Below are 111308 nucleotides of genomic sequence, written 5' to 3'. Positions count from 1 at the left end.
TTTTTCCTTTGATATTTAGATTTATGTGTTTTAGGGTAAACAACACATTATCTGCCATACTATGTGTCCAAATCAGATTAAGGATGGCCACGATACAACTATCTACAGATTTATATTTGGGACATAAAAAATGGTCGAGATTGAGCTACTACTATGTATTTACTCTATTCTCTCGCGTTTTACACGTTGGATGGAGGTCTTCAGTTTGGACCTATAAATGACGGTTGAGATTGCAACGCATGTTTAATGCTCCAATCACACTTACACTTGCCCTAATATTATCATCGTTTGCCTCATTTATTTTCACTCAAAACTTTAATACTGTATTATTTTTCGAATTCAATCTCAGGAGCGCTTCAATGTTGCTTGGCTATTGTGGATGGGGAAAAACGAGTCGCCGTTTTTTTGGGGAAAGTGAAGAGTCGAGCGTGCTGTCGAGACTCCTCGGCCGGGAAAAATGTTAATCCTCACACAGATGCACCGTTGCAAAGGAGGTGCTTAGATTCAGGAAATCAATCTGTATGACTCCGGCCTAAACCAAGACAATGGCAGTTCCATAGTCAATTCAGTCGCAAAGAGGGAGATGGGTTGATCTGTAGGAGGGAAGCTGAGAGTAGTGTGGGATCAGTGATGATCAACGATTGTGGGTGTGTTGAAGGTTTCTGCAATATTGCTGAACTGCTGAAGTCGAGTTCTGTGAATAAGTTTATATCAAGTTGTTGATGGATAATAATGATAACCGATGATTGATGATATCCTGTGTCCTCGATTTAGACTTATTTTTATTGCAAGAATGATGTACCACTGATCCCTGTAAGTGTGACGGTTTCTTGAGTGAAAGATTGGGAAAGTGGGAGATCGTGGTAAAGTCAGTTCCATGTCGTGCGGAGACTTGACTGATCGTGCACCCACTACTTTGTTAACTCCTTCAACCGTTTACACGACTTACGCACATTTCTCGTTGTGGATGAATCCACGTGCTGTAGACCGCCAGACCAAAACCCTAAGTGATATCCCCCAATTTGTGACGTGATTGACGAATCGTGGAGTCTGCAAGGCAGACGTGTATTAGTTAGTTAGTTGTTGACTGATTTAGACTATGAGTCTAGTTTTGTTGAATCGAGCATAAGTGGTGAATGCTCAGTGATTCATGGATTGAACATGTAGTTCTCTGAGATGTCAATGAATTACTGACTAGAGCTACTGAGCAAGTATTGCTCAACTCGACGAATTGCTGAATATTGAGAGTTTGTCGAGCAATTGAGCAATTATTGCTCAATTCGACGAATTTGATAATTTTGGCGTGCAACTGAGCAAGTGTTGCTCAATTCAACAAAATACTGAATATCGATAATTTGACGTGCAATTGAGCAAGTGTTGCTCAATTCGACAAACTGCTGATGAATTACTGAACATTGATGGTTGGATCAATATTCGAGCAACTGAGCAAGTATTGCTCAATTCGACGAATTATTTACTGGTGCCGTGACCCAATAAAATATTAATCAAAAATATTGGTGAATTAACGAATACTATTAATTTGGATGTTGATTGCTGAATCAACATTACTTTGTGTTTGAACTTGCTCAGAATGGTGATTCGTGGAGCGTTTGTTCGAAACCCTAATTTTTGATCAATCCTTCAACAATTGGTGAAATGCTGAAAATTGGTCATGAGTGAAGAGGTACCGACCACGTGGGATGATGAGCGTCCATGTGATGCCCGGTGCTCGAGTGAGCATGCACAAGGGTTCTCAGTTTGAGAGTTGGTGAAAGAACGATGATTCAATGCCGGTTTCACCATTTTTTGAAATATTGCTGGGTTCAGCATTAGGTGATAAAACCTATGTGTGAGAGATGAGAACCGACCAAGAGCGGATGGGACCGTCTCTTGGTGGTCACGGGACCGGTTGTTGGTCATTTGGAGAATCCTCCAGTTGGTTGGAGAGTGTTCGGGCCTAGTATGAGCAATCGAGCAAATTAGGTTAGAATTATGAGAACGTGTGGGACCGGCCTTGTGCAATCCCTAGGAATGACTATGGTCGGTCATGGAGGAATGCACATGTTGTCGTGGTTTCCATGTTTCCATACTGAGAGTTTCAGTATTTCCTGATGCGCGTTCGAGCAACATAATGAATTTTCAGAAGAGTTTCATCTCAACTGAGAATTCTCGATTTTTGTTGGAATGAGCATGTATGCTCAATTCATCAACATTTTGAAAATATTAAAATAAAAGTGTTTTAATATTTGAAATTACCGTGAGAGGCTAGCCAGTCGTGTGACTATGTTGGCTTTTCGTTTTTCGTGATTTGAGCAATATTTGAGAAAATATGGAGAAATCATGAATTTTGCTCAAACCCGGGAGTTTCATGAATTGAGGAAAATAATAATTATGGAAAATTAGGGATTGCAAGTTGTGGGACCGGCCATGGCTAGGTTCCCCCGTCCCGCACACCTTTCTCTAATTTATGATATTTATTTTTCATGAATCCTTGAAGTTATGGAGAATCCATGAGTTTTTGTTGAAATGGAGGAGTTTCGTGAGATTAGGGAATAATAATAATTATAAAAACCTAAGGATTGTGAGCTGTGGGACCGGCCATGACTTAGGCATGGCCGGTCGGCTAGGTTGCGCGGTCCCGCACACCTCTCCTTATTTTATAATATTATTTCGTGAATCCACTAAGTTATGGAGAATCCATGAGTTTTTGTTGAAACGGAGGAGTTTCGTGAGATTAGGGAATAATAATTATGAAAGCTAAAGATTGTGAGGTGTGGGACCGACTACGGCTCGGGCATGGCCGGCCGGATGGGTTGCCCGGTCCCGCACACCTCTCCTTATTTTATAATATTATTTCGTGAATCCACGAAGTTATGGTGAATTCACGGGTTTTGCAAAAACAATGACAGTTTCTAAAACCAAGGAGTTTTCGTGAGTTCACGAAATAACAAAAAATAAGGAAAATAATGCGAGAGGCACGGACCGACCATGGCTAGGGCACGGACGGCTGAACGGCTGTTGGGCCCGGCCTTGGGCGCCTCTTATTATTTTATTAATATTTATTATTTTCTCCTGTTTTGAGAAGGATTCCTCATTATTTCATATTTTTGGACACTCGTTCGTGCATCCGGGTGCTCAGTCGTGCATCATTATCGAGTACACTCGCACCATTTTTGTGGGGCTTACTTAGTTATGGTCCAGATGCCCGATTGTTAAGTATTTATTACCAATCTATGAATTCAGTGGAGAATAATTCATGAAACTGAGTAATAAAAATGAATAGTTGTTCATTATTAATTCGCAGGATCAACTGTGGATTCGACTACGAATTCAGAATAATAAAACAAGCATTACCATCCTATGGGATCGTGGATTCGACCATAGAATCGGAGTAATTAAGATTATCTATTACCATTTCATGAGATCAGTGGATTCGATCATGAAATCGGAGTAATGAGATAACACAGTTGTTTTATTGTCATTCTATGAGATCAAGCCGTGGATTCGATCATAGAATCAGAGCAATTGTTATTGCCATTCTATGGGATCAGGCCGTGGATTCTTCCATGGAATAGGAGCAATAATAGATTATTATGGGAATTCAGTAGTGAATGTCATGACAGGATTAATCTATTGCATAAAAGATATTATCCAGTTAAAGCGTCACATCTATTCTGAATGGTGCATAGTCAGAGAGTCATGGTGTTGTTTACGGCCTGAAGGCGTTAGTGATCTCAATCTACGGAGAACCGCCTGAATCTATGCACAATCTCTCCACATAATCAGGGAACGGTGAGTGTCATCGACGTCCTGAAAGCGTCCGCCGCCCAACTACTCTTCTATGTGGAGGTGGGTCTCTCTCATGCAGTCAGGGAACAATGAGTGTCACCGACGTCCTGAAGGCGTTAAGCTCCCAATCTACGGAGAACCGCCCAATTACGTTATTCTGCACAGAGGTCACGATGAGATGCCAGGGATCAAAACACTCAGTTAGTGGAGGCTTTTCGAAAACATACTCATCATGGCTTCGTAAAATATGAATTTTTGCATGCCTGAAAGCCGTGTCGAAAACATGCCTCATGATTTTACGGTTTTTCCCTTTGTTGAAAATCCACCATCAACATTAAGTCCCCTGCTTAGTGAGGAACATTTATGTTTCGCAGTAATGCATTAAATGGTGATTTTCAATCGATGAGATTAGTGGTTGAACTCAGTCTACAAAGGTAGTTTCAGAATCCTCGATTTACCCCAATGATGTCATGTACGAGCAAATGCACAGGTGAGGACCCTGATAGTAAGATAGAGTGTCATCTCGTAATCATGGAGAGATAAGGCACTGCTGATTTGAGCGTTGAGAAGCCTAGTTATGGTCGATTTAGGATTTACGGGCCCAAGTCCAAAAAAGGAAACCCATGTTTTATTAGGTTTTGGAAACAAATTCGATATAAAAGGGAATAACCCTAATAATAATTCTTATTATTTGACCGACCAGCTCTCACTATTCTTTACGTATCTATATAGACCTGAAAAGCGTCCCTTAGGCTCCTCCTTTCAGTTGTTAATAAATCCCAGGAGCACTATTCAGAATAAATTGGTATCTCCTCAAGAAGTAATCCGGTTTTTTTTGCAAGGAAAACACTTTTCGGCTTCTCATGTGGAGTTCAAGCTTTCACGAAAGACCCTGATGCATTTCTCTGGATGGGAAAGACACATGCTGGGTCATAGCCGTGTTAGGACCATATTAGAAAGTTCCCAGGTAACACGAGCAATTCAAGCTGCTGGAGATTTAATCATCAACCATGATATACCAGGTATGGTAGCATTGCTCGCCCGTTGGTGTGTTCTTACTCACACGTTTATATGCAGATGGGGAGAATTCATAATTATTTTAGAAGATGTAGTTGCTTTGTTGCACCTTCCAATTACTGGTAATTTCCATGAAGAGCTTTCGTCAGAGGAGAAGGAGATATCTAACATATTAGAGGCCAAGATGCACGAATTCAATGAGTCACCCGCATCCTGCTATGCTCAATGGTTATCACATTGGTGGCCGAGAGATAGAATTCCTGAAGAACCAGTTGATGGCGCTTTAACAATTGCCGCTTTCTTATGCCTGTGGCTCTCCAGGGATGTCTTTGAAGATATTGGACACTTGCTGAAGCCGTTTGTGATTCGCTTTGCCATAAAGATGGCCAAAGGTGAGAAAATTCCAATTGGCAGTCTATTCTTGGGTTCATTGTTCACCAATTTAGACTCTTTAGTTATAGACTCCAGTATTTCTGATGGCTTCATGAAAGTCGAGACATATGCCAATACCATGTTCCTCCAAGCCTTGATGTGGGAGCATCTCAAGAGTTACTCCCCAATTCCCCGTAGCATTTTGCAAGGACCCAAGGTCGACACTCGTCACTCCTTCCTTGAGAAAAATAACGCCAGGATCATGCGTTAGTCTAGAAACAAGCCAAAATATAAAATATACATTACTGACGTTTTGGACATTGAGTCCGAGTTCAACTTTTTCCCTGGGTGTCGGTTCCTTCTCTCTTCTCACAATTGATCACTTTCAATACTGCTGAAGAGAATATCATGCTGATTACTGGTGCTGGTCTGTGCGAAGGAGAGAGATCTTTTGTCTCGAGTTGTACTCCTGGTTTCTTAATATCAATAATGAATGGAGAATTCCAGGTAGAAGAATACAACATTGATAGAGCAGCTAGATAGATGGGTCTTGATCAGTGTATTCCGGGTCATCAGACAAATAAGACAGAGATTGAGTACCTGAAGGATAACTTAGATTGCACACATGTAGAAGGAAACAATTATTTTTTTCCATGTTCTGGCCGAGATACTTTCGTAACCCCTGGTTACATAGACTTTTGGCGTCAGCAACTTGAGCGTGTGTATCAGTTTGCAATGGATGTTCAGTCCCCAGTTCGAGAATTCCCTTCCTTTGAAATGATTTCTGATCGACCCAGACTGAGATACCTTTCCAGTGGCGACAAGAGGAAGACGTCTCCAAATGCGACACATGTAAGTTCATTTTTTGTGATTTTAGCCAAAGTATATCAACCACACTTTTAATTATATTGTTGACCTTATGATAGGATGGTCGTACTGTGAGACCTCGAATTGATGTAAACTCTCGAAACCTTCAAGAAAGTCCTCAAGGAGGAGAAGGCAGGAGCAGGGCATCTCATAGGATGCTACCGAACAATATACAATCCCCTGCCGCTTCTTTGGTGAGTTGTTAACGCCTTTCTTTGCTATTGTGACTTTCTCGTCCGTATAATTAGGATCTTGAAAGAATATTGTTAATTCATTCCAGAATTTTGCTCCATCGGTTATTGATGGTATTCGTTTTGCTCCTGGTCGAATAATTCAGGGATCCAACACCGAGGAAGTCGACGTAAGTATTCCCTTTTCGCGCTAATCGTTGTAACATGCCTTTGGATGAATTAGTGATGATTGTTGTTGATGTATTCAGAAGGAAATAATTGTATACAAGCAGCATATTGATGAAGCACACTCTTCTTTGAGTCATGGAGATATGGAGAGTTCCCGAAATCCCGAACCGAATGAAGATAACGGAGTTGCCAACAGAGATTCCAATACCACCGAGCCTTCAAATGGTTTAGAGACTCCCCTAGTAAGTATACCTCCTGTGACCTCTTCATAGATATATGATATTGCTGATTTATGAATGATTGAGTGAAAGTCCATGCGAGTATGCGAGTAATTTTGCCGAAATACGCCACCAAGGAATTTCAGACTTCAGCTTTTAGTAAAAACACCGTAGAATCCTCGTTTGAAGTCGAATTTTCGATGTCTGCATATGTATCTTCAAGCCAAGGAACTTTCCAAGATTTTTAAAAGAAGCTTTTTTGATTTTTGAGCATATTTAGGGCCTGAAAAAGGCGAAACCTTAAACTTCCAGGAGATTTTCAGAACTTTTCCAGATTGCATGTCGTCTAATGTTTTGTCCACATCTCCTTGCTCATTCATCCGATCGTTATGAAAGTTTGACATGTTGTCGAGGACTTCCATACGAAGAGAATGCTATATCACACAACCTCAAATTCCTTACCAATTTCTCCCAGTTTGTAGTTTAATACGAGGAAGTATAGAATCTCTTCAGATGAGCTTGTTTGAAAACGCGTTTCATGGATTCTACACCATTTGCTCATGTTTTGGGTGCAAAATAAGGAACTTAGATGATGTTAGTTCACTTACATTCTAAATTTCATGGCTGCCTTTGATTTTCCTGCTCTAATCTCATGTAATCTTCGTATTAGGTACCAAATACCGAAGTTGAGAATAACGGAACCAATGTTGAAGATTCGAGCAATATGGTGAATAAAAGCAGTAAAATCACCAACTCTACACATCCAGGTTATGAGAATATCATTGTTGAAGCCGTGGAGTAAACTGAGACTCCAGTTGCTATTGAAACCGATCAAAGAACAGAAAAGACTGTCCCAGAAGAAGATGTTGTAATGACAATAGAGGATGCTCCAGTAGTTGAGAATCGTGTAGTAATACACGAATATCCCAATGCATGGATTGTTTGTGAGCCTCAATTTGGTGCTCAACTCCAGTATCATGTGTATGTTAGTGGATTCAGCGTTCCTACTAGGTATGCCAACATGTATGAGAAGTTGGGGAAAATGTATGGTCATATTGTTGTTGCCAGGGATCCTGATCGTAGCTACTTCTTGACAATGCAATTGGGAAACATATTGCGTGTTATAAATGACATACGAACCAGGGCCAGAAGTACTGTTACTCGAGATGTACTCTTTGATTGGGAGTACAACTTGGAGAATTCTGAGAGACTTGGCTTTAACTTGAAGTGGCTTCGTCAGAAGATCAACATTATCAAGGATGCAGTAGTGAAGAACATCCCTTTTACTAGTAATGCTGTGATGGAGAAAATGACCAAGATTGCTGAGTTGACCAAAAAGCTGGAGTTGGAGAGAGCGGCTTTGCAAGTCTTGGAGAATGCTGAGAAGCAGAAATCATACTTCGATGGCTTCCTTTAGTTTTCTTCCGATAATCTCCGAACATTGACCTTCTGAGAGATGTGAGGTTTTATTTTGGTTTTGAACTTTTGATTGGTTTTGAATTCGTGAGTGACTGAGGATTTTCTTTTGAATTTTGGATCTGATAGAGAATTTTTCTTAAATAAAGAACTTTGATAAATTACTGAATTCAAATACTGGATGCAAGTATTGCAAACGTTTTGGAGGAATTGAAAATACATGTGAAAGAAAATCCTAAAAGCAAACCAAATATTTTTTTGTTTAGCAGGGAACGCCTGAATTGCCGAATACCTCAGACATCAAAATCTTTGAGCCAATTCTCATGAATTACTGGTATGGTCCTGCCATCCATGTTGATTAGCTTGTAGTATCCTCCAATTATGGATCTCGCAACCATAAAAGGTCCTTCCCAATTGGATCTCCTTGCAGAATGGAGATCATGTTTAGCTGCCTTAAGAACTAAATCTCCTTCCTGGAATTTTTTAGGCTTGGTTGTACGCGCCTTAAATATCTTCTGCTGATATGGGATTCCCAGAGCAGTGGAGTTACATGTTTGTGGTACATGTGGACACTCGCGCAGAGGGAATCATATAGGATACTATTTATCAAACTCGTCCATTATTCTGGAGATGACCGTGTTGGTGGAGTGCTGAATTTTGAGAGGTTCTGCATCTAACCACTTAGTGAAGTATTGCTGAGGCGAAACTAGCCACTCATAACGTTTGGTGATAGATAGGTTTTGAGCAGAACTGAGTCCCCGGACCAGGGTAGCATATTTGAAAGTTGCTAATATGGAATTATGAGGGGGAATAAGACTTGCCTGCGTGCGGAATCTCCTCAAAAATTTACGTGCGCTTTCTTCAGGCTTTTTTGTGAGTCCTATCAAGGCTTGGAATTTCTCCAAATGCTCGAAAGGTTGATCATCTTCCGAGTCAGAACTTTCTTCGACGGAGAATTGTGAAACTGAAGATGAAGATACCGCAGCAACTCTTCCATCATGAATCCATGCTCGCTCAAGAACCATGTCATATCCCAGATCCTCTTTAATTATGAAGAATTTAGTTTCGGTCCAGGTTGAATTATTTATTATGTTGAGAATGATGTAACCATAAGCTTCCCTGGAGGTTCCCTCATGGTCTCGGATTGAGATAGGCGCATGAGTTGCCTCTTGTCGAGTAATACCAGCGGCTCTGAGGGTTTTCAAAGGGATGATGTTAACAACAGTGCCAACATCGACCAATGCTCGTTTGAATTCATTTCCCTTGAGATGCACCATAATGAGAAGTCCCCAGTCGTACATCTCTTTGTCCGTCACTGGAGGTTCAGGGAATGTCTCTTGAATTGTCAGTCTTTTGCCTGACACAATATGGTTCAGTGAAGCAAACATATCATCTCTTTGAGCCTTTGACAAGTACAGCAACTCGCAGACGTGCTCAATTAAGGATTGAACTGCTTCCTTGACCGGCTGCTCGGAGAGTGCAAATGTTCTGATTGGGAGAGGATTTCTGTGCACTCCTTCAGTCCCCAGTTCTCCTGAGTCGGCCTTCTCTTTGAAAATGTGCTTCAAAATTCTATGCAAATGTTCTGATTATTGGGTAACTGATATACCTATGGAAATGACAGTATCTTGCATTTTCCATTTGTTCCACAATTGGTTCCTTTTTGACATGAGGTAGTTTAATTGCACCATCTTGGATACAGACTTCTAATAGTTCTATCACTTCTTCAATAGGAAAAGGGAAGTCAGGATATTCTTGATCATTCTGCTGGGGTTATGTATTTCTAGTCTGGTTGTCCTTCCTTGGAGCTTTCGGAGGGTGAGACGTCGGAGAAGCATTCTTATGTTGTTGTGCCTCGGCTTTTCTCTTGCTCCCTTCAGCAACACTCATGAAAGTTTCAACGTTGTACTTCTTGTTGATGAGACACGGGCAGTGCTGCTTCGATTGTCTTTCGATTCCTCTACTTTGACAGTTTTCGTTCTTTCTAGCAATACAAGAGCAGTAGTCGCTGATCGCTTGGCCGCTTCATGAAGTTCTAAAAAGGTCTGAAAGCGAATATTTTTCAGCAAAGCTCTGTAAACTGGGATCATCCATTGATGCACAAGTCCACCAGTTGTTGTTCAGTAACGTTTGGATCATGACAATCCAAAGCTTGAACCTTTTCACATAGTCATTCGGATTTTCGACAGTTTTCTGAGCCATCCTTCCCAAGTAATTTTCTCAAAAACAAAGAAGTACTTTCTGTAGAAAGCATTAATCATTTCTCCCTAATTAGCTATGCTTCCTGGTGCAATGTTGTTGTACCAAGTATACGCTCGACCCGTCAGGGATTTTGAAAACTCCTTCAAACGGACGACATGGTTGTGTTCATGTTCTCCTAATGCTTCCAGGAACCGAGAAATGTGTTCTCGAGCATTACCCGTTCCATTGTAGAGCGTGAACGTTGGAGAAGTGTAGCCCTTTGGGAGAGGAATCCTTTGTGTGGCTGCAGGGTATGGACGATGATGATGGTGCACAGTCGTTGTATGACCGCTTCCTCGATTCTCCATAAAATGTTCCAAGTCTTCACGTGTGATGAAACCAGCGAGTCCGCAGCTTTGTAGGCCTCATCATCGTCGTGGACTGTAATAACTTCAGGATCCGTGCTTGGAGATGTTTCCTTGTCTTTCCCTTTCTCCTGAGTTTTGTCTGACATATTGTCAGTAAGAGTTTTAAGGTAGTTACATAGCTCCTTCTGAGTAGCAGGCATATCAGTTTGATTTTTAGAGAGAACTTCTTGGATTTGCATGAGATCAGCGATAGTGGGTGGATTTTCTCTGATTTCTTTGGGATGTCGTCCAAAAAAAGGATGATTTTCCACGTTGGTTCGAGGAAGATTAGTGTCACCACCATTGTTGAAAGCATGAATGGTTTCTGGAATATCACCGTTGTTGCTAGTGCTAGCAATGTTCGCGTTAGGATTTGTAACTGAACTTGACCTAAGATCAACCATTTTGCGAAAATGTGAGATTGCAACCGAGAGATTAATCTTCCACTGTGGTCGTCAATCTGTAGATGGGGAAAAACGAGTCGCCGATTTTTTGGGAAAGTGAAGAGTCGATCTTGCTGTCGAGACTCCTCAACCGGGAAAAATGTTAATCCTCACACAGATGCACCGCTGCAAAGGGGGTGCTTAGATTTGGGAAATCAATTTGTATGACTCCGGCCTAAACCAAGACAATGGCCGTTCCAGAGTCAATTCGGTCGCAAAGAGGGAGATGGGTTGATCTGTAGGAGGGAAGCTGACAGTTGTGTGGGATCAGTGATGATCAAGGATTGTGGGTGTGTTGAAGGTTTCTGCAATATTGCTGAACTGCTGATGTTGAGTTCTGTGAGTAAGTTTATATCGAGTTTTTGACGGATAATGATGAAAATTGATGATTGATGATATCCTGATGTCCTAAATTTAGACTTATTTTTATTGCAAGAATGATGTACCACTGATCCCTGTAAGTGTGACAGTTTCTTGAGTGAAAGAGTGGGAGATCGTGGTAAAGTCAGTTCCATGTCGTGCGGAGACTTGACTGATCGTGCACCCACTACTTAGCTAAATCCTTCAACCGTTTATACGACTTACACACATTTCTCGTTGTGGATGAATTCATCTGCCGTAGACCTCCAGACCAAAACCCTAAGTGATATCCCCCCATTTGTGACGTGATTGATATTTCACGAATCGCGGAGTCTGCAAGGCAGACGTGTATTAGTTAGTCAGTTGTTGACTGATTTAGACTGTGAGTCTAGTTTTTTTGAATCGAGCATAAGTGGTGAATGCTCAGTGATTCATGGATTGAACATGTAGTTCTCTGAGATGTCAATGAATTACTGACTAACCCCTGGTTACATAGACTTTTGGCGTCATCAACTTGAGCGTGTGTATCAGTTTGCAATGGATGTTCAGTCCCCAGTTCGAGAATTCCCTTCCTTTGAAATGATTTCTCATCGACCCACACTGATATACCTTTCTAGTGGCGACAAGAGGAAGACGTCTCCAAATGCGACACAGGTAAGTTCCTTTTTTGTGATTTTAGCCAAAGTATATCAATCACACTTTTAATTGTATTGTTGACCTTGTGATAGGATGGTTGTGTTGTGAGACTTCGAATTGATGTAAACTCTCCAAACCTTCAAGAAAGTCATCAAGAAGGAGAAGGCAGGAGCAGGGCATCTCATAGGATGATTGATGAGTGCCAAATATTGTATATATTTATCCCTTTTTGTTGGCATTTAACTCATCTTTTATGCATTAATTCTACATTTTATCCCATATTCTGTATTTTCATTGTTTTCAAGAATAAATATTTTTATTAATTAATTTTGCATTTTTAGGTAATAAATAAAGTCTGGATGACTTGCGGAGCAAAAAGAGCAGAAAAGTAGTGAAAAGCCGGGAGAAATCACGCAAGGAAGCCGCGAAGAATGGTGCGCACAACCTCATTTTCTACACATCTCCGGGCCCACCAAGTTTTTGTCGCCGCTGCCGGGGATTGGTGCTGTGTTTTTCTTGTTGTTTTATTAGCTATTTTTGCATTTCACTGCATAGCATTTGCATCTGCATCTGCTTCACTTCATTTGCTGTTGGACCTGCTGTTCTAAACCTGTTTTTCCTCTGCTGGGACGCCACCAAGGAAAAGAACCAAAACCCAACTGGGTTTTTGCAACAATATCAGAGAAGCTAGGCTGTGCTTAAAAGGTAACCCATTTAAGAGAACCCGAATTGTGGGCTTCCAATTTTTTTTAATTGTGGGCTTGTAATATTAAAGCCAATCTTTGGGCTTCTCTTATTTTCTGTTGGGTTTGTAATAATTTATTTGTGGGCTTGTTTGTTTAATTTGTGGGCTTGTATTTAATTTTTGTGAGCTTGTTTAATTTGGACTTGTATTTTGTATTCTGGGTTTTTAAACCCAGCTGAGCTTGTAACCGATCACGCTAGTTGAACTCGTTAGTGGGCCGAGTACCCAAATTCTAGGCCGAGATTTTGGACTCAGTTCCACAAAAAGTTTTCAACCAAGCGGAGCCAAAGCAGACACAAAACAAACAGTGGGCGTGCTCCCATTTCAAAAACCAAATTTTATTTTCTTTTTTTTAAAAAAAAAAAAAAATATTTTTACGTTACTTTTCTCCTTGTTCAAAAAAAAAAAAATTTACTTTTCTCCCATTTAAAAAAAAAAAAAAAAAAAAACCAAAATTTTCTTTTGCTCCCAATTTTAAAACCAAATTTTTACTTGCTCCCATTTTAAACCAAATTTTTTCTTCTTTATCCCATCTTAAACCAAAAGTTTTATTTTACTCCCATTTCAAACCAAATTTTCAAATGTCTCCCACCAAAACCAAATTTTTCCCAAAAATCCAAACCCTTTAAAAAACCAAATTCTGAGCTTTGTACATTCGTTACTTAGCTTTTGAGCCAATCATGTCTGGATTTTGGTCTGCTCCTGGGGATGGAAATAAAACTCTTAGAGAACTTGCTTATGGGCATGTGCCACGTTATGAACCTTCCACGGACCATGATGTCAATAGTCATAGGAATTATTATGGACATTTTCAAAGTCCCGAGCCGCAATACATGAACCCTAATGACTATTCATACATGCATCATTCGTCGCAACGTGAAAATGAACATTTTGCTAGTGCCTCACTCACACAATCATCACTTATGGATCAAATAGAAGCTCGAATCACAGCTTTAGAAATGCAATCACATGAGGAATCTGTCACATCTAATTTTCTTAGGCAACCTGAAATCTATGCATGTCCCGCATGTGGTAGTTTAGACCACCCTGTTGAGAATTGTCATATTTTGCATAATTTTAGGCAATCTAGAGAAAATCCAAGGTATGAAATGCCCATAAATTATGAGAATGGTAGTCATTGGGACCATAATCAATCCTTTGAGGGTTGCGATCAATATTTTGTAAACCCTAATGACCATGCACACATGTACCATTCACCACAATTTGAACATGAAGAATTTTGTACTCCCATGAATTTAGACTCCACCACAGAAGCTTTAAGACTCTGCAAGCAAGACTATGATAGATCTACATCACGAATTCATGCACATTTAGATCAGATTTTGCTTCACCGACAAAAGGAGGAAATTCATGAGGAAATGTATGTTGTCCCTAATGAAGTGTCTAGTCCCATTCATGTAAATAATGTTGAATATGAACCTAATTTAGAGGAACATGAATCGACTAATGACACCACCACTGTTAATGAGGACCAATATGCATGCTACCATGATGATGATTATGATGATATGTTAGAAGAACATGAAAATATTGTGGAACCTGTTGGTTCAAAAACATATGGCTTCTCGCCCTCGACCTTCATGAATGTTGTTCTTTCTAATACTCATTGTAATTCATATGATTTTGATATTGACATGGGATTCGTACAATTATTCTGTGAAGATGAGCATGACATAGGAATAGTTGAATCTTCTGTAGACACTAATATGCATGAAAATATATTTGATGTGTCTGATTCTCTACCTAGGTCACATTGTGATATTTCTCCTGATTTGCCGATGCATGCGAATAAATTTGTTGATGATGTTGATGATTCTGAGTGTGAACTTGCTAAACTGATGGATGATTGTGAGCATGATGTGACATGTGTAGATGATTTAGGAGATTTTGATTTGATTAATAATGACGCACCTATTCTCCTACATGAGTCACAATCTGTTGGCCTTCCACCCAACCTAGATTTGGTTTGTACCAATATTGTAAAACCAATTTTTCTGAAAATTCCTAATCTAGGATTGGAACTGTATGCTTCCCAAGTCCTTTTGGACTATTTTGCTTCTAAGTATAATATCTTTGAGGAACCACAGTTGGAAATTGCATGTTTGCCCGTCCCTAGCACAGTTCATTTCGAGCTAGACCTTTTGCATGATGAACCCCCGAAACTGCGCGATTTTGTTTTCAAAATTATATCTTCTGTAAAATCCAGGTTTGGGGGAAGCTCACTTTGTTTCACAGTTTCACTTGCGTTTATTTCCTATTATTGTGTGAAGTTGTTGAAACCGCTACACTTTGTCTTTTGGGTTGATCCTCAACTCTTTAGATTGTTAGTGTATGGTGAATTTTTTTGTATATAATCCAGTAGATAAAATTTCTTAAAAAACCCTTTTGTTCCTTTTGTATATATTTTGCTAATCCAATATGATCTCGGCTGAAATATGTTGGATTTTTGCCTTGAATAACGGAGTTTTAATTCTGCTTTCGCCGAAATCGGGTATTCTCTCTCCTTTTACTCTACTCAGCATGTCCCTTTCCATATGTTGCATTTTAATTCTTTCCATATTTTGAAACATTGAGGACAATGTTTAGTTTAGGTTTGGGGTATAGAGTAGATACCGTGATAATTTGCTATAATTAAAAACGAACTCCTTCTTCTTTTTGAAAAAAGTGAAAAATTCCAAAAAAATTTAAAAAATCAAAATTCAAAAAAATTAAAAAATTAAAAATCATAAAAAATGGAGCTCATTTACCTTGAAATGTTGACTCTTGTGCAAATATGTATTTTTATTAGGAGTCTTAGTCTAGATATTTAGGCACCCTGATTCTAGCACAATTCACATAGTGATAAGAAATTTGCACGCGCACGATCTACCAATACATGTATGGCCTCGATCTTCAAGGTGTTTGATAGGAAGTTACGATTGCCAATCACTTTAGAATACTGAACGAAACTTGACTAGCTTGTTCTTTGGTTGGTTGGGATAGAAGGTGGAGGTTACATTAAGAAAGACAACCATCGAATTTAACTGGGTGCATCAAAAAGGGCTACCTCTTGCAAAGTGTCATGTAATCTTTTGTTCCCTTTTGTATATGTATCAAAAGTGTTTCCTTGTTCAAAAAAACGATGTATATATTCAGAAAAAAAAAATATCAGAAAAATCCAAAAAAATCAAGTATTTATCAATTCCATCATCTCTTGTTCCAAAAATAAAAAGAGATTTGTCAATGTAAATAAGAGTCATGTAAAGAGTTCTTTTGTGTTTCGTTGTAATAAGCAAGGAGGGTGTATGCCATTGATGTACAACGCGAGTAATTGTGAAATACCTCCAACTCATTCACAATTCTCGTAAAGTCCGGACAGCTAGCTAGATTTCGACCTCAGTTCTTAGCCTGAGAAACTATCTCTTGGTGATTAGTAGTCATAACTTCAGATCTTTCTTTACACATGTGTAGATACACTTTACACTCTTATCACATGTCTTTTTTTGTTATCAGTGCTAGGATTGTGCCTTCGATAGCTAGATTGACATCTCCATTTTGCTGTGAGCTTAAACTGTTTTGCACATGTCACATTTGATGGAATCTGAGCTTATATTTTGACCTAGAACTTTGTAGGTACGTTCTAAGCAAACCTTCACGAGAATTCAACTCGTCCACTAGGGACACTTAGTGGTTTAAAAGGCTTAGTGCATACGCTAAATGCATTCGAGAGACCAGCGACAGTGGTATAGTTAGGATTTCCTTAGTTTTGTTTTACTTGAGGACAAGTAAAATTCAGGTTTGGGGGTATTTGATGAGTGCCAAATATTGTATATATTTATCCCTTTTTGTTGGCATTTAACTCATCTTTTATGCATTAATTCTACATTTTATCCCATATTCTGTATTTTCATTGTTTTCAAGAATAAATATTTTTATTAATTAATTTTGCATTTTTAGGTAATAAATAAAGTCTGGATGACTTGCGGAGCAAAAAGAGCAGAAAAGTAGTGAAAAGCCGGGAGAAATCACGCAAGGAAGCCGCGAAGAATGGTGCGCACAACCTCATTTTCTACACATCTCCGGGCCCACCAATGATACCGAACAATATACAATCCCCTGCCGCTTCTTTGGTAAGTTGTTAGCGTCTTTCTTTGCCATTGTGACTTTCTCGTCCGTATAATTAGGATCTTGAAAGAATATTGTTAATTCGTTCCAGAATTTTGATCCATCGGTTATTGATGGTCTTCGTTTTGCTCCTGGTCGAATAATTCAGGGATCCAGCACCGAGGAAGTCGACGTAAGTATTCCCTTTTCGCGCTAATCGTTGTAACATGCCTTTGGATGAATTAGTGATGATTGTTGTTGATGTATTCAGGAGGAAGTCATTGTATACAAGAAGCATATTGATGAAGCACACTCTTCTTTGAGTCATGGAGATATGGAGAGTTCTCGAAATCCCGAACCGAATGAAGATAACGGAGTTGCCAACGGAGATTCCAACACCGTCGAGCCTTCAAATGGTTTAGAGACTCCCATAGTAAGTATAAATCATGTGAACTCTTCATAGATATATGATATTGCTGATTTATGAATGAATGAGTGAAAGTCCATGCGAGTATACGAGTAATTTTGCCGAAATACGCCACCAGGAAATTTCAGACTTCAGCTTTTAGTAAAAACATAGTAGAATCCTCGTTTGGAGTCGGATTTTCGATGTCTGCATATGTATCTTCAATCTCAGGAACTTTCCAAGCTTTTACAACGAAGATTTTTGATTTTTGAGCATGTTTAGGGCCTGAAAAAGGCGAAACCGTAAACTTCCAGGAGATTTTCAGAACTTTTCCAGATTGCATGTCGTCCAATGTTTTGGCCACATCTCCTTGCTCGTTCATACGATCGTTATGCAATGTTGACATGTTGTATAGGACTTACATACTAAGAGAATGGTATGACCCAACCTCAAATTCATTAACAATTGCTCCCAATTCGTCGTTTAATACAGAGCAGTGTAGAATCTCTTCAGATGAGCTTGTTTGAAAACACGTTTCATGGATTTTACACCATTTTCTCATACTTTGGGTGAAAAATAAGGAAGTTAGATGATGTTAATTCATTTAAATTATGAATTTTATGGTTGCCTTTGATTTTCCTGCTCTAATCTCATGTAATCTTCGTATTAGGTACCAAATACTGAAGTTGAGAATAACAAAACCAATGTTGAAGATTCGAGCAATGTGGTGAATCAAAGCAGTAACATCACCAAATATCCACATCCAGGTTATGAGAATATCATTGTTGAAGTGGTAGAGGAAACTGAGATCCAGTTGCTATTGAAACCGAGCAAAGAACAGAAGAGACTGTCCCAGAAGAAGATGTTGTAATGACAATAGAGATGCTCCAGTAGTTGAGAATCTTGTAGTAATACACGAATATACCAATGCAGGAATTGTTTGTGAGCCTCCATTTGGTGCTCAACTCCCGTATCATGTGTATGTTGGTGGATTCAGCGTTCCTACTGGGTATGCCAACATGTATGAGAAGTTGTGGAAAATGTATGGTCATATTGTTGTTTCCAGGGATCCTGATCGTAGCTACTTCTTGAAAACGCAATTGGGAAACATATTGCGTGTTATAGATGACATACGAACCAGGGCCAGAAATACTGTTACTCGAGATGTACTCTTTGATTGGGAGTACAACTTGGAGAATTCTGAGAGACTTGGCTTTAACTTGAAGTGGCTTCGTCAGAAGATCAACATTATCAAGGATGCAGTAGTGAAGAACATCCCTTTTACTAGTAATGCTGTGATGGAGAAAATGACCAAGATTGTTGAGCTGACCAAAAAGCTAGAGTTGGAAAGAGCGGCTTTGCAAGTCTCGGAGAATGCTGAGAAGCAGAAATCATACTTCGATGGCTTCCTTTAGTTTTTTTCCGATAATCTCCTAACATTGAACTTCTGAGAGATGTGAGGTTTTATTTTGGTTTTGAATTTTTAATTGGTTTTGAATTCATGAGTGACTGAGGATTTTCTTTTGAATTTTGGATATGATAGAGACTTTTTCTTAAATAAAGAACTTTGATAAATTACTGAATTCAAATACTGGATGCAAGTATTGCAAACGTTTTGGAGGAATTGAAAATACATGTGAAAGAAAATCCTAAAAGCAAACCAAATATTTTTTTGTTTAGCAGGGAACGCCTGAATTGCCGAATACCTCAGACATCAAAATCTTTGAGCCAATTCTCATGAATTACTGGTATGGTCCTGTCATCCATGTTGATTAGCTTGTAGTATCCTCCAATTATGGATCTTGCAACCATAAAAGGTCCTTCCCAATTGGAACTCCTTGCAGAATGGAGATCACGTTTAGCTGCCTTAAGAACTAAATCTCCTTACTGGAGTTTGTTAGGTTTGGTTGTACGCGCTTTAAATATCTTCTGCTGATTTGGGATTCCCCGAGCAATGGAGTTCCATGGTTGTGGTACATGTGGACACTCGCGCAGAGGGAAGCATCTAGGATACTGTTTTTCAAACTCGGCCATTATTCTGGAGATGACCGTGTTGGTGGAGTGCTGAATTTTGAGAGGTTCTGCATCTAACTACTTAGTGAAGTATTGCCGAAGCGAAACTATCCACTCATAAGGTTTGGTGATAGCTAGGTTTTGAGCAGAACTGAGTCCCCGGACTAGGGTAACATATTTAAAAGTTGTTATTATGGAATTATGAGGGGGAATAAGACTTGCCTGCGTGCGGAATCTCCTGAAAAATTCACGTGCGCTTTCTTCAGGCTTTTGTATGAGTCCTATCAAGGCTTGGACTTTCTCCAAATGATCGAAAGGTTGATCATCTTCCGAGTCAGAACTTTCTTCAACGGAGAATTGCAACTGAAGATGAAGATACCGCAACAAATCTTCCATCATGAATCCATGCTCGCCCCAGAACCATGTCATATCCCGGATCCTCTTTAATTATGAAGAATTTAGTTTCGGTCCAGGTTGAATTATTTCTTATATTGAGAATGATGTAACCATAAGCCTCCATGGAGGTTCCCTCATGGTCTCGGATTGAGATAGGGGCAGGAGTTGCCTCTTATCGAGTAATACCAGCTGCTCTGAGGGTTTTCAAAGGGATGATGTTAACAGCGGCGCCAACATCGACCAATGCTCGTTTCAATTCATTTCCCTTGAGATGCACCATAGTGAGAAGTCCCAGTCGTACATCTCTTTGTCCGTCACTGGCGGTTCAGGGAATGTCTCCTGAATTTTCAGTCTTTTGCCTGACACAATATGGTTCAGTGCATCAAACATATCATCTCTTTGAGCCTTTCAAAAGTACAGCAACTCGCAGACGTGCTCAATTAAGGATTGAACTGCTTCCTTGACTGGCTGCTCGGAGATTGCAAATGTTCTGATTGGGAGAGAATTTCTGTGCACTCCTTCAGTCCCCAGTTCTCCTGAGTCGGCCATCTCTTTGAAAATGCGCTTCAAACTTCTGCAATCACTTGTTGGATAACTGATATACCTACAGAAATGACAGTAGCGTGCATTTCCATTTGTTCCACAGTTGGTTCCTTTTTGACATGAGGTAGTTTGATTGCACAATCTTGGATACAGACTTCTAATAGTTTGATCACTTCTTCAATGGGAAAAGGAAAGTCAGGAACTTCTTGATCATTCTGCTGGGGTTGTGTATTTCTAGTCTGGTTGTCCTTCCTTGGAGCTTTCGGAGGGTGAGACATCAGAGAAGCATTCTTATGTTGCCGTGCCTCGGATTTTCTCTTGCTCTCTTCAGCAACATTCTGGAAGTTTCAACGTTGTACTGCTTGTTGATCAGACGTCGGCCAATGCTGCTTCGATCGTCTTTCGATTCCTCTACTTTGACAGTTTTCGTTCTTTTTAGCAATGCAGGAGCAGTAGTCGCTGATCGCTTGGCCGCTTCATGAAGTTCTAAAAAGGTCTGAAAGCGAAGATTTTCCAGCAAAGCTCTGTAAACTGGGATCATCCCATTGATGCACAATTCCACCAGTTGTTGTTCAGTAACGTTTGGATCATGACAATCCAAAGCTTGAAACCTGAACCTCTTCACATAGTCATTCGGGTTTTCGGCAGTTTTCTGAGCCATCCTTCCCAAGTCAGAAAGAGTAATTTGCTCAAAAACAAAGAAGTACTTTCTGTACAAAGCATTAATCATTTCTCCCCAATTAGCTATGCTTCCTGGTGCAATGTTGTTGTACCAAGTATACGTTCGACCCGTCAGGGATTTTGAAAACTCCTTCAAACAGACGACATGGTTGTGTTCATGTTCTCCTAATACTTCCAGGAACTGAGAAACGTGTTCTCGAGCATTCCCCGTTCCATTGTAGAGTGTGAACGTTGGAGAAGTGTAGCTCTTTGGGAGAGGAATCCTTTGTGTGGCTGCAGGGTACGGAGGCTGATGACGGTGCACAGTCGTTGTATGACCCCTTCCTCGATTCTCCATAAAGCGTTCCAAGTCTTCACGGGTTATGAAACCAGCGGGTTCCGCAACTTTGTGGGCCTCGTCATCATCGTGGACTGGAATAACTTCAGGATCCGTGCTTGGAGATGTCCCCTTGTCTTTCCCTTTCTCTTGAGTTTTTTCTGACATCTTGTCAGTAAGATTTTTGAGGTAGTTACATAGATCCTTCTGAGTAGCAGCCATATCAGTTTGATTTTTGGCGAGAACTTCTTGGACTTTCATGAGATCAGCGATAGTGGGTGGATTTTCTCTGATTTCTTCGGGATGTCGGCCAAAAAGAGGATGATTTTCCACGTTGGTTCGAGGAGGAGTAGTGTCACCACCATTGTTGGAAGCAGGAATGGTTTCTGGAATATCACCGTTGTTGTTAGTGCTAGCGATGTTCGCGTTAGGATTTTTAACTGAACCTGACTTAAGATCAACCATTTTGCGAAAATGTGAGATTGCAACCGAGAGATTAATCTCCCACTGTGGTCGCCAATCTGTGGATGGGAAAAAACGAGCCACCATTTTTTTGGGAAATTGAAGAGTCGAGCGTGCTGTCGAGATTCCTCAGCCGGGCAAAATGTTAATCCTCACAAGGGGGTGCTTAGATTCGGGAAATCAATCTGTATGACTCCGGCCTAAACCAAGACAATGGCCGTTCCAGAGTCAATTCAGTCGCAAAGAGGGAGGTGAGTTGATCTGTAGGAGGGAAGCTGAGAGTTGTGTGGGATCAATGATGATCAAGGATGATCAAGGATTGTGGGTGTGTTGAAGGTTTCTGCAATATTGTTGAACTGCTGAAGTTAAGTTCTGTGAATAAGTTTATATCGAGTTGTTGACGGATAATAATGATAATCGATGATTGATGATATCCTGATGTCCTCGATTTAGACTTATTTTTATTGCAAGAATGATGTACCACTGATCCCTGTAAGTGTGACGGTTTATTGAGTGAAAGAGTGGGAAAGTGGGAGATCGTGGTAAAGTCAGTTCCATGTCGTGCGGAGACTTGACTGATCGTGCACCCACTACTTTGTTAACTCCTTCAACCGTTTACACGACTTACGCACATTTCTCGTTGTGGATGAATCCACATGCTGTAGACCGCCAGACCAAAACCCTAAGTGATATCCCCCAATTTGTGACGTGATTGATATTTCACGAATCGTGGAGTCTGCAAGGCAGACGTGTATTAGTTAGTTAGTTGTTGACTGATTTAGACTGTGAGTCTAGTTTTGTTGAATCGAGCATAAGTGGTGAATGCTCAGTGATTCATGGATTGAACATGTAGTTCTCTGAGATATCAATGAATTACTGACTAGAGCGACTGAGCGAGTATTTCTCAACTCGACGAATTGCTGAATATTGAGAGTTTGTCGAGAAATTGAGCAAGTATTTCTCAAATCGACGAATTTGATAATTTTGGCGTGCAACTGAGCAAGTGTTGCTCAATTCAACAAAATACTGAATATTGATAATTTGACGTGCAATTGAGTAAGTGTTGCTCGATTCCACAAACTACTGATGAATTACTGAACATTGATGGTTGGATCAATATTCGAGCAACTGAGCAAGTATTGCTCAATTCGACGAATTATTTACTGGTGCCGTGACCCAATAAAATATTAATCAAAAATATTGATGAATTACCGAATATTATTAATTTGGATGTTGATTGCTGAATCAACATTATTTTGTGTTTGAACTTGCTCGGAATGGTGATTCGTGGAGCGTTTGTTCGAAACCCTAATTTTTGATCAATCCTTCAACAATTGGTGAATTGCTGAAAATTGGTCATGAGTGAAGAGGGACCGAACACATGGGATGATGAGCGTCCATGTGATGCCCGGTGCTCGAGTGAGCATGCACCAGGGTTCTCAGTTTGAGAGTTGGTGAAAGAACGATGATTCAATGTCGGTTTCACTATTTTTTGAAATATTGCTGGGTTCAGCATTAGGTGATAAAACCTAGGTGTGAGAGATGATGACCGACCAAGAGTGCATGGGACCGGCTCTTGGTGGTCACAGGACCGGTTGTTGGTCATTTGGAGAATCCTCCAGTTGTTTGGAGAGAGTTCGGGACCAGTATGAGCAATCGAGCAAATTAGGTTAGAATTATGAGAACATGTGGGACCGGCCTTGTGCAAGCCCTAGGAATGACTCTGGTCGGTCATGGAGGCATGCACGTGTTTTCGTGGTGTCCGTGTTTTCATACTGAGAGTTTCAGTATTTTCTGATGCGCGTTCGAGCAACATAGTGAATTTTCAGAAGAGTTTCATCTCGACTGAGAATTCTCGATTTTTGTTGGAATGAGCATGTATGCTCAATTCATCAATATTTTGAAAATATTAAAATAAAAGTGTTTTAATATTTGAAATTACCGTGAGAGTCTATCCAGTGGTGTGACTATGTTGGCTTTTTGTTTTCCGTGATTTGAGCAATATTTGAGAAAATATGGAGAAATCATGATTTTTTCTCAAACCCGGGAGTTTCATGAATTGAGGAAAATAATAATTATGGAAAATTAGGGATTGCGAGGTGTGAGACCGGCCATGGCTAGGGCATAGCCGGCAGGCTAAGTTTCCCAGTTCCGCACACCTTTCCCTAATTTATGATATTTATTTTTCATGAATCCTTGAAGTTATGGAGAATCCATGAGTTTTTGTTGAAACAGAGGAGTTTCGTGAGATTAGGGAATAATAATACTTATAAAAAGCTAAGGATTGTGAGATGTGGGACCGGCCATGACTTAGGCATGGCCGGCCGGCTAGGTTGCCCGGTCCCGCACACCTCTCCTTATTTTATAATATTATTTCGTGAATCCACCAAGTTATGGAGAATCCTTGAAGTTATGCAGAATCCATGAGTTTTTGTTGAAACGGAGGAGTTTCGTGAGATTAGGGAATAATAATTATGAAAGCTAAGGATTGTGAGGTGTGGGACTGACCACGACTCGGGCATGGTCGGCCGCTGGGTTGCCCGATCCAGCACACCTCTCCTTATTTTATAATATTATTTCGTGAATCCACGAAGTTATGGAGAATTCACGGGTTTTGCAAAATAAGGAAAGTTGTTAAAACCAAGGAGTTTTCGTGAGTTCACGAAATAACAAAAAATAAGGAAAATAATGGGAGAGGCATGGACCGACCATGTCTAGGGCAAGGCCAGCCGACCGGCTGGTGGGCCCGGACTTGGGCGCCTCTTATTATTTTATTAATATTTATTATTTTCTCCTGTTTTGCGAAGGATTCCTCATTATTTAATATTTTTGGACACTCGTCCGTGCATCAGGGTGCTCAGTCGTGCATCATTGTCGAGTACACTCGCACCCTTTTTGTGGGGCTTACTCAGTGATGGTCCAGATGCCCAGTTGTTGAGTATTTATTACCAATCTATGAATTCAGTGGAGAATAATTCATGAAACTGAGTAATAAAAATGAATAGTTGTTCATTATTAATTCGCAGGATCAGCTGTGGATTCGACTACGAATTCATGATAATAAAACAAGCATTACCATCCTATGGGATCGTGGATTCGACCATAGAATCGGAGTAATTAAGATTATCTATTACCATTTCATGAGATCAGTGGATTCAATCATGAAATCGGAGTAATGAGATAACACAATTGTTTTATTTCCATTCTATGAGATCAAGCCGTGGATTCGATCATAGCATCGGAGCAATTGTTATTGCCATTCCATTGGATCAGGCCGTGGATTCGTCCATGGAATAGGAGCAATAATAGATTATTCTGGGAATTCAGTAGTGAATGTCAGGGCAGGATTAATCTATTGAAGAAAAGATATTAGACAGTTAAAGCGTCACATCTATTCTGAATGGTGCATAGTCAGGGAGTCACGGTGTTGTTTACGACCTGAAGGCGTTAGTGCTCTCAATTTATGGAGAACCACCTGAATCTATGCACAGTCTCTCCACATAATCAGGGGAACGATGAGTGTCACCGACGTCCTGAAGGCGTCCGCCGCCCAACTATTCTTCTATGTGGAGGTGGGTCTCTCTCATGCAGTCAGGGAACAGTGAGTGTCACCGACGTCCTGTAGGCGTTAAGCTCCCAATCTACGGAGAACCACCCAATTACGTTATTCTGCACAGAGGTCACGATGAGATGCCAGGGATCAAAACGCTCAGCTAGCGGAGGCTTTTCGAAAACATACTCATCATGGCTTCGTAAAATATGAATCGTTGCATGCCTGAAAGCCGTGTCGAAAACATGCCTCATGATTTTACGGTTTTGCCCTTTGTTGAAAATCCACCATCAACAACTATCAATTTAAATCATTTTATTTATAAACCCTAACTATCCTAACCTTCTTCCCTGCGTCATCTGTTTTTTTTTCCTGAACTTGAAGACTCTACATAATCCAATTTCTAGAGTTTCGTCATTGCATTTGCACATTAAGCCTTCAATCCCTTTTCTTGGACATCAAATTTTTGGTACACAAACAATTCGCTATTGTTGGTATGTTACAGTAAGTAATCATCCTCATATGTTATCAAAATCTTTTCTTCACCAGGAGGAATGATTTTAACTTTGCCGTTTCTTTCATGTTTTTGTAATTTCTAGGGTTTTATTTGTGTCATGTTGTATTGCATATCCATTTATGCAAGATGAGTTTCTTTTTCCCAACTTGGAACCACGAAACCGCAACATGGTTGATGTTTATTAGTTTGTATTTTAAAATTTTGATCTTTGAATTTTGATTATTTGTGGGGTTTTGTTTTTTTATTCTTTGAGTTGAATGTGGGTTATGTATTTTGATTAATTTTTGTGGGTTTTTGTATTTTTAGAGAATCATCAGTGAAATTCATTAAATCTAGAATCCTTATCAAAATGAGGAAATACAATGCAATGAAATGCAATCCGGAAGTTTCTGAGAAGGACACTGCAACCATCTTACTAATGCAATGAAATAGTCTGAAGCTTGTTTATTGAACCGACATATGATTCGGTTTTGTCGGTTTCATTAAGCATACTATATCATATGATCTTAGTATGCTTATTATTGCAAACAATAAATTTCGAGTTCTAGCTTATCTTGTTTGAACCCCTGAAATATGATCCGAGCAATATATGTTCATAGATCTTTAGTAATCTTAATATAGAATAACTAATTGTTCACAAACTATTTTTGTTTAAATTGATCTTTAGAAAATTTCCAAGCAAACAATACACGAAATGTTTAGGGTATGCAGACCAAGTACGTATACTATGGCTATTGGGAATGTTATGAATTGAATATGAGAGCAAAATACACAAGTCTATATGACTTCACCAACTACCAAGGATGCGCATACCCAATATGCACACCTTGTGGATCTGACTTCACAAACTGCCAAAGGTACGCATACCCAATATGCACACCCTTTTGATCTGACTTCGCGAACTACCGAGATTACGCATCCCAGAATGCACAACTTGTTGATCTGATTTCACAACCGCCAAGGATATGTATACTCGGTTTGCATACCTGGTTGATCTGACCTAGTTATGGAGCTTAAGTGCAAAAGCAAAAGTACACAAACTGCGTAAGGTTAAGTATACTCGTTGTGCATACCTTGACCATAGCTATGGTTCACTTTTGTTATATCTCTCATATACACTTCTAAGACAAATTTATTCACAAAATATCTTTGGGATTGTGGGTTACTTTTCAGTCTTGAGTATTCTTGAACACCATTACTTCTTGTAAGTTCACGACCTTACTTGGCCTCTGTAGTCTATCATTGTGCACGGTTCCATACTGTCCAGACCATAGTGCATATTCTTTTGTGTAGTTTCAAGGAAACCTTTTTGCACGCTTACATGAACTCCTAACTTGGAACTTCATCTAAACTGGGAAAGTGTTTACTTGGATTCGTTAATAGGAAAGAATATATAACAAATAATATATATATATAAGAGCGCATGAAAGCACTATGCCCTGGACTCCCACCTCTAACTTTGAATTTTACACACACACACACACACATATATATATAATGCTTCTTTTAAAATTCCAATTAGTTCTTGTGTTGTTGGAATAATTCTTAGAGATGCTGCAAGTGATGTTGAAAGAGCAAGGTAGAGATATATTAGTGAACCTTGAATGCTGAAAATGCAGAGTGTGAAGCTCTTTAGAGTGCAGTCTTGTGGGCCAAAGAACTGAACATCTGGAGTGTGTGTTTCTTACTGGAAGCGAAGAAGATAGTTCGTGGCTAGAGGGAAATCTCAACAATGCAATTCCGCAAAATCACCCAATATTGTCTGATGTAAAAGCAATATTTAGAGAGTTTCTTGTTTAGCCAAGAATTTGTTAGGAGATGTCTAAATAAGCCGACAGATAACTTAGCTGGGCATATTAAGTTATCTGAAGTCTCAAAAGTCTGGTCTCAAGTTCCTCCCAACTTCGTTAATACAATTATGATGGAGAATAAACATAATATTTTCAAATCATTAATGAATTCCTTTTATTTCATATATAAATTTTTTTTTAGAGTACTAGTGGTATATGAAAAGACGAGGGTACGTACCACAATCTTTTTATTTCAACCTATAAGTACGATATCTTATCTGATCGTCTATGGTTAAAGTCGAAACGATACGATAACAAGATATTTACTTGACAATAGTTACGGTACTTAAACCGATTGACTATAGGATTAATGTCAAGTAATATGGATTAACGTACAAGTGTAATTTACTTTATTATAATAAAACAATTATAATGCAAAAGTAAAGTAAATGACACAAACAATATTTTGTTAACGAGAAAACCGCAAATGCATAAAAAACCCGAGACTAGTCCAGTTTTGAATACTCTTAAATTTAAGCCGCTATACAAAGAACAAAATCCAACTTCGTATAGTTAAGACCAAGTAAATTACCCCTAGTTACTTAGTTCTCTCAGTATCCCTACGTCTCTGACCTTTTGGTCACGCACGTGAATCTCAAGATAGAAATCACTATCTCAAGTTGCTTTACTCCTTTTGATCGTATTCTAAACAGCAAAGGAGTGAAACTGTTTGGTAACCACTTTATTCAATCGTTGGTAGAAGATATGTTTGAGTCGTCGACAAAAGCTCTTATGTTTAATCTAATAAACTCCTTTGTATGGTTTGACCAATCTGAAACTTAATTACCTAAATAATTAATTTCCGGATTTGCAATCAAACAATATAGAACTCAAAGAGAAACTATAAAGTGATGTAGATCTTACACAACTAGATAATCACAAGTCTATCAAAGATAAACAAGATCTAGTTGGATCCCAGTCGATCAAGATGTGTGCACAAAGTTCACAAGATCCTAAAACTAATTAGATGAATCTTCTTCGTCTTCAAATCTTCGATTGTCTTTAAAGTACCTGCACACAAAAACTTGAATTCTCTTGTGATCAATCACGCACAGAACATAGTCTGTTAACAATGGATTATCACAAGATGTATTTAGATCTAACAACAATTCTAAAGATCCCTATACTTTGATCTAGTTTGAGTGACCTTATGTCAGAAGAGAAGGCTCTCAAGAATAATCAAACTAGGTGCAATCAAAGTTTCAACAACCATTAGTCAATCAAATAAATAATCGAAAACTAAAATAACAATGCAATTATCTATTTTGAAACCAACAGTACTCGTAGAGCTTCTTGATCCCGCAAAAGGCTTTAAATGAGCATTCGTAAGAGATTTTGCCTAATTAGGTTACTTTCCTCTCCGAATAGACGGCTCCAACGGAAACAACACGAATGAAGTTTGCTTGGATCTTAGGATAGTTTGCAAGAAATGCAAACTCAAGTATTTATATACCAAGGTTGTTTGGACAACAAGGAAATTCCAAAACCAAAAATATTCTCAAGATATGCATTAAAGTACATGATTTTGGTTTTCCTATTTCCCATTAATGTCAAACAATATTTCCGAAATCCCTCTTAGAAAATTTCTATTAGTTTACCACATTAACTAATAATCCTTTTCTAGAGGATATGCTTTAATTGTTGGTAATTAAAACATATATAACCGAAAATCATAATCAAATGCTTTTTAATATTCCGGTTAAGAATCACCTTGAGCATCAAGGAATATATTTGCACAATTAATGATAAGAGTTATGCACATGTTCAAATAATGTTGACATCTAGAAGTTTCCTATTTTAGCAAACCCTAATTCCAGAATCACACACAACATAGAATATTGGAAACTTGGTTTTGCTCTTGGGACCGGTTATACCATGACTCCCAAACTAAGTTAGGACCGGTTATACCATGACTCCCAATATAGGTTATGACCGGTTATACCTAGCTTCCCAATACTAGTTAGGATCGGTTATACTATGTCACACAATATACGCTATGATCGGTTCCACCTTGATTCTGAACATAAGTTAAGATTAGTTCTACCTTGTCATCTTGCATTGGTCATCCAAATATTATTCAATGAAAAACCGGACCAACACACTTATGATTTCCCTTTCGATTATGAAACAAATTCATGCATCTACTTCCTTAAACCAATGTAAAAATACATAGTTTTCTAGGATAAAATCACACTTATATCTCACACATAATGAAATAACTATATACATAGATTATGTTGATGTCGTATTTACGAAGTTCAAAAGATAAGTGTTATACTTTGTAATTCAATATAATTCCTTGATACTTTGATCATAATGCTATGACCAAGTCTAATCACTAGAGTGTCATAAATATAGCGTCGCATGTTATGTTTTCGATATAAAGCGACTTGAAAGATACGTTAGAAATGGAAACAAGTAAAGTCAGTATTACTAACTTCATGTGGAAGGATGATGTCTTCGTTGTAGTCGTTACTTCTTCACATTCTTCTGGTCTTCAGAGTAATACTTGTAAGTCTCAACATTCATAGACTTTCTAGTCTAACCTAAACGAAGTTGACTCTAGTAATTAATCAAGCGACTCTAGATGAGTTTTTGATACTAAAATATGACGACCAAACTTTGACATACCAAAGCTTGGTGGGTCCAACTTACCTATGCTCTAACAGTGTATAAAATTTCGAAACGTGCACATTCACGTATGCATATCATGAGGTGGGCCTTTTGACCTCTGATCTTTAAAAAAGCAGTGCTACACTTACCTAAAGGATTCCATGAGAATTCCAGAGAAATCCTGAAATATCTAGGCTCCATGAGAATTCCAGAGAGATCCTGCAATATCCATGTTGCCCTCTATCGTTGGGATACGTTGTGGGTAAAGTGGGACCACAGGCACATGTCTCGGATTTTCTCCGAGTTGGTTAACCATTTTCGTTTCTGAAAATTCAAATATCTGTGCTATTACGATTGTGGGTGATTTTGTAATGATTTTACCAGGTTACTGTCAGTTTTACCCGTATCCAGTGTCACCCGTGAATTCGCCATAGTGATACCAAGTTGTCATTTTCAGAATCCATGGGTAAGGATCACTGTCATTGTCGTTTTCAGAATCCACGGGTAAGGATCATTATCGGTTTTTAGAATTGAATTTTTGGAGGTACAAGGTTTTTGCCTTATGGATCACTGTCAGTTTCATTACATTGTATCTTATGGGTGATTTGGTTTAATTGATGCAGCAATACAGTTTCTATGTTGTATCTCATTACCATATATAAATTTGATCTCCAACTATTCTCGAAAAGGATTCTCAAGTATTTTGCATTAACTTTTAACTGGATTATATAACGACTATATTATACAAGACTAAGAATTTACCGTTATTTATGGACACCAAGAATTTACAAGTATATATTCACAATGCTAAGGAGCAAAATAAACCTTAGCTCCGGTTGGTCAGGACTCGGACCCCATCCAAGGGCGTTGCTTTAACAAAAACTATACGGAGAGTAAACATCAAAAAATTTATGGCATCGGGCAAAAAAAAAAAAGGGCAACTATTTGTTTTCCCTCTTGTCGAGAAAAGTCAACAAAAACCCACTCACAACTCGCCTGACAATTGAATTTGGAATGCACCGGCACAGTCTTCCGTCAATATATGCTAACAAACCCGAAAACACAAACTTACTGATCCCCCATTGCAGATTAAACTTCCCCTCTGGCTTTCCTACTGATGCGGAGACAATGGACATACTTTCTTTCTCCTCTGACTTTCCTTTCTGTTTCATGCCAGTTATAACCTTATCTGCTTGATTCCTAAGCATGCGGATTGTAAAACTCACAAACAGGTGTTCCCACAAAGTCAGAATTGTTGGTCCAATTTTCCACTCCTGCAAGAGAGAAAGACAAAAAAAAAAGGAATAAACAAAAGAATTCTCACTGATGGGCTCACAAATAAGATTCAAGGTTTGAAAACAAAAGCTCAAGTGGATGAGGCTAACTTTCTTATAGGACCCAAACACAACATGAGTAAAAGGAGCTTACTGTTTCCCCTCGAAGATGGCGTAATGGACGGGAACTTGCTGGTAATTCTCCTTTTAAGAGTCCCTTGCTCATGAGAAAACTATTTACGCGATCCATAATCTCGCTTATGAGGGAAGTGCTTGGAGGTAGATTTTTTAGAATAACCTGTCAGATATTGGTGGATGCAACTTTAGAAAGGAACTAAAAACCCACCATATATGGGAATGTATCCATGGCCCAAATGGAGTGTTCTATACTTACTTGGTTGTCAATGACTCTGACTCTGAGATACTCTTGTTTATACAATGCATCCAACATAGCTTGTAGATATCCTTCAATATATAACTGCATTTGAATCTCGAAATTAGTATACACTGAAAGAGTCTAGAAGAAAGGTGAATAAATAAATGGTCTTTCACAATCCAACTGTTCTGGGCTAATAAAAATGATAAGCAAGCAGCTTTCTTGTGAAAGGGTCAAGAACCTAAATTCTTAATTGAGTTTCAATGAAATGACCTTAAGCAAAAGTTACCTCGTCAACTCCAGGACTACGGTCAAGTTTAATTTTTCTAGCTGGACCACCCTCCATGACAGCCGTCCCTAACAGTGAGGGCTCCATGGCCAATCTCAATATTCCTTGGTGAAAGCCCGTAATCTTCAAAAAGAAACATCCAAAAAGACATGGTAAGTATTTAAGAACTAAATTTAGCTAACAGACATGTTAACAGAAGAGGTAATGCATACGCATGAAGGACAAACAAACGAGTACAAAGTTGTCTGCATAAAAGTACCATTCCATTAAAACCATTTGCTTCTGCTCCACGCAGAATACAATCTGATACTTCAGTAATAGCAGCAAAGAGAACATTTGACCCTGCTGTTTTCACCTGCAATGCTAAAAACACAAATGATATCCGATGCAGGTATCACACAGTGCCATGTATCTAACCCTTGGAGGTAATGAATATACTAAATTACTAATGAACTTACAGTTTTGCCAAGATCGCCAATATAGCGTTTTGTACCAGAAAAACCTTTCTTGTTGATGCTTTTACTGATGAACTTGAACATACCTGTACACAAGAACAAAATTTTAGACCAATAGGATGAAAAGAGTTTAGTCTGGTGGTAGTTGGTTCAAATTCAAAATGTGAAAGAGCAGAAACAAAAACTATTAAATTTGTGCTAGAAAACCAATTAATAGCAGTATGAAACCCCGTGACACAAGAAAATAACATCTTTGAGATGAACAGTCACATTGTCAGTCGGGAAAGGCCACACTGCATTTGTTTCCGAAAGTTTACAAAAGAATAGATAAAGAGCTTGATTCAACATGTATCTAGATAGAGCTGGACTACAGACTAATATGCACGGCCAGAATAGGAAGCTAAACTAGTCCTGCAATCACCCAAAAACTAAAATGCATAACTGGAGATTGGCTGATATAGTACACTAGATACAACGCCAATGTCAAGTCCAAGAAGACTGGTTAAGCAACTGGAATAGTAGAGTACAATCTCATACCCAAAGTAATCCCTGGAAGATTGATCAAACCACTAGAAGGATCGAAAAAGACATCGAGAGAGGATGAAGCTGAGTCATCAAAAATAGAAGCAAAAGCCGGTGGTAGCAACGGGCTTCCCTTTGCAATGTAGACAGCCCTCATAGCATACCTAGAGAACACAAATGTTAATATGATAACTGCGAGATGTGAAAGGATATAAAATCACAAAAACATGAATAAAACTATCAAAACACTTACCATGAATAATGTTGTGCACACTTAATAAGCAATTCACGCACTGTTACAAGAGCATGAGTGACCAAAATACCATTGAGCTCAACATCTTTATTTTTTACAGCTGGGATCTAAACATGTGCAGAAGATAAGGAAGGAATTAAAAAACAATAAATATGGTAGAAAGTGGAAATATAATGGCATGCGAAGTACCGTTACACTTTAAAATTCTAACCAAATCTTACATAAACTATTGCAATAAATTTTTAAGAGGCACCTTTATCACACTATGCAATAGTGATCTAAGAGTCTCTTGAGCAGAGCTATAATTTGAATCTGAACTCCCAGGGAGAAAGCTTGCCACAATCTTGTAGAATAAGATTAAAAAAAAAAAGGGTCTAATGTAAGCTCAGTTTTGATTAATCAATATATACATCAGTTAAGAGATATTTGAGACGGGTGAGATGACTAATGATAGTTGAAAATTAAGAAATCACACCTTAACTGGATGGATCTCAAAATGTTTGAAGTAAAACTGTCGGCTGGGAGCCGTCGAGTCACTGAGAGATGTCCTCCAAAATGGAACAAGCTTCATTAGTGTCTCCTCGTCAATGTTCAAATCAAGAGGCTGGGAGTGACAGAATAACATCAGCAAATGACAGTATCTTATAAACTCGGTGTACGTGACATCACAATCTTTAAGAGTTGAATGCTGGTATCTTATAACATCAGATAGTGAACAGCACACACATAGAACATTTGTAAGACAGCATAAGTTTAAAAGAGTATATGTACTACTACTACATAACTGTACCTGCAAAATGATGGAGGCATAATTCACTTGTTTCACATTGGAATTTGTTGGAACTAGAGTAAAAGCAATAAACACAATGTTTCCTTTTGCTTCCGAGTAATTTAATTGATCTCGTCGTAACATTGCTGCAAAGGGAGCTCCTGCCCATTTCTCTTCCACATCCAATGACTGAATGACTCAATACTTGTTATTATTCAGAAAAAAATGTAGAGATTTTGATTACCTAGTTTGCAAAGTATATATAGCAAAACAAAACCTCAGACAACTAATGTTTTTCGAATACATCCGAGATGTGACAAATTACCTGTAATGTGATCTGATTATACTTTATCCGATCGGTATATACTGAATCCAGATTGATATTTCCAAGCCTTGCTATTATCAGTGGGGAATAATCTGATTGTTGACTTGCATCTTCATCCTTCAAAAAATTTAAAGCACCACAAGTAAATGGGTCATATTAACAAGAGTATAACCTGGCAGCATGATATACAGGCAGCATGGTAACATGAAGTCATACGGCAACAGATATAAGATTATATTGATCAACTTAAAACTGATTCAAAAATATTCAGGCTCGATGAGAAGAAGAGAAGAAAAAGAACAAGATTAATCCATGGTGAGGTGAGGAACCTTGCATCTACTAGCAGTAAATTGGCCAAATCAGGAATACGCTGATGTAAAACATTTGTTCAATGACAAAATGTTATTTTGTAAATAAGGCTAACCTGTTTTCCCTGCTCAAGTAAGTGAATTATTAAATTAGAAACTCTAAACTGAATCTTTGCACATGGGTAAAGTGCTTTATCTTCATCGGAACAATCGTGAAATTCAGATATTTGTAGAACCCTTGTAGAGCCATCTGTATATACTTCATACCCCACCTTTGGCATCTCAAGCTCAGTTGACCCATCCCCATTTCGTCTCTGTTTTCCTGGTTTCTTATCCAGAGGAAAGTCCAACGCCAATCCTCTCTGCTGACGTACTTTAAGAAGAGGTTTCCATTCACAAACCTTCTCCATATTTATTTCACGGGAGAGGCGCATACCTGAATAATTCACCCAAAACAAGGTATTGGGTGACACAACACTTTTAATATTCACATTAAATTGCTTGTGACGAGATGCTCTGTGGCTATATAAAAGCAAAGGAGGCACAACAGACTCATTTGCACAGACAGAGATCCCCTGAAACTTTGGTGCATTAGCAATTTACTAATTTTAGAAACCATGGAAAAATCTTCGACCATGTGCAGCACAACCATAATAAGTTATGAGGAACTAGCATGCAAAAATAAATGGAATTGCATTTCAAGATGTCAGGGATTATGTGATGAACGACCAATCAAAGTTTATCAATATTGGAACTTAGAACCATGAGAAAGACATAATAGTTTAAATAGTAGCACATACCAGGAATGTGGACTACCAGTTTATGAGGTAAACTCAAGTCATCCCAGACATAACTGACAGAAGTTCCAGATCCTAGATTCTCTGGGACTGATGAGTCCTGCAAAAAATTGAAAAAAAGAAAACTTATATAGCATAATAATCAAATACAGCGTAGTAATAACAAAGAAAAGTGATGGAGTAACCTTCTGGTAATATGTTATTGATGCATCGCGTAAGGAGTTCTCTATACGATAGGGTAAACTAATATTTGGCGGCCTATGGAAGTGCAAAACTAGAGTAGAACCTTCCTCTACAACATGTACCACTGCAAACTCTGTCATTTTATTATCTTGCTGAGTAATTGTATTTGATTGATTGCCAGGAAAATCCAAGGATCTTCTAAACTTCAAAAAGAATCTTCCTAGTGAAGCAACACATATTGGTCCAGACCAACTCCATCCAATCTCGTCCAGGCAAAACTGGATATACATTAGAGAATCCTCGTTAGCATTTCTATGTTTCTTGAGAAAGGAGTCAAAGGATCCGATTACTCTCCTCTTGTTCGGTCCAGACCTCATGTTTATAGCTGCTCTCTGTTTGCTATTAACAGCAATGATACCATCACTAACATCCTTTTCAAGCAGAAGGAAAATTATTAGATACCGCCACTAAAATGAGGTACATAGGAATGTATGAACTAAGTGGAAAAATTAAGGAGTAAGTGAAGACCTCCAAATAACATTGACGGACGATAATGGGGACCGGTGACTCATTGCAAACAACATATCTTGGAACCAGCGATACTGTTTGTGATGGCACGAGAACATTCGCCTTATACGGATTTAGTGATACACTCAACGTGGTGATAACTTTCATTCCAGCTCCTTCATCAACCTCCAGACACAGTTCTGTAAATCTCGACAAAGCATCCAAATCTAGCCGCGCTGCAGATGCTTTTTCTTCCAATGAAATAAGTTGTAGCTTGTTGGATCTGGAGACACGAAAGATGTGGATTGCCATAGCAAAATAAAATAATTCACGTTAGTACGAAAGTTCACATCGAACATGGAAGGCCCAAGATACACTGTCAAGAGTAGTGATGAATGGAGGGATAATTTAGGCAAGAGATGATAAAATATAGCTCAATATTTCATTTAAATTTTCTAGCATGTTCCAGAATGCATGCGACTGAGATCAATGCTGCTATAATCTTACTCCAACAACCATGACTTGGTCGACTTTGGAGGCAGAAGTGTACCACGCTCCGGAGAAAGGCTCGAGCCCAGTCTATCAGCTTCTTCCCTGTGTAAAATTAAGGTATCAATAAAGCTAAAAACAGAGATCTATAATATGTGTATGAACTTCCTTTGATGAACCTGAGTACCTAGACAAAGGCTTCTGGTTGGCTGTGAAGCAAAAGAGGGTAAGATCACTGTCATTGTGCAACGAGTAAGAAGTAAAGACAGCAGCCTGCATATTTTACTCACAATCAAATTACAACCAAGATAGATGCATCTGCGTTAAAAATATCTATAACTAGTACCATGTGTTACCATAATGATCAGAAATGCAACAAGCTATACACCAACTCACAGCATCAGTCAAGTCACATAGTATATTAAAAAAACAAAATCTATCACAGTACACAACAAGTAGAAAAGCTACCTCCAACATGCCCCTGTTTCCACGTTGTAATCTTAACGAGGCAAAGTATTTTCCTGAACCAAAATCCAACTCTATATCCAAATAATTGGTGTTACTTTTCTGCTTGTGTAACTTCTTTACCCAATCCCCACTGTTCACAGGTTTGCACTTTAAACTAAATTCAGTTACAGTAACTGTGAAGTATATCATTGCCGGATTTCCATATAAGCATGCACTTGATCCACATACTATAGTAGCCTCCTTCCCAGTGTGGTTAACACCACCAGATGTACCTAGAACTACAGCAGGTAGCAAAATAGATATTGCAGCTTCAGAATATTGTAAAGCAACTCATAGTCCAAGTATATTATGCTATTGCGGGGTTACATTAGCCTTACCCGGATAAATTTCCGTTATAAGCACGTGTATATCAGATTGCAAGCAATTGAAGACATGGACTGTAGGAAGAAGAAAGATTTCCTTCTGCTCTTGTATCGCAACCGGGGATGTCCTCATATCTGCCGTCTCTTTAACATTACCAGGATGTATAACAGGTACATCTCTTCCAATGGTTTGAACCAAGAAATGTAGATCAGTTAACCGTGCTCCTTTCGTGTTAATAGCACAGCGTACAGTACCAAAGGAATGTGTAACTGATTCAACACCTAAAGATCTCTTGACTCTGTAACTTAACTTGTCAAATACTCCAGATAGACGAACTGCCTTTCCACCTTTAAGATCCTCTGACCAATTTATTGAAATTGATTCTCCAGAATTTCCAAAGCATTCACTTACTTCAGGTCGAATAGAAAATAAGAAATTACCTACAAGTAAATTTAGCGACCAAGTAAGATTGTCAGAGATACATAAAACAGTAGTCATGCTGATAACACTTGAATGTCAAAAATCATCACTCAGTAACAGTTGAATCGGCTGATTTTATCATGTCGTCTCTGGAGAAAGGAGGTTAAAGTTACCAAGACTTAAAGACATCAACGCCTTCTTTGAACCCCCACTCAAGTTCATACCATCAACTGATGCCATACAATCATCAACTGTATCCCCACTCCTCAACAAAAATGAAGCGGATTCTGCTTCTTCTTGCTGAGGCCGCTGAAAACGTAACATCATAGAGTATCCAGTTTCATTGTGAATCCTTAATATCGGAGAAACTATAATGGACAATCCATCCTGAAAATCATAAAATGAAAAGAATGATGCTAACAGCATAAATCTATAGAAACACATACTTTACAGAGTCAATCCAAGGATACCTCAGTCTTTTTGGAAAGTTCAACCACAACAAATGGCCCAGGGTAAGATCTTGAATCTGTCAAGGGAAACTGATATGATTACTCCGAAGTGTAAAACAGATAATACATGAAACCAGAAAGCAAGCAAATTTTCTTATAATTCAAAACATCCCGTTAAAGAAGTGAACTAGTTAAGCAGATGGGCTTTTTTTCTTTTTCTTTTTCTTTTTCTTTTGGGTAAGGGGTCAGCGCAGATGGGTTACTTAGCCGGCAGAACTAAGCTTTTTGCTTACGGACCTTAGACTGCTTGATAGACAAGGATTTGAGTTTCAAGATAGATTAATTGACCTCGATGCCTCTTTAGTAAAGGGGTGTTGATAACTACGAAGTAAGTTTGAAACTCGCCAGCATTCAATTCCTACGGCCAAATTAAGAAAAAATGATGTAGACTAATTGACCTGCAAAAGTGTCTCGCATGTGGCTCACAGATCCCACCGAACTAGCTTAAAATGCCTAAACTAAGATACAAGTCCGTCTTTACCTCAGTTACTCTCACTGAAAGTTCTAACTCAGGCATGAATTGTATACACTGAAGTCAAGTCAACCTATTCCTTGGTTAAGACAACCACGACATACAGGCATAGACAAAAGATAACTATGCAGTTACATATAAGATTAAGAAAATAAATTATAGTGAAAAATATAACAAAAAGTAAAAGATGATGGAATAACAGATGAACTCCTATTTGGTTTTCCACCTGCCCAAGAGTTACATAAATAACTCTCGGGTGAAGACTGGACTACTACTGACCCAAATTTGTAACCCTTCAATAAGAGCTTTTGTTGATAGATTTTACATTTTTTGTGGATGTCAGTATTCAGTAACACACCCACTCACTATAAGATGATACCTTTTAATGACGCCACACGTGTTCTCCAGGCAAAAATTTGAGCCTTTAAAAGAGAAAGGTGTATTGGAGAAGTCGAAAAAGAACCGGGCACATCAAGCTGGACCGACACAATCGATGAATTTTCTGGGAACTGTTTTGTGGATGCCATATCCCTTGCAAACGAGTAAAGTTATCAAAATTAAGAGATCTGATTAACATATGAAGTTGTGAACATAGGCACAGAGAAGGACGTACTTAAGGAAGATTAATGCAGATTGCTTTCCAGCTATTGCTGTGTGTTGATTGTCATAAAAACGACAAAGGATGTTTAAGCCCGTTTGGTTTTCCACCTGCCCAAGAGTTACATAAATAAGCTTTCTTGTAAACTAGGAAGTAAAGTTCATTACAGGATAGACCTTCAAACTCCATATGCACAGCAAATGAAGGGTTAAGATACATAACAAGCATATTCATCAAGCACTCAAGCACAGAAAACATATACAAAGTGGTAATGCTCCTCAACCCCACCCTTGAGAAGGACTTGTTTGTAGGTATGAATAATGCATCGTGCCAGTTTTGCAAGGATACAGAAGCTTAGATACTCTTGTAAGTAGTAATGAACTAAGTTTCTCAAATGTCCTACATAACTTGGACCCAAAGGCCTCAAGAGTCATGTTCCAATTTTAAAAGCTAGCTCATAATTCTTGCTACTAACTTGTAAGAAAAGTAAAGGTTACACACAATTAGAAATGTGCATACTTCATCCAAGAGTCAGCTGTATACCCCAAAATCAACAAGTACCAAATACCGAAGATTGTTACATTTTAGATGTATATGAAAATTTGATTACCTTGCAGCAATTAGCCAAAATCATCGAGTTTTTCACCGCATAAGGACCAGCAAGGTTCAATTTTCCAACCATAAACAGAAGTATGTCCAAAGAAAGCTCAGTTAGATATACATCCACCTGCCAGCATAACACAAAGAACTATTAGAATACCTTGTGTGTGGTATATCTTCAATCATGAAAACAATGTGACTTGGGTAATGAAGTACTAGACCTGATTCATTCTAAAATAGAAATTAACAGGCACTCCTTGTGGGACAAGTTCTGAAATTTGAGGTGCAAATTTAGTACGGTAGAACATACACATTCCAACAGGTTGAACAATTTCTCTCCTGCAACATTACAAAAAAAAGTGACAACCAAACACATCCAGAAGAAAAATGTCTAATTTACGTGTGAGATCGAGATCCAAACAGACAGCAAGTAGGCAACAGGATTTTTTTATCTCCTTGATGGATAAAAATATAAAGCAAATGAAGAATAAAACAGAAATTTTAGTTCTTCTATTATGAAATACTCACCACAGATTGGTCTGAGCATCAAAGTGAAGAATCGCAGCAGTAAATGTACTAATGACTCTTACTTTTGAGGATAGGACTTGAATGATGAATTGGATATTATTAATGCATGCCTGAAGAAGTGGAAACTTGTCCTTTGCATCTGGAACACTGTGAACAATATTCACAGAAAGCTTGTCAACTTTAATGCTTAAATATGGATGGTCTTTAGATTGACTAGAAGACTCTTCTTCACCGATATCAGTATTCTGTCCCTGCCCTGCATCAGAAGGCCTTCTTAAAGGAGTACTCAGACTCGAAGCATCATGTATGAGAGAAAACTCTTGGAGCACTTTCAGCTTAAACGGGTTTCCTGGTTTTCCCACAAATTCTGGAAGCCCATCAATGAAAGCAACACCATAATCACACTTCTTGTTAACAAGGTAAAAGGTATTTTTAGAAGCTGGCCTGTGAAACTCCAAGTCAGTGTCTCCCTCATAACTGTCGGGCTGATAAGGAAGTGCTTTCCATAGTGACCCGTCGTCATCAATGGTGCTAGAGATATCAACAAAACTCGATCTCCGACGGAAGTTCATTCGTAACGCTTCAGCTGAGCTGCTTTTAGCGTGCAATGATATTAAGGTGAACCATGAAACTGGCATGCCCCAGCTCCTTCTACTACAATGCTTTACCTGAAGATAGGATGGAAAAATTAACAGAACACGTTGCCATGAACACTTCGATTATAAACCGATATAGAATTAAGCATTTCTAAATGGCTCCTGTGAAAGACATCTGGCAAAGATGCATTACCAAACATAAAATGAACACATGCATGGCGCTCTAATCAGCAATCCAATTAGGAAAAAGCATCAAAAACTTCTACTGCAGGTCACTTTCTATCACAGGGTGTCGCTAAGCTAAATTATTCATATCCTCCTTTTATTTGGTGGTAACTAATATTAACCTAAGAAATTATGAGCTCAAAGAAAGGTGGAGCGATATATACCCTGAAAAGAGCCCTTTCTTTAGCTAGAGAGTAGTGGATGACACCAGTCAAACGGTAATCGTTTTCCAAATCTTCAACAGCAAAATACATGTGCTGGTGAATATCTTGCAACGCAACAACAGCTCCTAATTGAATCATGATATATCAGCTAAACGCCTTTCAAATTAGGAAAACAAAATTACTCTTTGCAACAAACGAGTAAATACAAATACCATCAGGAATTGCAATTGAAGCATTGTCTGGTTCTAGGCTCCTTGACAAGTTATTTTGTTCTGCACTGCTAGTAGACTCCGTGCTGGGGACCGAAGATAAAGGTGCAACAAGAGACAGGAGCATCTGAGACAGCAAAAGCATGTCAACAATCCCATGTAAGGCATAGACTGTGTTATCGAATTTAGTATACATATACACATGTAGCTTCATTTATCATTGGGACATTAAGTGACCTACATAGGGAAGAATCACATTGTTGGTGAATTCTGGCGCAAAAAAATTAGAAGTGATTTCTAAGAAAAAAATCGATTTGTATAATGTGTATAATGGACTGAAAAGACGTGCCAACCTGTATTTCAGACAAAGATACTGTGAAGTCCAAACCAGAAAGAGAGCCAGTACCAACCCAATCACTCTTCCACATGACTTCATCCCCGGCAACATCATTCTCAATCATCAGGCAAGCAGCTACATGCTTCACAATACAGTTTGCATCAATTATCTGGGAGTAATCAGAAACATCAACTTCAACCTTAAATTCTTCGTCTGGATCTGGAGAGCTTGGGCAATTTTCATAAAGCAAACCGGGAGGTGTTGAATCACCAGATAAAGAGCGGGTGGACGTCTCTTTAGCTTTAATAGACCGAAAATGAGGGAATTGAATGCCATTGGTTGTTTCATCAGCACTACTACTTTGAGCAAGATGCTGGGAATGGATAGATAACCGTGAATTATCAAAACATAATTTTCTTTTTGAATTCTTAAAATCAAGGTTCAAATGGCAGTCAGCTTCTAGCATAAGCTCCCAAATCCCCCCTGCAAAAAAGAAGTGTGTGTGTTAAGGAATTCTACATCTATAGGAATGCACAAAACTACTTAAGCAAAGACTAGAGAAGAGAGGCATTTACCAGATTCATCCACAACAACAAGTATGAGAGAAAACTGAGTCAGTATTATCCTGAGAATCCCCAAAAATCCCCACTTGGATACCGGTGGTGTAGTTCTTGTGTCTGACACTAAAAGTGGGGACAATGTGCTTTCACTGTGCAAGTTTCCCTCGACTGGTTGAACTGTTTCAGATTGTGTTCCAGATGTGGGCAAGAGGTTCTTGGTATACAGATAGTACACATCAAAGCAATGCAGAAACATAGCAAGAGCTGCGGTTTCAAGAACAATGAGACCACCCTGTGAAATTGCATCATGTTTCTTCAAATTAGAAGACAAGTATTTTCAAAGACCAACGGAGCTACTCTAAGAAATACCTAGAACAGAGTAACCAATATTCAGTTTTTACAGCAAAGTAGCATGGTTCAGCTATGGCTATACAGAAAGTAAGGTCTAAAAAGAAGTGTATCATCAAAAATGGACACCCATAACTGCAACATTAGTGAACCATCACTTCCGCAAAACAAGTGGACACACACAGATATCAATAAAACACAGAAGGAAGTTATGGCTGAAACAGAAAAAGAAGCATTATTGAGAAATTTCTATTGGATGTGAAAGAAGCAAGCACCTGAATCGTCCATGAGATGGCGTGTAAATCTCCGCCAATTGAAAGAGATGACTGAAGTATCTTTGGTTGATGTTCTTCAGTAAGAGCATTGCGTACCGAGTTATTGGCCATAAGAATCTCACCAACTTGCACATCTATGAGAAACTCATAACTCGGTGATGGCGCTAGACTACTTGTATTACTCGACCATTCACGTTCAAAAATCTTATTAGAGACATGGGATTGGATGTTTGATTCATCAGCAAGATTGGTTGAAGAAGGGTCGTTTGTGGCAGCTGGACTTCTACTACCAAAAACTGAGCTTGGGAGTGCACCATCGATTTTCCCAGAAGTTAAAGCATTCACATGAGAAGTGACAGATAAGGAAATAGTGCAATCAGAAAGGGAAAATTCGTACAAGCAATTATGTGATAGATGAAGTATATCAGTAAGCCCGCATCCACGACTGCATTCTTCAATCAGACTTGGGTATTTGAAAATAATGGACTTGATATTGAGTAGATCAATGAGAACTTTCACAAGGCCATCTTTTAAGGAAATCTGAACACGCCCTTGCTGGAGAAAAGCCCCCAATCCGTGCTCAGGAACATCAGAAATTATTAAGTTCTTATTACTGGAAGCACCATTGGTTTGCATGTTGTTCCCAGTGTTTTTCCGGGTGTTATCCAGAATGATATCATGTGGCCCGAAGTCAAAAGTAGCATCAATTACCAAATGCATGCTCTTGGACATCAAGAATGCACCTTCCACTTCATGTACTTGTGCAGACCCACCATTAGGAGTGTCGTCACCTGGTGTACTTGTCTCCATTGTAACTTCTCCAGCATGGACCCCATACATAGAGTCAAGACTTGTGAAATCGTATGATATTCTCAAACATATGTATTCAACCACCTGGGGGATCAAGTTGAGATAAACCAATGATAAGGAACAGATTTACTCATATTCTCGTATACAAGAGAAAGCAAATAAAACTGAAGATAAATTGGATATCTTTGAGGAACCAGCTAAAAGAAATGGGTGGCAGAAACAGAGGAAAGTAATCTATATGTACCCAAAAATGAAAAGGTGATGGTCAACTTCGGGTGAACTTGTACACACAATATCAGTCTATCTTAGCATCAAATACAGAAAAAATTGTACCAAAGAACTCGTTGTTTTTAAATTATGATGAAACAACTTAATTTAAACATTAAGGAAGATACAAATAATAGAAAAATATAATTTAACCTGATAAATAGCCCATATCTCATCCATTATGATGAAACAACTTATTTTAAACATTAAGGAAGATACAAACAATAGAAAAATATAATTTTACCTGATAAATAGCCCATATCTCATCCATATATGATAAAATCGTGACCCCCTTAGCTATTCCATGCAAAGATGTTGCTAAAGTCGAAATATTTGTAGCCAGCGAATCAACGTACTCCCTGAGAAGAAAGAGACACAAGTTGAAACAAACATAGAGATGCAACAAAATTTCTACATGCCTAAAGAAATTACAGATGGAAATAATGGTAAGAATCCATACTTGCAGGATGAAGACTGGATGACTACTGGTTTTAAGACAATTAGTTTGGATCTTCGGTTTTCTCTTACATCCTCAAAGTAAGCATTTAACCCATTCATCCTGAAGCAACAATCAAGTGTAATCTGCAATTCAGATATATAATTGGCATTCATATTTTCGTTCACAGTGTCTCTCAACCAAGGCTCCTTCCTGCTAAATTTCTCTGTGGTATTAGGTTCCTGGGTTGGCCATACAGCAAATTCAATATTCTCCAGATCAATTGCCAGCAGCATATCACCGTGACCTTGAGTAAATGTATCACGCTGTTCTTTTGAACTAAATAACCCTTCATCTTTAAGTAATATTCGAACAGTAGAACCAGCAATAGCTACTCCAACTTGTATGTTTCTCTCAGGTATCACCCTAAGCATCGCTACTTTCGCTCCATTTTTGCAAGATTCATAGTACTCTTGCAATCTTAATTCTTTTGGCTTTCCCCTGATGATAGGAGTGAGTGAAGAAGACCTTGTTCTACTAATAGCAGCCCAAGAAAGAGTATGTTCGAACTGCTTAACCAACATAGCTACAGACATAACCGAAGAATATCCCAACTCAAAATTAAACTTTCCCATAGTCATATAACACCTTGAAAGCCCATAACCTGGCTTTCTTAGGCCTGGCACCATAAGAAAGTTTTTATTCTCAAAGATAAGGAAGGGATTTCCCCATGAATGGACCTTACTCCCTTCTAGTTTTTTGCGAATTCCTTTCCAGTTTGACCACAATTCTTTTAGATAACTTTCCAGATGAACGAACGAGGCATTGCCGCTAGAATTTGAAGATTCAGCTGCTAATTTGTCTGGAAGGACAAATTGTGGTGCAGGCTCACTCCATACAACTACACTTGACTCGTGGCTCTTCTCTTTTCTTCGTCCTTCAGTCGAAGAAAAACGATTTACCTCTTTATTCAAATTACTATCTGTAAGTGGATTTATAGATGAATGTGTACAGTTGACTTTCAAATCCCCACAAGACAATGATAAGGACTGAGTGGTGTTGTCTGCCATGTAAACTAAGAAGAGAGTATCAAGTACCATACAGAATGAGCGTAAATCCAAGTCAGCACGGGGAACTGCGTTTATGGGGTGAATGGCAACAGAAACTTTTCCGAGTACTAAACTGAAGCAAGATTGTGGTGAGAAATCTTCAGAAATAACCGGAAATGACTCATCAGTTTCTTGACCTGGATCCAACCCATTCTTCACAAATAAGAAACGTATTACAGGATAGAGGATCCAGCATATAGTTTTCCAAATGATAGAGAACAATGAAAGAATCTTCCAGATACCTACAAATATCTTTTGCATCTCGATAAGTGGTTCAGAATTAATAGATTGAGTATGATGAGTATGTGTTGCTGCCCTGTAACGAGCTACTCGGCGTGCACGTGCAAGTGCTTCTACGGGCAATTTCTTCTCGGTCTCAGTAATCACCTTCCATTGATGTCTAACGCAAGTGCGAAATGACTTGTCTATAGACACCCTAATTGCAGCTTTTTCGAGTTTCTTTTCCACATAATATCCAACTAATGATAACAAAGACCCATATGCTTGGACATAACACAACCACAGCATAACAAGATTAATCGTTTGATGCAAGGATAACCTGGTATTTGGCGTCAAATAACAAATTCTGCTTGCAGCAATATTCCATAGTTCCTTACCATTTCTACAAGGCACGACTTTCGGAAGTAAAACATCAAAACCTAGGAGGATAGGAAGATCAATCGGACAAAATGCGAAATTCAATTGTGGCGCGCGAATTTCAAAGTCAAGCAATTGAAGATCTTTCAACTTAATGTGACCAACAACATCATTTGAATAGAAAACGGTATTAGCGTGCTTTTCTCTTTTCAGTTCAATCTCCATACCATTAGCATTAATAACCAAAGAACTCTCCCTGTCGTTAGCAAAAGCACAGCGGAACACAGATCCTAAAATAGAACTATTGTTAAGAAGCGAGGATTCCACGCTAAATTTTTCTATCTTGAACAAAGCAATGGAACCCATACTAACTGGAAATTGAACTTCACAGTGAATATCATGCATTTCTAAATGACACTGCTTGAGTATAACATTCATCAACGAATTAATAAGCTGATTTCTTGCAGGTGTAGCAACAGAAATCTTTTCGATTATATCATGCAATGTAGTTCCCTGAAATTCAGTAATGAATCAACTATAAATACTCAAACACAAATAACATTGAATTACTAATCTCCTAATACCTAATTTTCATTACAACTAAATTGTAGTGACTAGAATTACCTCAGGATCAATGATAGACAAAAAATTCTTCTTCTCCTCACTTAATCCAGAAACTGCACTCTGACCTCTGCGCGAATGTAAACGTTCGCCGTCCACAATTTCCCTTCAACAAAACAAAATCAAGAACGAACTTATCAAACTCGTTAGCAGTGAAATTTCAAAATTACATCAACACATTCAACTTACATCACAATATAAAGAGACACGGATTCGAATACCTTGTGGTTAATGTAACATGAACACCACGAACTTCAAATGTAAAAGCAGGAATAGACCAAGAAGAGAATTGAACACTCAAATTGTCAACCCTAACATCTTTGAAATACAAGTTCGAGTCCTTAATCAATTGGTTAAGAACTGTGATGTCCAAATGAGGATTTTTCAGCGTTACGGATGAACGAAGAAAACCTAATTTAAGTTCTAAGTCTGGTTCAGTTAGTAACCATGTTTGTAACATGGATACTAACTTTGATCGGATGGAAAACATTCTTTCTTCCTGTTTAGATAAGTTTACGAAGTTCCACTTTTCGCCATGAAAAACACCGGAATTGGACTTGAAGAGCTGAAGTTTGTAATCCAAGCACTGAAGATAATAGTGGAAGGGAAAATATGTCAGATTAGGAAACAAATGGGAGGGAGAAAAAAGTCAGTGTTACTGAAACGATTAAACAGGAGATGTTGTTAAGAAAAACGGCAAGGTTGCGAGCTTCTTTCGGCAAGAAACTAATTATATCGTCTGACAAAACGGTTTTAGACAAAAGCTGCACATGATAGGTTCTTTCCCAATTCGAACAAAGTTACATCCCGTGAAGCCGGGGAAACGAATATACGTGTTTTATCGGACGTCATGTGTCACCGTAATTCCATACTAGGCACGGACAATCACAACTAATACAGTATTGTTATAGGGTGATGCTACGTTGACCGGAAGAATGCACCGTGAGAGACATAAAAAGAAAGTCCCGGAAACATAAAAGGGGAACCCCGCGGGCCCCACAGGGAAAAAACAGGAGGGTCCAGGTATTTTGTGTCTCTCATCTCCCGGTCAACCTACCATTATTCATTTTTCAAGACCAGACATGTATTTCTTCAAGACCAGACATGTATGAAAATAGTAAAATCCATGAAAAGCCTAACCAAACAATAAGGAAAGAAAGCAGAAAACCATAATTAGTTACCCTGTGATTCGAAAAACAGGTTCGTTTCATAGATTTTATGTGTAGAACATAATAGGAGAAAGGAACATATATATCGACATGTTTATGCTGAACCAAATCATCAACAATTAAAAGAATAATTGAATCATGATCCCAAGACTGAAAATGTAATTATTGGGAGAATCCCATCGTTCTTAAATTCATACTATCTCACACTTTAAGAAACATTTTTCTTAAACGGTAGCATATACGAAACTAATACTGTATTTTGGAATATGCTCGTCTTACAAAACTTCACATATCCACAAAAAATGAGGACATTTTAAAATGTATAACTCCACCATCTACTACTTTGAAAATCAACCGTCAAGTATAACTCCATCATCTACTACTTTGAAAACCAACCGTCAAAAGTCAACAAATTTTTCGACCGTTAAAAATAGGATTGGTAGATGGTGAAGTTTGGTATTTCAGAATATGCTCACTTTTTGTGGGTATATAGAGCTTTGTGAGACGAGCATATCCGAAAATATTAGCTTCAAATACACTAGTTTTATATAGTAAAATGTCTCTTAGAGTGTGAGATAGTTGTGAATTTAAATGGACAATCTTATTTGGATACTATCTTACAAGATTTGCACCAATTTTTTTTAGAGTCCAAACCACTATGAATTTGAAACCAACTTTGGTGAAACGTTTTTCTTATGAAACTCGATAATCAATCGGAGATATATAACACCACTATCTACCACTTTGAAAATCAACCGCTGAAAATAACGGTCGAAATTAAAATTGGTAGATGGTGAGGTTTGATATCTCGAATTATGCTTATTCTTGGTAGAAAATTATAGTTTAATAAGCATTTGCCTCACTAGCAGAGAATTATCTTTCATAAACTCTATTGAACAATCCCTGACCTTAACAGTTGTAACATTTAACTTTTTCTTACACCCACCATCCACATTGAATATAACTTTATCTTTGTCAGGTGGAGTCCATTTGTTAGGATTAGCTACAGCTCTGCTACTAATATCATCAGTCTCGTTGTAAAGAGCTTGATGTTGCTTGCTAAGAATGGATTCATCTTTCAACAAAGATAACATAAGGTTTTTTCCCGTCAAATATTAATCTACTACAAACTTTCCACCAATACTAGAGAATGCATGTAGTACAAGGGCTGAAGTTGTGACCTTCATATTTAACAATTTTGTTACTTGAACAACTGGGTAACAACGGATTGACAACAAAGCTGACGTGGCAGAGAGAAGTAAGTAATTTATGTTTATCTAATTAACAGAATAAACTAAAATAAACGAGTTAATTAGAAAATATTAACTGTCGTTGGATATAATCTACGATTCATACGGCTTTAGAAATTTGGCAAGAGATCACTACCATCTTCTCTCAAACTTTCTATTTTTCTTGTCTCATAGCTTTTCGAGCATCGAGAGGAGAAAAGCAAAGTTGAAAACCTAATTCCAGACATGGGGTAAAAGTCGTTAAATCCCATGAATCTTTATTTCAATCTCTTCAAGTATTGAACTAGCAATTTACTTTTAGCTTTATGCTTTAGATCTGATTAGTGTATCACTTCTGTTTACAATCAATTGAGGGATTTCACATACTTTCGCGGTAGGTTTGTTTGATTACTTTATCTGTAATTATTTTATTTTATTAGTTTATATTATAGATCTGATGTTTTTGTGGTTGAATCTGTTGGTTGAAGGTTTTATATGAATGTGAAGATGGTAATATAGTCAGTGATTCTGCATATCCAAGGGTAGAAGAAATTGTTTGCTTCACTATTACTGGTGGCTGCAAGTGAGTTCAAATTCCTTAAATTTTACCCTAATAATGATTCATAAATATAATTACAGTGTTGGCTTTGAGTTTGTTGGTTTGAGAAAGGGGGTTTTATTTTTAAAGGCCAAATCATTTGTAGGTATTGAATCTGTTGTCCATGACATTTTAGTATGAACGTATGGGCAATTGATTCTCTATTGATAACCCTCTTTTTATTTATGTTCATTTATCTAGTTTTGGGATTTAAGCATTCTGATTTACTTCAAGTAAAAAGATGTACCTAAAATATATAATTGATTCTTAGTGGAAGTTGGAGTCCATATTACTATATTGATTTAATGTCATCTTAACCGAAAACTGAAATTATCAATCATAAATAGTACTGAAGTTTTTATGTATATAAGGGTTTCTAATTTTTGGCCAAGGTAGGATCAGTATTAGTGGATTATGGATTGTGAGGGCATAGATTTGCGAAGTGTATAAATGATCCTAATCAAGTAAGAATTTGGTCATTGAGAATATATAGTCTAACCTTGATAAACGAATAACCTCGTCAGATGAATAATTTGCTTCTATCCATCTTGGGATAAGGGGCGAAATGAATAACCTCGCTAAATGCACTAATGACAAAAAAAAAAGTCTCTAAAGGCCCTATGAAAACATAAAAGAATAATTACTACATTCCGTACAAAAAATATGCATATTAGATCAAAGTATTTCATTCATTTAACAATGTTTACACAAGAATTCACTTCTTTTCAAAAAATGCATGCAAAATTAAATGTTTTTTCCTTCCACCTAAACCAAAATGCATCACGTCATTAATTTTTGGTCATGATGCACAACTTCTAGAATATTTTGCTATGTGTAAAAAGTAATTTTTTATGGTGATTGTTGCTTGGAAAGCCTCACTTGATATTACACTGCTATTATATAGTTCAAGATCATTCTCATCATTTTATTACGGACTCAGTAGTTTCTTCACATGTAGGTGATTCCATAACTGCATATTCTTATTAGGATAGATAAATCAAAAGATGTTCGATGCCTATCACAATTCTATAGCCTAAACTAAATTTCACATCAACTGATAAGATGGGGAAAAAAAACAAACTCTAAATGAATAAATGTTCATTTATCGATAAATAAATAACCTCGTGAAATGGATATTTTTTTCTGGTCCCAAGATTATTCATTTATCGAGGTTAGATTGTAGATTTGTGTACATGCGTGCATACCTGTAAGATATAATTTACGTTTACGTGTATTTTCGGTTTAATAATTTCACATAATTTTAATCATTCATATCATCTCCTTATAATTTGTTAGTCTGCCATCATGTTTCCTCTCTTGTCTGAACATTTACAAGCCCCATTGTTTCTTCACAACTTTTATATGCTGCCTAGTTTTGTGTCAATCTTCTTGAATTATATTCATTATATATAGTAAGTTATTTACACCTGTTTACTCACTACTTCTTGTTTGGGCACAATCATTTTATATGGTGATGTAGTTTGTGATTAAGTGCATTAAAGGAAATTTCATGTTGTATATTTTTTTTTGTTTTAGGGTTTGTAACTTTTAGAAAACATGTTGGATGAAAAACCTCAATATCTGAATATGGCCTAGAAAGTAGTTGGCCAGTTCGGTTCCGATTCCAGCCTTTCGAAGGGCGTTGGTTCGCTAGATGGTGCTTTAAATTCTCAATCCATGTACCAAAGGCGTTATGCTTATAGAAACACTGAAAAGACCTTCAATACATGTTTTTTTAGCCAAGATCCATTATTGGTAAAACCAATGTGCATCACATGTCTTTGTACAAGCACCTGCTATGAAAGGATTGACCAATTTTGCTGTTGATTTTCTCAACAAAGCTAATATAATATGAGAAAGGATTGACCAATTTTACTGTTAGTTTGCAGATGTAACCTACAAAACCAGTAAAGCTACTTATACAATATGTAAATATTATGGGTCTATAAATATATTTTATTCTTTAATGTCCACTTAGTGGTGCTATTAAGACTAGTCCTACTGCAGGTTTGCAATAACACTGCAGATGTGATGTTTCAATGTTGATGGTATTACTGCATGCCGTACTTTATGATGCACATAAATGGATTAAATGTCTTCATTAAAGTATGATTCAAAATGTAAGGGTTGTACTACATTGAGTATAAGATTCTTAAGACTTTATGATTCGGGAATAAAGATTCAAATGAATCCATACACATAATGTCATCAATACCAGATCCATATGTCTGTTTCATTCAAGCAAAATGCATCACAGAAGTTGCCTAAATGGCTCACCGATACCTGTGTTGTAGGGGATTGTATAAAACACAATGTACTGCATGAAAATACAAATTCTCTTCGCAAATAAAGAAGCATAAAAATAATGAACCTAAAACCAAATGAAAATAACACAAAATACACTTCCACATAAAATCTAAATCCGCCTTCGAGTAAGCCCCTCGCTGGAAGGTGTCTGTGATGCACTTTGAGTGAAAGCTCGATTTGCTTTATATGGACGGTGGTTTCCGTATGCTACTCCAAGATTATTGATTTCTACATAGTACTGCCATGGTGTGATTCTAGGGGCCTTCCAATACAAAACAAAATATACATTTTAAAATTTTATATATTCATCAAAGTACACTTACTAACTTTCATAGGTTGCAAAAGTTTGTTTACCATTAATTGTTCTAGAAAGGAATATGCAAGAGGAGAAGCAGGCATGTACATGCCAAGAGGAGAAAAAAAATATAAGCATTGTTGCTCACTCAAGGGGTGTTCGTATACGATCCATGAATGCCCCGACCTCGACCTCGAGTTCTCCGATGATAGGCACTTGATTTATATATTTTTACCGTCATATATGTATTTTCTAGTAATCGTGTTTATACTAATTTTATTATTTTATTGCTTTTATAGGCAGTATGCATAAAACCCAGTGCTAAAAGAAAAACATGGTTAAATGATCAGATCTATCAATGATGTCTCTTACCTTGGCATTCCAAGCACAAGCTACGACTATTATGTGCAACCTTACTTTCGTAGTCAGTCGAAGAGAATGGGTTGGATAGCTCCTGGTGATGGTTGGTATGAACCCATACCCAACTAATTATGGAGTCTGACATATATATAAGATGATAACGAGAAGAAATTGTTAAGAATACAAATTCTATTAGCAATCATAAGTGTGAGATTTTTAAGTAAACAATATATGAAAAGAGAATTCACATCTTTTGTCTTTGAATTCACATGTCAGAGTTAGCTTGAAAGGATTTTTCATGGTTTTTGGATATTGGTGGGGCTAATAACCATATATAGCTAAGAAATGGTATTCAGATATTAAAATAGCCGAGGAAGTGGGAGATGGTAAGTTTCTCAGGGACATTGAGGAATGTAATGAGAATTTTATTCTCTTTGCGGACAATGTACGTTAACTTTAGAAACTTCCATGGAGATTTGTCTTTGGTGTACTTTAGTAATGTCTAAAATAGATAGTCCAAGGTGGTTTGGCGAAGAAAAAAAAACATAAGTTTAAAATGTATAGACAAAGATTTGAGGGTACTGTCTAGAGATTTTCGGCTGAGGACAGTGAGGTTTTATGCTCGCGACAAGCCAACTGTGGAAGGGAGAGGGAGTTGTCGTGAAGGACATTTGAGGATCTCATATGGAAGGAAGACAAAATTGTCATTCTATATCGGTTTAATCTTTTTTTTCTCATTACTATTTTTATGGATTTTGATAAATCCATAACTATGTTCTAATAATCTTTAACTAGGGTTTTATGGTGAAACTACTTGAAACATTAGACCAATATGAATTTAATTGAATAATATTTTGGTAGTGGGCTATTACAAATCGAATTTCAATATCGAATCATTATGGTTTATTGATTTTATAAAGATTATATGTTATTGGTCCACCGATGTTATACGATACAAAAGCCTAATGCATAAATGTATATGTTTTTTCAATTTTATTTGTTATAGTATTTGATAATCCATGCTTAGACGACGCAAATAATAATTGTGAATCTATAAATTATATTTTCAATAACTTATTTGTCATTATAATTTGATAGTCCATGTGATGGGCGCCTAATTTATGCATATTTACCGGCATATTTTTCTTAGTACTTATTTTTGTACTAATTTTGTTAATTTTGTGCTTTTGTAGGCATTACACCTTGAATCTGATGTTACAAAATAAACATGGTTAAAGAGTGAATACGACTTATTACAGGACACCCAAGGCAATGTTGCAAATATTGTGAAACTAGAATAATAGGCATGTGACAGCTACTCGGTGGGTGCCTCATAATCAGGAGGAGTTTCTTTCGTTTAACTTAAATGACGAAAGAAACTAAGGTCGGAAAGATTGGTGGAAACTAATGGAAAGTGCTTGAATGAATTGATTGTTTATGTTGATTAAAAATAAGGGTGCACAAGCGTGATTATCTTTGGAGAAAAGAAATTACCAAATTTGGATTTGGATTGCTCTTTACGCGTGATCGATCATAAGTCGGAATCAAGTTTATTATTGTGCAGGTACAAAAGACTATTCAAGATTTGATGACAGTAAGATTTTTTTTATTGGTTTCGTATCTTTGTGATTTTCTTCATGCACGAACTTGATCGGTTGAGATCTGACTAAATCTAGTTTATATTTTGATAGACTTGTTATTGCTAGTTCGTATTTAGATCGACAAGCTATCATTTGGTGGTACTCTTCAGTATCTGGATCTTGTAGTTTTGTTTGACTTGGTCTGGTTAACTTGTTAATCCAGATATTGGAAGATCTAAACCTGAAAAAGGAGTTTATTTGATTTTAAACTGAAAATCCTTTGTCACGCTCAACTATTATATGTCTGATTAATTTCCTGATATAGGAGAGTGGTTACCAAACAGATTAATCATTTACTGTTTGGTAGATGATCGAAAGGGGTTGAGTGCTTAAAGTCTTTAGAACTTAAGATAGTGGACTATATCATAGGATTCATGTGTGTTGGCCAGATTGGTTGTAGGCGTAGGGGTACTGAGGAAACTAGGTAACTAGGGGTAGTTTACTTGGTTTCAACTGTACGAAGTTGGTAGTGTCTTTGTATAGCGGCTTAATTATGAGAAGATTGAAAACTGGACTAGGTCCCGGGGTTTTTCTGAATTTGCGGTTTCCTTGTTAACAAAATCTTGTTGTGTGCTTTTACTTTACTTTTCGCATTATAATTTGTTTAAGTTATAATTAAGTAATTACACTTGTACGTTAATCCCGAACATTTGGGTTGATCCCTATAGTTTAACGTTTGGTTTCTGTTAAATCAATGCTCAGTTGAATCCACAAGTTTTTTTATATCAATCTTGTTGTCAATGTTAGATGATCAAAACTATATCTTTTTTTGTAGTCTACAAATTCAAGTATCGTACTAGGTTAGAATTTGGTAGTCACCCTCGAAGATCGACGAAGACATTTAGAGTCTGTATCAGGTATATGAAGACCGGGTCATTCTATTTTACTCATTATCTTACCATTTTATATGTGGAGACCATATGACTTCTAATAGATTTACAAAGAAGAAGTTTCGAGTCAAACGTCTCTTGTTAAAAATCTCAAAATATGATTCTAGGGAAGATGTTCAACGATCCTTAACAACGTTAGTTCTAAACAATTTATTGTGTGAATTAATTTGTGGATCAACTGAAAATCTCCCATACAAATGATTTTATTACGTGGGAATGTTTCAGACATCATAAGAAAGAAATATTGAACGATGTGATATTTCTGCTCAGCGTAGGTTGGTGAACCAGTTCGCAAACCATAAATATATGAGTTTTAGAAATACATGAAGGTTGGCAAACCAGTTTGCAAACCGTGAGTTCAATTTGGAACAGTTCACGAACCATTTGGAACTGAATTCTTGAAGTTTGTATTATAGGCTAGTAGTTGGCGAACCCTGTAATACCCCGATATTCGGCAGTGGTTGGTCGAATGGAGTATAAGTAATGATTCGTCCTTTCCTAACACCAAGGCCTAATGGGTTCACTTGACTAAGATGTGGTAAAAACTTCTCAGTTAAGCGTGCTCGGACAGGAGTAGTTGATGGGTGTCGTAGGTGCTCAAATTAATTCACTTATATTCTACTTTACTAATGAATAATATAACAGTAAATAAGGTTCGTTCCCGCGAAGAGCAGGGAGATTTAGTTGTCAAAAGTGTCACAATGGGGTTTTTTGTTTTAGATTCAAAAGCTAAATAAATAATAAAGCAATGAAAATTAATTAAGTTGCAAGCAATGGAGAGAAATATGATCAGGGAATACTTCTTCGTTACTAAACTGTCATCAAGTTATTATATTCATCCATTAATACAATTAATCACAGATTATTACCAACCGTGGAATAACAACTAGCTCAGCGCTATCCCCTAAATTCCTTATATCACTGGGTACGGAAGCTCTCCAATACCAGATTCTATTCATCTAAACCACCTAGTAGTAGCTCACTCAAGGTGTAATTTGTCTGAATGCTTTATCTTTTGTGAATTATAGGTTGATCCTAGTAGTGAGACTCTTAGGTCAAGGTCCACTTTCTAGTGTTGTTTATACACACAATCGCTACACAGAATCCCTCTGCAAGGTCTTGTGTTTTCTATTTTTGTATGAATTATTCGACTATTACTTATCTCCTAACTCAATACTAGCATTTGATTGAATCAACGTATTAATTCAGTTGGCCACCTAAACAATCTATCAATCAATCATAAATATTCTAATTGGTATAAACAATCAATAATCATGTGAAGAACTTCAAAATAGATTTATATAATAACCCAAATCATGTCTAGAACTTAGAATTCATCCCCAATCACTAAGAAGTTTATCTACTCATGGTACTATCAAAACCCATGAATTTCATATGATAAAATGGTAAAGAAATAGTTACGGTGATGGAAATAGCTCCAAACCCTAGCTTTTCTTCTCTTCAATTCTCCTCTCCAATGGCTTGATAATATATTAAAATATATCCTCAAAAATATTATAAGAGTTTCTTATATAGGTCTCCAAATATAGGTGCGTCCGTGCACAAATCCCGTGTAAGCTGGTTGCCATAAACTAGCCAGACTAACACTAAAATCATATAAAACTCGTGGGAAGTAACAACCCACATCCAAACAGTCTTCATGGGCTCAGTCGTGAGTAGTAAAGCCCAGCCCCCAATTCCAATGAAGCTTTTTTAGCTCAACTGTCAGTTCCGTGAATCTGACGGCACACCTTACTTTTTCTTCCAACCCGCGGACATACACTCTCCGTGAAAAATAAAAGTCCCTGAGTTTTCAACTTAGCCAGATAACTTTCACGGAGACTCCTCTGTCCGTGAGTTTCTTTTTTCTTCTGACTTTTCCTTCATCGGCTATTCTACCCGCGGCAACTCGTACCTCCGTGAAAAATAAAAGTCCCTAAGTTTTTAGTTTGCCGTCCATTCATATCATGGACTGTCTGGTCTTTTTTTATTCGGTCAACAAAAATAGAATAAAAAAACGAAACTGTACAAGGACTAGGCTATATTAGCGCTAAGTCAAAAGGCTGCACGCCAATAAAATCTATTTAAAACGAAAATAAACCTCTCCAGACCATTCAACGGAATGAATAAAACCTGGCCTACCCTCATAAGACTCATAATTCTTCTCGGCCAACAAACAAGCTTTATGGATTGTATGGTCATCGTGAGTTTTAGAAGTTCCTGAAGTTTTTACTTTTCCAGCGGTTACTCACGTATACCAAGCTATCCGTGAAAAATCCACTTCCCTAAAACTTGTTTCCATATTTCTCTCAACTCATCTCCAATTCCTGTTCGTAACTCAAACTCTCACTGCATCAAAGCTCAGTCGTCTTCTTTCATGATTCTCAAACATTGTCGAGCTCGATATCTCAGAGACTCCAATATTCTTCAACACCAATCAACACCATTACTGCCATTCTCGAGCTTCTCTACCAACTTCTCATAATAGCAGCAGTTCCGACCAACTCCATTACCACTCCTTCATCGCTGCCATCACCGTTGACCTCCATTGAACTTCCAAGCTTGAGTAAACAACGGCCAATGGCAGCTAACGTCAACTGCCATCGTCACATGAATCTTCCCTGTTGTCTCGAAGTTCTTCCATTCATCACGAAACCACAACAAACTCCAGTGGCACAGCAGACTCTGTCCATTCTTCTCTCGAGCTTTGACACTGGTAGTAACCCAAGTCCACTGCCATCGTATCCATTGTTGATCTCCATCTTCTTTTCCAGCATCACATAGCACCACCAAGGTTTTAATTGCATCAGATAATGGTAGCCAACAGCTTCATCTTCACTGCTACCATCAACTCGCAACATCATTAAGTTCTCTGTTTTAGTTGAACTCCTCTCGGCCTCATGATCATTACAGCCTCGAACTTATCATGAGCATCGCCAGAAAACCAATCATCAATGGCAACAAGCCATTTCCTTCTCTGCAACCAAGAGATGTCCATCCTTCAGTTCTTTAAACCCACGATTTCCATATCCAAAACTCAGCCGGAACCTCCCTGAACTGATCGTGAAGTGAGTTGAAGAAGAAGGTAATCTGCCTTGAGAAATTCCACAGGTGGCAGTAGCAATTCTCATCCAACTGTCAGTCCCGGAAGACTAACAGTGCAAATTTCATTTGAAACATGCCTGCCCCTTAACGTATGATTGGGTTTCCAATAGCAATTATGTGCTTTCACCATTTTGCAAGTTTGACTTGCTTCAAGCGCTCCCAGATTCTTCATACAACGTCGGATTGACTCTATTCTTTCGTCGTTGGTTTTGTCTTTTCGTCCTCTTCGGGATGATAGCAAACACTCTTAGATATGAACGAGCTCCACTTGGTCTTTGGCCCTTCTCCATTTGCGGCTAACTTCTTTTATTGCACAATTGAGTGCCGATTCGCTTCTTTTGGATGATTCACCTAATAAAACACAAATAGAGAAAAAAAATAATTTTTAAGAATATAAGCAATTAGTAGCATGGATTCGACACTAAATATATGCAAAACATGCACTTAACAAATTCCACCACACTTGGATTTTGCTAGTCCTCGAGCAAACTATCTAAAATACAACAACTCCATATACTCGAGAAAACGAATGCACTTAGCTAATGCAACATGCCTTTAAACCCCTAGGTGTCCCTAGTGGACGAGTTATAGTCTCGTGAGGGATTACGAGAGGTATACCCACAAAACCAGCTCCAACTTTAAAGCGTTGCAGCTTCCCAAGCATCCAAAGAGCTATGAGGACGTAGAGTTTCTGCATGCTAGTAATAAGAAGTTAGAAATACCAAAGAACATATTCATTCTTAAATCTTGAGTGAGAAATAACCACACCATAATGAGAGAATGCGTGTTTGAGAGCGATCAATAAGCATTTCGCCTCGACTTCTACCTCAGTTAAAAGGATTTTATGATAATTGCACTCAATAAGACAATTTTTTTATGGGTCTCACATGTGTGCAGGCAAGAATGAAGAGAGAAATCCATACACACGTTGAATGGTGGGAAGGAAACCTTCCGAATTATTTCTGGAGACCCCACAAGATGGTGGGAAATAAAGATATTTTTTGATGATCTCTAAGAAAGGAAATCAACCATTATTATTAAAAATAGAGGATGGGAGTACTTACCACTTTCACATCCGATTGAAATGATGAAAGCACCACTCTCAGAGCATCCAATAGAAACGTCTTCCTTCAGCTCGTCTTATTCATCTTCTTGGTCTTCGTCTTCGGTATTCAACTGTGGATGATGAACTCTTGAACTTCATAAAACTTTGACAATTGTAACTCGTTTCCTCAATTTCCTTGTTGCTTGAAACTTCTTTATATATTTTCTTCCACATGGCCTTATTGAACAAATAACAACCTAAATGCAAATCTTTTTGTATTTTCTCTTCTTCTTTTTTTTTCTTTTTTTTTATTATTATTTTTTTTCTTTTTGTATTTTTTTTCTTTTTGACAAAAAGATTGCAACTACAAAAGTAATAACGAAATTAAAATTAACATGGCCATGAAAGAAGTACTTTACCACTTTGTTCTTCACAACTTGTATTGTCTTCGTATCATAAACTTCAATAACTCTCATCTTTTGATTTTCTTCGCTCTTGTAAATAAGTATTCATACTTAGATATAGAATTCCGCTCATTATTTGTAAGTCTTCAACATGTATATAAAAATCTGATCATTGTATGTTGCTTTACTCGGATATGAAATTTGCTCTTCCTTGTACTGTTGCTTGTAAACCTCAAACGTCTTCAACTTTCCTTGTAGATTTTGATGTCGCTCCCTTGTTGATTATGATGATGTGTTTCTATGGATCTGTTGTTGGCGAGAGAGATAATGGTGTTGACTGCAAATCAAAATACAAGAAGGTGGTTTTTGTCTATAGACGTCACCCTTATGATTGACAAAATTATCACTTAAGAGATCAAAAAGTAGTGCTTCTATTGGTGGGAGGTTGGGTAGTCACCATTCTACCCGAAATTAACGTACAGTGACAAACACTCAAAAGAAAGTTCTTTAGTCATTTATAAAGAAATCTGGTCTAGTGCCTTGGTTGATATGAAAATGGGTAGTCTCCACTAATGATTGATCAGCAACTCTAATAATGCATTTCTCCCTGCACCTCATTTGCATCACCGGCATGATTAAATCCATTATTTAACACTCCAATTCGTAAGAAATCCGAATGTAGTTCCCTAACACTTCCAAGTTCAGTTATGTCGGTCAGAATTCTCTATGTAAACATACCTAGAAGTATGCTAGTGACTCTAAAATCTCTAAAAGTTGGAGGTTTTATGCAAATATTACAAAATTTTGAAAAATCTATATGCAAAATACTCCCCCACACTTAAACTTCACATTATCCTCAATGTGTAAAACCGAAAGTTCTGAATTCTGACGTAACAACAAATGAAACGCACAAACTGTGAAAATTGGTAAAGAATTTGGAAAAACTCCATTTCGCAAAAGTTTTTCATTTACGTGTTTTCTACGAAGTGAAAAAAGGGAACAGTGTTTCGATAAACGGTCTGACAGTTATGGTCTCTGAACTGAATTACGCGCAGTCTGAGTTTTTCTGACGAAAAGGTATTCATCATAATTTTCTTCTAAAATAGATTCCGGAATTAATGAAATTAAACATGGGGATGAAAATATGATATGAAAACAATAAAAACAAAAAATAAAAGAGCTTAAGATACAAAACCAATGGGTTGCCTCCCATTAGCGCTTAGTTTATAGTCGTCAGCCGACTTGGCATTCTCTTTACTACTCCTCCAGAGGGAGTAAATCTTGAATCTCTATCTCATCCACATTCACATAGGCGATGCTTTCGTAGTATGGCTTCAATCTATGTCCGTTTACCTTAGAAGTAGTCTCATCTCTAAGACTAGTGATATCAACTGCACCATGAGAATAAACATTAGTAACAACATATGGTCCAATCCATCTGGACCTTAGCTTACCAAGAAATAGCTTAAGACGAGAATGAAATAAAAGAACTTTCTGTCCCACAAAAAAAATCTTCCGAGAAATCATCTTTTCATGGAAAAGCTTAGTCTTCTCCTTGTATATACGAGAAATCTCATAAGCATCATTATGTATCTCCTCTAGCCCATTAATTTGTAGTTTCCTATGTTTTCCCGCTCTATCATACTCCATGTTGCACATCTTTACCGCCCATAATGCCTTATGCTCAAGTTCAACTGGGAGATGACAAGCTTTTCCATAAACCAATCGATATGGAGACATACCAATCGGTGTCTTATATGCTGTTCTATACGCCCATAATGGAACGTTTAGTCCATAACTTCAATCCTTCCGTGTAGTATTAACGGTTTTCTCAAGGATGGAATTAATCTCATGATTTGAAATTTCAGCTTGCCCATTAGTTTGTGGGTGATACGGCGTACCAATCTTGTGTGTAATGTTGTACTTCTTGAGGAGACCATGGAAGGATTTCTTGAAGTGCGAGCCTCCATCACTGATAACCACTCTTGGTGTACCATGTCTAGAGAAATATTTTCCTTCACAAACTCACAAACAACTTGAGAATCATTAGTAGGGGTGGATTTAGCTTCTACCCATTTAGAAACATAATCCACAACAAGAAGTATATAAAATTTTCCATTCTAATTAACAAAAGGACCCATAAAATCAATGCCCCACACATCAAAAATCTCGACAACGAGAATAGGATTGAGTGGCATTTGATTTTGAGCACCTAGATTGCCCGTTTGTTGACATATATCACAAGATTTGCAAAGAGCATATGCATCCTCAAATAGGATAGGCCAATAAAAGCCACTCTCAAGGACTTTGAGAGCGGTACGTTTAGCACCAAAGTGACCACCACAAGCATAAGAATGACAAAAAGATAGAATTGACTGGAAATTGAGAGTTTGGTACGCACCTGCGGATAATTTGATCAGCACCATATTTCCACAAGTAGGGCTCATCCCACATATATTGCTTGGCTATTTTCTTAAGCTTTAGCTTTTGAAAATTAGACATCGTACTAGGTACTTGCCTTGTGACCAAATAGTTCACTATATCAGCGTACCAAGGTGTTGATTCTTCAATCGAGAAAATTTGTTCATATGGAAAACGATCCTGTAAGGGTAGTTCTTCTTCGGAAACAACAAGTATGCTAAGATGATCAACAACTGTATTCTCAACAACTTTCTTATCTCTGATTTCCATATTGAATTCTTGCAGCAAAAGAATCCAACATATGAGTCTTGGCTTAGCCTCCTTCTTTTTTAATAGGTACCATAGTGCTGCATGATCAGAATATACAATCACATTGGTACCCACCAAATAATCTCTAAATTTTTCTAATGCAAATACTATAGCCAACAACTCTTTCTCAGTAGTAAAATAGTTGATTTGAGCATCGTTTAGGGTCCTTGATGCATAATAAATCACATGTAACCTCTTGTCTACTTTCTGACCCAAAATAGCTCCGACTGCATAATCACTTGCATCACACATTAACTCGAACGACAAACTCCAGTCAGGTGACTTAGTAATTGGTGTAGTAGTCAACAATTCTTTCAATTTATTAAAGGAATCCTTGCACTCCTGGTCGAAGTTAAAGGAAACCTCCTTTTGCAACAATTTGCACATCGGCATTGAGATTTTGGAGAAATCTTTGATAAACCTCCTACAAAAACTTGCATGACTAAGAAACGAGCGAATTTCCCTCACCGAAGTGGGGTATTGTAAGTTCCTAATCAAGTCTATCTTTGCCTTGTCTACCTCGATCCCTTGAGAGGACAAGATGTGGCCAAGTACAATTCCATGATTTACCATAAAATGACATTTCTCCCAGTTTAAAACAAGATTAGTGTCTATGCATCTTTTTAGCACAAGTTCAAGATTATTTAAACAAATATCAAATGAATCGCCATAAACACTAAAGTCGTCCATAAATAACTCAATGATGTTTTCCACGTAATCAGAAAATATACTGATCATACATCTCTGAAAAGTGGCAGGCGCATTTCAAAGACCAAATGGCATTCTTCTATATGCAAATGTACCGAAAGGACAAGTAAAGGTAGTCTTCTCTTGATCCTCCGGTGCAATAACAATTTGATTGTATCCCGAATAACCATACAAAATCAATAATGTAAATTTCCCGCTAACCTCTCTAACATCTGATCAGTGAAAGGCAAAGGAAAGTTATCCTTGCGGGTAGCCGAATTGAGCTTTCTGTAGTCTATGCACACTCTCCATCCAGTTTGAACTCTTGTAGGAACGAGTTCGTCATCTTGATTTCTAATAACAGTGACACCTGATTTCTTAGGCACCACTTGCATCGGACTAACCCATTTGCTGTCAGAAATTGGGTAAATCACCCCCACACTTAGTAATTTAAGTATCTCTTTCTTCACGACCTCCATGACTGGGGGGGTTAAGCCTATGTTGAGCATCACGTACTGGCTTGATATCATCTTCCATAAGGATTCTATGCATGCACATGGCTGGACTAATGCCTTTTATGTCAGCAATTGTCTAACCAATAGCCGTTTTGTGCTCTTTCAGAACCCGAAGAAGGCGTTCTTCTTGTACAGCTGTGAGATTCTTTGCAATAATGACTGGAAGCTCTTCCCCATCACCCAAGTAAGCGTACTTTAAGTGATCATATCTCTAATTTAGGTGCCTACACAACAGAAGGTAAAGGAACTTCATCAGTTACAGGTAAAGATATATATGAAATATTACCTGTTTTAAATTCTTCTGATGTTGTTAAAGCACCACATATCTCAACAAACTCCTTGAGAATATCAACGTCCAAGTTAGGAATGCCATGGACGTCCAAATTAATGTTATTTTGCAGCACAGACTCAAGTTCATCTTCGTTGATAAAATCAAACATCTGTTGTGCTAACGAACCAATAACATCAACAGAAAACGCAGAATGAATATCACTTGGATAACGCATAGCTTCAAATATATTGAAGCGTATAACCTCTTTGTCAAACTCCATAGTGAGTGTCCCAGTATCACAATCAATCTTCATCTTAGCAGTCTTCATAAATGGTCTCCCAAGAAGTAATGAAGTAGACGAACAATTATCCCCATTCTGTATATCCACAACAATGAAATCAACCGGAAAGATTAATTCATTCACTTGCACCAAAACGTCTTCCACGAGTCCCTTAGGATATATGTTCGACTTATTAGCTAATTGAATGATAATCCCTGTCTCCTTTAAAGGTCCAAGATTCAAAGAATCATAAACATCGGCTGACATCACGCTTATGAAAGCTTCCAAATCAAACAAAGCACGCTCGAACTGTTTGTCACTAATAGTAAGTGGTAATGTAAAGCCACCAGGATCTTTACACTTTGCAGGCATCTTCTTTAGCAACATAGCTGAAGCACTTTCTCCCACCTGAGTGATCTCGTTAGCAATCAACCTCTTTTTCCTTGTGCACAAATCCTTCAGAACCTTGGAATACCTGGGAACCGTTCTGATGGCCTCAATAAATGGAATATCGATATACACCTTGTTGAAGATATCCATAATCTCCTTGTCTAGAGCTTGCTTCTTTGACTTGGAAAAACGACTAGGAAAAGGAGTTGGTGTGGTAAAAGTAGGAACTGTGTCCTTAGGTTGACCAGTTGAGGTTGGATTTTCCTTTGGAACGGCTTCCACCTCTATTTACTCTTCCAAGTCGTGACTAAACTTTTCTTGTTGTTTTGGCTCTTCTGTTTGCTTCCCACTTCTTAGAGTTACAACATTGACATTCTCTCTTGGATTCACAAAAGGATGTGATGACAAATTCGCCGAATTCTATGCTTTTATTTCATTCATATCTGCAGCCAATTGTCCCATTTGAAGTTGCAAGTCTTTTATAGCCATATTTTGTTTCTGCAGGATTTCATCTTGACGCTGAGCATTAGCATCTTGCTTTTGCATCATCATTTTCATCATCTCCTCTAAACTAGAATTTTGAGCCTGCTGTTGAGGCTGAGGTGGAGGTTGTGGTCGGAACTGTGGTTGTTGAAAACCACTTTGTCGCCCATAAGGATTAGGATATCTTGGTGATTTGCATAACTGAAATTTGGGTGATCTTTTCAACCTGGATTATAAGTATTAAAATAGGGATCGCACCTTGGCCTCTGATTAAGGAACACAACATTCACCTATTCAGGCTCTTCCTCATAAGTAGGAATAATCACTGCTGCCATTCGTGGTACTACCTTCTCTATATTGTTCATCCGTTGCTCTGACTGTGCAGACTCTCCCATCTCGCTAACTCTTCTGACATTAGAGTTGTTTCTGGTGTAAAATTGTTGAGAATTGGAAGCCATACTCTTAATCAAAATGGTTGCCTGCGAGATTATCTTCTCAGCAAGTGAACCACCGGCAGCTGCATCAATCAAATTCCTCTGTTCTGTAAGTAATCCTTCGTAGAAGTATTGAATGATAAGTATCGAGGATATATTATGGTGTGGGCAGCTTTCCAACAACCCCTTATACCTCTCCCAATATTCATATAGAGACTCCCCAGACATCTGTAGAATGCCACTAATTTCCTTACGAGATGTCGCTTTGGAAGCAGGAAAATATTTCTCCAGAAATAGATTTTTCATCTGAGTCCATGTTGTAACACTCCCTGGAGGAAGACAATACAACCATTCTTCTGCCAAGTCTGTCAATGAGAACGGAAAGGCTTGTAGCATAACCATATCTTTTTCTGCGGTTGCATGCCTCAGACTTGTCATCGTGTTCTGGAACTGTTGAAGGTGTCGATTTGAATTTTCACCTGGATGTCCCTTGAAATTTGGTAGATGATGAAGTAGATTCGACTTCAGCTCCACTGGGTTAGTGATTGTAATGCATAGTGGTTGCGAATCTAAGCATGGAGACGTCAACTCTCCTAGCTTCCTCTCCGGAGGTGGAAGTGGTGGAGGATTTCCCTCGTCGTCTGTATTAACCATCTTTACTGTAGAAGGTTCTTGTTGCAAATTTGGACGTGCTTGTAGTACCGTCCCCTTGCGAGTTTGAATTCCGCACCTCTGGTAATTCCAATCCTTCGATGCCAGAGATTAAGTACCTCAAACAAAAATCTAGAAAACAAAGTTAAAAACTAAAAAGCAAATCTAAAAACAAAAATACAATAAAAAGAAATAACAACTAAAGCTACCGGCTGCTCCCCGGCAGCGGCGCCAAAATTTGATGTGTGTCGTAGGTGCTCAAATTAATTCACTTATATTCTACTTTACTAATGAATAATATAACAGTAAATAAGGTTCGTTCCCATTAAGAACAGGGAGATTTAGTTGTCAAAAGTGTCACAATGGGTTTTTTTGTTTTAGATTCAAAAGCTAAATAAATAATAAAGCAATGAAAATTAATTAAGTTGCAAGCAATGGAGAGAAATATGATCAGGGAATCCTTCTTCGTTACTAAACTGTCATCAAGTTATTATATTCATCCATTAATACAATTAATCACAGATTATTACCAACCGTGGAATAATAACTAGCTCAGTGATATCCCCTAAATTCCTTATATCACTGGGTACGGAAGCTCTCCAATACCAGATTCTATTCATCTAAACCACCTAGTAGTAGCTCACTCAAGGTGTAATTTGTCCGAATGCTTTATCTTTTGTGAATTATAGATTGATCCTAGTAGTTAGACTCTTAGCTCAAGGTCCACTTTCTAGTGTTGTTTATACACAATCACTACACAGAATCCCTCTGCAAGGTCTTGTGTTTTTTTACTTTTGTATGAATTATTCGACTATTAGTTATCTCCTAACTCAATACTAGCATTTGATTGAATCAAAAAATTGATTCAGTTTGCCACCTAAACAATCTATCCATCAATCATAAATATTCTAATTGGTATAAACAATCAATAACCATGTGAAGAACTTCAAAATAGATTTATATAATAACCCAAATCATGTCTATAACTTAGAATTCATCCCCGATCACTAAGAAGTTTAGCTACTCATGGTACTAACAAAACTCATGAGTTTCATATGATAAAATGGTAAAGAAATAATTACGGTGATGGAAATGGCTCCAAACCCTAGCTTTTCTTCTCTTCAATTCTCCTCTCCAGTGGCTTGATAATAGATTAAAAGATATCCTCAAAAATATTAGAAGAATTTCTTATATAGGTCTCCAAATATAGGTGGGACCGTGCTCAAATCCTGTGTAAGATGGTCGCCATAAACTAGCCAGACTAACACTAAAATCATGTAAAAATCGTGGGAAGTCACAACTAGGAATTACCAATAGGTACCATTATAATGTTCTTAGTTAGTGGCAGGTCCACCCATTAAAGACCACTAATCAGAAGTCCATAATTAAAAGAAAACATGAAAATGGATCAAATTTTTTAAGCCCAGGTCCTGTACACGTGTGGAACATATGAGGACGTATTTTTAAATACCGAAAACACCCTTAAGTATATAAAGCAGTAACCAAATCCATTTCTTCTTCATTTCTCGATCTATTCTTCTTCTTCTTCTTCATTTTCTCATTTGTGGTTCGGTGAAAAGCTCCGGCTATGAAGATCTTCTGAGGTGTTGATAAATTCGTGGATTCAAAATAAGATTAATCGGTAGGTTCACTTCCTTACTGTTGGTATAGTTTAGGTTTTAATTTTTCCTTTCTTCTTCAAAAGCTAATTTTAATTTAGGTTTTTTTTCTTCTCGGATTAGAGAAATTTTTATGTTTATAGCAAAATCTAATGTTTAGGTATTAGATCTGATGTTGATTCGGTTATATTCAAAGTTTTGTCATTGTTTTTGGATTCTATCAGCGTTTTTTAATTGATTTTTGGGTTCGATCCATGAGTACGTATATGTAATACTGAAATATTTGTTTTGATTCTGAGGTATTTCGTAAGTTAATTTACCTATACTGATCTTTCTTTTAAGTTTTTTATTGATTCTATCTTAATCCGAGATCCAAATCTCTTGATTTCATGGGAAAAAGAATTCAAAATTCAGATTTTAAGGTTCCGAAAAGAGGAATTAAATTCAGTTTTTTTGTGTTTATGATCTTCATGCTTGATTCGTTAATTTTTTACTTCAATTTTGGTAAAAGTACTTTAGATCTAGATATATAGTGATGTTTTATGTTCATTTCATTATTAGATCTGATGTTTTAACTCGGTTTTGTTGGTCTTTGGTTTGTTTTTAGTTTGCTTTTGTGTATTAATCATCAGTACATATATGATGTACTGAAGGTTTTTGATGAAAATAGTCCAGATCTAGTTATAAAATCATGTTTTACGTTTGTTTCGTTTGTAGATCTAGAATTTTAGTTTCATTTTGTTGGCTTTTGGTTTGGTTTCAGTTTATTTTTATATATTAACCATCAGTACGTATATGACGTACTGATTTTTCTGTGTTTACTATGCTTCTATATGTTTGGTTTCAGTTTTTGCTTGTGTATTAAACATCAGTACGTATATGACGTACTGTTTTTATGAATCTTGATCGTAATTATTCGATTTTTTGGTTAGATTTTGATGGTTTTAGCTTATTTGAACTCTCAATTTGATTTTCTAGTTATTTTCTTTCTTTATTTTCTCAAAATCATACTAATCATACTTGTTAAGGGTACTAAGAAGCTCTGTGTTGTAAGTTTTGTTGATTTGAATTGGATTGTTTTAGGAATTGTCATGATCTTCGTTGTTGTTGCAGTTTTTGAATCGTTTTTTTGGAATTGCTATTATGGATTATAGAGTGAAAATTGATAATAAATGTGCATATCTGGTGGTTCACTTGTTTCAGGTTATGCTAGATACAATAGGCCCTGAATTGCAAGTTCTTAATAAAAGTGAAAAATCGATTGCACTGAAGGCTGAATCATCGGTTGTTTTGACTCCGGATCAAGATAAAGAAGCAACTTCAGATGTATTGCCAATCAATTATGATGGATTAGCAAAGGTGTGCTGAAATTTTGGTTAAATCATAGTGTAATTTCAGTTTGGGCTTGGGAATTGTTGTCACATAATTCGAATATGTTTGCGTTCTGTTGATGTATATCGTAAAATTGGAAAACAATGATTAGGAAGAAGGATGACAGTGTAGATGTTCCCTTGAACCTTCCAATTGTTGTCTTTACGATACTTGTGTGACTATGTTATCCTAAGCTATATGATTTTGTGCAGGCAGTAAAGAAAGGAGACACCATCTTTCTAGGTCAATACCTGTTCACAGGAAGTGAAACTACATCAGTTTGGCTTGAGGTAAGGCACTGAACTCTGACATTTGGAGGATTCATCAATTCTTTTTTACAGGAAGTTGATTTTATTTCATGAATACGCAGTACGTATAAGGCGTACTGATAGAAACTTCTTTCGATTCTGTTTTATTCAGAGTTTTGTCACTTTTTTTGTTTGATCCATGAGTACGTATGCGCAATACTGAAATATGTGCTAATTTATTTATAATTGATTCTAACAGATATGTACTTTACCTGGAAGCGGTGCAGCAGATATGTACTCGAATTGTAAGCAGCGGATATGTACTCGAATTTGTAAGCAGTGCGACAGATATGTACTCAGATTTGTAAGCAGTGCGGCATATATGTACTCAAATTTGTTAGCATATATGTACTCGAATTTGTGAGCAGTGTGCCAGATATGTACTCAAATTTGTAAACAGTGTAGACACACATGTTTGGTAGTAGGGGGGTATTATGATCATTTCTATTTTTTTTATTAATTTTGGACCTCCGGATAAAAAAAAAATCTGGTTGGACCTTACTATAAATAACTATATGGGCTTTGGACCAATCAACAAATTTTCCAAGTCACAACCCACATCCAAACAGTCTTCATGGGCTCAGTCGTGAGTAGTAAAGCCATCCCAATTCCAATGAAGCTTATTAGCTCAACTGTCAGTTCCGTGAATCTGACAGTACACCTTACTTTTTCTTCCAACCCGCGGACATACCACTCTGTGAAAAATAAAAGTCCCTTAGTTTTCAACTTAGCCAGATAACTTTCACGGACACTCCTCTGTCCGTGAGTTTCTTTTTTCTAATGACTTTTGCTTCATCGGCTATTCTACCCGCGGCAACTCGTACCTCCGTGAACAATAAAAGTCCCTGAGTTTTTAGTTTGCCGTCCATTCATATCATGGACTGTCTGGTCATCATGAGTTTTAGAAGTTCCCGAAGTTTTTACTTTTCCAGCGGTTACTCAAGTATACCAAGCTATCCGTGAAAAATCCACTTCCCTAAAACTTGTTTCCATATTTCTCTCAACTCATCTCCAATTCCTGTTCGTAACTCAAACTCTCACTGCATCAAAGCTCAGTCGTCTTCTTTCATGATTCTCAAACATTGTCGAGCTCGATATCTCAGAGACTCCAATATTCTTCAACACCAATCAACACCATTACTGCCATTCTCGAGCTTCTCTACCAACTTCTCATAACAGCAGCAGTTCCGACCAACTCTATTACCACTCCTTCATCGCTGCCATCACTGTTGACCTCCATTGAACTGCCAAGCTTGAGTAAGCAACGTCAACTACCATCGTCACATGAATCTTCCCTGTTGTCTCGAAGTTCTTCCATTCATCACGAAACCACATCAAACTCCAATGGTAGCAACCTTCACAGCAGACTCTGTCCATTATTCTCTCGAGCTTTGACACTGGTAGTAACCCAAGTCCACTGCCATCATATCATTGTTGATCTCCATCTTCTTTTCCAGCATCACACAGCACCACCAAGGTTTTAATGTCATCAGATAATGGTAGCCAACAGCTTGATCTTCACTGCTACCATCAACTCGCAACATCATTAAGTTCTCTGTTTTAGTTGAACTCCTCTCGTCCTCATGATCATTAAAGCCTCGAACTTATCACGAGCATCGCCAGAAAACCAATCATCAATGGCAACAAGCCATTTCCTTCTCTTCCAAGTCTTCTCTGCAACCAAGAGATGTCCATCCTTCAGTTCTTTAAACCCACGATTTCCATATCCAAAACTCAGCCGGAACCTCCCTGAACTGATCGTGAAGTGAGTTGAAGAAGAAGGTAATCTGCCTTGAGAAATTCCACAGGTGGCATTAGCAATTCTCATCCAACTGTCAGTCCCGGAAGACTAACAGTGCAAATTTCATTTGAAACATGCCTGCCCCTTAACGTATGATTGGGTTTCCAATAGCAATTATGTGCTTTCACCATTTTGCAAGTTTGACTTGCTTCAAGCGCTCCCAGATTCTTCATACAACGTCGGATTGGCTCTATTCTTTCGTCGTTGGTTTTGTCTTTTCGTCCTCTTCGGGATGATAGCAAACACTCTTAGATATGAACGAGCTCCACTTGGTCTTTGGCCCTTCTCCATTTGCGGCTAACTTCTTTTATTGCACAATTGAGTGCCGATTCGCTTCTTTTGGATGATTCACCTAATAAAACACAAATAGAGAAAAACAAACATAAATACAATAATTTGCAAGAATATAAGCAATTACTAGCATGGATTCGACACTAAATATATGCAAAACATGCACTTAACAGTAGTCACAGGATGGGTGACCTCTCGGGAAGCTGTTGCTGGATAACCGCAGTAGTGCTGTTAAAAATCCCGCACTGCTGGATAACCGCAGTGGGTAAGTGGGAAAAATATCGGTGTTAGTTGGGATACAACTAGGGATGGATTGCTTGTGCTCGGACGGGAGAGTATGCTAGGCCGTTGAGCTAAATACTAGTTTCACATGAGGCAAGGAACGTCGGATGGGTGACCTCCTGGGATGTTGCTGCCGGATTACCGCAGCGATGCCCGTTGAAAACCCCACACTGCCGGATAACCGCAGTGGCTAAGTGGGTACAATATCGGTAGAGGACGGGTCATTACAAATGGTATCAGTGCCGACGACTTTTCTACGGAGGGTGGGAAGGTATGCTGGACGGGTTGGTCCAGGTGCTTCTCATGAGGGGTAGGGACGTCAGATATTTTGGCTTGTGTATATATTTCGGAGCCTATGACGGCTCCAATTTAAGGTGGTGGTATTATTCGGCAGTGGTTGGACGAATGGAATTTAAGTAATGGTTTGTCCTTTCCTAACACCGAGGCCTTTTCAGCACAATTGGCTCCAGAGTTGGCAGAAAACTTTGCAGTTAAGCGTGCTCGGGCGGGAGCAATCCATGGATGGGTGACCTTGTTGCTGGATGATCGCAACGACGCCCATTGAAATCCCCACACTACCGGATGACCGCAGTGTCTAAGTGGGGACAGTATCGGTGGAGGGACGGGTCATTACAAATGGTATAAGAACCGATGACGGTTCACCTGCCGATAAGCGTGCTCGGGCGGGAGCAATCCATAAATAGGTGACCTCCCGGGAAGTTGTTGCTGGATGATCAGCGAAGCCCGTTGAAATCCCCACACTGCCGGATGGCCGCAGTGGCTTAGTTGCGACAGTATCGATGGAGGGACGGGTAATTACAAATGGTATCAGAGCCGACGACGGTTCACCTGACGAGGGTGGGAAGGTACGCTGGGCGGGGTTTGGTCCAGGTGCTTCTCATGAGGGGCAGGGAACGTCGGAGATCTGGGCTTCGATATATTCCGGTGCCGAGGACGACTCCGACGGTTCACCTGCCGAGGGTGGGAAGGTCGCTGGGCGGGGTTTAGTCCAGGTGCTTCTCATGATGGGCAGGAAACGTCGGAGATCTGGTCTTCGATATATTCCTGAGCCGAGGACGGCTCTAATTTAAGGTGGTGGTATTGTAATACCCCGATATTCGGCAGTGGTTGGTCAAATGGAATATAATTAATGATTCGTCATTTCCTAACATCGAGGCCTAATGGGTTCACTTGAATGAGTTGTGGAAAAAAATTCTCAATTAAGCGTGCTCAGCCGGGAGTAGTCACAAGATGGGTGACCTCTCAGGAAGCTGATTCTGGATAACCGCAGTAGTGCCGTTAAAAATCCCACACTGCTGGATAACCGCAGTGGGTAAGTGGGAACAATATCGGTGTTAGTTGGGAAGTGGGTAAGTGGGAAAAATATCGGCGTTAGTTGGGCAGTGGATAAGTGGGAACAATATCGGTGTTAGTTGGGATACAACTAGTTGGATAACCGCAGTAGTGCCGTTAAAAATCCCACACTGCTGGATAACCGCAGTGGGTAAGTGGGAACAATATCGGTGTTAGTTGGGATACAACTATGGACGGATCGCTTGTGTTCGGATGGGAGAGTATGCTAGGCCGTTGAGCTAGATACTGGTTTCACATGAGGCAAGGAACGTTTACATTATACCAAGGTATTTTCAGCACAATTGGCTATAGAGTTGCAGAAAACTCAGCAGTTAAGCGTGCTCGGGCGGGAGCAATCTAGGGATGGTGACCTCCTGGGAAGTTGCTTCCGGATTACCGCAGCGATGCCCGTTGAAAACCCACACTGCCGGATAACCGCAGTGGCTAAGTGGGGACAGTATCGGTGGAGGGACGAGTCATTACAAACCCGGTTCATGAACCGTGGTCAACTGAGTTTGGTAGTCTTGGAGGGTTGGCGAATCTGGTTCACGAACCATTGTACCCTGACTCGTGAACAAGCCTAACGGTTCACGAACTGTTGTACCAGCTGTCCCAGTAGATTTTAGCAGATGCTCAAATACCTATTTTTTTAAACTATGTTTAGTATTGCTAGGACTCTCTCAAACACTTCTAAGACTCCATTGATTACTGAAACACTTATGTGTGTGCATCATGATTAAATTCCTAGGTATTTCAATGAACATCAAATTGCATTTAGTTATTTTGCATACTTGCTGAACCAAATAATCATTATACACGGTTCCATAACCGGTTCTTAGTGTATTTTTTTTTGTATTTTCAAGACCTATAAGTCTTTGTTTGATTCCCAAGTTATCTTAGCTTGAATTATAAGCAACGCATGGTCTTTGATAACTATAAATAGAGATGCTCTTTCAACTGAGAAAATCAAACCCTGACACTTTGTGTCCTAGTTGATTCTAGAGTTATCTTCTATATACCTAGGTTTTCTCTGAGAAACACAATTAGGTTCACGACTAAACGACTTCGTTTCGGGGATTCATCAATCCAAGTCCAACTATCTTTACCTTGATATTTCTTGTATCCGGATCTTGATTTTCTATTATCGAGGTTATTATAATCTCTTTCAGGCAAGATACATAGTAATCGCAAAGTTTTATTCGTCCCAGACTTTGTGATTCCTCAAGATAGATATATGAAAACTGATCTTAATTGATATTTTGAAGATTGTTCTTGAGAGGTGGTTAAGAATCTAGGTTTCTCTTCTGGAGTCGTAAGTTCCGGATTTGTGAAGTTTGTTAGCGTTGTTTATTGTAAACAAATTTCCTTACCTTGATCTTTGATTTAAACGGAAATCAAACAGGCTTATCTGTTTGAGGCAGATTGGTATGAAAAGTCTTCACTTCGGCTAAAGAAACTCTTAGGCTGTAAAGGACGTAAACTAAGGGAATCAATTACGTAGAGCCTTATGAGGTTCAAGAGACGTAAGGAGCGCGACTACAACTGAATCGCTTGGAGGGTGGATTCAATCTCAACTACATTCCAGTCTGAAGTCTGATGATAGGCTAGTGTCTGTAGCAGCTTGATACAGTTTGGTATTCGAATCTGGATGAGGTCCCAGGGTTATTATGCAGTTGTGGTTTCTTCGTTAACAAAAATCTTGGTTTACACCAGTTTCAAATTTGTTTTTTATTTCTTCAAAATAAAAAAATTGTGGTTGAGACCAAACATTCAGAAATAATCTTAGAGTTGTGTTGATGGTGGTTTTTAGTTCAGCACTAAAATTGTACAACCCTGCATTTAATATGCTGTCAATCTGCAAAGAGACAGAGCCATGTAAAAGTGATGAGTACACAACCTCTTTATTTGCGCACTAATTGAGAAATTCAATATGTTTACATGAAATTTATCCAGAATGGTGTATGTAGCAACAATACCAGATATTCTGTAAATTTCGATACACTGCTTGTATTGTTCATTAATATAAGGCTCAATGAATAATTTATGTGCTATGTCCCCCGGCTGAACCTTTAATATTGATATGACATGACAATTAGTGTTCACTCGCATCTGAGTAGCATGAATTTCCCGAAATATCAAGGTTAAGGTCTGCATAAAAGTACTCAGTCAGAAAGCATGTTGGTCTCTGGCAATAAACCTAGGAAAACTAGGCAATTGATCCGCCATGGATTAGTAGGTACAAAGTCCTATCCAAAATCAGAAAACAATGAATAAAAGAGGAGCCCCGGAAAATAGGAGCAGCAACAAAGGGAGGTGTGGCCGTGCAATAGTTAGTCGACGCCACCTGCAGATGGCCACGCCCCCATGCTGCTTGTCGGCCTTCCTCTTTTCTATCGACCAATCAGGTCGCTCTAAATCCACCACATGCACATGAGGTGTGACCGGGCCCAATACCTTGCCGATCCTCTTTCCATCGACCAATGAAGTAGCTTTAAATCTGCCACGCGCACCAGAGATGTAGCCACGCTCTATATTTGGTCGGCCCCATTTCCTATTGACCAATCAGGTCTAAACCCACTATAATATTAAAAGATGCAAACTACACCGAATGGCCACAATGCCAATTAGATTGCCATTCCGCGCCAACATGCTAATGGCATGCCAAACTTCCATTCCGCGCCAACATGCCAATGTCATGCCAAACGTGCCACACCACACAAATTGCTAATCGGCATGCCAAACGTTCCACGCCACACCAATTGCTAATCGACATGCCAAACGTGCCATGCCACGCCAATGTGCTAATCGGCATGCCAATATGCCACTCCGCCGCAGTAACATGCCAACGTGCCACAAACAGCGCAACTACGTGCTAACCCACTTTCATTCGTGGTCAACGCCATAACAGACTCGAACCAGGGCATTCTTATCAGAAAACACGTTTTTGCTTTAGTGGCATTACTTGAAACCCTAAATCTTGGTCGTGTCCCAAAATTGCGCCACTTTGGCCCCACGACGCGCCACGAGCCATGATGTTCCCAGAAAACCCTAGAAATGGCGCCATGTCGTGGCCATCCTTGCGCCTGTGGCCATTTCTACACTATGGCCCTGCCATAATTCCTTTGATGTGGCTATGGCATTATTTGCACAAAAAATGTCACCGTGTCGTGGCCACATGCCACACACGCAATTTAGATAAAGTTGATACGCCAACCATGACAAATAATGCTACCCAGGGCGTTAGGTTTGATACGGAAACTAGATCCAACGTTGCCGAGCCACATTTGGGTCCAACACCAATATGCCAAAGATATAACGACCGCGGCTATGCCAGGCGCTATTCGCACCATTATGCCACTGGCATGTGCCAAACGCGCCACTACCCCATTACCAGGTGCCAACGAGATGTGTCCATGATCAGCGGCCACCTTTTCTCATAAACTGCAATCACGACCGTCCAACTTCGACAGGGAGTTAACCGGCCCATAATAAGTCTCAGGTTCACACGCCATTTTCCTGCAGCAAGTTCCATGGCTTTACTTGCCACAACATGATCATTCGCCACCTAGGTGGCGCACGATTGATCATAATAATTAAGTCTTGCACACAAGACCCACTCAACAATCTGCTGCACATTTTCCACTAAAATACTCGATACATCAAACATGTCACAAACTGGGGGATGCTCATCAGGGTATTGGTCTGGTGGTTTACAGCGTGCGGCGTGCAACACACCCATTATAAGAAAGTGTCAGGAAAGCGAGCAGTTAGTGGCGGCAAGCAGTAGTGGGTGTAAACTAACTCGTTTCCTTCATAGTGGGGACGTGGTTTCTAGCATTTACACATTTCCCCACTTCTCCATCACTCAACTACTACCACTTCCTACGAGACCAAGATGTGTTCAAACTATGACTTGTATAAATAGGTTTCTACCTATCTCAACCAAGGGCAACAAAGTTTTGATTAACAACACCACAATTATCCAGAAAAAAACACGAAAGAACTGATCGCTTACATTCCGCAATCCAGTTCCATATTCTGATACAAGTCGTAAAATATCCACATCTTCAGAATTAACCATTCTGGTCTCGAAACCTTCTTCGCTTCCCTCCCTAAGACCAACCCTTCTCCTTCACTTTGTGACTGAAGCAAGATTGGAACGACCATTTATTGGTTTAGGCCAGGATTGTACCGATTGATCTCTCGAATCTAAAGTACTCCCGTGCAGTGTATTTGTTTAGGTCTAAATTCGTTTCTCATCAACACACCCAAATTTACAAAAACCAGTAGAAACAGTTTTTACCCAAAAACAACTGGCGACCACATTGGGAGATTAATCTTTCAGTCGCAAAAAAAATCAGTTCTAAAACATTTCCATTCTAGTTGGTCTTAGGCCTAATTCAATCACTCACTGAAATTCATTTAAATCACCAATTCCAACTTTTCCATACGTATCCTGGTCATCCAAACCATTCCAAAGCAACGAATCTCCGGGAATCAACTACCATGGAAGGTATGACGAAAATGCTAGAGGATATTGTTGCAAACCAAGTTGATATTATCAAGCGGCAGAATGAGACACTTCGTATCCTGAAGAGTATGATAAGCCGATTGTGGAAAGAGTCCGCGAACACTTGCCCGAAGGATCCTACTGATTTCAAAGATGATGCGAAAAGTATTGAATCTTTGGCTAAAATATGTGCGTCTACCAATGAGGATGCCGACATAACACGTAGCCGTGTCATGCAAGAGCATAAGAGAAGCAACAAATTGAATCCTGTCGATGACAAAGAACCAAGACAGTTTCATAAAACTAGGGGAGGAAACTTGCCAGGTGCACCACAATATCTACAAGACAAAAATAAAGAGCCGACCTATGAATCTTTGTTGGAAAACCTTTATCTACGAACTCTTGCGGAAGTTCAAATAGTTTTCCAACATTCCGCAGCCACAACTGCTTTACTGAAAAGAGAGGAACTTGAAGAAGGGGAAATCCTCCTAGATTCCTATGGAGACGAGCGTTGCGCCAACAAACAATATCCAGCCCAGCCACTTCGCATCGTCGCCGCTGATGCAGTTCCCTTAAGAGAAATTACCCTTCAGCAACATGCAGAAGCAAACGACTCGCTTACGAATCAATGGCCGCTCAAGCATCGATTCCAGCATCGAAAAGAGCTTCATATCAAAGCCTACAAGAATCTCCACCACAGCATCCCCTAATAATAGAGAATCTAGACTCAAAATATCCACACTTCTTGTTGCCTATAAGAAGAGTTCTGGAATTACTGGAAGTTTGGGTGCGAGAAGGATCAGTCCAACTACCCCTAGTATGGTGCCCACCAACTGATCAAGAGATGTTAGATTCAAGATATTGCCACATCATCCTACCAGTGAGTGCAATGGTCTGAAGCGCATTGTCCCAGAAAAGATTGGTTCAGGGGAATTGCGCCTGAGAACTGAAGATTCTCCGCGTTACCGCGGATCGACATAAAGATATTAAAAAGACAATAAAGAACGACTGGGGACTTCTCGCGACCAGAATTGCGGAAAATTCAGTTTCGTTGGGAGGCCCCTAAGCGAGTAAGTTTTGTCAAGCAATGATTACACAACCCCTCATTTTAAATTCGTTGAAAATCTGACACAAGCATCAGATCCATATTGAAAACAGAATCTAAATAACCCAATTGTTCTACGATTTCATATCGCTCCCATATTTCCCCCTTTTCATGCAATACTTACAGTTTCTCCGAAACGATTGCGTTACTTACATTCATAATTCAGATCCCAACATATTAGTTGATCCAAGTACCATTACTTTCAAAAAACAAAATTACTTATGAAGTCATTCCAAAAAATAAATCAATCCAAAGGATCCTTATAAAGCAATCATCTATCAATCCAAAAACCAGAAAATCAAACCATAAAAGAGGCGTCTATTGCCTTTCAAAAAGAAAAAACCTAAGAGGAGGAAGTTCAGGAAAATAAAAGCATTCAAGGGAAATCGTCCAACAACGGCTCATTCTTCTTGGAAAAAGCGTCCTTCATGTTTTGAAGAGCAGCCTGCTTCAACTTCAGTTCCTGGGATAACCTCTCGATTTCCGCCCCATGCTGGTTAATAAAATCCGCGGAAGGGACTCCAGCCATTTCAGTTTGCATCTTTTGGATTTTGGAAAATCCTTCACAGAACCAGGAGGCGTTAAACTCAAAGTTCACACACATGTCCCGATGGAATTCCCAGCTTGAGACCACTTCTCCAGAGATGGTGTGGCCGGAAATGCTATACATATCATGAATTTAAGAGAGGGCTTCTTCCACGCGTCTAACCATGGAGAAATGACTATCAATTTTCTTAGTTGTTGCGATGTGCCCATACTTTTGCCATATTTTGGTATATAGCTCCGCGTACTTAGCTTGCACACTGAATCCTCCAATCAACACATGACCCTCAAAAAGGAGCCTCAAATGGAGGGTCGAAAACGACACCTGCAGCTGGATGTGAACCTAACGAAGATCATTTGGAAACGATTGCGCCCGCGGCCACGGAAACGGTTTCCACCACTGGAGGCACAACAGCATCCTCACGATGATCAATCTCCATCTCAGGATTATTAATGGGCGCGGTTTCCATCACAGCTACATCTTCATTGCCATGAATCTCCATCTCAGAGTTATCTTCAGAAGCGTCATCTTCATGTAATATCATTCCATTTAAATAAATAGTCCAAGAGGAAAACGTGTGGAAAACTCAGGGACTCATCTGCGGGCCCACTGGGATTGGACGAAGACTCGATGCTACACTCCGAAGTGCTTTTCCTGTCACCGTCGGATCCCTAGCTTTCTTCTTCTTCATTTTCCTCTTCACTGTCAAAAGGCTCAGTATCGCCAGATTTTTCTTCAGAAGGTGCCATTTTCTGGCCACGTGCAAGTCCGGCGATGACGTTCGTGGTGTCAAGACCCTGAGTTTAAAATGGGAAGAGATGTTCAGTGGCGACAATTCAGAATATTTGCGCAATTTGGCCAAATCAGGAAGAAAATCATACATACTTGCATGTTAGAAGAACTGAAGGTCACAAGGGCCGTCGAAACCGATCGGATGCCTCCTGCGCGACTTTTTGACCTTCGCTCCTTTTCCTGGGGACTGTTTTCATTTGGGATAGAAGATTTACGCTTACCCGAAGAAGGCGACCTCAACAATCCGTGTTTTGCAAAAATCTTAGAAGAGGGATTGCCGCGTGGATCTGTCACAACATTCTTCACGAATCGATGAATAGCGAGGAACTCTTCCTGCCAGAAAACATTATATTTAGGGGTTTTCACCGGTTTTCTTTCTGGGAGCAGAAAGCAGAGGCTTTTATGAGGTGCAAAGACACGACTGTCGAAAATGGCTGTCAACAATTCTTTTGGAGGCGTCAATGGACGGCGGAATGGAATTCCCTGATCAAAACCCATATGATGAGCAGCCCTGTCAATGTTATAAGGAACCACTTCAAAAGATTCCTTGAAAAAGGACGGTACATATCCAGGTATGCAGCTTCGCATGAACACAGTTTCTCCAATGCTCATGTTCACTTCATCAGAATGCAATGTCATGTCCAGGGAGGAAGCAAAACCGTTTGGCTGAAATATGGACGCGTGGACCGGAGTCCAGGGACGGAAGTTGATTGCATACGCGTTGTCAAAGAAATCGATGAGCTTTGAGCCAGGTGTTGGACGCCTCTTCAATCAACGAAGTATCCTAGAGCCGCCATATGTACCAGGAAATGAAGTTACCGGATTAGGAGCATAATATTTTAAATGCTCCCACAACTATGCTTGGAGGAAGGCGACATGGACATACGAGTCTACCTTCATATACCCATTAGAAACATATATTTCCGCTGCTAAGCAATCCAGTACAAGGAGCCTAGGAACAAACTGCCTATGGGAAGAACAACGCCTTTCGCCAATTTGATAATAAATTTGATGATCTTCTGTCATATTCCTTTCTTACCAGAGCCATCATCAAAAATATCTCTGGATAACCACAAGGCTAAAAATGCAGCAACACTGAGCGTGTTATCCAACACCTAATCCGGATCTGGCTCCTTAGGAACCATTTAGATACCCACCAAGTATAAAAGAACTTCTCCTCATAGTTCTTCCTAACATATCATGTCGACTTCGTGACTAGAGTGGCGTGCATTTCTTCTTCTTCCTCGAACATGATAACTTCAAGATCCCCCATCACCGGAAGATTCAACAGAATGACTATACTTTCCAAAGTAATAATCATTTCACCCCACATGGATATAGCCGTATGAGTCTCCATGCACCATCTAGAGATGAAAGAAATCAAACCCGCAACATCTTTCCTGATCTGAAGTGTCGCAGATGCCATGACTGCATTCATGATTTGTGCCTCAATCAGATTGGCCTCTCACATGATCGCGGCTTATCATGAATTTCATCCATTTATCATAAGAGCGCAACGGTCTATGAAAGATTTTGAAGTCGATGGAAGAAGTTGGGTACTCTTTCTTCTGGAGACAAAACCTTATTACATTCCATGGATAGACCGACTGGACTTCTCCTTTATTCTCTGAATCAGTCAGAAGAGTTATCACATGTTTGAGGTGGGTCCTCATGGCTTTAAAAAACCTCGTGAAGAATTCATCATCCATATTTTATTTTTCTTTGGAGTTGTTAGCATTTCTCGACACGGCGGAAGAACCATCTCTGGGTGACATCTTAACAAGAATTCCTTATGCTACTTTTCACTTTTGGAGTAACTACAATGGAACAAAACGGGAAAAGAGTTACTACTGTGAAGAAAAACCATACATGAAGATTTTTTCAAAAAATTGAGTACAATTACTAACGATCAAGATCCAATAAAAAATTCTCCATGGGAATATTTTCTTTGGCCACAGGCCATGGCACCTACGGCCAAAAGGAATGGGGACTGATGCCCACTCAAACAAAATGCATGTCTTGCCTCCCATGAATTCTTTGCTTGTTTTGATAGTGACACTAATAATAATTGGTTTCTTGCTATTAATGTTGTGACTAACAATGCTATAATACTACTAGCAAAGAGGAATCATTTATATTGGAATAAATTTGCAAGTTCATGGAAGTCACGCCTACGGCTAGGTTTCACACCAACACAGAAGAGCAAAAAAAGGGGAAGAGACGTTGGAATACATACCTGAAATATGCTCGCCTTCTTGTAATACTGCTCTTCCTTTCACTGATCATCTCACGATTGATGCACCCTTGATGCTAACACAAAGACGCAGAAGCAAAGCCAACGAAACAAAAATAAAAAAGATGGGCAACGCCTTTTATATGCACATCGTTTTAAGAATTCGAGTGGGAAAAGGTATCCATCTTGGATTCGCGCACGGATAAGAGCAGTTGGGTCGCCGAGCCAAACCCTAGGGTCAAGGTCGCAGTGCCAGTATAGAGACTATCAGTCGAAGGGGTACGATTGGCCCGCGGGGCCAACACTCTATGGCACCAGTACTTCGTGGCCAAACCAGAAGCACGCCAGCATAAAGATTGCAGACTGCTCGTGCCTCTTGCCAAAGGTCAATCAAACTTTTCTTGGTAACCTCTGCATGTCTTTCCCTTTTGATTTTTATCCTCGTATGTCACCATCTAGTGCTTACTCCACAACAATGCCACTGTTACGTGCTAAGCAGGGGACTTAATGTTGATGTTGGTTTTTAATTCAGGGATAAAATTGTACAACCCTGCATTTAATATGCTGTCGTTCTGCAAAGATACAAAGCCATGTAAAAGTGATGAGTACACAACCTCTTCATCTGTGCATTAATTTAGCAATTCAATATGTTTACATGAAATTTATCCACAATGGTGCATGTAGCAACAATCCCAGATATTCTATAAATTTCGATACCCTGCTTGTATTATTCATTAATATAAGGCTCACTAAATACTTTTTGTGCTATGTTCCCCGACTGAACCTTTAATATTGATATGACATGACAATTAGTGTTCACTCGCAGCTGAGTAGCATGAATTTCCTGAAATTTCAAGGTTAAGGTCTGCATAAAAGTACTCAGAAAGAAAGCATGCTGCTCTCTAGCAATAAATCTAAAACTCTGTGTCAGCACACAAAGTTCAAATCAATTTTGTGATAATTCACAAGATTCAAACACCAATCTAATTAGTTTGCAAGAATTAGGTTTTTTGCGCCCTGCGCAGTATATCAGACCCTGCTGGTCGAAACTAAACCTAGGAAAATTAGGCAGTTGATCCGCCATGGATTAATAGGTGCAAAGTCCTATCCAAAATCAGAAAACAAAGAATAAAAGAGGAGCCGCGGAAAATATGAGCAGCAACAAAGGGAGGAGTGTTCGTGCCATAGGCCAGATGGCGCCACCTGCAGATGGCCACGCCCCCATGCTGCTTGACGACCCTACTCTTTTCTATCGACCAATCAAGTTGCTCTAAATCTGCCACATGCACATGAGGTGTGGTCGGGCCCAATACCTTGCCGGCCCTCTTTCCATCAACCAACCAGGTCGCTTTAAATCCGCCACGCGCACCAGAGATATGGCCACGCCCTATGTTTGGCCGGCCCCATTTCCTATTGACCAATCAGGTCGCTCTAAACCCGCCACAGTATTAAAAGAGGAAAATTACACCGAATGGCCACAATGCCAATTAGCTTTCCATTCCGCGCCAACATGTTAATGGCATGCCAAACTGCCATTCCGCGCCAACCAGGGCATTATTATCAGAAAACACGTTTTTGCTTTAGTGGCATTAGTCGAAACTCTAATTCTTGGTCGTGGACCAAAATTACGCCACTTTGGCCCCACGATGCGCCACGAGCCATGATGTGCCTAGGAAACCCTAGAAATGGCGCCATGCCGTGGCCACCCATGGCTATCCTTGCGCCTGTGGTCATTCCCACACTATGGCTCTGCCATAATTCTTTTGATGCGGCTATGGCATTATTTGCACAAAAAATGTCATCGTGTCGCGGCCACATGCCACACACGCTAATTAGGGTTTTGGTACGCTAAACCCTAATTTAGATAAAGTTGCTACGCCAACCATGCCAAATAATGTTGTCTAGGGCATTAGGTTTGATACGGAAACTAGAGCCAATGTTGCCGAGCCATATTTGGGTCCAACACCAATATGCCAAAGATATAACGACCGCGGCTACGCCAGGCGCTATTTGCACCACTATGCCACTGGCATGTGCCAAACGCGCCACTACGACATCACCAGGTGCCAACGAGATGTGTCCATGATCAACGGACACCTTTTCTCATAAACTGCAATCACGGTCGTCCAACTTCGCCGCGGAGTTAACCGGCCCATAATAAGTCTCAGGTTCACACGCCATTTTCCTGCGACAAGTTCCATGGCTTGACTTGCCACAGATCATCCGCCACCTAGTTGGCGCACGATTGATCAGAATAATTAAGTCTTTCACACAAGTCCCACTCAGCAATCTGCTGCACATTTTCCACTAAAATACTCGAGACATCAAACATGTCACAAACTGGGGGATGCTCATCAGGGTATTGGTCTGGTGGTTTACAGCGTGCGGCGAACAACACGCCCATTATAAGAAAGTGTCAGGATATTGGGCAGTTAGTGGCGGCAAGCAGTAGTGGGTGTAAACTAACTCGTTTCCTTCATAGTGGGGACGTGGTTTCTAGCATTTGTACATTGCCCCACTTCTCCATCACTGAACTACTCCCACTTCCTACGAGACCAGGGTGCGTTCAAACTATGACTTGTATAAAGGTTTCTACCTATTTCAACCAAGGACAACAGAGTTTTGGTTAACAACAACACAAGTATCCAGAAAAACACAAAAGAACTGATAGATTACATTCCGCAAGCCAGTTCCATATTCTGATACAAGTCATAAAATATCCACATCTTCAGAATTAACCATTCTGGTCTCAACACCTTCTTCGCTTCCCTCCCTAAGACCAACCCTTCTCCTTCACTTTGTGACCAAAGCAAGACTGAAACAGTCATTTCTTGGTTTAGGCCAGGATTGTACAGATTGATCTCTCGAATCTAAAGTACTCCCGTGCAGTGCATTTGTTTAGGTCTAAATTCTTTTCTCATCAACACACCCAAATTTACCAAAACGAGCAGAAACAGTTTTTACCCCAAACCAAGTTCTATTATAAATTTCAGTTGAGATGTCGAATATCTCTTCAAAGTATCATTATTTGATGAGCATAGAGTTAATGCATGAATGATCATCAAGATTAGTTCCTTGCACCATGAAATCTTCTCCTTTCCTTCTAATGTGTTGGAATTAAAGAAGGGCAACAATGATTAGGATTATATTCCTACCAAGTAATCATATCTTTAGGATTTTGTTCTTTGGATTCTTATACATTTCTAATTCCAAGTACAACATGTTTTACCATTAATGTCTAACTCGAGTTATAACGTACAACTTAATTAATGAACTTTGAAATCTCTGGATTGTTTACGTAGTCATTTGACTACCTTATTTATCATACTTTTCCATTCTGAATTTGGCACCGCTTATTCAATTATTTTGCACTCCCACTGTAAGCCTAGTGATTCAATAAAGTAACCCCAGATTTTCCAAATCATAGAACAACGCAATAGCATATGTTTTACATCTTCCACTTTGACATCACCATCAAACATAATACGTATTCTTCCATGTTAAAAAATCAAAAAAAAAAAACACCTGAGTTTGGAAACTAGAAAAAGTAATAACTCGATTTGTTATAGGGATGGAGGAAAAGTTAAAACTAAAAAGAATAATGTGAAACAAAAAGAAGAAAAAAATCTAATATATTGTCCCGAGGTGTAAACTATTTCGGGTTTCATATCCAATGACTAAAGCGTGCATCCTTACATTCCCTGTCATCAGGGGTGATCTCATCACAACACTATTTATGTTCATTTTGAGTTTGCCACAATGTAAATTAATTATACATAATACCCAAAAAAACTGAGAAAAATAATATAATAAATTTGCATAAGCAATCGTAATACGAAAGTGGAAGCCGCTTTATTCTCACATTTGATTTACTAACGAATTATGAATTATCATGATTTCTTAAAATAGTGTTGATTGATATACAAACTTGGTATACAATTTAATATGAGATGGAAGTCCATTTCAGACTCATATTTAAATTAGTTCACGGTTGATTGAAATAAATTAACTAATATACCTTGAGTGTAATATTTAACAAGCCTCTTTTTGATCTCCAAATGAAAAACTATCTATCCTCTCCTTTCGCATAACTGTTTTTTCTAAAAAATTCTCTGCAAAAAAATATTCCTAAATTTTTGATTCTTCAAAATTGTACTCCAAATTTGTTGGATATTATCTGAATTATTCAGATTTTCCAATCAGATCTGGATACGAAGTAAATGTTTCTATTAATAGTTGTATTAAATATAACATCGTTATTCTATACGAATTTTAGGTTTATCCCGTTTCAATTTCATTATTGCTCTCATGGTGCTCTCAATTACATCAGAGATTTCTCATAGCCTTATAGGTGTTTCAAGCGATTGTTACAATTGTTTCTAGTACATTAAGGACGATTTCTTCCGACATGACGTGATTTTACATTCTCATGAAGATCCATGGCTACCAGATTTGATTGTGATGATGGTTTTTTTTGCTTGTTACTCCCTTATTGGACAATTCCATCTTAATGAAGAAGGAAATGATGAAGAAAACAAATTCTTTAAATCCAAATGACAAAATTTTAATTCAAATGCCATCCCTCAAGTATCATCAATTTTTGTTTTGAAATTCATGTATTTAGTACGTTTGTATTACAATTTACTTACTATTGTGATATAAAAAGTCTGTATTTTATTATGTTTTTCAATGATGTATCTTAACATGATGTATATGGTAGGACTAGAAACCTACAATATTAACCGCAAGCGCACGGTGCCTGTAACATAAATAGAGGAAAATAGGGGTCGATCCTACGGGGAGTTGGATTGGTGAAACTAAACTTCTAAGATCCTACTAATACTGATTTAGAGACGGTGTTTGTCGATACGACGAGAAGATTGATTTTTGTCCTAAGGAAACAAGATTCAAAACAATATAAAGATTAACTAGGGATTCGATTCCACCACCAAGATGCATAGAAATTCCCTAGTTTGATACTAGTTCTCTTTTTAATCAAGGAGCTATAGAGATGCTAGCCTCAAACTACCTTGAAGATGTGATATAATCACTAACAAATATGATATCTTAATCTCAGCAAAATATGTCAATTCCTAGAATTACCTATCTATTTAAGGCATAGGTAATCACAAAGTGAACTAAATCAGTTTACATAAAGCTTGAACACATAACAAAGGATTATTCTAACTACCATGGATGCTTCACATACAAGGTGAAAGTAAATTCTTACGAATTCAGAGATTAAATCATGCTTTTCAATAAAATCCCATGGAGAAGAAGTAATCAAACAAGAGAATTCTAATTATCAAGGGGTTTCATCTCTGCCCTATCAGATATTTTTTAAACATAACAAAAGTAAAATCAAAACCTAAACTACTACTACAGCTTGCACCGGCTAACCCGGGCTTGCCTTCTTCATCACAATCATCTCCCTATTTATATCAATTTTACACAAAATCTCACCAATCAATAAGCACTACCAAATTACAGTAAAAATCAATATTAAAATTATTGTCACTCACTCGCTGATTTCTTGTTGAAGTTTCATCACTGATGCCTATTGTTGACAGGGTATGGGCTGCCATGAATGGAGTTGTAAATAACAAGACATGCAAGCCATAACTATCCATTTCCAAGACTATCATCAACCTATAGATAGGTTACTGTGAGTAGACAATCAATATACCTAACATTGGATTTGAGTGTAACAATGGAGATCAGGGAGTTGGTATTTCTGGAGTGTGAATGGGGAAGAGGATTGGTGGTGATGGCGGAGGTACGAGTTTGACAGAGAGAGGAAAAAATTAGGAAAGTGAAAGTGGTTGTGTTTCTGAAAGTGATATGGTAAAGATGATAAATGGGTTGCCTTGGGTGTTAGACATGAAGACCCAATTTAGGTGTTAAGGTCAAACTTGATTTTTTTACTCCCAAGCGTGAAAAGCTTAGCATAGTCAATTTATCTTCTTTTCATCTCCATTTTCTCACGTGCTAGCCTTACACTTGTACCCATTTCTTAGCCACTAGTGTTTTCTTCATTAACTCAGGCAAATCCAACAAAATGGTAGCAAATTTCATCTCCCTGCAATTCTTCCACCGACCACCCTCTCTTTATTCTCCTAAAAATACAAGAAAAAAAAATCAATATTTACAACAATATGATTATTCATAATTCAAGATGCAAAATGTAGAATTTGGCATAAAATAGGACATTAAAGTACTTGAGGTGTGATAAAAGACAACAAAATGATCTACAGATATGCATTATTAAGCACCGATCACACCCCCAAACCTGAATTTTGCTCGACCTCGAGTAAAAAAAAAAACCTAAGAAAATCCTACCTACACCACTGTCGCTGGTTTCTCGATTGCATTTAGCGAATGCAATAAGCCTTTTAAACCACTAAGTGTCCCTAGTGGACGAGTTGAAGTCTCGTGAGAGTTTTCTTAGAACACACCCACAAAGTTCTAGGTCAAAAGAGAGCTCACCTTGTATGATGTGTAACACCCGCATTTCAGTTTAAGCTCACAACAAAATGGATCTGTCAATCTAGTTTTCAAAGGCACAATTCTAGCACTAAAACAGCTAAGGACATGTGATAAGAGTTTAAAGTGTATCTACACATGTATAGATAAATGATCAGAAGTTATGACTGCCAATTACTAAGAGATAGTTCTTAGCTAAGAACCGAATTCAAAGCCAAGCTAGCGTCCGGATTTACGAGAATTGTGAATGTTCACCTTAAGAGTTAGTGATATTTCAGGTTACCCGCGTTGTACATCGATGGCGTGCACCCTCCCTTGCTTATTACAATACAACAAGACATGACTCTTTATTTATATTGACTCTCTCTTATTTTGAGGCAAGAGAGAAACATTTACTCTTTTATTGAGACATAAAATGACAGTAATAAACAATGGATGCGCTTTTTTTTTTTTTTGTATTTTTTTGTATTTTCTATTTTTTTTCTATTCTGATTTTTTTCAACAGAACAAGAAGAGAACAAGGACATCACAGTAACACTTTTGACTTATGAACAAAAAGAAAAATTACATTGACACTTAGCAAGAGCTATCCCTTTTCGATGTACCCTGTCAAATTCAATGGTTACTTTTCTTAATGTATCCTCCAACTTCTATCCCAGCCAACCAAAGAACAAGCTAGTCAAGCTTCATTCGGTATTCTAAAATGATTGGCAGTCTACTTAATCGATGAAACACCTGCGGCCCGACGCTATACATGTATTGGTAGATCGTACATGTGCAAGTTTCTTATCTCATGTGAATTGTGCTAGAATCAGGTGGTGCCTTATCATCTACATTAAGAATCCTAAGATATTATATATGCAGACACCACAAATCAAGGTAGATGAGCTCAACAATTTATTTTCATTTTTTTTTAACATGGCAGAGTTCAGTTTCAATGATAGAAACAGTGACAGTCAAGGTATCTACTCTTCACCCTCAAACCTAAACTAAACACTGTCCTCGATGTTTCAAAAGATAAACATGATTTTAACTACAACACACCAGGAGAACCATGCTGAGTAGAGAAAGGAAAGAGATTACCAGGTGTCGGCGAAAGCAAGATTAGAACTCCCTTATTCAAAGCTAGAATCCAAGGAAATCAGCTGATATTCACTATGGAATAACACATTTGTATACATAAAAGGAAAATTAAATCGACTCAAGAGAGAAATTGTAATATTACCTACTGAATTATATACAAAGAAAATTCATCATATATATACAACCTAAAGAGTTGAGGATCAACCCGAAAAATGATATGCAGAAACATCAACAGCCTTACACATATATAACATGAGAGTTCTAGTAAGACTCCAGATTTAGACGAGTTACCCCAAAACCATAAGTTTTCAACATAAGTATTTTTGAACACAAACTCTTGCAATTTTGGAGGTGCTGAATGCACAATATCTCATTCAAAGTGGACTTTGCTAGGGACAGGCAGAGATACACATTCCAACTGTGGCTCATCAATGGTATCATATTTAGCTGCAAAATAGTCCAAAAGAACTTGAGAAGCACACAGTTCCAGGTCAAGATTAGGAATTCTTAGAGAAGTTGGATTTAAAATCTTGTTACAAATCAAATCTAGGCTGGGTGCAAGCCCATCAGATTGTGACTTAGGAGGGAAAGCAGGCACATCTAAGTTGTTTTCATGTATAAGACCATTAGTACCATCACATACTCTCCCTAAGTCAGAAACAAGTATAACATGCTCACATTCATAGAACAATTCATCAAACCCCAGTTCATAATCATAAAATTTTAGTCTCATGCATAGGCAAACCAGAAGAAACATCATGTTGTAACCTAGGAAAGGAATCAAACACATCAAAGTTATTTTCATGGATATTATCATTGGTGTCAACAGAAAATTCAGCATTCCCTAAGTCACAAACAAACTTTGTGTCATGATTTTCTTCACAGAAAAATTGTACAATCCTTAAGTCAGTAGCCACATCATTCAAAAATTCAGTGTTACGAATAAGAAAATCAGAAGCAGCAGCAATGGAGTCTAATGTCTCAGAAACAGAAGATTTCATAAGAATATTTTCATAAAAACATATTCTTCTAACATTAAATCATTATCATCATCATCATCGTAACAATAATGCAATTTCCTACTGTAGATGGTGGATTTTCGACAAGGGTTAAAATCGTAAAACCATAATTATACATGCTCTTGATCCGACAATCAGATGAGTATTGAGGCTCATGTCTCTCGTTGAAGCATGAAAGATCATGCAATAAAATCTCTGACTGAGAAAGCTGTCTCTCAGAGTATATGTAGATGTGTAGTCTCCCAGCTGAGGCAACGGCACATTTCATGAATACTGAGAAATAACAGTAATTATTTCAATATAGAATCGAAAGATTGGGCGGCTCCTAGACAGCGTGCCTGCTAGTATAGAGCGACAACGTCTTCAGGATACAACAAGGTTTTCCCTGACTATATAAAGGAAATATGACGTTTCAACAAGCTCATGTTTCTCAATTCTCAAATAATTAATGCTCCTAGACAGCATGCCTGCTAGTATAGAGCCGTTAGTTAATTACCTATAATCGTTAAATGAATATTCAACAATATTCTACGATTCTTAGTAATATTTCGTCACTTCAATTTGTGGTTCTTCCCAGCAGAATTCCACGGGTTAGTGATAAATATTCAACGTGCGGGCATCTGAGCAGCTATCGAGTAAGCCCTGACCAAAATGGTGTTAGTGTACTCAACAATAATGCACGAACGAGCACCTGAATGCGCAAACGAGCATTCCAAAACATGAAGGAACGATGAACCTATACAAAGTAGGAAGAAAATAATAAACTATTAATCAAGGCGCTGGGGACTGGGCCCACCGACCGGCTGGTTGTGCTGTGACCAGTCCCACGTCCAATTTTATATTTTATCATATTTTTATTATTTTCCCTGACCTCATGAAAATCCCTTCATTTGAGCAAATCTCCTTCGTCTCAAGGAAACTACCCAGTCTCATGGTATTTCCTCGTATCAAAAAAATAATAAAATCTAGGAAAGGTGTCGCGGGACCAGGTCCACTAGCCGGCCGACCATGCCCTAGCCGTGGACGGTCCCACACCTCATGACTCCTTATTATTTTATTATTTCCCTCATCACATGAAAATTCCTTGATTTCATGATATTTCCCTCAATTCATGAAATATTATAAATTAGGGAGAAAACGCACGGGATTCGGGCTCTCGGCCGGCCATGCTCTAGCCATGGCCGGTCCCACACGCCCATGTATTATTATTTTAATATTATTTGTTTCCTCATCCCATGGAAACTCTTTCACTTCAAGGAAATTCCCTAGTTTCAGCAAACTCCTTGGATTCATGAAATTTCACTCAAGTTCCTGAAAAATAATATAAAATTAGGGAAACCCGTGGGATCGGGCCATAGCCGGCCGGTCACGCCCTAGCCGGTCCTACACGCCCCTTATTTTATCGTTATTATTTTTTATGATTTCCTCATCTCATGGAAACTCCTTAATTTCAACAAATTCCTTGGTTTCAACAAACTTCTTGATTTTTATGATATTTCCCTAAAATCATGAAAATATTATAAATTAGGAAAGAATTCCTGGGGACCGGCTCCTTGTCCGGACGTCTATGCCTTAGCCTATCCGGTCACACACCTCATGACTCTTTCATTATTTTATAATTGTATTCCTCCATCTCATGAAGTTTCCCGATTTCAGCAAAATCTCTGATTTCTTCATATTTTCTCAAACGCATACCGGAAAATATCGAAACTCTCAGGACTGAGACACAGACATTATGGTGGCGCGGGCATGTCTCCTTGACCGAACAAGGCCGGCCCTGAGGATTGCAAATAGCCGGTCCCACGTGTTTTAATAATTTTGACCTAATTTGCTCAATTGCTCATACTGGGTCCAAACTCTTCCCAAACAGCTGGGAGTTTGTTAAAACGACTATCAGCTGGTCCCATGACCACCAAGGGACGATCTCATGATCCCTTGGTCGGTCCCTCATCTCTCCATAATCAGGTTTTACTACCTGATGCTCATACGAGCACTATTTGAAAAATGATTAAACCAGCATTTAATCATCCTTTCACCAACTGATCTTCAAGAGATTTTGGTATTTTGATCACTTGAGCATCTGGGCGCTATATGGTTGGTTCATCATCCCCTGTAGCAGGTCCCTACTTCATTTTCATGAATGATTTTCAATAAATCATCAATTTATCATCAATTCGGCAATTAATTAGAATTAGGGTTTCGAATCCAGAGCTCTGCAAAACATAATTTTGAGCAGATTCAAACACTAATAATTTTAAGTTGATCCTGTGATCAACACTTTAATAACTATGCTCGGCTCAGATATCAGTATCTTAAATTGACGTTTGCTTAGACGAGCAATATTTGCTCAATTAAAATAATATTGGTTCAACTATCAATAGTCGACGATGTCAACAATTCATTAAACGATCAACATTTGCTCATACGAGCAATATTTGTTCAAATCATGAATATTGGCTCAACTGTCAATATTCAATAACTCATGCGAGCAGCATTTGCTCATATAAGCAACATTTGCTCATACGAGCAATATTTGCTCAGACCATGAATATTGGTTCAACTATCAATATTTGCTCAGATGAGCAGCATTTGCTCAGTCCATGAATATTGGTTCAACTATCAATATTTGCTCAGATGAGCAACATTTGCTCAGTCCATGAATATTGGTTCAACTATTAATATTTGCTCAGATGAGCAAAATTTGCTCAGTCCATGAATATTGGTTCGACTATCAGTATTCAATAAGTCATCATATGAGAAATACTTGCTCAGTCCATGAATACTGACTATTAATGTTCAACAGTTTATCAAATGAGCAACATTTGCTCACCTTGATAATCAACGTAATTATATCTTCGTCTCAACAAACATGTTCAATTCATGAGTCTCTAAAAATGTGCAAATTATATTCAACTCAGCAATAAAAGGACTCATCGTCCCATAAAGTCAGCAACTGACTAACTAAATACACGTCTGCCTTGCAGAATCCACATTCACGAGACATCAATCATGTCACATGGGGGGATATTAACTAGGATTTTGGTCTGGCGGTCTACGACACTTGTGTTCATACACATGATGATAATGTGAGCAAGTCGTGCAATCAGTTGGAGGAGTTATCAAAGTAGTGGGTGGAAATTTAACCAAGTCTCCGCATGATGAGCAACTGGTGTCAACATGATTTTTCCACTTCCCCACTCTTTGACTCCCGCAGCTGTCACACTTCATGGGATCATGGTGTTTTCAATTTAGCAATATATAAGTCTCTGAATCCTGATTGAAAGGACAAGAATTTCTCAACAAGTTCAGACAGACAGTCGTTCGTCTACACGAACTCATCGTCTGAGCAATCACTCTCAACTGAGTAAAATTCAATCATTCAGAACTTTCTTACGTAGAATACACAACACACCTACAATCTTGATCACCATTGATCTTACACATTTCTCAGCTTCCCTCCTACAGATCAGCCCATCCTCTCTTGTGACATTGACTCTGGAACGACCATTGTCTTGGTGTAGGTCGGAGTCATACAGATTGATCTCTCGAACTTAAAGCACTCCCTTCTTGCAGTGCATCTGTGTGAGGTTAAACATTTCGCTCGGTTCAAGGAGTCTCCTCCGCAAGGTCGTCTCTACAATCCCGTAAAAACAAACAAATTGTTTTTCCCCATCTACAGATTGGCGGCCATAGTGGGAGATTAATCTCTCGGTTTCAATCTAACATTCTCACAAAGATGGAGGGTCTTAGGTCTGGGTTAGTTACAGGTTCCAACATAAACGACGCTAGCACTAGCAACAATAACAATGAGGATATCCCGGAAACCATTACGGCCTCTAACACTGACGGTGGTAACGTTATTCCTCCTCACGCTAACATGGAAGGTCATCCAACGTTCAGACGACACCCTGAAGAAGTCAGGGGAAATCCACCACCTACCATGGCTGATCTCATCAAGGTGCAAGAGACTCTTGCAAAGAATCAAACTGACATGGATGCAACACAGAAGGATTTATTCAATTATCTCAAGACTCTCACTGACAAGATGTCAGAGAAGACTCAAGGAAAAGGAAAAGAAAAGGAAGCATCCTCAGATGATGATCCGGAAGTAGTTCCAATTCATACAGTAGATGACAGCAAAGTCCGCAAAGCTGCAGACGATCCATCAGCGAAGGAATCATCAAATTTCATTACTCGGGAAGATTTGGAACTCCTCTTGGAGAACCATGGAAAAGACAAGACATCACATGTCCATCGTCACAAACCTCCGTACCCTGCTTCTACACAAAAGATTCCTCTTCCAGAAGGTTATACCTCTCTAACCTTCAGTTTGTATGACGGAACAAGCAATGCTCGGGAACATGTTTCTCGGTTCCTGGAAGCCTTGGGTGAACATGAACATAACCATGTTGTTCGCCTCAAATAATTTTCAAAATGCTTGAAAGGCAGAGCATACACCTGGTACAACAACATTGCACCAGGAACTATCAACAATTGGGGAGAAATGATTAACGCTTTCTACAGAAAATACTTCTTTGTGTCAGAGCAAGTTACTCTCTCTGATCTTGGAAGAATATTTCAGAAGAAAAATGAACATCCCAATGACTACGTGAAGAGATTCAGATTTCAGGCCCTGAACTGTCATGATCCAAACGTCACGGAGCAACAACTGGTAGACTTGTGTATCAACGACATGATCCCGGTCTATAGATATTTATTGGAAAATATTCGTTTCCACACTTTCTCAGAGCTTCATGAAGCGGCGAAGAGATCGGAAACTATTGCACCTGCTTTACTAGAAAGAACAAAAGTTACAAAGGCTGAGGAACCACGGGACGTTCGAGGTAGCATACATCTGATCAACAAGCAGTACAATCTCCAGCCTTCCACAAACACTGTCGCAGAAGGGAGCAAACGGAAAGCCGAACCACCGCGCAAGCATACCTCCGCTCCTTCAAAGGCATAAAGAAAAGATAAGCAAGATGCACAAGTCCCTGACCACCACACAGGGGCTCCTGATCAAGACGTACCTGACTTTTCCCTTTTCATTAAAGAAGTGATCGAGCTCCTGGATGCTTGGATCCAAGATGGTGCAATCAAGTTGCCATATGTCAACAAAGAACCAACTGAAGAAGACATGGAAAGTCCTCGTTAGTGTTCCTTCCATAGGTTCGTCAATCATCCCACAAGTGATTGCAGAGTTTTGAGACGCATATTCAAAGAAAAGGTTGAATCAAGTGAGATCAACTTGGGGATTGAAGAAGTGCACAGAGATCCTCTCCCAGTCAGGGCTTTCTCCATCTCTGAACAACCAGATAAAGAAGTAGTTCAGTCATTGATCGAGCATGTATGTGAATTGCTTTATCTGTCAAAAGCGCAAATGGGAGACATGTTCATGGATTTGAACCATATAGTATCTGGAAAGTGTCTACTAATTCCAGAAGTATCTCCTGAACCTCCAGCCATCGACAAAGAAATATATAACTGGGGACTGCTCACCACAGTGTACATCAAGGGCAATGAATTTAAAAGATCATTCGTTGATGTTGGTACTGCCATCAACATCATTCCTTTGAAACTCTCAGAGCTGTTGGCATCACTCGACAAGAAGCTACTCATGCTCCCATGTCAATTAGGGATCACGACTGGACATTCAGAGATGCGTATGGCCATATCACCCTTAAGGTCAGAGAAAATTCAATTTGCACTGAGGCCAAGTTTTATATAATCCGAGAAGATCCAGGATACGACATGATTCTTGGATGACCTTGGATTCACGCTGGAAAAGTGACTATAATTGAAGAAAGCTCTGACTCAGAAGAAATAGAAGATGTTTCGTCATTCGAACACCTGAAGGAGGTTAAAGCTTTGGTGGAATTAGCACAGAAACTTGGAGAAAGTGCACACTCTTTCATCAAAAGGTTCCGTACTCAGGCAAGTCTAATTCCTCTTCATGCGCCTATACTACCAATGTTTAATTATGTTGCTATGGTTCGAGGATTTCTTCCCACTAAAAACTTAGCAATCACAAAAAGCTACGAGTGGATATCTTCACCTCTACAATATTACACCAAATGGTTGAGCACAAAGCCCCTTCAAATTGATAATTCTATCAAAAGGTTCATCGCTGAAGATATGGCTAAGCATGACAGACAATACTCTGGATACTCCCCTTTGCATGAGTGTCCATATGTGCCACATCCTTGGAATCCCACCACACGGGGAATTCCAAATCAACAAAAGATATTCAAAGCGCGGACAACCAAGCCTAACAGATTTTGTGAGGGAGACCTGGTTCTCAAAGCAACTCAACGCAACCTTCACTCTGCAAGAAGCTTCAATTAGGAAGGGCCATTTGTAGTTGCTAAATCCATAAATGGAGGATACTATAGGTTGGTCAACACGGATGGAAGGACCCTGCCAGTAATCCACGAGAATTGGCTTAAAGCATTTGACGCATGAAATTATTGGGTATTTGAAGTATTGGGCGTTTGAGCATTCATGACACCTGGGATTTGGCATTTAGGATTTTCTTTCATTGTATTTCAATTTCTCCAAAACGTTTTCAATACTTGCATTCAATATTTGAATTCAGCAATTTATCAAAATTCAGTTCGTTTTACTTAAAGAAAATCTCTATCAAATCCAAAAGAAAATCCTCACTCATCTACCAACCCAAAACCAATCAATATCAAAACCAAAATAAAACCTCACATCTCTCAGAAGTTCAGAAGATTATGAAAAGAAATCAAAGAAAGTCAGCAAAGAAAGACTTTTGCTCATCTGCATCCTTCAAGATTTGCGAAGCCGCCTTCTCCAGGTTCAGCGCCTCAGTCAGCTTAGCGATCTTTTCCTCCTTCTCCATCACAACATTATTTGGAAAGGGTGTGTTATTCTCACATGAGTCCTTAATAACATTAATTTTCTTACGAAGCCACTTCACGTTGAAGCCAAGTCTTTCAGAATTCTCCAAGTTGAACTCCCAATCAAAGAGTACATATGGAGTCACAATATTTCTGGCCCTGGCACATATATCACTAACAACACGCAAGATGACACTTACTTGCATTGTTAAAGCATAAGCGCGTCCGGGATCCCTGTTAACAATGATGTGACCAAACTTCTTCCATATTTTTTCATACAAGCTTGCATATCCAATGGGAACGCTGAATCCACCAACTAGTTCATGATATGGGAGTGATGCATCAAATGTAGGATCAAAATCAACCCCTGCACTTGGATATTCATGCACCATTATGCGTTTCTCAATTACTGGAGCAACTTCAACGGTCATGTCAACAGTTTCTTCAGTCTCCTCTGCTTGTGGCTTAGTTTCTTCTATTACTGGAGTGGCCACAATTGAAGTTTACATGACTTCACTGACAACTATCTCATGGCATGGATGGTTGTCTCTTCATCAATAACTCCAGGGCTGCTTGAATTATCCTTATTGGTTTCAGTATCCTCAACTTCGGTATTTAACACCTAATACGAAGATTACATGAGGTTAGAGCAATCTAAACATGAAATCCAAATGAGATCATAAACTACAGCATATAAGTATCCTAACATCATCAAAACTCATCATTATGCATTCAAGGCGTGAACAAACAGCATAAAGGTCATGAAACACTTTTTTAACGGCAAGCTCGTCTGAAGAGATTTTACTCTGCCCTATACAAGACGACATACTGGGAGAAATATACAAGGAATCTAAGGATAAGTTATATACCATTCTCTTCGTATGGATGTCCTCTACAACATATCAAAATTTCATAACAATCCGATGAACGAGCAAGGAGATGTGGTCAAAACAATGGACAACATGCAGTCTGGAGAAGTTCTGAAAAGTCTCCTGGAAGTTTACTGTTTCGCTGATTTTGACCTCTAAACGTGCTCAAAAATTAAAAAGCTTCTTTAAAAAATCTTGGAAATTTTCCGGGCTTGAAGATACATATGCATACTTTGAAAATATGACTTCAGATGAACAGTTTATGGCGTTTTCGACGAAAGACTGAGTTCTGAATTTTCTGGTGACGTATTTCGGCAAAGTTTTCGTATATGCACATGGATTCTTGTTCACACATTCATAAATCAACAATTTTACGGTTCCATGGTTAAAACACAAGATAAATACTTACTTGGGTGGGCTCTGGAGTGTTCAAAGAACCAGAATTGCTTGTATCAACGTCAACAACACCATTACTTTCATTCAATTTCGAGTTATGGGGGTTTTCCTTGTTGCTATCCTCCAAACAAACATCACCAGTGCTCTCCACTTCCACGGCAACATCCTCCTGGATATTTTTCAAGAATCAGTATTTTCTCTACGAAGCGTCGTAATTTGTTATGCGAAGAAATACTTACTTCGGCCTCTCTTTCAACACTTGAGTCAGAAATCGTCTGCCTAGAAGCAGAGAATCGAAGACCGTCAATACTTGATGGCGCAAAGTTCTACAACATAATAACAAATATTGGTTTCACGATCCTAATTACACGAAGAAGAAGTCACAACAAAGGAATATTGATGACTCACCAAAGAATCAATTGGGGATTTTATGGTGTTAGGTAACAACTTATAATTCTTGCTCCTGCCCTCTCCGCCATGAATAATTGCTTTAGTTTATGAGAAGTCTACACGGATTCGAGGTCTTACATTACGACCGTCCTGTGGAAAATTTTGATACAATGATCAAAATATAATTATCATAATTTTATGAAGATTATGAAAAGGGTTCATACCTGTGAACATCCTGGGGATGTCTTTCATTTATCACCAGAAAGATACTTCAATCTTGGTCGAGTGGAAAGCATCTCAACAGAAAGAGCATTTTTCACCGGAGGTTGACCACTCGTTGCAAAATTATGTAGACGTTCAAGATGCTGATCCCATAAGTCTACATAACCTGGAGTTACATAAGTAATCCTATCGGAGCAAGGAAACCAGTAACCGCTTTCTTCCACATGTGTGCGGTCCAAATGGGTCCTCAGTTGCTCAACCAATGGATTTCTCCTTCGAAAAGTCGGAACACACTGATCCATACCCATTTTCCGAGCTGCCCTGTCAATGTTATATTCCTCCACTGAAAGCTCTCCATATATTGCTGATATCAAGTGACCAGGAGTGCAACTCAGCATGAAAGATCTCTCGCCGTCACTCAGGCCTGCACCAGATGATAAAACTCTACTTTCTCCAGTATTGAAGGTTTCCGGTTGGGAAATACAAGAAGGAATTGACACCCATGGGCGAAAATTGAACTCGGATTCATCGTTTAAAACATCAATAAGACGTGTCTTGAACCGAGGCTGCTTTGTAGACCAACGGATAATCCTGGCATTATCTTTTTCAGAGAAGACGTGAAGGGCATCAGCACTCGGTTCTGGCAGGATAGTACGTGGAATAAGAGCACAGTTCTTAAAATGTTCCCACAACAAAGCTTGGAGAAACATCGTATTGGCATAACACTCGATCTTCATGAAGCCATTTGATACACTGAAGTCTATTATTAGAGAATCCAAATTAGATTACAAAGAACCAAAGAATAGACTACCTATCGGGAGTTGCTGACCTTGAGCTATCTTGATAGCAATCAAAAATGGTTTCAACAAAGTTCCACTGTCTTCGAGCACATCTCTGGACAGCCATAAGCATAAGAAAGCATCAATAGACAATGTACCGTCAACAGGACAGTCAAGAACCTCATCTCTTGGCCACCAACGCGTTAACCAGTAAGCATAACAATATTTTCCAAATGCCTTGTTGATCCGCTCCATTTCCGCTGTCAAGATGTTAGAAATTGATGTCTCTTCAGTTGAAAAACCTTCAGTAAGATTACCTGTGATTGGGAGATGCAACAAAGCCTCCACATCCTCTAAGGTAACAGTAAACTCTCCCCATCTGCATATGAAGGTATGGGTTGGAATGCACCAACGAGCAAGAAGAGCCACTATGCCTCGCGCATCATCAAAAAATAAACAAATCTCCAGATGCTTGAATGACCCTTGTTACTTGTGCCTGGTTCAACATAGCTCTGACATGAGGAAAACCCAGCATGTGCCTCGCCCGTCCAGAAAATTTCTCCAAAGGTCGTCGAGAAAGTTTAAACTCTATGATTGATGCAAGAAAAATTCCTCGTTCAAGGAAAAATCGAATTACCGTCTTGGGAGTCACCAATTTCTTTTGAGTAACACTCCTGGGATTTATCAGAAGATGATATGCTGGGGACCTAAGACGTTTTTCGGTCTCCTGCTGAACCTCAAAAAATGCATCATCCACGTTTGGAACATTCTTGATCCCAGGAGTTTCTTCTTCTTCTTCACCAATGGAAGTCTCATCCATGCATGTATCATCCCTGGATGCGTCATCATCTATGCATATATCGTCCCTGGAGGCACCATTTTCTTGAGGATCAGACATCCTTGCGAAGTGGCTGTAACATGCACACGGTATTTTACTTCAGTCTACCATTCATACAAGATGCAAACAACGACAGAATGAAGTAATTGGAAAAGTGCTCGTGCCAACATCCACAAAATAGTAATCCTTAACTCTTACCTTTTTACGATTCCACTAACAATAGTGACGGAAATGCAAGAGTTAGCACTTCAAAACTTGCTCGTTTCTTCGAATCTGCAAAAACGAGCAAAACTCAGGTTTTCATAAAATCGTGAACATAGATTTTCATCATGTGAACAGTCACTACCAGGTTATGAAAATTTACATGAAAACAATATTTCATCATAAATAATTGTTTACTTTATCGATTGCTCAAAATCATATTTATTTGTCAACACAAATATATATATATATATATACATGTTATATATATATGCGAGAACTATTCATATATATTTCTCATGAAAAATATACTTCACGTGAGCAAAACTCACGTAAAAATAAAAAAAATAAAAATTCGTGACCAGGTCACGGTTTTACAAAAAAAAAATAAAAAAAAAATCTCCTTTCCTTCGTACGAACATCTTTCTTTGAAACGAAGGTTTATTTCAATTTTATGAAAAGTTCACACCTTTTAAGATGAAGTTTTGGTTTCCATGAAATATCATAAACGAAATTTTATCACTGGACACAGGTCTATTTTCAAAATAAAAATATCTCTCAAGCTAGGGATTGTTGCTAGTCTCTTGAACTAACGATCGAACGAACATACGTTTAATAAAACAATGGTTTTCAACAAAACTCACACTCATATATACACATGTATAAAATTTTAATATGATCAAAGCATGAACAACTCATGAAATCAGCAAAAAAAAAAAAAAAACTCACCGGTCGGCGCCGACGATCGACTGCTCCGGCGGAAATCTATCTGCTCCTCCCTGATAGCGTGAAGGTGATGAAGAGATGAAAGTGGTGGTCGTGGAAGAAAAAAAAAGGGGATTAATTCCCTTTTATATCAATTTTTATTTCCAAAACCTAATTTCACAGGGATTTCCTTTTCGGGTCGGGCCCGTGAATCCTAATTCGATCAAGGTCCCATCACCAAACCAACGGTTCTACACCAATTTATGCTCGTTGGATGACGTTGTATTATTCCATTGGGTTTTCATTCAAGCCATGGTTTGCTCATTCAGTCAAAAATCCGGTAACGTCTTATCTTACGACTAAATCAATTACTTATTTTGTCTGTAGAAAATCACCATTCAGTGCTGACTGAGGAACATGACTGTCCCTCACTAAGCAGGGGACTTAATGTAGATGGTGGATTTTCGACAAGGGTTAAAATCGTAAAACCATAATTATACATGCTCTTGATCCGGCAATCAGATGAGTATTGAGGCTCATGTCTCTCGTTGAACCATGAAAGCTCATGCCATAAAATCTCTGACTGAGAAGGCTGTCTCTCAGAGTATATGTAGATGTGTAGTCTCCCAGCTGAGGCAACAACACATCTCATGAATACTGAGAAATATCAGTAATTATTTCTATATAGAATCGAAAGATTGGACGACTCCTAGACAGCGTGCCTGCTAGTATAGAGCGACAATGTCTTCAGGATACAACAAGGTTTTCCCTGACTATATAAAGGAAATATGAGGTTTCAACAAGCTCATGTTTCGCAATTATCAGATAATCAATGCTCCTAGACAGCATGCATGCTAGTATAGAGTCGTCAGTTAATTACCTATAATCGTTAACTGAATATTCAACAATATTCTACGATTCTTAGTAATATTTCGTCACTTCAATTTGTGGTTCTTCCCAGCAGAATTCCACGTGTTAGTGATAAATATTCAATGTGCGGGCATCTGAGCAGCTATCGAGTAAGCCCTAACCAAAATGATGTTAGTGTACTCAGCAATAATGCACGAACGAGCACCTGAATGCGCAAACGAGCATTCAAAAACATGAAGGAACAATGAACCTATACAAAGTAGGAAGAAAATAATAAATAATAAAATATTAATCAAGGTGCTGGGGACTGGGCCCACTGACCGTCTGGTCATGCTGTGGCCAGTCCCATGTTCAATTTTATATTTTATCATATTTTTATTATTTTCCCTGACCTCATGAAAATCTCTTCATTTGAGCAAATCTCCTTCGTCTCAAGGACACTACCCAGTCTCATGGTGTTTCCTCGTATCAAAGAAATAATAAAATCTAGGAAAGGTGTCGCCGGACCAGGTCCACTAGCCGGCCGGCCATGCCCTAGCCGTGGGCGGTCCCACACCTCATGACTCCTTATTATTTTATTATTTCCCTCATCACATGAAAATTCTCTGATTTCATGATATTTCCCTCAATTCATGAAATATTATAAATTAGGGAGAAAACGCACAGGACCCGGGCTTTCGGCCGGCCATTCTCTAGCCATGGCCGATCCCACACGCCCATGTATTATTATTTTAATATTATTTGTTTCCTCATCCCATGGAAACTCTTTCACTTCAAGGAAATTCCCTAGTTTCAGCAAACTCCTTGGATTCATGAAATTTCACTCAAGTTCATGAAAAATAATATAAAATTAGGGAAACCCCTGGGACCGGGCCATAGCCGGCCGGTCACGCCCTAGCCGATCCTACACGCCTCTTATTTTATCATTATTATTTTTTATGATTCCCTCATCTCATGGAAACTCCTTAATTTCAACAAATTCCTTGGTTTCAACAAACTTCTTGATTTTTATGATATTTCCCTAAAATCATGAAAATATTATAAATTAGGAAAAAATTCCTTGGGATCGGCTCCTTGGCCTAGCCAGTCCCACACCTCATGATTCCTTCATTATTTTATAATTTTATTCCTTCATCTCATGAAGTTTCACGATTTCAGCAAAATCCCTGATTTCTTCATATTTTCTCAAACACATACCGAAAAATATCGAAACTCTCAGGACTGAGACGCGAACATTATGGTGACGCGGGCATGTCTCCTTGAGTGACCAAGTCCGGCCTTGAGTCTTGAAAATAGCCAATCCCACGTGTTTTAATAATTTTGACCTAATTTGCTCAATTGCTCATACTGGGTCCAAACTCTTCCCAAACAACTGGAGAGTTTGTTAAAACGACTATCAGCTGGTCCCATGACCACCAAGGGCCGATCTCATGATCCCTTTGTCGGTCCCTCATCTCTCCATAATCAGGTTCTACTACCTGATGCTCACACGAGCACTATTTGGAAAATGATTAAACCAGCATTTATCATCCTTTCACCAACTGATCTTCAAGAGACTTTGGTATTTTGATCACTTGAGCATCTGGGCGCTATATGGTAGGTTCATCATCCCCTATAGCCGGTCCCTACTTCTTTTTCATGAATGATTTTCAATAAATCATCAATTTATCATCAATTCGGCAATTAATTAAAATTAGGGTTTCGAATCCAGAGCTCTGCAAAACATAATTTTGAGCAGATTCAAACACTAATAATTTTAAGTTGATCCCGTGATCAACACTTTAATAACTATGCTCGGCTCAGATGTTAGTATCTTAAATTGACGTTTGCTCAGACGAGCAATATTTGCTCAATTAAAAGAATATTGGTTCAACTATCAATATTCGACGATGTCAACAATTCATTAAACGAGCAACATTTTCTCATACGAGAAATATTTGTTCAAATCATGAATATTGGCTCAACTGTCAATATTCAATGACTCATGAGAGCAGCATTTTCTCATATAAGCAACATTTTCTCATACGAGCAATGTTTGCTCAGACCATGAATATTGGTTCAACTATCAATATTTTCTCAGATGAGCAACATTTGGTCAGTTCATTAATATTGGTTCAACTATCAATATTTGCTCAGTCCATGAATATTGGTTTAACTATCAATATTTGCTCATATGAGCAACATTTGCTCAGTCCATGAGTATTGGTTCGACTATCAATATTCAATAAGTCATCATATGAGCAATACTTGCTCAGTCCATGAATACTGACTATTAATGTTCAACAGTTTATCAAACGAGCAACATTTGCTCATACGAGCAATATTTGCTCACCTAAACAATTCACGTAATTATATCTTCGTCTCAACAGACATGTTCAATTCATGAGTCTCAGAATATTTGCAAATTATGTTCAACTCAGCAGTAAAAGGACTCATCGTCCCATAAAGTCAGCAACTGACTAACTAAATACACGCCTGCCTTGCAAACTCCACATTCACGAGACATTAATCCTGTCACATGGGGGGATATTAACTAGGGTTTTGGTCTGGCGGTCTACGACACGTGTGTTCATACACACGATGAGAATGTGAGCAAGTCGTGCAATCAGTTGGAGGAGTTAGTAAAGTAGTGGGTGGAAAGTTAACCAAGTCTCCGCACGATGAGCAACTGGTTTCAACACGATTTTCCACTTCCCCACTCTTTGACTCCCACAACTGTCACACTTCATGGGATCATGGTGTTTTCAATTCAGCAATATATAAGTCTCTGAATCCTGATTGAAAGGACAAGAATTTCTCAACAAGTTCACATAGACAATCTTTCGTCTACACGAACTCATCGCCTGAGCAATCACTCTCAGCTGAGTAAAATTCAATCATTCAGAACTTTCTTATGCAGAATACACAACATACCTACAATCTCGATTACCATTGATCTTACACATTCTCAGCTTCCCTCCCATAGATCAGCCCATCCTCTCTTGCGACCGAATTGACTATGGAATGACCATTGTCTTGGTTTACGCCGGAGTCCTACAAATTGATCTCTTGAACTTAAAGCAATCCCTTCTTGCAGTGCATCTGTGTGAGGTTAAACATTTCGCTCGGTTCAAGGAGTATCCTCCGCACGGTCGTCTCCACAATCCCGTAAAAACCAGCAAATCGTTTTTCACCATTTACACCTATTCAAAACCATAGCTTCTATATTCCACTCGTTTACCTCTACATTAGTTTCATATTCCTAAGTAGAAACATAAACGTTATTTTCAAAATTTACTTCATTAGGACTAACAAACATCGCATTATGAAGTTTCTTCCTTTCCTCATTTTGTAAATGAGTAAGGTTCATTTCAGAATCATATTAAGTTGTTCTATGGAAGGAGAGTCTTCAATAGTGGGTGTCCTCGTTTCATATAGATATTCAGTACATGGTTGTGCATGAGGTCCACTATCGAAGAGATATTCAGATGTACTGCTATATGGATGATCATGCAATGTTTGCAATTCAAATCTAGCATTATTTTGTTCACTGAGTTTGAGATTTTCCATCACAGATTGCATACAAAGGCTCAAGGGAGTACAAAATTGTTCAACATCCCATGGTGGTGACTGGTACATGTATGGTAACAATTAGGATCTATATATTGTGTCTCAGGACCTTGAAAAGGTCCGTAATTCTCCCTAAAGTTATTAAAACCATGGTCTATGGGATTTTCATTATGTGAAGCATGCTCGTAAACAAGTTCTCTAAGTGATTTGTTCGATGATTTCTCATCCCTAACACCTGACCAAAATCCAGACATTTTTTTCATGTTTTTTTTTCTTTTCCAAAACAAAATGAAATGAATCTATCCTAAATGCTTCTACTAATTCCTAAACATAATGATGTGAATAGTATATAATCTACTAAGACCAAACAGTAAACATAATAGGCTAAACACAATTATTACTAGTACAGAAAAATGACAAAAACTAATTTCTTACAATGTTCTTGCTGTAACAATAATAGAGCTCTGACGTCTATCAATCCTAAACTGGATTTCAACTGGATTCTAGCAATAAAATTATGATTAACTACCGAGAGGCCAATTCGTATTTGTTAACAAAATATGAAACTCAGTTGTTAAACCCATTATTAAACCATTCAGTCTAAGCAATTACAAAAGTTTCAAGAAACTTACCTTGCGTGCGCATCCGGGAAAGGCTACTTGAAACTGATTGTTCCCTCTTTTTTTTTAATCTATTTGTTCTCACCTTTGTGTGGAAGTTTCTCTAACTACAGACAATTCCTGCGACATGCTACAGTGGGCAGTGCAGATGTACCTTCCTTTTCTTCTATTCTTTGCCTTGTACAGCAGCTTGGTGAGTACCTGAGAAGCTCGAGAAAACCCCTCAGTACCCAGAAGTGTGCAAGTAAAATAAAGACATATATACACTAACCTATTACTACTAATCAAAAAAATAAATAATATAACACCGTGCTACGACAACTTACATTTCAAAACAACAAACGAAAAGTTAAGTTAGGTATTTTATATTAAGAGCAGCAACTATAATTAACTTACACTAGTGTATATGAACTACAACCACTAAGAGAGAGTAATGATTATCAGATAAAAACTATACAGTACCACTAGTTACACGACGAAAACGAGTAAGAACAAAAATTTACTAAAACATAAATGAAAGGCAAAAACTATTCAGTATCTACAAATTCAAAATTACTGAGCTTATATGAAATGAAGACGAACAAAAAGAAGGAAACTGAAACCAAAATACAAAAGCTACGGTACAAAATAAATAAAATACAAAATCAGAATCATCCTCGAAGGATTTACTAGGTAAGAAACTTGTTGGGAGTCTAGGAACAAGCTGAGCCCCAACCCTAATAAAAAGAATGTTACCAAGTTTAGAATTGGTATCATGATTAGCTAAACAGTTCTTCAACCTCTTTAAAAAGACAACAAAATTATCATCCAGTTCACCTAAAGTGGAAAAGGCCAAAACCCCAAAATTATAGCCGTGTGCAGTGCATTTCTCCAAGTACTTCTTACATTTGCGAGTGATGGCAGCATTGATGGCATGGCCGCGTGTGAAGTTATTCCTGCTACCGCTCGCAAAAGGGACCAGTAACATCAAAACAAACATTACTGCCATTCTCTCAGTTGCACATTAATAAGTCTGCGGGTCTTAAGCCAGTGTTATCATTAGAAAAGAAGCCTAATAATACCTCTTTCCTAGCTGCCACACCTGATTTATAACAAATATCAGCCAATACATCTCTAACCAGGTCGTGTCTGAATTTAAGCAAAATATCACTAGCACAATACAAAGCATGATCACCAAAAACATCCATTTCTCGGTTACAGCTTGGACACAGACTTTTCTCCACGAATAAAGGAATGCCAAGTCTATAGCAGAGGATAGCGCTAAACTGCCTCGACCCTAAACATTGGTTAAGCCCATGTATGGGAATTGCCTTCAAGTAGTCTTGAGCATGAGCCAGCTTGTTACATTGCCACAAATTAACATCACGAACAGACAAGGTGAACTTTGTAGAGGTTTCCTTCTTAACAACATCAAAATAACTAATTTCCAGATAATGCATGGGACGTGGGGCAATGTCATTGATGTTGAAAGAAGAAGCGGAGAGGCCATAAACCTGTAAGAAGTTAGAGACGGCTCGCTGAAAGTTGCAACTATCAAAAGACGACTGAAACTTCAAAATAACATCTTGCAGGTGTCTTGTCTGAATGTAGGATGCGATGTAACAATAATGGCCAGTGCCTGCCATCGTATGTATTCTGAATCCACCATCTTTCATCGGGAGCGTAGCTAGCCGTTGCTGAAGGGGGCCAAAGCCAGCACCATCACCCGTTATAAGCTGTCGCAGATAAAGAAAGAGATCAAATTGGGCAGTATCCTGTTTGGGAGCATCTGGACAAGCAGTACGCAAAGTGAAATAAATTCGTGAAACACCACAGCTCCGAAGAAGTAACATCTCACAATGTGGATCCCGGAGTTTCTTAATGGTAGACATTAGCTGCACCGTCTTTTCCACTCTGTGCGACACCATCTCACAGCAGAAATTCAAGTCCAAGCTAACCGGCCCCCTAAAATATTTACACCCACATCGGGAGTGCTGATTGACGCGGGAAATAAACCATCCAGGCTGCATCTAGGGTCCTTAACCGGCCAGAATAGTTCGGTCTTCTCAATGTTCAAAATTAAACCTCTACTGCCACCTTCTTCGTGAATAATCTTTAGTGCCTTAGCAACTTCCAAGGTGTCTCCACCTAAAGTACCGTCGTCCAAATACCATGCATTTAAGTCCAAGGTGCAATAAGAAACAATTTTGAGCACTAGACGATGTAGAGCCAGAGAGAACAGTAGGCGACCAAGGGGGTCTCCTTGTTGGACACCTTGTGGCGAGGAAAGAGTGAACTCGTTGTAATACAATCGGGAAGGTTTAGTGTAACAAAATTCCACCCAACTGGCAATACTTGGGCATTTACTGCGGACTTCTCGAATCATAGTGAAGCGGTCAACCATATTGAAGGCATTCGTGAAGTCGATGAGGAGCACAGACATGTCACTGCAATCACCCTTCATCTCGAGAAGTTTGTTAGCCCAATGTAAAATTCCTTCCCCACCACAAGGGACGCCAACACCGAATTGAAAATCGCCAAGGTAGGAGGCCATATCCTTGCAAACAGATGTGGCAGCAATTTTGGAACACAATCTGCGTCAAATTGTGCCAATCGCTATATATGTCAACCCTCCATTCGGTTTGAGAAAATGAGTAAGAGGCGCATAGTGCGTGTCGTTTACGCAACAAATTAATTACTTCTTTCCACACAATTAACTGGTAATATAATAGCAAAGAGTTCGTTCCCTTGAAAAGCAGAGAGTTTCTAGTTGTTAAAAGTAACTGAAATGGGGGGTTTTAGATTTTAATCAAATTAATTAATAAAACGAAAATAATAAATATTGGTCTAAATTAATAAGGAGAAAGATGATTAGGGAATCATTCGCCATCACTAAACCAAAGCCTAATTAAATGCAAATTTATTTCTTGTTGAATTTATATTGTTACCAACCGTAGAATAGCAATAAGCTCTGCTATCCCCCGGATTCCTACTGTCACTGGATGGAAGCGCTCGACTACCAAATTCTATCCAACCAACCCACCAAGAGTAAACTCTCAAGGTGTAAATTAGTCGAATGCTTTACATTCTGTGAATCAGGTTGATCCCAGCATCAGACGCATAAGCTCGGCTTGCTTACTAGTGTTATCTTTACACACAATTGCTTAACAAAATCTCTTTGTCAGCTCTTACGATTTACTACTTGTGTAAAGAGTTGATGTGACAATCACACGTATCACACAACCCTAAACTAGTAGAAGAAATATTGATTGGTTAATTTAATTGATCATTTTAAATAACCCCTCAATATTCTTAAACAATAAAAATAATAAAAATAATCAACAATAAAATAAAATTTGAAATAAACGTGGTTAAAGAAAATAATGCTTTATGTTTCTGGACTTTGAAATCATCCTAATCAATAAAAAAT

The 111308-nt window shown here is 38.6% G+C and overlaps 2 protein-coding genes and 1 non-coding gene across 6 annotated transcripts; 2 read left to right on the top strand and 1 right to left on the bottom strand.

Moving 5' to 3' along the window:
* Positions 1 to 30967: 30967 nt before the first annotated feature.
* On the bottom strand, positions 30968 to 48002 carry LOC113330567. Of its 4 annotated transcripts, XM_026577367.1 has the most exons (37): positions 47542 to 47997; positions 47324 to 47426; positions 45018 to 47212; positions 44802 to 44916; positions 43481 to 44374; positions 42873 to 43149; positions 42314 to 42780; positions 41964 to 42087; positions 41752 to 41876; positions 40767 to 41434; positions 40460 to 40577; positions 40249 to 40365; positions 39654 to 39748; positions 39420 to 39571; positions 38530 to 38585; positions 38233 to 38446; positions 37654 to 38079; positions 37277 to 37554; positions 36996 to 37081; positions 36827 to 36913; positions 36341 to 36602; positions 35815 to 36243; positions 35633 to 35729; positions 35105 to 35268; positions 34949 to 34957; positions 34525 to 34641; positions 34221 to 34388; positions 33906 to 34034; positions 33684 to 33773; positions 33431 to 33537; positions 33193 to 33341; positions 32659 to 32741; positions 32460 to 32555; positions 32201 to 32323; positions 31930 to 32013; positions 31690 to 31833; positions 30968 to 31535 (listed from the first exon to the last, which is right to left on the bottom strand). In XM_026577367.1, exons 1-37 carry the CDS (start codon positions 47808 to 47810, stop codon positions 31203 to 31205), a joined length of 9450 nt encoding a protein of 3149 aa, XP_026433152.1. In that variant the 5' UTR covers positions 47811 to 47997; the 3' UTR covers positions 30968 to 31202. The 4 variants fall into 4 exon arrangements, 2 of the variants coding, with proteins under 2 accessions (XP_026433152.1, XP_026433151.1); XM_026577366.1 differs by having other exon boundaries at positions 34949 to 35268; positions 47542 to 47996; XR_003350333.1 differs by lacking the exons at positions 30968 to 31535; positions 31690 to 31833; positions 31930 to 32013 and having other exon boundaries at positions 32305 to 32323; positions 32460 to 32563; positions 34949 to 35268; positions 47542 to 48000.
* An 18304-nt stretch (positions 48003 to 66306) lies between these two features.
* LOC113330755 lies at positions 66307 to 66413 on the top strand. Its single transcript, XR_003350480.1, has one exon. It is a non-coding gene; the product is annotated as a small nucleolar RNA R71 (small nucleolar RNA).
* Positions 66414 to 68425: 2012 nt separating this feature from the next.
* Positions 68426 to 71665, top strand: LOC113330484 (pyruvate kinase 2, cytosolic-like). Its single transcript, XM_026577291.1, has 5 exons — positions 68426 to 68445; positions 69626 to 69781; positions 70006 to 70083; positions 70301 to 70373; positions 71559 to 71665. Exons 2-5 carry the CDS (start codon positions 69629 to 69631, stop codon positions 71663 to 71665), a joined length of 411 nt encoding a protein of 136 aa, XP_026433076.1. The 5' UTR covers positions 68426 to 68445; positions 69626 to 69628.
* Positions 71666 to 111308: the final 39643 nt, after the last annotated feature.

The sequence above is a fragment of the Papaver somniferum genome, unplaced genomic scaffold (assembly GCF_003573695.1).
Source record: "Papaver somniferum cultivar HN1 unplaced genomic scaffold, ASM357369v1 unplaced-scaffold_118, whole genome shotgun sequence".
Taxonomy (NCBI): domain Eukaryota; kingdom Viridiplantae; phylum Streptophyta; class Magnoliopsida; order Ranunculales; family Papaveraceae; genus Papaver; species Papaver somniferum.
The sequence above is the reverse complement of the archived record's forward strand: the minus strand, read 5'-3'. Positions and strand labels throughout refer to the sequence as shown.

Bases quoted from the DNA above. Each gene is read 5' to 3' on its own strand.
- LOC113330567 (XM_026577366.1), bottom strand. From the start codon at position 47,810: ATGTTTTCCATCCGATCAAAGTTAGTATCCATGTTACAAACATGGTTA. The intron at 42,781-42,872 runs GTAAATGCCTCT...TCTTTTTTGCAG, and splicing joins TGTTGTTGTGGATGAATCTG to GGGGGATTTGGGAGCTTATG. The intron at 36,244-36,340 runs GTCTTCACTTAC...CTGCTTGAAAAG, and splicing joins TCCGTCAATGTTATTTGGAG to GATGTTAGTGATGGTATCAT.
- LOC113330484 (XM_026577291.1), top strand. From the start codon at position 69,629: ATGCTAGATACAATAGGCCCTGAATTGCAAGTTCTTAATAAAAGTGAA. The intron at 70,084-70,300 runs GTAAGGCACTGA...TGATTCTAACAG, and splicing joins CTACATCAGTTTGGCTTGAG to ATATGTACTTTACCTGGAAG. The intron at 70,374-71,558 runs GTAAGCAGTGCG...CTTCTTTTCCAG, and splicing joins GCGGATATGTACTCGAATTT to CATCACACAGCACCACCAAG.